This window comes from Phyllobates terribilis, unplaced genomic scaffold (genome assembly GCF_046119375.1).
Source record: "Phyllobates terribilis strain yellow unplaced genomic scaffold, ASM4611937v1 Scaffold_5__5_contigs__length_657084704, whole genome shotgun sequence".
Lineage (NCBI taxonomy): Eukaryota > Metazoa > Chordata > Amphibia > Anura > Dendrobatidae > Phyllobates > Phyllobates terribilis.
In genome coordinates, this window is record NW_027362765.1 from 629,943,821 (window position 1) to 630,087,999 (window position 144,179).

The 144,179-nt window shown below is 46.0% G+C and overlaps 1 protein-coding gene across 2 annotated transcripts; it reads left to right on the forward strand.

Moving 5' to 3' along the window:
• Positions 1 to 25,995: 25,995 nt before the first annotated feature.
• On the forward strand, positions 25,996 to 113,380 carry TCIRG1 (T cell immune regulator 1, ATPase H+ transporting V0 subunit a3). 2 transcript variants are annotated; one of them, XM_073686143.1, is made up of 20 exons: positions 25,996 to 26,075; positions 26,207 to 26,331; positions 28,164 to 28,242; positions 28,318 to 28,547; positions 30,840 to 30,925; positions 59,350 to 59,476; positions 59,894 to 59,976; positions 60,069 to 60,162; positions 64,083 to 64,289; positions 70,119 to 70,269; positions 72,980 to 73,119; positions 73,196 to 73,353; positions 73,431 to 73,521; positions 79,540 to 79,658; positions 100,849 to 101,062; positions 101,618 to 101,740; positions 101,851 to 101,940; positions 107,791 to 107,908; positions 110,327 to 110,498; positions 113,187 to 113,380. In XM_073686143.1, the coding sequence occupies exons 2-20, from the start codon at positions 26,215 to 26,217 to the stop codon at positions 113,260 to 113,262; spliced, it is 2,475 nt and encodes an 824-aa protein (XP_073542244.1). In that variant the 5' UTR covers positions 25,996 to 26,075; positions 26,207 to 26,214; the 3' UTR covers positions 113,263 to 113,380. The 2 variants fall into 2 exon arrangements, with proteins under 2 accessions (XP_073542244.1, XP_073542243.1); XM_073686142.1 differs by lacking the exon at positions 25,996 to 26,075 and having other exon boundaries at positions 26,194 to 26,331.
• Positions 113,381 to 144,179: the final 30,799 nt, after the last annotated feature.

Here is a 144,179-nt window from a genome sequence, read left to right on the forward strand (position 1 = left end):
AATGGGGCTGGACCAGCCACTCTTTGACTCCTTGATGACGCCCAGACTCAACATTTTTCTCACCTCCTTGTGGTGGGCTTCAGGAATCCAATACGGCCTTTGATTCACCCTCATATGTGACTCCGTCAAGATTTCATGCTCGACCACCTGTGTACAACCTGGGAGCTCTGAAAACAGATCCCGGTTCCGCTGATGCAGCTCTCGGCACTGTTGCATCTGGGCCGGTGGCAGTGTCTCTGCCACAGTGATATCCTCGACTCGGGCTTCAGGATAGGTCCCCAGGCACGTAGCTTCCACCGGTTCCCTGTCTCGTCAAGGTTAGAGCAGGTTAATATGGTACACCTGATATGGCTTTCTTCTCCCTGGTTGGTGGACCTTGTAGTTAACATCACTCAACTTTTTGACCACCTCGTATGGCCCTTGCCACTTGGCCAGGAATTTACTCTCCACCATGGGGATCAACACCAACACCCGGTCTCCAGGGCTAAACTGTCTGAGTCTCGCCGACTGATTGTAGACCTTTGCCTGCGCCTCTTGTGCTTGAAAGAGGCTTTCCCTTACAATCGGCATCACCCTTGCGATTTGGTCTTGCATCTGGGCCACATGTTCGATGACGCTCCGGTGGGGTGTTACCTCGGTTTCCTAGGTCTCCTTCGCAATGTCCCCGAGGGTGCCGTCCGTAAAGCAACTCGAAGGGTGAGAACCCCGTAGAGGCCTGAGGAACTTCCCTAATGGAGAATAGCAGGTAGGGGAATAGACAATCCCAGTCTCGGCCATCCTTCTCCATGACCTTTTAAGCATGGACTTTAGGGTTTTATTGAACCACTCCACCAGGCCATCAATCTGCGAATGGCACACTGACGTCCTGAGTTGTGTAATCTGGAGAGCCTTACTCAACTCCCTCATCACTTTCAACATGAAAGGAGTTCCCTGGTCTGTCAGGATCTCCTTTGGCAGGCCTGTCCGAAAGAAGATATGTACTACCTCTCGGGCTATACTCCTGGCAGAGAAGTTTCTCAGTGGTACCACCTCGAGGTACCGGGTTGCATAGTTCAGCACCACTAGGATGTATTGGTCCACCCCTGGTGGACTTAACTAAGGGCCCTACAGGGTCCATGGCAATTCTGTCAAACGGGACCTCTATAATAGGTAACGGGAACAGGGGACTCCTGAAATGGGACACGGGAGCAGTTAGCTAACAAGTAGGGCAAGACCGACAGAAATTAACAATGTCTGGGTGACACCCAGGCCAGTAGAACCTCTACAGGACCTGCTCTTGGGTTTTGTCTACCCCTAGATGCCCACCTAAGACGTGCAAATGGGCCAAATCTAATACCCTACGTCTATAGGGACCCAGCACCAACAACTGCTCTGTCACTTCCCCTCTTGGTTTAGTTACCCAATAAAGCAGCTCCTCATAGAAGGTGAAATATGGGAACCTGGTGTCAGTCCCCATCTCTGAGCAACCCCATTTATTACAGTCACATTGTCAAATGCACCTTTCAATATAAAAACCTGCATTTGTGCAGTACCAAACTTCCCCGCCCAGAAACCCCAGTTCAGGAATTCCATCCTCATGGGTCCCTGTCGAGTCCTCGCCACCAGCAAGGACACACAGGGGAAACTCATCCACCTCTGACTGTAATGGGGATTCTTCATGTATTAACCGATTCCGGTCTGAGTTAGGGGGCACCCCCGCTTTCCCAACAATATATTCACTTAAGAGACAGGCTAGTCCTTGGCGTCCCAGTGGATACAGCGGACGCCCACATGTTTTCCAGGGATCAACTGGTGGGGGAGTGTGGCCCTTACCAGAGTCACCAAAGTCCCAACACCAGTACCCCATTTATCTTCACTGGACATGACTGTGGCTCTTCACCGGGCTGATAGTCCACGCTGCAGGCAGGGTATGCATAGTATAAACAGCGCCTTCCAACGCTGTAGTCCATCTACTCAGAGGACATAGGACAATTGGCGGCTATGTGTCCAGGCCCATGGCATCTCCAGCACTTCAGCAGATCATATCTTTCCCAGCAGCCTTTGGTAAGCCCTCAGTAACCCCTTGGGACCTTGGACACCCCCCCCCCCCCAGTTGTGGCTCTACCACCCCTCTTTTGGGACTCTGGCTCCTTATGAGTAGCCCAGTGTGGGGATGGAGCACCACCCGACTTTTTAGGGACCTCTCGACCACATGGTATCTTTCTACAAGGCCGACCTGGTAGTCCACATTCCGAGGGTCTCCCAGCGCAACTCAGGTCTGCACTGGCCTGGGAAGAGAGTGCACAAATCTGTCCATGACAACCCGCTCGACCATCTGAGCTGGAGTGGAGGACTCCGGCTGCAGCCAATTCTGTACAAGATGCAGAAGATAAACCACCTTGCTCTCAAATGTTCTATCACCGCAATATGGCCAGTGTTGGACCCTTTGGGCTCTGACTGACATAGTCATTCCAGCACATCCCAGTATCTCAGTTTTTAGCTGAGAATACTCCTGTGCATCCTGTAAGGCCAGATCAAAATAAGCCTTTTGGGGCTCACCAGTCAGATAGGACGCGAGCACCTTCGCCCACTGCTTCGGAGGTAGCTTCTCCCGCTCTGCCACCCTCTCAGACACAGTCAAGAAAGCTTCCACATCATAGCCTGGGGTCATTTTTTGCATGGCTCATCTTCGTTTCCTGGCTTATGGCCGCCTTTACTTGGGACATGCGGTTTTTCATCAGTCGTTATACGTGCCTCCTGGGGATCTTGCCCGCACTTTTACCGCCACCTATGGTAGATTGCTCACTCAGCTGCACATGGAGATCGACACAGGTACACTGTCTCTTTAAACTTCTGGTTGGTTTATTAAAATGCAGCATAAACAAACACTGTGTCCATAAAAGAAAACAAGGCCCTTTGGGCCAAACAGTGAAAAACAGAGCAAAATGGTAACACAAAAGGACAGTCTTTGTGGAAGCAGGGATCCAGCTGCTCAGAGGTCAGTAACTCCACGTAGTTTTGGATAGCTCCACACAAACAGATCTAGAGTTAGTCTCCAAACCAACTGAACACTGAATGCATCAGCAGGCTGAGTATTTAAACCTCAGACCACACCCTGGGGTTGAGATATGGAGAACGCCCTTTTTGCACATAACATGCTGGAGGAAACTTAAAGGTTTTAATTCACTGAAGCTAATAGCCTAAGGAAAACATATCTCCCCTCCAGCACTTTACCAGTGACTTTATCACAAGTGTAATAGTACAGTTGTGCTCAAAAGTTTACATACCTCATCAGAATTTTTGCTTTCTTGGCCTAGTTTCAAAGAATATGAATGATAACAAAAAACTTTTTCTCCACTCCTGGTTATTGGTTGGGTGAAGCCGTTTATTGTCAAACTACGGTGTTTTCTCTTTTTAAATCGTACTGACAACCAAAAACATCCAAATGACCCTGATAAAAAGTTCACATACCCTGGTGATTTTGGCCTGATAACAAGCACAAAATTTGACACAATTGAATGGCTACTAAAGGTAACATCCTCACCTGTGACCTGTTTGCTTGTAATCAGTGTGTGTGCATAAAAGCTGAGTAAGTCTCTGGGATCCAGACAGACTCTTTCATCTTTCATCCAACCACTGATGTTTCTGGATTGTGAGTCATGGGGAAAGCAAAAGAATTGACAATGGATCTAAGGGAAAAGGTAGTTGAACTGTATAACACAGGAAAATGATACAAAAAAATATCCAAAGAATTAATAATACCAGTCAGCAGCGTTCAAAACTGTGATTAACAAATGGAAAATCAGGGGCTCTGTAAAAGCCAAACCACGGTCAAGTAGACCAACAAAGATTTTGGCCACAACTGCCAGGAAAATTGCTTCGGGATGCAAATAAAAACCCACAAATAACATCAGATGAAATTCAGGACTCTCTGAAAACTAGCGGTATGGCTGTTTCAAGATTCACAGTAAGGAGGCACTTGAAGAAAAATGGGCTGCATGGTCGAGTCGCCAGAAAAAAAGCCATTACTGCGCAAATGCCACAAAGCATCTCGCCTACAATACTTCTGGAACAAGGTAATTTGGCCACAACCATAAACATTACATTTAGAGAGAGGTCAACAAAGCCTGTGATGAAAGGAACACCATTCCTACTGCAAAGTGCGGAGGCGGATCGCTGATGTTTTGTGGATGTGTGAGCTACAAAGGCACAGGAAACTTGGTAAAAGTTGAAGGAAAGATGAATGCAGCACGTTATCAGCAAATACTGAAGGCAAATTTGCACTCATCAGCCCGGAAGTTGCGCATGGAAGGTACTTGGATGTTCCAACATGACAATGATCCAAAAAACAAGGCCAAGTCGACCTGTCATTGGCTAACAGAACAAAGTGAAGGTTCTGGAGTGGCCATCTCAGTCTCCTGACCTCAATATCATTGATCCACTCTGGGGAGATCTCAAGCGCGCAGTTCATGCTAGACAGCCCAGGAATTTATAGGTACTGGAGGCTTTATTGCCAAGAAGAATGGGCAGCTTTACCATCTGAAAATATAAAGAACCTCACCCACAACTACCACAAAAGACTTCAAGCTGTCATTGATGTTAAAGGGGGCAATACACGGTATTAAGAACTGGGGTATGTGAACTTTTGATCAGGGTCATTTGGATGTTTTTGGTTGTCATTAAGAGTTAAAAAGAGAAAACACAGTAGTTTGACAATAAATGGCTTCACCCAAAGAAAAACCATGAGTGGAGAAAAAGTTTTTTTATTATCATTCATATTCTCTGGAACAAGGCCAAGAAAGCAAAAATTCTGCCGGGGTATGTAAACTTTTGAGCACAACTGTATGTCATGGATAAGGAGGAATAAAAGACTGAGAGGCACCAGATCAATCAAACATTTAAAGCAATATATGGTACAGGTGCATCTCACTAAATTAGAATATCATCAAAAAGTTAATTTATTTCAGTTCTTCAATACAAAAAGTGAAACTCATATTATATAGAGTTATTACAAACAGAGTGATCTATTTCAAGTGTTTATTTCTGTTAATGTTGATGATTATGGATTACAGCCAATGAAAACACAAAAGTTATTATCTCAGTAAGTTAGAATAATTAACAAAAAACACCTGCAAAGGCTTCCTAAGCATTTAAAAAGGTCCCTTAGTCTGTTTCAGTAGGCTCCACAATCATGGGGAAGACTGCTGACTTGACAGATGTCCAGAAGGCAGTCATTGACATACTCCACAAGATCTAATTTTCATTTGGAAATCAAGGTCCCAGAGTCTGGAGGAAGAGTGGAGAGACAAACAATCCAAGCTGTCTAGTGTGAAGTTTCCACAATCAATGATGGTTTGGGGAGCCATGTCATCTGTTGGTGTAGGTCAGGGGTCTCAAACTCGGCTGGGTATATGGGCCGCACATGGAAAAAATTTGAATTTGGGGGGCCGCATTCTTTGTTCAATGTGACATTTTTAGTGATACCATTTTTTTTGTATACACCTTTTGAACATTTTTGCCGTGTTTATTTTTTTATGGCTTGGGTCGTTATGGATGTGGCGATAATAAACGTGCACTTTTTTGTGTTTACTTTAGTTTACATATAAAACAGCATTTTTAGTGCCCAATATTTTTTCATGCTTTATTTTATTTTTTATTTTTTTTACAATTTTATTTCCCCCAATTGGCCACATACAGTAATATTGTCTTACAATTAGCATCATATAGTAATAATGGAAAACATCTTGTAGTAATGTTCCCCATCCAAGTCCCCATCTTGTACTAATGTGCCCCATCCAGGTCCCCATCCTGTGGCTATGTGCCCCATCCAGGTCCCCATCCTGTGGCAACGTTCCCCATCCTGGCGCCCATCTTGTACTAATGTGCCTCATCCAGGTCCCCATCTTGTGGCTATGTGCCCCATCCAGGTCCCCTCTTGTGGCTATGTGCCCCATCCAGGTCCACATCTTGAGGCTCTGTGCCCCATCCAGGTCCCCTCTTGTGGCTCTGTGCCCCATCCAGGTCCCCTCTTGTGGCTATGTGCCCCATCCAGGTCCCCTCTTGTGGCTATGTGCCCCATCCAGGTCCCCTCTTGTGGCTATGTGCCCCATCCAGGTCCCCTCTTGTGGCTATGTGCCCCATCCAGGTCCCCTCTTGTGGCTATGTGCCCCATCCAGGTCCCCTCTTTTGGCTCTGTGCCCCCTGTGCTGTTCTTCACACACATAAAATAGAAAAAAAAAAAGATGATTCTCACCTGTCCTCCGTTCCCTCGGCGGCCTTCCTGCAGATGTGGCCCGCAGGCACCACAGAGTCCGACCCCTTGACGATCCCGACCTGGTCCAGGAGGAGCCGCCGACAGCAGCGCTGCATTGCCGCACAGAGACTGTCTCCGAGCACAGCATTTTCAATGTCAGCCGCCGGCCAATCAGAGGCCAGCAGCTGACATCTGCATATGGCAATGACGTCATACTCGCTGCGCCGACACGCAGATATCAGCTGCTGGCCTCTGATTGGCCAGCGGCTGGCATTGGAAATGCAGTGCTGGGAAACAGTCTCTGTGCGGCAATGCAGCGCTGCTGTCGGCGGCTCCTCCTGGACCAGGTCGGGATCATCAAGGGGTCTGTGCCTGCGGGCCGCATAAAGCAGCCTCAGGGGCCGCATGCGGCCCGCGGGCCGCGTGTTTGAGACCCCTGGTGTAGGTCCACTGTGTTTTATCAAGACCAAAGTCAGCGCAGCCGTCTACCAGGAAATTTACAGCGAGAGCGGCGCGGCTGGGGGGAGCAGAAGTTCTCCTCAGCCAAGCCGGCTACCGCGATTAAAAAATAGAAAAAAAGTAAAAATAAAAAAAAACCTTATACTCACCTGTCCGGTGCCCCCCCGGTGTCCTCTTTGTTCCCGGCGATGTCTTCAGTCCTGCGGACAGCGGTACATTGCGACAGCCCGCTCGCTTCCAGCAGTGTACTGTGCTGCCAGGACCTGCAGTCACGTGAGCGATCAGCTGACCTATCCACATGACCTAACCGTGGGAACATTCTCAAGAATGCTCCCATGGTGGTAAGCTCACTAGGGCTGATCAGCTGATCTTCAGCTGATCAACCCCAGTGACTTCACTCCTGCACAGCAATGTACACTGACAGGAGTGATTTTACACTCCTTGTCAGTGTACATTGCTGTCTTCTACAGCAATGACATCAATGATTGCCGATGTCACTGCTGTAGAAGTGACACGGATCGTCGTGGAACAATCATTAGCGGTAATTGTGGACTACGTCGTGACGGAGGACAGGTGAGGGATATGGTTGTTTATTTTTAGTTTTTTTTTCAGAAGATCAAAGGCTTCTGGGACTGGACGTGTAAAGAAAAAAAATTTAGAACCATGTGTTTTTTATTTCATTAAAATACTTTATTCTGGTCGTGTCTTTTATTGAAAAAGCGGCAACCAAGGTTATTAGAGGACTGGGGGGTCTGCAATACCAAGACAGGTTATTACACTTGGGGTTATTTACTGTGGAAAAAAGAAGGCTAAGGGGTGATCTTATTACTATGTACAAGTATATGAGGGGACAGTACAAAGACCTTTCTACTGATCTTTTTACTCTGAGGCCTGAGACGGGGACAAGGGGGCATCTTCTACGCCTGGAGGAAAGAAGGTTTAATCATAATCACAGACGCGGATTCTTTACTGTAAGAGCAGTGAGACTATGGAACTCTCTGCCGCATGATGTTGTAATGAGTGATTCACTGTTAAAATTTAAGAAGGGCATGGATGCCTTTCTTGAAAAGTATAATATTACAGGTTATATATACTAGATTCCTTGATAGGGCGTTGATCCAGGGAACTAGTCTAATTGTCGTATGGAGTCAGGAAGGAATTTTTTTCCCCAATGTGGAGCTTAGTGTTTGCCACATGTTTTTTTTTTGCCTTCCTCTGGATCAACATGTTAGGCTATGGGTTGAACTAGATGGACTTAGTCTTCCTTCAACCTTAAAAAACTATGTTACTATGTAATGATGGCTTTTGTTTAGCTTTTCTGTATGTAAATACCTTTAGGCGGTTTCTTACAGTTCGGTCATAGACATTGACTCCAGTTTCCTCCCATTCGTTCTTCATTTGTTTTGTTGTGCATTTCCTGTTTTGGAGACATATTGCTTTAAGTTTCCGGTCTTGACGCTTTGATGTCTTCCTTGGTCTACCAGTATGTTTGCTTTTAACAACCTTCCCATGTTGTTTGTATTTGGTCCAGATTTTAGACACAGCTGACTGTGAACAACCAACATCTTTGCAACATTGCGTGACTATTTACCTTCTTTTAAGAGTTTGATAATCCTCTCCTTTGTTTCAATTGACATCTCTCGTGTTGGAGCCATGATTCATGTCAGTCCACTTGGTGCAACAGCTCTCCTAGGTGTGATCACTCCTTTTTAGATGCAGACTAACGAGCAGATCTAATTTGATGCAGGTGTTAGTTTTGGAAATTAAAATTTACAGGGTGATTCCATATTTTTTTCCTCAGAATTAAGTGATTCCATAATTTTTCCCTCTGCTTGGTCTGAAAAAAAATACCCTTACTGAGTACCACATTTTTTATCTTGATTTCTTTTAGTGTTTCTTAAAGCCATAAAGTTTCCATTTGAAATGCCTTTAGTTTTGTGCCATGTCTGTGATCTGCTTTTATTCAAAATTAAACAACTGAATGAACATCCTCCGAGCCCGGTGATTCCATAATTTTTGCCAGGGGTTGTATGACAGAAGCTCTTTGCTGTTTTGGAGGTGGAAGTGGCCCCCTTACCTCTTGGACTCCTGTGAGGTTGCAAAGGTTGCACCAATGTTATGTCTGCCCCTGGTATGGTGTGCCTTAGACCCTCTTTCTATATGGTATGATAGACCTCAGCCCCTCTTTATATAGTATGATGTCACTCAGACCCTTTTTATATATACATATGTTAGGAAGTCCCTCAGCCCCTCTTTATATAGTATGATGTCACTCAGCCCCTCTTTATATATATGTTAGGAAGTCCCTCAGCCCCTCTTTATATAGTATGATGTCCCTCAGCCCCTCTTCATGTGGTATGATGTCCCTCAGCCCCTCTTCATGTGGTATGATGTCCCTCAGCCCCTCTTTATAAATTATATGATATCCCTCAGCCCCTCTTCTTATACTATGATGTCCCTCAACTCAGTTTTGGACTGGGTTGCCAAGGGCCCACCAGTAACCAACTCCAGGGCCCCACTTTTCGCCTAAATGCAAATGTGACATTATCCTCAATCACAAATTTATATAACAATGGCTGTGTAGATTGTTAAATGAATAAGATGCTGCCTTTGTCTGTACATAGTGATTCAAGTATATTGTGCCAAGTACAGCGCATATAAGAAGGTGGTGGCCCACTCTTGCACAGAGGCCCAACAGAGGATTCTCCTGTCCAAGCGTGCCTCAGTCTCTCTTTATATAGTATAATAGCCCCACAGCCAGATCATATGAAAAACAATAAATAGTATACTGACTAGTGTTGAGCGAGCACTAAAATGCTCGGGTGCTCGAAGCTCGGGCCGAGCTCACTGTGATACTCGGGTGCTCGACCCGAGCAACAAGCCCAATGTTAGTCTATGGGAGACCCGAACATTTTTGCGGCGGCTCCCCCGGCAGTCTGTAGAAAGCCTAAAAAGTGCCCAAAACGATAGTGACAGTGCTCAAATGACATGGGGACAGCATGGGGATCGCCCCTGGAAGCATTTCTGACCCCTAGGTCACTGCTGTCAACAACGTGGTCAGAGGTATTAAGCCACTTTTACAGGCTCACAATAAAACGTTCAAAAACGAAAGTGAAAGTGCTTTCCTGTGAAATATGTTAACCCCTTAACGACCATGGGTCTTTCTGTTTTTGTGTTTTCCTTTTTTGCTCCCCTTCTTCCCAGAGCCAGAACTTTTTTAATTTTCGTTCAATATGGCCATGTGAGGGCTTATTTTTTGCGGGACGAGTTGTACTTTTAAACACCATCACTGGTTTTACCATATCGTGTGCTGGAAAATGGGAAAAAAATTCCAAGTGCAGTGAAACTGCAAAAAAAATGCAATTCCACAGTTGTTTTTTGGGTCCTTTTTTTACCACGTTCACAGATAGCTAAAACTGACCTGCCATCATTATTTTCCAGGTCGTTACGAGTTCATAGACACCAAACATGTATAGGTTCTTTTTTATTTAAGTGGTGAAAAAAAATCCAAAGCTTGCTAAAAAAACAAAAAAAAATGACGCCATTTTCCGAGACCCTTAGCTTCTCCATTTTTCGGGATCTGGGGCCAGGTGAGGGCTTATTTTTTGCGTGCCGGGCTGACGTTTTTATTGATACCATGTTGGGGTAGATCCGATGTTTTGATCGCCCGTTATTGCATTTTATTGCAAAGTTGTAGCGACCAAAAAACCTTAATTCTGGCGTTTAAAATTTTTTTCTCGTTACGCCGTTTACTGATTGTATTAATTCTTCTTTTATATTGATAGATCGGGCGATTCTGAACGCGGCGATACCAAATATGTGTATGTGTTTTTTTTTTTTTATATATATATATATATATATATATATATATATATATTTTATTTTGAATGAGGCGAAAGGGGGGTGACTTAAACTTTTATATATTTTTTATTTTTTTTATTTTTTTAAAAACTTTTTTTTTTACACTTTCTGCTTGCTTCTATAGTCTCCAGAGGAGACTAGAAGCAGCAGTTGTCTGATTGCTTCTACTGCATACAAGCGATGAGCAGATCGCTTGTATGCAGGAGAAATGCTCACTTGCTATGAGCGCTGACCACTAGGTGGCGCTCATAGCAATTGAGACATGACAACCACAGGCGTCTGCTGCAGACCCTGAGTTGTCATGCCCACCCATTGGTGACCCACGATCACGTGACGGGGTCACTGATGGGCGGGGCTTAGGACTCCCGGAAGCGCAAGTTAAATGCCACTGTCAGAGATTTAACATGTTAACAGCCGTGGGTGGATTGCGATTCCAACAATCAGCTGACATGTGCTCGCTTCAGTGCGGGCTCACCGCCGGAGCCCCCGCTGAACCGGCCTTCCCGACCTGGTGCGTACTATTACTGACCAGGTCGGAAAGGGGTTAAGGAACATCCTTTCCAGGGTAAAGACTTGTGTATAAGGTAAAATAAATAACCAAAAACAAAAATACTCCTCCACACCTTGGGCTATGTTCACAAGTAGCATTTTTTATGCATTTTTGCACGTTTGTATTGCTTTCAACCGTGACAAATGCAATCACCGGGAAATGTCATTTTAACATTTTACAACCTTATCTGGCCATGTGCTGTGTGACACATGCATACAGTGCTAAAAAGACATGGAAACAGCATGGGGAAGACCCCTGGAAGCATCTCTGACACCCAGGTCACTGCCTAAAAGTGTGCCCATCAGAAGTGATCCTTGCCGCATCAGAAGATGCAGACTTGCAACTATCCCCGTGCAAGTCCTTGTCCCAGGGCAGTGTTCAATTGTACCTCCCCCATAACTTGCAATACAAGCGCAAGTATGCAGCCTGCCACCCACCCACCCCCAGGCTGCAATACCATACTGCTAACTTGCTTGCACTTGAAATTGGGCCTTTTAGGCATGTGGAGGTGGAATCTGGCCACCACGTCATGGCTGCGTCGGTAGCCTGGTATTCATACTCAGTCCCCAGCCGCCCGGCGGCCGGGTGTCCACGCTTGGTCCCCAGCTGCCAGGGGGCGGCCGGGTGTCCATACTCAGTCCTCAGCCGCCCCGCGGCCGGGTGCCCACACACAGTCCCCAGCCGCGTGGGGGTGGCCGGGTGTCCATAAACGGTCCCCAGCCGCCCCTATTTGTCCCTCTGCGCCTTATACACAAGCGCGCACACCAAAACATTACCTGTGCCCTCCCCAGTGCATTTAGTGGGAAGGACAGCCTAACCACAAACACGTGGACAAGTGAATGTGGCCAGGAATGGTCCATCTCACTGACGCCTTCACACTGGGTTAATATTGTGGAAGCCGGGACACAGTTGGACACTGGGATGCAACACGTCCTCCAGACATAGAGGATTGCGGGTCCTGGGTCAATCAGGCTTCAACACAAAGTTCAGAAGGTAGACAGCAGCAGTGGTCGGCCTCCTACACAACGAGTAAATTATTCATGATCATGAGGCCATCCACCTCCTTAGCTTTCTGTTCCTTGGAATGCAAGCGCATGTATGTAGTAGCAGCTAGGCCTGAGGTGGTCAGCGTTTTGGCGCATATTCTACCTCCTTCGAGGATTGCTGGATGTTTTCCTGCTACTATCCCAGTTCTATGACTCCCGTTAAAACAAAGCTTCAGGTGATGAATGATGGATGAGGTGGTGGCAAAGGAGAAAGAGCAGGAGGAACAGGGACCATTCACATCAATATCAGGCCAGCCAACCACACATGTCTTGTAGGATATGTTTCTGTACCAAAAGGAGCGGTTCAGCTACACAGTTATAAGGCATACAGTGAATGCAATGCCTACCAAAAATTTCGAGGCACTCCAATGCCCCTTGGAAGTGACATGGAGGTCAGAGGGCCTTAACTAAACCGTTTTTTCCATTTATAGCAACTGGGTCTCCTGTACACTGTTGGCCTAAGCAGGGAATGGAAGGCTTTCCAAAAATGATTAGGCACTGCAATGCCCCTTGAAACAGATGTGGATTACAGCGTATTAAAAACCTTCTACCCATTATTGGGGAGTGGGTCTCCCTTAGTGTTCGTCTATGCATTGAAAAGCAAAAGCTGACAAAAATTAGGAGGAAATGCAATGCCCGTTGCAAGAGTCGTGGAGGTTAGAGGTAATTAAAAACAACATGTCAATGCCCCTTGGAAGAGCTGTGCAGTTCAGAGTGGTTTAACAAGACGGTTTTAATGCCACTTAGAAGAGACGTGGAGTTCAGAGTGGTTTAACAAGACAGTTTTAATGCCCCTTGGAAGAGATGTGGAGGTCACAGTAGCTTAACAAGATGGTTTTAATGCCCCTTGGAAGAGACGTGGAGTTCAGAGTGGTTTAACAAGACAGTTTTAATGCCCCTTGGAAGAGTGGTGGAGGTTACAGTGGAATAAAAAGACAATATCAATGCCCCGTGGAAGAGACGTGGAGGTCACAGTAGCTTAACAAGACGGTTTTAATGCCCCTTGGAAGAGTGGTGGAGGTCGCAGTGGAATAAAAAGACAATATCAATGCCCCTTGGAAGAGTGGTGGAGGTTACAGTGGAATAAAAAGACAATATCAACGCCCTGTGGAAGAGACGTGGAGGTCACAGTAGCTTAACAAGACGCTTTTAATGCCCCTTGGAAGAGTGGTGGAGGTCGCAGTGGAATAAAAAGACAATATTAACGACCCTTGGAAGAGACGTGAAGGTCACAGTAGCTTAACAAGACGATTTTAATGCCACTTACAAGAGCCATGCAGTACAGCATATTAAAAACATTATTCCCATTATTGGGGAGTGGGTCTCCCATAGTCTTTGCCTATGCCTTCCAAGCAAAAGCTGCCAAAAATTAGGACAGAGGAACTTGCAATGCTGGCAACATGGACCACGGTCACCCTGGTGGTATAGTGCTCGTGGAGGCTGAGGATAAGGAGAAGAGCAAAAAACAGCCGAAATGAGGAAGCGTATACCCATGTGTGGGTGTGAAGCGATGCATGGGAATACACCTCCCGAAATAACACAGTGGATTTGACTTTATGTTACTCTGCTGTCATTTGGTGGTGATGAGAAGTCTGGCCCAATCCAGCCCTTGTTCATTTTGATAAGGGTCAGCTTGTCAGTTGACAGGCGAGTGCGCTTATCAGTTATAATTCCCCCAGCGGCACTAAAAACACGCTCCGATAACACGCTAGCGGCAGGGCAGGCCAGGACCTCCAAGGCATACAGAGTGAGTTCATTCCAAGTGTCCAGCTTAGATACCCAATAATTAAAAGGCACAGAGGAATCACGGAGGACGCTGGTACTCCCTCACCATCTTTTGAAACTTTCCACTCCTTGTGAGAGTACCCAGCGCCTCAGGGCCTGTAAGCTGGGCAGGTCTCAGAAAACTGTCCTAGAACATTGACCGTGTTCCCCTGCCTCTGCTGGATTGGAGTTGCGTCTCTCTCGCCTGTATGCCTTAGTTGGGCAGCGAACTGTGACCTCTGCTGCTACCGTGTTCAGATGGGAATTTTTTTAATAGTTCTGCAGCAAGGGCCTTCTGGTACTGCCCCATTTTTGTAGACCTCTCCAAATCAGGAATAAGAGAGTGAAAGTTCTCCTTGTAGAGGGGGTCTAAAAGTGTCATCAACCAGTAATGACTGTCACCCAACATTTTGACAATGCGAGGGTCACGGTTAAGGCAGCGTAACATAAAGTCAGCCATGGGTGCCAGACTGGTAACGGGCAAGACTTCCGTGTCCTCACCAAGATGACGACTGATAGTGTTGAGCGATCACTAAAATGCTCGGGTGCTCGAAGCTCGGGCCGAGCTTACCGTGATACGCGGGTGCTCGACCCGAGCAACGAGCCCAATGTCTATGAGAGACCCGAGCATTTTTGCGGCAGCACCCCCGGCAGTCTGTAGAAAGCCTAAAAAGTGCCCAAAACGATAGTGACAGTGCTCAAAAGACATGGGGGCAGCATGGGGATCGCCCCTGGAAGCATTTCTGACCCCCAGGTCACTGCTGTCAACAACGTGGTCAGAGGTATTAAGCCACTTTTGCGGGCTCACAATAAAAAGTTCAAAAACGAAACTGAAACGGTTTTCCTGTGAAATATGTTAAGGAATTTCCTTTCCAGGGTAAAAACTTGTGTATAAGGTAAAATAAATAACCAAAAACAAAAATACTCCTCCACACCTTGGGCTATGTTCACAAGTAGCATTTTTCATGCGTTTTTGCACTTTTGTATTGCTTTCAACCGTGACAAATGCGTTCACCGGGAAATGTCATTTTAACATTTTACAACCTTATCTGGCCATGTGCTGTGTGACACATGCATACAGTGCTGAAAAGACAAGGGATCAGCATGGGGAAGACCCCTGGAAGCATCTCTGACCCCCAGGTCACTGTCTAAAAGTGTGCCCATCAGAAGTGATCCTTGCCGCATCAGAAGATGCAGACTTGCAACTATCCCCGTGCAAGTCCTTGTCCCAGGGCAGTGTTCAATTGTACCTCCCCCATTCCTTGCAATGCAAGCGAAAATATGCAGCCAACCACCCACCCACCCGCAGGCTGCAATACCATACTGCTAGCTTTCACTTGAAATGGGGCCTTTTAGTTTGGAGGAGGCCGAAGCTGGCCACTACCTCATGGCCGCTTCGGCAGCGAGGTATCCATACTCTGTCCCCAGCCGCCCGGCGCCCGGGTGTCCACGCTCGGTCCCCAGCCGCCAGGTGGCGGCCAGGTGTCCATACTCGGTCCCCAGCCGCCCTGATTTCTCCTGTCACCTTCCCCCACACTTTTCTTAGCCTGGCCTGCTTTAGGGCAGCATTGGACGAGCCCACCAGAGAACCAGACTCCTCCGGTGGGCCCTGGCTTCTCCATCAGGGGAGTTGAGAGTGCCTAGGTGAGGAGCATGATGATGATGATAGAAGTTAGCATCTGCTTTGTTTTCTTGGAATGCAAGCGCATGTATGTAGTAGCGGCTAGGCCTGAGGTGGTCCGCGTTTTGGCGCATATCCTACCTCCTCCGAGGATTGCTGGATGTTTTCCTGCTACTATCCCAGTTCTATGACTCCCGTTAAAACAAAGCTTCAGGTGATAAATGATGGATGAGGTGGTGGCAAAGGAGAAAGAGCAGGAGGAACAGGGACCATTCACATCAATATCAGGCTAGTCAACCAGATATGTCTTGTAGGATATGTTTCTGTAACAAAAGGAGCGGTTCGGCTACACAGTTATAGGGCATACAGTGAGTGCAATGCCTACCAAAAATTTCGAGCCACTGCAATGCCCCTTGGAAATGACATGGAGGTCAGAGGGCGTTAACTAAACCTTTTTTTCGATTTATAGCAACTGGGTCTCCCGTGCACTCTTGGCCTAAGCAGTGAATGGAAGGCTTTCCAAAAATTATGAGGAACTGCAATGCCCCTTACAAGAGCCATGTGTGGCACCCCAGGGGTCTGGTCACCACAGTAATAGAGATATTACGTCGGAGAGCAAGTGGGAGGTTTCCTGGTCAGGATCCCTTAAACATGCAACATCCTCCTGCCCCAGTCCTGGGAGGGGAGAATTCTGCCCTTATAAACTGGATCTGGGGCGGGGTTGAGTGAGTCAGAGAACAGTCAGAGTCAGAGTGAGAGCAAGGGAAAGTAACAGCAAGGAGCTCTGTAGTAGCTAGGAGCTAAAGACCAGGGGCTGGAAGCTGAGTAGAGCTCGCCCTGGCAGAAGACAATAGGAACCGGACACAGGAGTCCGAAGCTGTGAGGACTTATATATCCAGCAGCAGAAACCAGCCGGCAGGGGATTTCAGGTCCTCTGGCCATAGAAGCCCGGAGGCTCAGTCACAAGCAAGGGACCAGCACCGCCATCGTGGAGCGGAGGCTAACAGAAGGCCCCAAGTCACCAGCCATACGGGTGAGCACTACACGGTACACTCAGGGACGTGGGCTACTTCTACCCGCTTACAGCAAGGTAGCCAGGAAGAGTGCAGACAGACGGGGAGGCCTACAACTCCACCTGGCCAGGGGAACTCCTGCTTGCTCACAGACTGACCAGGCCTCTTATGCTAGCCAGTACTCCCGGGAGGGTCTACCTTATAATCATCAGTAAAGACCCTGAACTGCACTGCAAAGACTCTGAGTCGTTCCTGCTGCGCTCATGCACCATCACCCCCATCATCCACACTCACTGCCCTGAGGCTATACTCCTCCCGAGGGGAGTTATCCCATTCTATGCTGCGCACACAACACCAGCCTCAGTGGTCTGCCTTGCAGCGGTGGTACTCCCTGACCGCAATCCACGGGTGGCGCAGTCGGACAATTAACCTCAAAACCTAAGAAAGACTGCCACTGGTTTGACCAGCCTGAGCCACGGGACCGGGTCACCGCCACGGAGACTACAGACCCCAGAGACCCGGCACCGGGTATCCCACACACGTGTACACACGGCCCAGGGGGCGCGTCGCATGCAGTACAGCATATTACAAACATAAGTCCCATTATTGGGGAGTGGGTGTCCCATAGTATTTGCTTATGCCTTGCAAGCAAAAGCTGCCAAAAATTAGGACGGAGCAACTTGCAATGCCCCTTACAAGAGCCATGCAGTACAGCATATTACAAACATAAGTCCCATTATTGGGGAGTGGGTCTCCCATAGTATTTGCTTATGCTTTCCCAGCAAAAGCTGCCAAAAATTAGGACGGAGCAACTTGCAATGCCCCTTACAAGAGCCATGCAGTACAGCATATTACAAACATAAGTCCCATTATTGGGGAGTGGGTGTCCCATGGTATTTGCTTATGCTTTCCCAGCAAAAGCTGCCAAAAATTAGGACGGAGCAACTTGCAATGCCCCTTACAAGAGCCATGCAGTACAGCATATTACAAACATGAGTCCCATTATTGGGGAGTGGGTCTCCCATAGTATTTGCTTAAGCTTTCCCAGCAAAAGCTGCCAAAAATTAGGACGGAGCAACTTGCAATGCCCCTTACAAGAGCCATGCAGTACAGCATATTACAAACATAAGTCCCATTATTGGGGAGTGGGTGTCCCATGGTATTTGCTTATGCTTTCCCAGCAAAAGCTGCCAAAAATTAGGACGGAGGAACTTGCAATGCTGGCACCCTGGTGGTATAGTGGTGGTGGAGGCTGAGGATAAGGAGAAGAAGATTAAACAGCCGAAACGAGGAAGCGTATACCCATGTGTGGGTGTGAAGCGGTGCATGTGAATACACCTCCCAAAATAACACAGTGGATTTGACTTTGTTACTCTGCTGTCATTTGGTGGTGATGAGAAGTCTGGCCCAATCCAGCCCTCGTTCATTTTGATAAGGGTCAGCTTGTCAGTTGACAGGCGAGTGCGCTTATCAGTTATAATTCCCCCAGCGGCACTAAAAACACGCTCCGATAACACGCTAGCGGCAGGGCAGGCCAGGACCTCCAAGGCGTACAGAGCGAGTTCATTCCAAGTGTCCAGCTTGGATACCCAATAATTAAAAGGCACAGAGAAATCACGGAGGACGCTGGTACGATCGGCAAGGTACTCCCTCACCATCTTTTGAAACTTTCCACTCCTTGTGAGAGTACCCCGCGCCTCAGGGCCTGTAAGCTGGGCGGGTGTCAGAAAACTGTCCCAGAACGTTGACAGTGTTCCCCTGCCTCTGCTGGATTTGAGTTGCATCTCTCTCGCCTATACGCCTTGGTTGGGCAACGAACTGTGACCTCTGCCGCTAGCGTGTTCAGATGGGAATTTTTTTAAGAGTTCTGCAGCAAGGGCCTTCTGGTATTGCCCCATTTTTGTAGACCTCTCCACCTCAGGAATAAGAGAGTGAAAGTTCTCCTTGTAGCGGGGGTCTACAAGTGTCACCAACCAGTAATGACTGTCACCCAACATTTTGACAACGCGAGGGTCACGGTTAAGGCAGCGTAACATAAAGTCAGCCATGCGTGCCAGACTGGTAACGGGCAAGATTTCCGTGTCCTCACCAAGATGACGACTGACCATGCTCTCCTCCTCCTCCCCCCTGTCCTCAGGCCACCCACGCTGAACCGACGGTATGACACTTGTACAGGTACTACCGTCTACAACGCATGAAAGCAGCTCCTGTTCTTCCTCCTCCTCCTCCTCTCCCTCATTGTCCCCCAATGCACGTTGGGATGAGATGAGGCTGGGCTGTGTGTAATCGCCCGCTACGGCTTCTTGATCCATCTCATCATACTCTGGCTGCAATGCCTCCTCTTTAATTCTCTGCAGAGAGTGTTGCAAAAGACAGACAAGTGGGATGCTGACACTAATGATAGCGTCATCGCCACTCACCATCTTGGTGGCCTCCTCAAAGTTTGTCAGGATGGTACATATGTCAGACATCCAGGTCCACTCCTGAGGTCTTATGTGTGGAGTCTGACCTGAATATCGACGGCCTTGTTGCAGCTGGTACTCCACAACTGCTCTCTTCTGCTCACAAATCCTTTGCAACATGTGGAGGGTAGAGTTCCAACGTGTGGGGACATCACACACCAGTCGGTGTGCCGGAAGCTGCAAACGCTGCTGCAACACAGGAAGGGCAGCGGAAGCTGTAGCCGACTTGCGAAAATGAGCTGACAGGCGGCGTACTTTCACAAGCAGATCTGGCAACTCGGGGTACGATTTAAGAAACCACTGAACCACGAGGTTAAGCACATGAGCCAGGCATGGTACGTGCGTGATCTCACCTCGCCTCAGAGCCGCCACCAGGTTACGGCCATTGTCACACACGACCATGCCGGGATGTAGGTTCAGCGGTCTCAGCCACAGATCTGCCTGCTCTTTCACAGCTGTCCACAACTCACAAGCAGTGTGAGGTTTATCACCTAAGCTTATGAGTTTCAGCACAGCCTGTTGCCGCTTGGCGGAGGCAGTACTGCAATGCTTCCAGCTTGTAACTGATGTGGTGATATCTGAGATGGAGGCTGAACATGAGGAGGAGGAGGATGCGCAGGAGCTGTACACTGTGGGGGCAACTCTGACTGACATAGGGCCCGCAATCCTCGGTGTGGGGAGGATGTGTTCCGTCCCAAGGTCCGACTGGGTCCCTGCTTCCACTATGTTTACCCAGTGTGCCGTCAGAGAGATGTACCGTCCCTGGCCACAAGCACTTGTCCATGTGTCCGTTGTCAGGTGGACTCTCACAGTAACTGCGTTGTTGAGGGCACGGCAGATGCTTTGGGACACGTGCTTGTGTAGTGCGGGGATGGCACACCGGGCAAAATAGTGTCGGCTGGGGACCGAGTACCGAGGGTCGGCCACCGCCATAAGATTGTGGAAGGATTCCGTCTCCACCAGCCTAAAAGGCAGCATTTCCAATGCAAGCAGTCGTGAAATGTGCGAATTTAGGACTGTGGCCTGTGGGGCGTTAGCTGCGAATTTCCGCTTTCGTTCAAAGGTCTGGGATATGGACAATTGAACGCTGCGGTGGGACGTGGACGTTGATGCTGTTTCTTGAGAAACTGCCAGAACAAGTGAAGACTGAGAGGAGGGGGCATCTTTACATGCAGTATGGACAGGGGATTGCCTCGCACACACAACAGGGGGTTCTATTGCACGCACAACAGTGGAAGAAGCAGTGGTGACACCCGCTGACACTGGTCGTGGACCCTGGGTTTCGCCCCACAAAGTCGGGTGCTTTGCTGCCATGTGCCTGATCATGCTGGTGGTGGTCAGGCTGGTAGTTTTGTCACCCCTGCTGATGCTGGCATGGCAGGTGGAACATATGGCCTTTTTGGGGTTATCAGCAGAGTCTTTAAAAAAATTCCAGACTCTGGAAGACCTACCGCTTGTACTGGCAACGTCCCTCGTGTTGGTGTTACGGGGAACGGTTGCCTGCCTTCTGTCTACGGCCACCACACTGCTTCTTCCTGCCTGTTGGGGTACTCTGCCTCCCTCCCCGTGTGCTGCTGGCCTCACTCTGCATGTCCTCCTTCCACATTGGGTCAGTTACTAGATCATCCACCACCTCCTCCTCTTCCACTTGCGCACCACGATCCTCCTCCTCACTTCCTGGCAATTGTGTCTCGTCATCGTCCACCTCTTGTGACAGATTGCCAACGTCGACTTCCTGTGGCCGTGGCTGTTCAAATATTTTGGCATCGCAACATGGGATCTCCTCTTCCACCACTTCAAGCGTATCAGGCGAGGGGCCCAAATAAGGAAATGGACCAGTGAACAGCTCTTCAGAGTGTCCAAGTGTGGGATCACTTGCTGTCTGACGACACTCGGCATGGTGGGAGGAAGGAGCATCAGGGTGAGGAGGAGTATGCGGTCGAGACTCACGGCTACTAAGAGTTGACCGTGTGGAAGACAGACCGGAGGTGGTGGTGCCCAGGTAACTGGAAGTATTGTCTGCTATCCAATTAATAACCTGATCAGTTCTCAATACTGGTGTTGTTCTGTGCTTCCCTAGTAATTCGGTCAAGAAGTGGGAGCGAGAAGATGTGGCTGTTGGTTGTGGCACATTTTCACCTTGGCCACGGCCCCGTCCTCTGCAAGAACCATCACCAGAATGTCCACTTCCAAGTCCCTTGCCACGCGCCTTGACCATTGTAAATGAAGTAAAATAGCTTACACTTGCACTATCAATGGAAAAAGGGTAATATAGAGTAGATTAGAACCGTGGAAGAGGAAAACCACAGTTATTGTTTACTGGGGTATACCACACTTTTTTAAATAGAGATATTTGCAGCTGAACAGTGAGCGACACACTCAAACTGCTTTTTTTTTAGATACCAAAGGCCCAAAACTGGATAGTACAGCGATTTGACCCGTGGAACTGCGAAACCACACTGGGATGTCGGGCCTACACAAGACTATTTTCAACAGATATATTTTTGTGTCACAACAGTCAGGAGACACTACTGTTTTTCTTTACGGAAAAAACTACCAAAAGCTGAATAATAGAGATTTTTTACCGTGGGATGGCAAAACCACAGTTATTGTTTACTGGGGTATACCACACTTTTTTAAATAGAGATATTTGCGGCTGAACAGTGAGCAACACACTCAAACTGTTTTTTTTTTAGATACAAATGGCCCAAAATGGATAATACAGAGGTTTGAACCGTAAAAGTGCAAAACAACACTTCTGTTTCTCTAGCCTACACCAGACTATTTTCAACAGTTATATTTGTGTCTGAAAAATCAGAGACACGCTTTTTTTTTTGGGGGGGGGGGGGGTATTTGTACAGTGTGAAGGAGGAAAAAAAAAGGAGGATTTAGATGGAAAAAAAAGGATTTTTCCTGGCCCCCGACACCTGGTGCTAAATCCAGCAATTTGAGCAACAGGAGCACACAGGACTGTAATGCAGCGTTTGCTGGTATAACCACTGTATCTCCTATACAGCCTGCCTGCCTGGTATCTGGGATGGATATTAGTCCTGAAAAGGACTGTTTGTTTGTTCTGGCAGCCTTTCCAGACCCTACACTAACTATTTCGCAGTGTATATCTCTCCCTAAATCAGCAGCGCTGTCCCTACACTGTCTAATCCGGAGCGACTGTGTCCAAGATGGCGGCGCCCAGTTTTAAATACTCGAGGTGACGCTGTGCGGCCAGCCAATCACTGGAATGCCCACAACCAACATGGCTGCAGCATTACAGTGACTGGCTGGCAATCCCTGCATGTTCATTGGCTCTGTAAAGAGCGCCAAACATGCAGGGCGGAGACCCGAGCTCCCGCCCGAGTAACCCGGAAATGCTCGGTGCTCGCCGAACATCCCGAGTAGCGTGATGCTCGGGCGAGTACCGAGCAGTGTCGAGCATGTTCGCTCAACACTAATACTGACCTAATCCTCACAGCCGACACTGCAGCCTCCATCTCTTCTTCTATGGCGGGCCTGCAGATCGGCGCAATGCAATGACATCTGTGTAAGCTGACCGAGGCTTACGAGACGGATAGTGATAGGGAGGGAGCTCGCTGCTCTATGGCGCGATTGAACTTTGTTGGCGTCATTTTAATGCTGACACAGTTCAATGCGGCAGTCGCAGGAAATCCGGGGCTCTGGGCAACATGTTCAGGGCTGGGGCCCAGAATCTTTCACACTAGCGATGCTCCTGTTGACTGGTATCCACTGCGATATGGTCACAGCATTGGGGTGATATCGATCTTTTTGATTTAGTAACTGTTCAATGTAATTCAGTCATTATGTAGTGGAAGGTGTGATGTGGTATTATTGTTAATATTGGTCTTTGTACAGTGTGTATTATGTAGAGGTAATGGTCATATTATAATACTATGTGCTCACTATGTAGTGGTGATGATGGTAGTGGGCATGGTGTAGCTGTATTATTTTGGACTTGTAGCATTTTTTGTTAGATTGGTCTGTGTATAGTGTGCTTTACAGTGGTATACAATAATTCACGCTGCAGCCCTTTTCTTTTTTTTTGCGTTTTCATTTTTTGCTCCCCTTGTTCCCAGAGCCATAACTTTCTTATTTTTCAGTCAATATAGCCATGTGAGGGCTTGTTTTTTTTTGCGGGACAAGTTGTACTTTTGAACGCCACCATTGGTTTTGCCATATCGTGTAATCAAAAACAGAAAAAAAATTCCAAGTGCGGTGAAATTGCAAAAAAAGTGCAATTCCACAATTTTTTTTTTTTTTTTACCATGTTCACTAAATTATAAAACTGACCTACCATTATGATTCTCCAGGTTATTACGAGTTCGTAGACACCAAACATGTATAGGTTCTTTTTTATTTGCGTGGTGAAAAGAAAATCCAAAGTTTAAAAAAAAAAAAAAAGCGCCATTTTCTGAGACAGAGTTTGACAGCGGCATTTAACTAGTTAACAGCCGAGGCACATACTGGCAGACAGTGGCGGGGGGCCCCCGGACCGCTCCCCCAGCAGCGGCGCACGGATGCTGCTGCTTCTCCGGCCGGGCCAGCACTGCAGCTGTTAACTTCCCTGTGCTGGCCCGGCCGCGTCACTGCTAGGAGAGTGTGTATGTGAGAGAGTGAGTATATGCGAGAGTGAGTGTGTGTATGTGTGATTGAGTGTGTGTGTGTGTGTGTGCAGGCAGATATCATTGTGTGATGTCTGTTTATATGTATTTTTGTGTTTCAAATGTGTTTATGCGTGTATGTATATGTCTGTATATGTTTGTGTGTGCGTGACTGCGTGCGGCCTCCCGCTGTGTATAGATGGCGCCGTGCGGCCTCCCGCTGTGTATACATGGCTACATGCGGCCTCCTGCTGTGTATAGATGGCTACGTGCGGCCTCCTGCTGTGTATAGATGGCTACGTGCGGCCTCCTGCTGTGTATAGATGGCTACGTGCGGCCTCCTGCTGTGTATAGATGGCTACGTGCGGCCTCCTGCTGTGTATAGATGGCTACGTGCGGCCTCCTGCTGTGTATAGATGGCTACGTGCTTCCTCCTGCTGTGTATAGATGGCTACGTGCGGCCTCCTGCTGTGTATAGATGGCTACGTGCGGCCTCCTGCTGTGTATAGATGGCTACGTGCGGCCTCCTGCTGTGTATAGATGGCTACGTGCGGCCTCCTGCTGTCTATAAATGGTTAAGTGCGGCCTTCCGCTGTGTATAGATGGCTATGTGCGGCCTCCTGCTGTGTATAGATGGTGCCGTGCAGCCTCCCGCAGTGTATAGATGGCGCAGTGCGGCCTCTCACTGTGTATAGATGGCTACGTGCGGCCTCCCGCTGTGTATACATGGCTACGTGCGGCCTCCCGCTGTGTATACATGGCACCGTGCGGCCTCCTGCTGTGTATAGATGGCTACGTGTGCTCCATATTGAGTCATACAATTAATGTAAGGCTATGTGCCCACGATGCAGAAATGCTCCGGATTTTTTTTTTAGCGTTTCTGCATCTCCCTGGTAGAAAAAACGCATGCGGATTGTACATGCGTTTTCCTGCCAGGGACAAGCGGAAGTGAAGCGTTCTTCACTTGCATTTCTGTATGCGGGTTGACAAGCGCTTTCCAAGCGATTTTAGCATCACTTGGAAAGTGCTTGACAACTTGGTCACACTATATAAATCCATGCAAAGAGCATGGATTTATATAGTGTGACCGTAAAAGAATGGTAAAAAATAAAAAATATATACTTACCTTCTGATAGCCTGCCGACATCAGCGGTCGCGTGACCCGTCACATGACTAAATGACGTCACCACAGGTCTTTTTCAGACCATCGCGAGCTGCCGGCAAGCCAGGACGCATCGGATAAAGACACCGGGGGCCGTCAGAAGGTAAGTATAATATTTATTTTTTATTTTATTCTTTTTTTACAGGTTCTATGGTATCTGGGTCCGGAGGAGAGTCTCCTGTCCTCCACACCCGGGTACCATCCGCACATTGAAACAAATGGATTCCGCATGTACAGATGCAGTGATGCGGATTCCATGCATTCCAATGCAAGACAATGGCGGCAAAAACGCAGCGCTTCCGCAAAATAATTGGTAGTGCTGCGGATTTTTCCGCAATGATAATCCGCAGGGAAATTTCCGCAGCATGTGCACAGCACACGCAGATTATCATTGGGGAACATGGCAGGCCTTCTACCAAGTGTTTTTTAAGTGTTTCCGCAGCGGAATTGCCACTGCGGAAACGCTTAAAAAACGCATAGTGGGCACACAGCCTAAAGAAAAAATTATAATTAATATTGTGCCAAATTAATTTCACATGAACTATCACAGGGGATCATGTGACACGTGATACATCAGGTGTGTGTGGGGGGGGGGGGGCGCCCTTGCTACTCTTAATCCACCCCTGCACACGGACCATCCGTATGGCATCTGATTTTTACGGATACATTACCATTCTGTAGCATAGAACTCTGTAAATGGTCCTGTAAATGATTGCAGAATAATAATTGCAGAGAAAAAAAAACGCATTGTATATGGATGAAAAATCGCATTGCCCTCTCATGGAAATCACGACACTTGCACTCGTCCGATTTTTCGGTCCAGATATCGGACCGTTTTTTTTCTCACCCATGGGTATGAGCCCTAAGGCCCCTCAAGATTTCCTTGCTGCTGCATGCTAGAACTTGTAGTTCCATAATAGCAGCACTTCTATGACTCAATGTACACCCTCCTCCAGTCCGAATACCACTCGTGACTAGAAACCTTTCCCAACCGCAAAACTTCCTCATTCAGTCCCATCCTTGTCAGTAGCGCGGCCCACTCAGGGAATTCCCACCCGCTCCGTGTAAGGAACCTACGGCGCCCTGTTCCCTGTTCTCCGCCCTCCTCCGCCCTCCCCTCCTGTCTCCTCCTCTCTCCACTCCTCTCTCCTCCGCCCTCTCCTCTCTTCCCCTCGTCTCTCCTCCTCTCTCCACTCCTCTCACCTCCTTCTCCTCCCCTCTCCTCTCTCCTCCCACGAAGCAGGAAAACAGTGGAGTGGAGGAAGTTGTGTTTGCAAATCCGGCAGCTGTAGGTGAGTGATGATCGCTGATTCTGATCGTCCTGCTCTCCTGGTTTCAGGGGTTCTCCCACAGGTTCATCACCTACATAACTATAGTCAGCTGCCCGCCATCTAATGCCTTCATCCATTCATGGCTCTTACAGGCACCGAGATGGGCGCTATGTTCCGCGGGGAGGAGATGTGCCTGGCCCAGCTGTTCCTGCAGTCCGGCTGTGAATACCAGAGTGTCAGTGAGCTGGGCGAGCTCGGCCTGGTGGAGTTCCGGGACGTAAGTACACTTTGCGGGCTCTCCGGTGCCCCTGTGGCCCCTGACTGGCGCCGCTGTGCCTCCTGACTGACTCCGCTGTGCCTCCTGACTGACTCCGCTGTGCCCCCCGACTGGCGCCGCTGTGCCCCCCGACTGGCGCCGCTGTGCCCCCCGACTGGCGCCGCTGTGCCCCCCGACTGGCGCCATCGCCTTCTGTTTGCAGGGCAGTAAAAAGCCTGTGCAGATAATGGTTGTCCAGAGATTGCTATGTAAGCATTTGTCTGCACTGCTCTTTGTTCCTTTTCCTGTCATGTGAGTTAACCCTTGCAGACACTACTTCCCCCTCAGGGCACAGTCCCTTGTGTTGTGATTTTCTTCTTCTTTTTTCCCCTATTGACTCATTACCAGAAATGCCCTTGTGATGTCTGTGGCCGTACAGTACAAAGAAATCTCCCATTTTACTAGAGATGCAGTCAGACGGCTTTATATATCAGAGCGCGGACTGGCGGCGTGGGTGGGAGGGCGGTGCGCGGACTGGCGGCGTGGGTGGGTGGGAGGGCGGTGCGCGGACTGGCGGCGTGGGTGGGTGGTCGGGCCGTGCGCGGACTGGCGACGTGGGTGGGTGGTCGGGCCGTGCGCGGACTGGCGACGTGGGTGGGTGGGCGGGCCGTGCGCGGACTGGCCGCGTGGGTGGGACGCGGTACACCGTAAGGCAAGACCGTCCTGGTTGAGCTGGACAGTTTGCGCTCTTTGCTCTGTAAGGAGGTGTATACATTATCACTAACTGCTCCATTAATAGAGGGTGAACGGCTTGGTCCGCACTGCGGTGCACACTGTCACGTGGTACAGTGAAGATGGAGGCCAAGACATCTGCTGACGATAAGACCCACGGTGTAGGCCATTGTGGACTGCTGCCCTTTACTGTACAATTAAGCAGTATGCAGTGTCATGCCAGCTAAACGGTGGCCTGAAAGAACGCACTCTAGGCCACCTTCTGGTGAAAGGCCACCTATGGCAGCGTTACAGTATACGTCAGGACATGCTCTGAGCTGTGCGGGGGGCTCTGCACCATCATTACTGTTAGGCGGACTTCTGCTTCCCATTCACGCTCTAGTCACATGTCTGTTTGGGATCTTTTTGTATCAGGTCCAGTAGCAGTGGATGAGGGGGATGGGTGCACACAAATGCCACACTGAAGCCACATTTTCCATTATTAACCAGTACCATCAACTGCTTTATATCCGTTTTCTGTCTGCTTTTGTTCCATTCTAAATTGATCTATTTTCACAAGATGACTCTAGTGTTGCGGTATCACTATCGTTTTTTAGATGGGGGGTGTCTGGGAGGGGGTTTTGCCAGGAACAGAAAAATGTGCAAGCTACTTTTTTTCTGTTGTTCCAAAAAGACTGATAGAATGGAAGCCTTTTTGGGAAACATGAAAACTAGATCATGTAACTGAACTTTTACCCCCCTCAATTTATGCTCCCAAACACATCATATAAATGTTAAGTAAGTGTGAAACTGAAACTGGGTTGAATTCATATGTCTGTGAAACACTGTAAGCTGTAGGCCATGTAGTAAAGTTTCTTGACCTGGACTCAATACCTCATAGTATATATCATTATGGGACATACAGTATGGGGCTGGTGAGATTGGGTTAGGAGACCTACCACCTGGGCTTCATGGTGGATACTTGGCTTTGTGTCACAGACGGCTGGATTCAGACGTAATGCTCACACTGCTGAACCCGTGTACAATGAGACTTAGGTATCAGAGTATTTTAAAAGGTGAATCTGCTAATTGATGAAATATTGAAGTAAGGTTTCATAATTCTGTTGCTTTTCTTCCTTCAGCTAAATCACAACGTTAATGCCTTCCAGCGTCGCTATGTGTCAGAGATCAGGCGTTGTGATGATATGGAGACAACTTTTGGTGAGTTTCTGCGACCGTCCATAATTTCATATAAATTTAGGACATGTTGGCTCACAATTGTACTACTCCTCTCAGGGTACCTAGAACAGGAACTGCGCAAAGCTGGTATGAAGGTATCGAACTCATCAGAATCTCCACCAGCCCCTTTACCTAAAGATGCACTGAGGATACAAGAGGAATCTGAGCAACTGGCTAATGAGCTAAAAGAGGTCTCCAGCAATAGACAGACTCTGCGCGAACGTCTGCGGGAGCTCCGGGAGTACGCCAACATACTGCGGGAAAGTCAGAGGTTCACAGGGCCCCTTGTGAGTACCTCAAGCATGGTACCATTTAACCCTTCTCTTAAACTTCTTAGATAACATCAGGTACTACAGACATTTTGTAGTGCAGCAGGCTCCTTTCCCTCTGGCTACTCGGGCTCATAGAGTGGCACATTATCCTTCTGAGACACAAGTTGAAAGGTCAAATTTCATTGCTTGTACTCCTTGATTTTCTCTGACACAATTGACCACCTCTGCTCTCCTGTCATTTGTAATGTGACTATTTCTGGATTTTCTTCTAACAAGATGCCAGTACTGTGCCCTCTCAACGACTTACTATTTCTGTGCAGTGCCATAGGATTCTCCTGGATGTTCCCCACATCTAGGTTTTCACCACCACCTACTAGTGATGAGCAGGTATGAATTGTTATTTGCGGCGTGCTCGGCATCGATTAAAGCATCGACGCGGCTGCATGTGTTATATCTGTTTAAACACCTGTAACACATGCAGGGATTGCCTAACAAACAAGCAATCCTTGCATGTGTCAAAGGCATTTAACAGATGTGAAACATGCAGCCACGGCGACACTTTAATCGATGCCGAGCACGCCGCGTGCTCGCTGGAAGGAATAACAATTTATACTCGCTCATCATTACCACCTACCCTTCTCTGTGCTGAGTTATCACTTTGTATTCTGCACTCACCAACTCTCCAACACATAGGCCGGCCATACACATTGGATGCCGGTCGGCAGAACCATGCTTCAACTGATCATTTGTCCGACAGCCATCTCTGCCTACTATGCCATACACAAGATCGCTTGTGTGTTCTCTATTGCAAAAGCTGCTGACTGACATGGTGACTCGCACCTATTCCTTAGCATTTTACAATGCCTCTAGAGGTCCTCTTCTGTCCCATTTGTGAGTCCAGAAAGGGAGAGACCATGGATTCAGCTTTCTCCATTGCTGACAGTCAGGTGTTTCCCTTCTCCCATAAACTACAATGATTATGGCTGCCCGGCCACTTCTTTAATTAATCTTCTACTTGCCTCTCTCCTCTACTCCCTGACATGGAATACACATATGCGCAGCCTCCAGACACTGCCAAACATGTCCAGTCAGGAGAGTCACATAAAAGGGCAACTAAAGCTGCATGTGGCCTCCTTGTCCGCAGTTTGTGCTCCCCTGATTTAAGGAGACGCTGTTATTTTAATTTTTCTTTTTGTATAACTCAATAGTACAAATTAAGTTGGAATGTGTCGTCAGAACATAAACTATGCTAGACAAAAAAATAAATTTATAAATTTTAAGGTTCAATGTAGACATACGTCCATCAAGTTCAACCTAAGACCGCGCCCCACTATCAGTATTTGGTCAGTATTCGGTCAGTATTTTTTCTCAGGAGTGAGAGCCAAAACCAGGTGAGGAACAATCAGAGAAAAGGTATAATAGAAACAAGTCACCAATTCTGCATTTATCACCCACTCCTGGTTTTGATTCCCACTCCTGAGACAAAATACTGACCAAATACTTTTAGTGGGGCTGTGGCCTTGGACGTAGATCCAGAGGAAGGCAAAAACCCCATGGGGCAGATGCAAATAACTCCTTATTGGGGGGTAGGGTGGGGAAGTTCCTTCCTGACTCCACATACAGGAATCAGACTAGTTCCTGGAATCTAGTGCCCATAACCTGTAATATTCTATTTGTCAAGTGAGGCATCCAGGCCTCCTTGTACTTAGGGAATGTCATGTGGCAGAGCGTTCCATAGTCTCACTGCTCTTACAGGAAACTATCGCTGTCTGTGATTCAACCTGTTTTCCTCTAGACATAGAGGATACCCCCTTGTCACCATCACAAGCCTAGGGGTAAAAAGCCCATTAGAAAGGTGTCTGTACTGTCCCCTTATATATTTGTACATTGTAATAAGACTATGGTAAGAAAAAAAACTTTGCCGTAAATTTTTAAAAATACATTTAACACTTCAAAAACCTGAATAGGTAATTTTCTGATGACACATTCCCTTTAAGAAACTTTATGTATGTTGTTAGGGATTAAAAGATCCTTTTCTCCACTTTGATTCTTCACTCTCCTATATTTAGTGAATCCTGAGGTAAGAGTTGCTGCTTGTGAACCTCTATGGAGAGGACGGGCGAGCTAGAAGTAGAGCTGTAGTTCACCTGAACGGACAGTTACACTTGGATGTCCAGTATTGGATAGTATGTGGCAATAAATAAAGCAGATGTATATGATATGCCTGTAGGTTGTGTGCTTTTGGTGGGTTTTTTTCACATCTGCTATGTGTAATGACTGTGAATCCTTCTCTTGGTTTTTCTGTAGCCGGAGTCTGAGTCCTGGAGAGAAAGTGCTGATGCTGACCCCTTGATTGACCCTACTATAACCTCCAGGAGCGACCTCAGAATTAGGTGAGTTATTGGATCCTAATTCCGCATGGAGCTGAAACTGCCTCCTACCTTCCTCTAACAGCAGTGACCGTAGCTCACCTAACCCCTTAAGGACCGAGCCACTTTGTTGGTTAATGACCAGGCCTCATTTTTTAAATCTGACCAACGTCACTTTGAGGTAATAACTCTGGAACGTTTTAATGAATCCCGTTGATTCTGACAGATTGTTTTTCGTGACATACTGTACTTCATGATAGTGGTAAAAAATTATTCGATATGACTTTTTATTTGTGTAAAAATCGGAAATTTTGTCAAATATTGAAAATTTCACAATTTTCAAACTTTGAATTATTCTGCTCTTTAATCAGAAAGATATGTCACACAAAATAGTTAATTATTATCTTTTCTCATATGTCTACTTTACATCAGCACAATTTTTTGAAACAATGTTTTTTGGTTAGTAAGTTACAAGGGTTAAAAGTTGACCAGTGATTTCTCATTATTCCAACAAAATTTACAAAACCAATTTTCTCTAATAACCCCCCACGACAGCACACAGGAGGATGTAATCCCACCCTAATAGGGACAGGAAATACGAAGGTTTAAATAGCCCCTCCCACATCCTCCCTCCAGTGTTATTTCCTGTCCCTATCAGGGATGAAGAGGTCATCCCCGGTGTGCTGGACGGGCGACAGGCACTGGGGGAAAGCTACTAGCTGGGCAGCAGAGGATCGAGCGGTCTTTACCTCTGCTCCTCAGGGTGCTGCTCCCGTCTCCTCCGGATTCAGGACCCCTTCCTGCAGTCTGCGCTCTCGGGCAAGGTCTGCAGGATCTTCTGACCGGAGGCCTCTCTGAGCTCTCCGGTCCATCTCCTCCTCTCCCCCTCTGGATGCCCGGGCGATGCTGGCTCCCGGATGTGGAGCGCACGCCGCGGCTCCGGAAGTGACGTCGGACGCCGGGCGGTGGATGATGACGTCACTTCCGGCAGTTTGCGTTCCACTGTGAACCGCATCAAAAAACTATGGGGGAAGAAGAGTGGAATGCCACCTGTGATCAGAAATCTTCACCTGGACACCGGGGGAAGAGCCCTCTAAACAGAGGGAGGCGCTGGTCCGGTCGCCCATAAAAGGAGCCCTGGACAGTAAGACATCTACTGGTAGGACAAAACCATGTCTGTTGAAGCTTCTCGCTCTGCATCTGTAGAGCTCAGCGCCGGTCCGGTCCCAATAAGTATGGCACTGGTAGTCCATCTCCCAGATGCAGGAAATAGTGATTATAGCTCCCCTCCCCTTCTCCCCTCTCTTGTAGGGGGACAAGGAACCTGCATCTGGAGAAAAAGTTAAACCGTCACGCAGATGTCCCATCTGTACAAAAAAACTATCGTCCTCCCATAGAAAGCCCCTATGCAAGGCTGTACGGAGAAGATTATCAGGCAGGAACAACCTTCCTTAATGGAGGATTGTAAATCAGGATATCAAATCCTCCTTAGCCTCGGTCTCTCTCCCTACGCCCTCCCCTAGTCAGGGTTCTACATCTACTCCCTCAGCAGCCAAAAAGAGGAAGATTAGCCTGCCAGAGGGAGGGGAGGAAGACTCTCAAGAGGAGATATATATCTCGAAAGATCTTCCAGAGGAAGGGGAACTAAGTCCAACCCCTGATAACTCCCAACGAGAGAGATATTATTTTCCATCAGATAGTTTGGAGGAACTCCTCATGGCAGTAAGGAGAACTATGGAGGTCGAGGAAGAAAAAGTGCCCCAAACAGTACAGGATCAGATGTTTGGGGGGGCTACGTTCCAGGAAAAAATTGGTGTTCCCTATACACCAGAGTATTAGGGACTTAGTCTTAGCGGAGTGGGAATCTCCAGAAAAGAAATTAAGTACCCCTACAGAGTTAAGGGATAGATTTCCTGTAGACAATGAGATGGCAGAATGCTGATCTGAAGTCCCAAGACTGGATATCCAAATTGCACGAGTAGCAAAGAAAACCACACTACCCTTTGAAGATTCCTCTCAATTAAAACACCCCTTGGAATGCAAAATGGAGGGACTATTCAGAAGATCCTGGGAGACCTCGGCAACACTATTAAGCACCAACACAGTCTCAACGGGCGTAGCTCGACCAATGGCTCGTTGGCTAGATCAACTGGAGGAACACCTAGTTTCAGGCACCCCCAGAGAAGACCTCTTGGCATCCCTACCGCTTCTACAGAAGGCTATGGGGTTTTTAGCAGACGCCTCTGCAGAATCCATGAGTGGCGGCAAGAGCATCTGGGCTATCAAACTCTGTAAAAAGGGCCCTATGGTTGAAATCCTGGAACGGCGACCTGGCATCAGAAATGAAGTTGTGTTCCATCCACTTTAAGGGGAAATACATGTTCGAGCCAGCCCTAGATGATCTTCTAGAGAAGGCCTCAGACAAGAAGAAGGCCCTCCCGGAACCTAGGAATGTGAGGAAGAGGCCTTTTCGTCCCTCCCAAGAGCAGGCCCCTCAATATAGGGGTAAAGGCAAAACAGGACGATGGAGCTACCCAAAAGGTAGAGGAGGCAAAAATCTTTTTCTCTCCCAAAACCAACGTCCGAACAGACCATGACGTCAGGACTGTCGGGGGCCGCATCTCGAATTTTCTCCCTCAGTGGAAAGAAATCTGCCCAGACCCATGGGTCCTGAGGGTTGTCAAGTTCGGAGTAAAAATACATTTCTCCTCCTATCCTCCAGAGAGGATAAGGTTAACACCGCTCTCCTCTCAGTCGTCAGGCCACCCTGATATCTGGTCTTACAGACCTATTGTCCTCACGGGTGATATCCCTGGTTCCTACAAGAGAGAGAGGCACAGGACATTATTCCAGACTCTTCCTAATAAAAAAAAAACCAAATGGCTCACACCAAGTTATAATCAATCTAAGGCCGATTCAAGATGGAATCCATCAGGTCGACTTTCCCCCTGATATGACAGGACCATGTCATGGCCACAATCGACCTCCAGGATGCATATTACCACATCCCCATACATCCACTTCACAGGAGGTTCCTAAGATTGGCAGTGGCTCAGGGGGATCAAATAGTCCACTATCAATTCAATGTTCTCCCATTTGGAATTTCATCAGCCCCGCGAATATTTACAAAAGTCATGGCAGAAGTCATGGCTTATATCAGGGGTCAGAACATTTCAATAGTACCATGCTTCGACGACCTGTTATTAATCGGGCTCTCAGTACCAGTACTCCGAGAACATCTACAGTTGACCACTCAGATCCTATCGTCTCTGGGCTGGTTAGTGAATCAGAAAAAATCAGAGATGGTTCCCTCCATGACCAAAACATTTCTAGGAGTACTATTGGATTCCCACAACCAGATGTCCTTCCTGCCCAAACAAAAACAGGTCATGATAAAAGCAAAAATCAATGTCCTAAGGAGCAGAAGATCAGTATCATTAAGAGATGCCATGTCGGTTCTCGGGTCTATGACATCCTGTATTCAGATGGTGGCCTGGGCTCAGGCGCATACCCGAACATTACAGACCCACATCCTTGCGAATTGGGATGGATCCCCACGGTCTCTGAACAGGAGAATCCCTATACCACCACGAGTAAGGACTTCTCTATTCTTGTGGCTGAACGGAAAAAATCTGAACAGAGTACCATGGATCCGGAATCCACTGGTAACCATAATGATGGATGCCAGCGAAAAGGGATGGGGAGCCATGGTCTGCCAAGAGCTATGCCAGAGTATATGGACCAAAGAGGTGAGCCAGCGCTCATCAAATTTCAGAGAATTAAAGTCCGTAGAGGAAGTCCTCAGAGCAGCAGAGCCTCTGGTCCAGAAAACCCCACATACAGATATTTTCAGACAATATCACCACAGTAGCCCACCTTCGTCATCAGAGAGGCACAAGACACAAAAGCTTAAAAGCAGTGTCTGCGAGAATATTCTCCTGGGCCGAAGAACATTTTCTATCCTTGTCGACTCTTCATATCAAAGGTTCAGTCAATATCAAGGCCGACTTCTTAAGCAGAACAAAGATTCATCCCGGAGAGTGGAGCCTAAACCCAGACGTCTTCCAGATGTTAGTCGAAAGATGGGGCTATCCAGAGGTAGATCTCTTCACCGGACACCAGAACGCGAAAGTACTTCAATATTTCTCCCTGGATCCAAACTGCCCTTGCCTGGGCGTGGACGCATTCGCTTACAAATGGGAGTTCAAACTAGCGTATGCCTTTCCGCCACTACCTATCCTTTCAAAAACCTTACAGAAGATAAGGCCCGAAGGGACCAGAGTAATCCTAGTGGCTCCTCGCTGGCCAAAAAGAAGTTGGTTCGGAACGTTAACCAGTCTGAGTGTGGAGAGCCCTCTAATCCTTCCTCCCATCAAGGATCTCCTTCTCCAGGGACCGATTCACCATCCGGATCCCGAGAGACTACACCTAACTGCCTGACTTCTGAATTCCTGATATTAAAGACAAGAGGCCTCTCAGGCTGTGTGCCCACGATGCGTTTTTTAATGCGTTTCCGCAGCGTTTTTGCAGCTGCGGAAACGCATTAAAAACGCATGCTAGAAGGGCAGCAATGTTCCCCAATGATAAACCGCATGTGCTGTGCACATGCTGTGGAAATTTCCGCTGTGGAAATTTCCGCTGCGGATTATCATTGCGGAAAAAAACGCAGCCACTACCAATTATTTTGCGGAAGTGCTGCGTCTTCACCGCCATTGACTTGCATTAGACTGCATGGATTACGCATCGCTGTATATGTAGATGCGTAATCCAAGCATTCTAATGTGCGGATGGTACCCGGGTGTAGATTAGAGGAGAGTCTCATCCATACCCAGGTACCATTAAAAAATCTGTAAAAAAAAAGAATAAAATAAAAAATAAATGTATACTTACCTTCTGTCGGCCCGCGCTGCGCTCCTACTTGCTTCCCGGCACTTTGCAGTGAATTGAAGGACCTGCGCTGACGTCAGTCGTGACGGGTCACGCGACGCTGACGTCGGCAGGTCTTTCAATCCAACGTTGCCGGCAAGGGAGAACGGAGTGAGCGGGACACCGGGGGCTATCGGAGGGCAAGTATATATTTATTTTTTTATTTTTACCACTTTCTCGGGTCACACTAGATAAATCCATGCTGTTTGCATGGATTTATATAGTGTGACCTAGTTGTCACAAGCACTTTCCAAGTGATGCTAATCGCTTGGAAAGCGATTGTCAATCCACATGCGGAAATGTCAGTGAATAACGCTCCATTTCTGCATGTCCCTGGCAGGAAAACGCATGTACAATCCGCATGCGTTTTTTTCTGCCAGGGAGATGCAGAAACGCTCAGGAAAAATCCTGAGCATTTCTGCATCGTGGGCACATAGCCTCAGAGAAAGTCAAGAAAACTCTCCAGAAGAGCAGGAAACCTGTAACGAACACCATTTACCATAAGATCTGGAAAACCTTCTTAAGGTGGTGTGCACCTACTCGCCCAGACCCTCATAGGGCTGATGTGGCTCAGATTCTAGACTTTTTACAAGAAGGTCTGGACAAAGGTCTCAGAGCTAGTACTCTTAAGGTCCCGGTAGCGTCGTTAAGTTCATACTTCGATCAAAGACTAGCGGGACATCAGTGGGTGAGAAGATTTATGACAGCAGCCACCCGCATCCACCCTAGGGTAACAGACCTGGTTCCCCCCTGGGACCTTAACATTGTTCTGAAAGGGTTAACCCTTCCACCCTTTGAGCCCATATCAACCATAAGACTGGACTGGCTGACCTGGAAAACTGCTTTCCTGGTGGCAATAACTACAGCCAGAAAAGTGTGTGAACCACAGGCCCTTTCGGTCAACGAACCCTACCTAAGAATCCTGGAAGATCGTCTAATTTTCCAACTTGACCCTTCATTTCTACTTAAGGTGGTCTCAAATTTCCACAGATCTCAGGAGATAATCCTTCCATCTTTTTGTGACAACCCAAAAGACAAAAAAGAGATGGAATTCCACACTCTGGATGTTCGGAGAATAGTGCTGCACTATCTTCAGGAAACCTGAAGAAGGAAGGAAAGACAAGAACCTATTTGTCTATACACAAGGTCCAAACAGAGAAAAGAAAGCAGCAAAATCCACAATAGCCAACTGGATTAAGCGGGCGATTACGGAGGCTTACCAGATCCAGAATCTACCTCCAGTGAAACTCAAGGCTCATTCTACAAGGGCAATATCTGTCTCCTGGGCTGTAAAAGCCAGCGCATCCATCGAACAGATTTGCAGAGCTGCCACATGGTCCTCAATTCATACTTTCGCCAAACACTACAGACTAGACCTAATGTCTGTCGGAGATTTAGCCTTCGGAAGGAAGGTCCTCCAGGCTGTTGTCCCTCCCTAGTATATCTTTGGTATACCTCCTGTGTGCTGTCGTGGGGGGTTATTAGAGAAAATAGAATTAGACTTACTGGTAATTTGGTTTCTAATAACCCACCACGACAGCACTGGTAATTCCCTCCCCCTCGCTTATTGTTTCTACGACCACTTGATCAGTAGAAATAAAAATTAATTTGAAGCATCTATAGTCTTGTGGTCCTTTGTAATAACACTGGAGGGAGGATGTGGGAGGGGCTATTTAAACCTCTTTGTGTTTCCTGTCCCTATTAGGGTGGGGTTACATCCTCCTGTGTGCTGTCGTGGTGGGTTATTAGAAACCGAATTACCGGTAAGTCTAATTCTATTTTCTCTAATCCCCTCATGGCAGCACCCTAGGAGGTTGCCTCCCCATCCTAATTAGGGACAGGAAACACAAGAGGTTAAATAGCCCCTCCCCTCCCCACTGCCATCCTCAGTGTTTCTCCTGTCCCTAATGGGATGAAGAGGTTATCTGTGGGGTGCTGTGGCTGGCGATCAGTATCCCCCCTATGTTACCTAGAAGCTGGGCTGCAGAGGTCGACCACTCCTACCCTCCTCCTCTGTCAGCTCCCGCTCTCCGAAGCGGGACCCCGCCACTCGCCCGCTATTCAAGGTAACGCTAAGTGGTGCGAAGGGCTGGGGGCCTCAGCTCCCCAGCCTCGATCTTCCTCCATCGCGCTCTGCTCGCCTGCAGGAGAAACCGGAAGTTCCGGTATCGGCGGCCGGTGACATCACCTCCGGTTCGTTCCACAGTGAAACGCATGATGTCATCGATGGGAAATTTAAAATAAAAAAATAAAAAAATTTAAACGACCAAGGTTGGTGGATTAAAGCCAGAAGGAGGAATCTTTTATTCTATTGGATGGAAGAAAGCGCTTGATCACGGTCTCTGCTTATAAGTAGGCCCTGATGGGAAGACACCTTAAGGTAGGACAAAATCCATTTGAACACGGATGGTGTTGGTTCTTAAAGATCTGCATCTGCAGAGCCCAGCGCAGACCTGGCCACAGTAAGTTAATTGGGTTTGGGGAAGATTTCCACTCTCTTGCAGCAGGATCCTTACTTAGCCCATCTCCCTCGCTCTCTTTTTAGGGAGATAAGGAGCCTGCATCAAGAATGGGGGGGAAAAAACTACTGGGCGCAAATGTGCCATATGTAGCAAAAAGCTCTCTTCTGGCCATAAAAACCACTATGCCAGAAGTGTACGGAAAAAATTGTTAAACAGGAACAACCTTCCATGATGGACGAAGTTAGGGGGATGGTCTGGCAAGAATTTCAATCATTCAGACTGGGGATCCACCTGCTGCTAAAAAGAGGAAGTATGACCCTAGAGATTCATCAGACTCTTAACGTAGAGATATGTGTATCAGATGAATGGTTAGAAGAAGGAAAATTAGATGTTCAACATTTGGAAGAAGATAAAAGATATTACTTTTTCTTCTGAAGATATGAAAGAACTGTCAACAGTCGTAAGAAATACGATGGGAGTGGAGGAAGAGGAGAAGACGCGGTCGGTGCAGGATGAAATGTTTGGAGGTCTAAAGTCCCGTAAGAAATTGGGGTTTCCCGTCCATGATAACAGACTAATGGAAGTATCTTAGAAAAAGGCTGAGTATCCCAGGAGGAATGAAAAAACGGTATTCCCTAGATGAAGATATTGCAAATCATGGGAAACCTCCTCAACGCTGTTAAATACTAACATCGCATCAACTTGTGTGGCAAGGTCCATTTTCCGCTGGCTACAACAGCTGGAGGAGCATATTGCCAAAGGTACCCTGAGACAAGAGTTGCTAGCCGCATTAACATTGCTGAAAAAATGCACGGGATTCCTGGCGGATGCTTCGGCAGAATCTGTTAGGATGGCAGCCCGATACTTGGTTTTATCCAATTCAGCAAGAAGGGCGCTATGGTTGAAGATGTGGAGTGGGGATAGTACTTCCAAATCTAAGCTTAGTACTATTCCATTTAAAGGGAAATATTTATGCGGTGAAGCCTTCGATGAGCTGTTGGAAAATTCCGGACAAAAAGAAGTCGCTACCAGAGCCAAAGTTGTTTAAAAGGAGACTTTGAACAGCCTAAAAATAGAAGGACCTATATTGCTTCCTCCAGTCCACAACATACTACAGCAAGGCCCTATCATCCATCCGGACCCTCAGACCTAAATATAGCAGCCTGGCTTCTGAAGCCTCAATCCTAATAGCCAGAGGCCTCTCAGAAGGAGTGATCCAGATCCTTCAGAAGAGCAGGAAGCCGATTACTAATTCTGTCTATGCTAAAACCTGGAAGGCTTTTGGCTTATGGTATGATCCTCATCCACCAGACCCTTTCCATCCAGATGTGGCCAGGATTCTGGATTTCCTACAGGAAGGCCTGTTACAGGGACTACGTCCAAATACCCTCAAAGTTCATATATCAGCCCTGAGTTCTTACTGTGATAAAGATCTAGCAAATCACAGATGGATTAAAAGATTTATGACAGCTGCCTCCAGAATAAATCCGACAAAAACAAAAACAGTCCCTCCCTGGGATCTGAATGTTGTACTTTAAAGGTCTTACTATGCAGCCCTTTGAACCAATCAAGGAGGTACAAATTGATAAGCTGTCATGGAAATCTGCTTTTCTGGTAGCCATAACAACGGCAAGAGTAAGCGAGATCCAAGAGCTATCCATCAGAGAATCCTACCTGAAGATTTCACAGGATAGAATAGTTTTCCAGCTGGAGCCTTTGTTTCTTTCTAAAGGGGTAACACTTTCATAGGTCCCAACCTATAATTCTCACTTCTTTTTGTCAAAACCCTTCAAACAGTGGAGAAGTATTCTATACCCTGGATGTCAGGAGGATTATTATACATTACTTACAGTAAACCGAGACACGGAGGAAAGATCAAAGTCTCTTTATCCAATATGGTGGGCCCAACAAAGGGAAGCAGATATCTGAAAATACACTGACAAATTGGATCAAGAAAGCAATCGGCGAAGCATACAAGACCCAGGTCAACTCCTCCAGTATCTTTAAAGGCACATTCTACCAGAGCAATGTCTGTCTCCTGGGCTGAGGGCGAGTGCATCAGTCAAGCAGATTTGCAGAGCGGCGGTATGGTCATCAGTCCACACCTTTTGCAAAACATTGTTTACATGTGGCAGATAATAGGGATCTAGCCTTTGGAAGGAAGATCCTTAAAGCTGTTGTCCCTCCCTGAAATATTATTCTTTGGTACTACTCCTAGGGTGCTGTCATGGAGGGGATTGGAGAAAATAGAATTAAACTTACTGGTAATTCGGTTTCTAAGACCCTCCATGACAGCGCGGGTAGTTCCTGCCCTTTAAAATTTCCTTTTCTTTATGAATTCCTTGGTGTGATTAAAATATTTGAAGCATTCATACTGTGTGGTCCTTTAGAAAGACACTGAGGATGGCGGTGAGGAGGGGCTATTTAGCCTCTTGTGATTCCTGTCCCTAATTAGGATGGGTAGGCAACCTCCTAGGGTGCTGTCATGGAGGGTCTTAGAAACCGAGTTACCGGTAAGTCTAATTCTATTTTTTAGCGCGCACATCACATTTAAAGTGACTTTGATGGGTCTATATGACAGAAAATACCCAAAATTGACACGCTTCTGAAAACTGCATCCCTCATGGTGCTCAATACCACATTCAAGAAGTATTATTAACCCTTCAGGTGCTTCACAGAAACTGAAGCAACAAGGAAGGAAAAAATTAACATTTAACTTTTTTTCACAAAAATGGAACTTGAGACCCAATTTTTTTTTATTTTTTTTTTCACAAGGGTAGCAGGAAAAAAAAGGAACCCCCAATATTTGTTCTGCGATTTCGCATGAGTACACCGATACCCAATATGTGGGGGAAACCACTGTTTGGGGCGCACGGCAGGGCTCAGAAGGGAATGAGCACTGTTTGACTGTTTAAACACAAAATTGTCTGGAATCGAGAGCAGACGCCATGTCGCGTTTGGAGAGCCCCTGATGTGTCTAAATAGTAGACACCTTCCACAAATTACTCCATTTTGGAAATTACACCCCTCAAGGAATGTATCTAGATGTGTGGTGAGCACCTTGAACCCTCAGGTGCTTCACAGACGTTTATAACGTAGTCCTGTGAAAAAAAAAAAATCTAATTTTTCCCACAAAAATGATCTTTTTGCCCCAAAATTTTTTATTTTCAAAAGGGTAACAGGAGAAAATGGCCCCCAAAATTTGTTGTAATTTCTCTTGAGTTTGCTAATACCCCATGTGTGGTGGAAAACTACTTTTAAGACACAGTGCAAAGCTCAGAAGGGAAGAAGCGCCATATTGGAGTTCAGATTTTGCTGGGCTGGTTTGCAGCAGCTATGTCACATTGGCAAAGCCCTTGAGATGCCAGAATAGCAGATCGACCCCATTTTACAAACTACACATCTCAATGAATTAATCTAGGGGTGCAGTGATAATGTGGACACCACAGGTTGGTCACAGAATTTTGTACCATTGGGCAGTGAAAAAAAAATAATTCCATTTTTACCACAAATTTTGCTTTGGCCCCAGATTTAACACAGGGAAATGGGTAAAAACGGCACCAAAATTTGTCCCACAACTTATGCTGAACTTGGCAATACCCCATATGTGGCTGTACAGTACTACTTAGCCATATGACGAGACTAGGGAGGGACGGCACACTATTTGACTCCTGGTGTTGCAGATTTTCCTAGAATAGTTTGCGGACTCCATATACCGAGCCCCTAAGTGCATAAATAGCAGAATTCCCCACCCCCTCAAGTGACCCCATTTTGGAAATCTTACCCCTGCCAAACGTGGACTCTAAATGTGGTTTTGGCACACTGGGGCTCAGAAGGGAGAGAGGCATTTGGTTTTGTGAGTACAAAATCAGCTGAATTTCTTTTGGGGGGCAAGGAGCCATTTCGTTTTTCCAGAGCCTTTGTGCTACAAGGCCCCTATATTTCCATTAACAGATGACGGACCTGAATGGGGACTGGCTTTTTTTGTGGATTGATTTTGAAGCTTTTGTTAGGAAAATTTTAGATAACATTTTGGGTCACATTTCTCCGGCGCTCTACGCTGAGCGTATCGGGGTTTCCATCTAAATCTCCATGTGACGTGATTCAGATGAAACCCCAGAGGGATCCATTCACTATAATGAGGCAGCAGAGTTTCTCTGGACTCCGTCTGGTCTCTGTTCAGCCGTGTCCTTATTTTCAGAGGTGCGATGCGCAAAACTGTAGCTGGCGGCACTGTTATGCACACTGTAAGGCAGCGCTAGTCATCATAATGACGGATACTCGCTGCACCGGGTCAATTAAGGCACATAAGCAATGTCCTTCCGATAATTCACAATGCAGTTTATTATTTCGTCATAAACCGCTAATCACACAGTCCATCTTAGTATACGCCCGGCATGTTTACACCTATCACCTCCGGGAGCTTCTCAAGTGGCAGACCGGCATATTACACACATCACAATTAGGGAGCCTTTCCAGCGCCAGATACGTCCACTTGGCTCCCGTTATAGCCCTCGGCTAGGCAACAACATAAATGTTCATATAACGCAGCGTTTTTACCTTTAGCGGGTTTTGGCTGCTACAGTCTGTTTATTCCGCCACCACCGTGGCTTTGCGGCTTTCCCAGGTGAGGGTCTCTAGCCGTCGTCCCCTCGTAGGCTACTGGTATGTCTTCCACACTTGACATCCAGCCTGCACCTTTCAGGGTTCTTCACTAAGCTGGCTCTCCCTCAAAGGCCACTGACATCCACGCACAGGATCCAGGCTCGGCCTTTCAGGCTGCCAGGCTTCACTCTCGGCCTCACTAGGCCTCTCACAAACGGTGTCCCACACACACGGAGCACAGGCCTCACGCCTCTCTCACTGAACACACCTGTCTCCAATTACCGGGGTTTATATATCCTGTGCACACATACACCCATACTGACAGGACCTTGCTGATGTCACAGTCATGTGATCAGTCAGCTGTGTGTATAGGTCCTGTGTGCTGTCCCAGTCATGTGTACAGACCTTTACTGTGCATACAGGACCTGTGTGATGTCACAGTCATGTGACCAGTCACCTGAGGGGGAAGGTATATGGTCAGGTAAAACACATCCTGGACCATTTACAGTAATGCTAGCAAGCTGCTGCATTACATATCCCCCCCTCTGTTCAAACTTGTGGGGTTGAACACATAATATACACAATAACATTATAACCCCCAGCTCACCTAGAGACCATGTACTTTGCAATTGTGCTACTCAGCCCCTGGAACCTTAGTCAATGACATTAGCCCATTCCTTAGGGACCTACCATTTGTCATTGTCACTGACTCCGTCAGGTCACCTTTCCGGGTCGTAACCTTGTCAGGTCTTCCTCGCTCCCAGCGGTCAGTCATAATCTTGTCAGACCTCCCCCGCTCCCAGCGGTCAGTCGTAACCTTGTCAGGTCTTCCCCGCTCCCAGCGGTCAGTCATACAGCGGTGTGACTCACATGCCCTGGTATCTAAGGTCCGGTTCGACTCCGTAATGTCCCGTCCTCTATTGGGTCGTTTGTATGGGCTGCTCAAACCTGAGTTACTGGAGGTCTCACTACCTCTAAACCCACGCCCACTACTCTCAGGACATCTTGAAAGGTCCCTAACTCCAGCTATAGCTGTTCTGTTATTTAGGGGCCCCTTTCTCTGTCTGGTCTCGTAACTTCTAGACGGCTGCCATCTTCTGTTACTCAGATGATGCTGTCTATCCACTCGCAGTCTAGCGAGATTCAACTGTTCTACCTCTCGCAGGTAGGTCACTCGGTACTCCAACAGCATGCGTATATATTCTAGGCTTTCTTCTGTTCCTACAGCGGAGAATGATACCATGACGTCTTCGTCTGGTATCCAGTCCTGACGATCACGTGGACTGCTTACTTTCACCACACCAGACTTCTTGACCATCATCTGCATGGCTCGACCGCTTCTCCCAATGAGCTTTCTCACCAGAACATGAGGCACCCGGATGACCTCTTCACGCATACTGTGAGCTTTCCTCATCAGCTCCAGTTGTCTAACGGCTTGTTCCGTCTTCAACCGGAGAAACCGCTTCGTGCGAATACATCGCCAATGCATATCACTTAGGATCGCCACCCTCTTCACTGTGACTTCGGTCATGGACAGAACCACCAGCTGTTTAGCTTCGGAGGTCAAGTACACCTTACAGGCTCCCACAGCCTTCTTAAACTCTTCATGCACGGACTCACGGGTGCATTCTTCCCTCAAATCCTCGGGTACATCTACGAGGCATTTGTACCAAGACGTTTCGGTCTCACCAGTGGTTTCCAGACGATCAACCAGCTCAGGGTTCAGGGACAACTGACTTTCAGCTTCTTCCCCCTGTATGCTTACCCTGAGCTGACTCACAGCTACAAATTCACAAATTTTCGTCTTGACCACTTCCACTTCATATTTATCTTCTGTTATCATGCTCTTAGCTCTCCTCAGGTCCACCTTCTCATGGTATAAGGGAGTGAGTGCAACGTGTTTGCCCATTTCCTTCTCCAAGGAGGCCTCATTCACTGAGTGATACTTTGTCATGCGACTTTTGAGCCCGGAAACCTCTTCCTCTAGTTCCGTCACTCGCCTCTCAGCGCCCCGTCTCTGAAGCTCTTCCTGCTTCAACTGCTCTTTTAACAGTAGAGTTCTCTCAGACCTCTCTTGCTTCAAATGGGCCTGAAGCAATTCCTTGAGCTCCCTGATCTCGGCTCTTATTTCCACCGTATCATCCAAGCTCGCATCACTCGAGGAGGTATCTGCTTCATACCTCCCATCACCAGCGGTCAACTCCTGGCCCTGGTCTGTAGCTTTTCCGATGGACTCCTCCATCCTCTCTCGCTCAGCTTCCATCTCGCTGACTGTTTCCTTAAGGTACGTCTCCGCCTTCTGGAGAGTATCACAGGACATCGGTAGCTCCTTCACCTGAGCTTCCAGATCTAGGGTCTTTCCCCGGAGACCATCATTCTCCTCACAGGTGTCTTGCAGAGTGGTCTCAACCACTTGGCGCACTTGCTCTGCACCCGCCTTATCCTCCTCTAGTTTTTCTTTTACCTTGAGGAGATCCTCATAATCTCTCTTAAGTTGTTGCAGTTCCATACCGAACTTTTCATCACACTCCTTCTTGGAGTCCCACAGCTCCTGGTTGAACTGTTCACGCAATCGTTCTAGGTTTTGTTCACGCCCAGCAACTTCATGCTGCAGCGCCTCTTTGAGGGCAGACGGCTCTAACTGTACCAGGGAGAAGCGATCTTTCACCTCGCATAACTCATCTTCACACACCGCTTTGTCAATCTGTAATTGAAAAACCTCCTCCTTGATTTTGCGGCAGTCCTCCTTAATTCCGTAGAACATTTCCTTCCAATGGTTAATTTCCGCGTTGCTTCCCTCCATGTCTCGCTGCCAATTCCTCATAAGCTGGTATATTTTCTGCTGCTCAGACTCCAGGTTCAGCTGGTCTGAGGACACGTTCCCCAGGTTTTCACATAACTGCTGCACGTCAATCTGACACTGCGGCCTGATAGGCTCCAGCTCTTGGTCATGACTGGCCGCCTCCCCTTTCAGGGCTGTCTGATCCTGACCCGTCAGTCTCAGTACCGTACCGGAGGTTGCTACTCGCAACGTCATCTCTTCTACCTCTAAAGGAGGATCCACACTTGAAGCATAGGCACACAGTACTATATTCTCTTTATTTTCATTTTCAGGGAGTACTATCTGAGCAACCTTTTTGTGGCCCTTGCGCCGTCGACGACGAGAGGGGGACTCTCCCCTCGTCTAGCCCCTCCTGACTGAACTCACATTTTACTTTCATAGCGTCAGTCAGCTGCGGGGTCTGTGTCACTCCTCATGGTGTTGTGGACTAACAGGTCACCTCCCACTTTGACGTCACCCCTTTCTACTGGAGTTACCCCGTTATCAACGGTCACATTGTAATTTTTAGGAGGTACCAACCCACAACCAGTAACAATTTCCAGTTTTCTGCAGTCCACACTCTTGTGAAAATCCGCCCCTCTTTTTGTCTCCGCCCTCTTTTTAACAACCACACCGGCAGGGTAATTTTTACACAAAAGATCAGCAGTAGTCTTACGACTCAGTTCACAACATCTCTTACCACCTCCCCGGGCACTCTGGGACAACACTGGCGCCCCCGGAGAGTCCATAGAATGGTCCACTGCCGCCATTCCATATGGTGCCCACAGCTCCTGCGGTTCCTGCACCATGTCCAGTAAAAGTTTCCCAAATACCTGCTCCGGTCCCAACAGGCCCTTCAACCGCTCAATAGCTCCAGACAGATCTGCTGCTTTGCTCACAGCCATCGCGGTACGCTGTTCACACTAGAACTTCACCGCTCTCCCGGAAAAAATATTCGTGGCCCCGCCGAGCCACCGCAAACCAGGTTTGAGTGCGACGATAATCTTCGCAACACCGCCGAGTTGCCGCAAGATGCTTTAAACTTCGTGAGCCCCGCCGAGCCACAGCAAACCAGGTTTTAGTGCGAAGCCAATCTTCGCAACCCCGCCGAGTTGCCGCAAGATGCTTTATCCACACTCGTCGTCCTGTGCCGTTGACGCTAGCAACCGGGCTGTCATTGCCCGCATCCTCGAACCATATGTAAGGCAGCGCTAGTCATCATAATGGGGGATACTCGCTGCACCGGGTCAATTAAGGCACATAAGCAATGTCCTTCCGATAATTCACAATGCAGTTTATTATTTCGTCATAAACCGCTAATCACACAGTCCATCTTAGTATACGCCCGGCATGTTTACACCTATCACCTCCGGGAGCTTCTCAAGTGGCAGACCGGCATATTACACACATCACAATTAGGGAGCCTTTCCAGCGCCAGATACGTCCACTTGGCTCCCGTTATAGCCCTCGGCTAGGCAACAACATAAATGTTCATATAACGCAGCGTTTTTACCTTTAGCGGGTTTTGGCTGCTACAGTCTGTTTATTCCGCCACCACCGTGGCTTTGCGGCTTTCCCAGGTGAGGGTCTCTAGCTGTCGTCCCCTCGTAGGCTACTGGTATGTCTTCCACACTTGACATCCAGCCTGCACCTTTCAGGGTTCTTCACTAAGCCGGCTCTCCCTCAAAGGCCACTGACATCCACGCACAGGATCCAGGCTCGGCCTTTCAGGCTGCCAGGCTTCACTCTCGGCCTCACTAGGCCTCTCACAAACGGTGTCCCACACACACACGGAGCACAGACCTCACGCCTCTCTCACTGAACACACCTGTCTCCAATTACCGGGGTTTATATATCCTGTGCACACATACACCCATACTGACAGGACCTTGCTGATGTCACAGTCATGTGATCAGTCAGCTGTGTGTATAGGTCCTGTGTGCTGTCCCAGTCATGTGTACAGACCTTTACTGTGCATACAGGACCTGTGTGATGTCACAGTCATGTGACCAGTCAGTTAAAGGGGAAGGTACATGGTCAGGTAAAACACATCCTGAACCATTTACAGTAATGCTAGCAAGCTGCTGCATTACATATCCCCCCCCCCCTCTGTTCAAACTTGTGGGGTTGAACACATAATATACACAATAACATTATAACCCCCAGCTCACCTAGAGACCATGTACTTTGCAATTGTGCTACTCAGCCCCTGGAACCTTAGTCAATGACATTAGCCCATTCCTGGTCTGCCTGTCACTTGTTCTTTACTGGCCCCCCCTACTAGCGATTGGTAAGGGATACTTGAATTTCTCTTGATATCTCATGTATACCTGCACACTTATGCGGCTACCCCTTATTTATGGTATATCCTACTTGCTATTTGCTTACCTTTCTCCTTCCTTTTTGGGGGGGTCATTGATATATACATTCTCTATATATGTTACCATGTACTGCATTTTGTAATCTGTTATTTACTCTGTGTTGCCACTGCTGTGGCCTTTTTACTATTTTGTATCTAATAAAGCTATATTGATTTTATGCCTATATATACTCTGTTTCTCCTGCTATATCTACATTTAATATTGAGTAGGCTTGTGGCTATTAGAAGCTATGTATTTTCTAGTTGTCTTTTCGCCACGACTTTAAAAAATGAAGGCCGTCCTGTATATACATTTACAGTAATGCTAGCAAGCTGCTGCATTACAACACCTAATAAAAAAAAAAAAAAAATGGACACCGCCAGTTCACAGGTCAGACTGCGTCCACAGTGCCTCCATTTGCCTCCATTATAGGGGAATCTTCCGCCGGTGGTTCCGTCTGAATTAAATTTTTCAGAGATTTACACAGAAACCGTGGTGTAAGCACTCAGCGTAGAGCGCAGGATAAATATTAGCCGAGCCTTACTGCAATCTTTGGGAGACAGAATGAACAAATCAACAGCAGGTGGAAGAATTGGTTTTATTTATTTTTTTTACCATGTTTCTCGCGCGGTATAAGTGATTAGATTACTTATTCTTTGGGTTGGTGCGATTACAGCTATACCAGATTTATATCGGTTTTTGGCAAACAATAAACGATCCTTTTTATTGCAGAAACTAGTTTTTAAATCACCGTATTTTGAGAGCAATAATTTTTCCTTATTTCTGCCGACAGTCATGTAATAGCTTGTCTTTTGCGGGACAAGTTTACATTTTTATTGGTACCATTTTTGGGCACATAACATTTTTTGATCGCTTTCTATTCCGATTTTTGGGGACGTAGAATAAACAAAAACCATCAATTCCATTCCACGTGTGGTAAAATTGATAAGGCAGCTTTATTCTTCGGGTCAGTATGATTACAGCGATACCACATTTATATAGTTTTATGTTTTGACGCTTTTACACAAACTTTTTTAGAAAAAAAAAATAATTTTGCATCGCTTTATTCTGAGAGGTAGAACTGTTGTTTTTTTTTTTGTTTTTTTTTTCAATGAAGGAGCGGTGTGGCAGCTTGTTTTTTTGCGGGACAAGATGACATTTTCAGCTTTACCACTTTTAGTGATATTCGTCTTTTTGATCGCGTTTTATTCCACTTTTTTTCCAGCGGTATGATGATAAAGCATAGTTTGCTATGTATTTCTTTTTTCCCTTCTGCGGCGTTCACTGAAGGGGTTTACTAGTGTGACCCTTCTATAGATCGGGTTATTCCGGACGCGGCAATACCAAAAGTGTGTAATTTTTATATATATATAATATAATATATATATATATATATATATATATATATATATATATATATATATATATATATATATATATATATATATATATATATATATATATATATATATAATAGTGTGTGTGTGTATGTATGTTTTTTTTTCCAAAAAGTGTATTTATAAGTGTAATATTTTTTATTTTTACAATTTTTACTTCAACTTTTGCCTATCCCTCTATGGGACTTTTACTTTTTACACAGGTATAATTCATTGCAATGCACCAGCATTGCAGTGCATTATACCTATACTGAGGGCTTCTCAGCACATGCTATGAGTATGGTCTAAGCCGCTCTCCCTAGCCTGGTCACCCAGGGGTCATCATGACACTAGGCAAAAAAAGAATTAGCTCCTCCTTGGCAGTATACACCCACAGACTGGCACAAAGCTCATCAGTTTAAGCTTAGTCAGTAGGAGGTAGACCTGGATCTGTTCTCAGATCCACCAAGTTGTGTTTTGTTAATCTTTTCCTGATGCTATGTCTTCAGGGTAAAGGGGTGTATTCTCACCCTTTTTTTCCATATGCAAGCGATCGAGAGAGCAGTGTGGTGTCACCCACATCGCCTACTCTCGGACCCTCTAGGCAGGACCTTATCCCCTGTCACCTCACGGTGGCCGGTCCTTGCCCGTTCCCCCACCCCAGGCACCCCCACGGGCTGGGAGGAAGACTTGTCCATTTTTCAAGTGACCTTCCCCCTTTCACCCCACCTTGCTCCGTCTAGGACCAGACAGTGCGGGAGGGGGGATGACTTCTCAATTCCAGGACCCCCCCTTTTCCCGTGGGAGGGCCTCCTGATGCCATAAAGTACAGAGAAAGAGCCAGGACTTACAGAAGAGGTACTGTCCCTCTCCTTCTCCACAGCTCCCAGGCAGCGCGGATGCGTCAGTGATTTTTCGCTCCCCATGCTCTGTTACGGGTGCCATTTTAACCCTCTTATTCTCTGTACTATGTGGCACGCCCCCTCTCCTGCCCCAACATGCGGCAAATCGCCCCTTGCTTTTCCCCCCTATTAGATCCTCACTTTCTTTTTTTTCTCTCTCCCTTGCGTCTGGCCACGTCCCCTTCAGCGCGCTCCAGCCTATCAGTGCATGGTTACCATCTTTGTCTCCTTCCTGCTGGCCTAAACACGCTCCCTTGGGCAGCCCCGCCAGTCAGTGTTTTATGCTTGCGCACGCCCCTTTTTCCTCTTCCTCCTATCGGAAGACCCGCCTCATCAGTGAGGATTACAGCGTGCTCTGCTCTGGCCCGCCTCCTTTCTCTCTTTACGCTTCTGCCCTGTCAGTTTACAGAAGTTCCACAGCTCCGGTCTTCACCCCGCAGCACCTCACAGCACAGTGCCATTCCTTCCTCATCTGGACCAGCATTCCTTCCCTGAATCCAACGCTGGCAAGGCCTCCTTCTCCAAGGACAGGGTAGGCTTTGTCCAGGCTGCTTATTTTTGCTTTTTTTCTAGGCGCCCTTCTCATCAGTACCCTCCAAGCCCTGACCTATATGCCTGGACCCAGGGAGCCTCTCCCCCACTATTATTCACTATGCCTATGCCCTCTGCAAAAATAAGTGGCCCACAGGTTGGTCCTCGGCCTTCTGCCCAGCTTGCAGCCCTTCCACCATGCTGGCATCTCCAGAAATCCCCGCTGCCCAGGACGAGATCACTTCCCCGGAGTGGACTGTTGCCATTTCTCAGTCAGTTTCTGACCTCACCAAGGTATCAGTCTTTGTTGCCGGTCCTAGAACATTTTGCCTAACTGATCTACCGCCGCCAGTGCTCACGACTACTCTCAGAAGGGCAGATCAAGGGTTAGATCCGAGGAGCGGATTCACTCACGCTCTCCATCCCCGTCGACATCCTCCAGGATACCCTCCAGTATTTCACACCTCCTCCCATAAGGTAACCCTGGGGTCAGATTTAGAGTCTGGGTCAGAGTCTGAGCCAGATACGGATGAGACTTTTAAGCTCCAGGACATGGTCGAAAGCCTCATATCGGCCGTTAACCAGACTCTTAATGTAAAGGAGGACGAGGGTCCTCCCCAGGACCACTCTGTTTCTATTAAAAGGGTGAAACATCCTTCCCGGACGTTTTCCAATCATAGAGAGATTGACGGGATATTTTCAAAACATTGGGAGCATCCGAAAAAGCGCTTTTCTGGCAGGAAGCAATTAGATGTTCTATACCCCTTTAATCTGGACTTCATTAGTAAGTGGACAAAGTCACCAACCGTCGATCCGCCGGTCTCCTGACTGTCCGCCAAGACAGTTCTGTCTTTTCCTGACTGTACCTCTTTTAAGGATACCACCGAAAGACAGATTGAGGCTCTGGATAAATCAGCTTTGGAGGCTGCAGGTTCATTCCTCTTCCCTGCCTCTGCTTCCACATGAGTAGCCAAATCTGTTTCCACCTGGTCAAAGCTCCTCCAGCAGGCCATCCTTTCAGCCGCCTCCACACACGAGCTGGCTGACCTTGTGGACCAAATTGCCCATGCTGGGAATTACATGCTTACTGTGTCCCTGGATGCTGCCAGTTGATGTGCCCGAGTTACCAGCAACCTCATTTTTATATGGTGAATTCTTTGGCTTAAGGACTGGAATTTCGCATGCGGCTCCTAAGAAACCCCTTGCTAACCTCCCCTTCCAGGGTTCTAGACTCTTTGGCTCTAAGTTGGATCAGATAATTTTGGATGGTACAGGGGGTAAGAGCACCTCAGCCTAAACCAAAATGTCCCTTCGCAAGGAGGTGTTCTCTTCAGTTTTGCCCCTTTCAGTCCCTTTTCCTCACCAGAAACCTCCTACCCAGCAGGACTGCCTCTCTGCCCAGCGAAAGCGGTGAAAGCCGTCGTTCAAGCTCTCTCCTAATTGGCGCACCAGGGGTCGCTCTTCAAAATATTCTGGGTCCTGATCCCACTCAAATATGTTCTCCTCAGCATGACTGGCCATCCCCACCTGGGACTTCTCCCAAGGTGTGTGGCCGTCTTCTCTTCCGGGATGCGTGGCTGGTCATGGTCATCGGCGCCTCGGTCAGAGAGATTGTGACTTCAGGCTACAAGATAGCATTTCCTTCACCCCCAGGAAGACTATTTTTCTTGTCTCGACCTCCAAAACTTCAAGGTCAGGTCCCAGGTTTCTTTCAGACCATCACCTCTCTACCCAGGGCAGGAGTCATCGTGCCTGTTCCCGCTCACTTACCGAGCAGCAATTACCAGCGATATCTGCAGTCCACATTCTGGGGGTGGACAATTCGGCCGCCAGCTTCCTAAGTCGTCAGGGGGCTTTCTTTGGGCGAGTGGTTGTTCAGCCCCGATGTGTTTGACCAGATATGTTATGTCAGAGATAGGGCACCCCCGTTGTCGATCTAATGGGGTCTCGGGTGAATCACAAGCTGCCTCGTTTCGTAGCCAGATCTCGCGACCCTCTGGCGGTCGGTTACGACGCCCTGGTCATTCCGTGTTCTCAATTTCAGCTTCCTTACCTCTTTCCGCCTCTTCCGCTGATCCAGAGAGTTGTCAAGAAGATCAAGGCTGAGGGCGTTAAAGGAATCCTGTTGACTCCGGACTGACCCAAAGCGTCTGGTATGCAGAATTAGTCAATCTGCTCGCAGACATGGCCTGGAAACTGCCAGACCATCCAGACCTTCTCTCTCTGGGACCTCGCTTCCACCAGAATTCTCGGTCTCTGAATTTAATGGCATGACCATTGATGCAGCGGTTCTGAGTGAAGCAGGTTTTTCATTCCAGGTCATACAGATCATGATCAACATAAGACAGGTGCATGAGGACGCGGGCTATCATCGGCCTTAGAAGGCCTTTTTTCGATGGTGTGAAGACAACCGTTCTGCTCCCACGTCATTCTCTATTCCATCCGTTTTGGCTTTTCTCCAGTTGGGCCTCGACTCTGGCCTTTCCCTTAGCACACTCAAGGGTCAGATCTCTGCTCTTTCAATTCTCTCAACGGAATTTGGCATTTCTCCTCCAGGTCCAAACTTACTGCCAGTGAGTTGCTCGCCTGGCGCCACCATATTGCCCTCCTGTAGGTCCTTGGGATCTTAACCTGGTCCTGTGGGTTCTCCAGCAATCTCCTTTCGAGCCTATCCAGGACATCACATCTTCCTTTCATTCCTGGAAGGTTGCCTTTTTGGTAGCCATCACGTCCATCAAAAGAGTTTCTGAGCTGTCAGCGCTCTCCTGTCGCTCTCTTTTTCTCGTTCTCTATCAGGACAAGGTGGTCCTCAGACCAGTGCCTTCGTTTCTTCCTAAGGTTGTCTCTTCTTTTCACATCGAGGACCTCATTCTTCCTTCTTTCTGAACTTTACCGGTCTGTCCCTTTGAAACTTCCTCTCACAAGCTGGACCTAGTCATAGCTCTACGTGACTACCTATCAAGGACTGCTTCATTCAGACGGTCTGATGTCTTATTTGTCAACCCTGATAGTCATCGCAGGGGTCTGCCTTCCTCAAAATCTACCATCGCCCGCTGGATTTGCTCGACTATACTGGAGGCATACAGAGTTAAAGACAGACCACCCCCTCTGGTAGTTGTCTCACTCCACCCAGGCAGTGGGGGCTTCCTGGGCTGTTCACCACCAGGCCTCGGCAACCCGGCTTTGCAAGGCAGCTACCTGTTCATCTCTTCACACCTTGCAAGGTTTTACAGAGTACATGCCTACGCATTGGCTGATGCCAGCCTGAATGGGAAAGTCTTGCAGGCGGCATTCGCATGCCGTCCAACCTGATTTATTTAAGATATTCTGTTCCCTCCCTTGGGACTGCTTTGGGCTGTCCCATGGTTACCTGTGTCCCCCAATAAAGTGATAAAGAAAGAGGGTTTTTTGGTACTCATGTAAAATCTTTCTTGGAGCCTTTATTGGTGGACACAGCAACCTCCCTGGTTTTGTGCCTATGTTTGAGTCTATGGGCTCCGTTGAGCCTATGGCCTTTTGTTGAGCCTGTACATAGTTGTGTTATTGTTGCTTCTCCTGCTTTTTTTCACTAACTGATGAGCTTTGTGTCTGTTGGTGGGTGTATACTGCTGAGGAGGAGCTAATCCTTTTTTTTTGCCTGGTGTCAGCCTCCTAGCGACAGCAGCATACACCCATGGTTACCTGTATACCCCAAAGTTGACTCCAAGAAAGATTTTATGGTGGGTAAAAAAAAAATTCTTCTATAGCAATTGCGCTCGATGTCACCATTTTATTGGCTTAACAGCCAGGGGCGGTGCTGGCATCGCTCCTGGGTGTTGGTGCAGGAAGCTCAGCCACTGGCAGCGCTGTGCTCCTGCTCTGATCGGGCAGAAGGTACTGATATTTTAGCTTCTCCTGCACGACCATGCTCTGATCAGTCAGTCAGATTGACTGATCACAGCTGAGTGCGGGGACTGACTTCATGGATCCCTGCACCTGCTCTCGTGATGCTCAGCTGTCTACCCTGAACTGTCACTGTGTGTTTACACGCAGTGACAGTTTAAAGTCTTGACAGACATAGCCCATCATTATGTGGGAACTTACACCCGGCCATGACAGGCTATGTCCATCATTAGACGTAATGCGGTTAAAATCAATGCTGAACCATTAAAATGCTGCTGTCACTCACTGTGTGGGTTGTTAGACTAGTTGGAGGCTTACTATGGCCCCCGTGGCTGCCATCTCTGTCATCATGTGGAGCCCAGTTAATGGATGGGTTTCATAGAACATAACTTGGTATATAAAATTATATTGTAGTATGTGGACAATTGCAGGCTCAAGTTCTCTTGGGGAACTAAAAAAAAAAATTTGTTTCCACAATAACGCCAATAAAAATGTAAAGAGAAGTGAACAAGATGTTGTCTTCCCTTAATAAAAGAACAAACCCTTATACAGCTATTTAAATGGAAAAATAAATGACTTTTGGAAGAAGGAGAGTGAAAATTTTACATTTCTTGTTTTTGATCACAAAGCTTTTTCGGTTAGAACCATTTTTAAATGGTCAGTAGTTTATTACTGTTACATAATTGGTATTTAGTAGCTTTCTATTGAGGTCTTCTCATTTTCAACGTGTGAGAAATTTTATTCTATGTAAGGGCTCATGCAGACGTCCGTGGATCTGTCTGATCATGGGCCACAGTGCACTGACTGACTGGCTGCAGCATGACTGCTTCATGTATTTCTATGACACGGTCGGGAGACTAGTGGTCAGTCCGTGATTAGATCGAGATGCGTAGAAGTCTACATGATCCCTTATTCTTCTTGGCTGCAATCCCTACCACCCGACTACAACAAGAGTCGGTGTGAAAGTTCCTGCCACATATCTAGACATAGGAACATTAGGTTTCCTTAAATCTGACTAACCTGCCCACTTCCCTCCCTGACATTTTGTATATTTATTTTTTTGCCTTTATCGATTTAATTTTAACCTAAAAGCATTTTGAAAATGTTGAGACAATTTGAGCTTTAACCTGTTAGCTGCCACACTTCTGTACAAACTGTGTTTTGTCATTTACCCAGCTCAAAGGATGTACAACATGTCGGTCATATGGGAAAGCATTGTATTTTTTTTTTCTTTAGTTCCTTGGGTGTATATTATGCCTGATCTCTGGTCTCTGAGGCTGGGTGCCCACGTTGCGTATTACAAGCGTATATGCTGCGGAATTTCCGCAGCATAAACGCTTGTAAAACGCATGTATATCCGCACCCCATGGTCCCCAATGGCATTCCGCAATGTCAATGCCCATGCTGCGGATTTTTCCGCAGCGTATATGCTGCGGTCAAAAATCCGCAGCATGTTCATTAATTTTGCGGAAGCGCAGCGGAATCAATGTGCGGATGGTACCCAAGTCTGGAGGAGAGGAGACTCTCATCCAGACCTGGGTACCAAAGAACCTGTAAAAAAAAGAATAAAATAAAGTTTATACTTATCTTCTGATGTTTTCCCTCCGTCGCGTTGTTGTCTGAAGAACCTGCCACATCATTGAGTCATGTGACCCATCACATGACTCAATGACTTCACCGCAGGTCCTGCACACAACAGCGTGAGCCGCTCAAGACTCCGGACGGGGCAGAGAATGCATCAGAAGGTGAGTATAAAGTTTATTTTTTACCATTCTGATTCTTTTTTTTTTTTTAACTATTACTTGGTCACACTATATAAATCCATGCCGGTTGCATGGATTTAAATAGTGTGAACAAGTTGTCAAGCACTTTTCCAAGTGATGCTTAAATCACTTGGAGAAGTACTTGATAACCCGCGGAAATGCATGCAAAGATGCTTGACAAACGCTACTACCTGGCGGGAAAACCGCATGTAAAATCCACATGCGATTTTCCCGCCAGGGAGAAGCGTAAAAAATATGCTTCAGTTCCGCAACTTGGGCACTTAGCCTAAGGCAAACCTGTACCATACACCTGATAGTAAAATTATAAATGCACTATTGTTGTTGGTGTATACTTACATGTATGCAGCAGATGCTGGCTGTTAGTCTGTTCTAATTGTAACTTTTACATTCTGAGTTTAAGCTCTGATCATTGCTGTTAACTCAATGCCGTTGTCAATCTTTAATATCGCCATTTATGGCGAGTGGTCTAGGGGGTGTACCTGCTGAAGGCCCCCATTGCTGCCACATTGGTACTCCTTTTTGAAGCCCAGCAGTGGAGTACTGAAACAACACATCCACCTTGAACTGTCCTCCCACCTATCCTCCTGCTCCCTCTTTGACCTCTTACAATCAGGCTTCCGACCGCACCATTCTACTGAAACTGAAGTCACCTACGACCTACTAACCGCTAAATCCAAGCGTCACTACTCTGTCCTGCTCCTCCTGGACCTGTCATCTACCTTTGACACAGTGGACCATGCCCTCTTACTACAGACTCTCTCTTCTCTTGGCATCACAGACTTGGCCCTATCTTGCATCTCTTCATACCTAACAGACAGGACATTCAGTGACTCCCACTCACACACTACCTCCTCCTCTCGCCCCCTATCTGTCGGTGTCCCCCAAGGTTCAGTCCTAGAGAATAGCAGGGGCCCTATCTCAACCTTTTGACCTGGGACAGCTCATAGTCTCACGGCTTTCATTATCACCTCTATGCTGATGATACACAGATCTACCTCTCTGGACCCGATATCTCCTCCTTACTAACCAGAATCCCACATTGTCTGTCCGCTATTTCATCCTTCTTCTCTGCCAGATTTCTAAAGCTTAACATGGACAAAACTGAATTCCTCATCTTTCCCCCACCTCACTCAACCCCCCCAACTGACCTATCCATCAAAGTTAATGACTGTCCACTTTCCCCAGTAACACAAGGTCGCTGCCTCGGTGTACCCTGGACTCTGAACTCTCCTTCAAACCACATATCCAAGCCCTCTCCACTTCCTGTCGACTCCAACTCAGAAATATCTGCACATTCCTCAGCAAAGACTCTGCAAAAACACTAGAGCATGCCCTCATCATCTCACGCCTCGACTGCTGCAACCTCCTGCTCTGTGGCCTCCCTTCCAACACTCTTGCACCTCTCCATTCTATCCTAAACTCTGCTGCCCGACTAATCCACTATTCCCCGGCCTCTCCTCTGTCAATCCCTTCACTGGCTCCCCATTGTCCAAAGACTCAAGTTCAAGACCCTTACCTTGGCATACAGAGCCATCCACAACCTGTCTCCTCCATACATCTGTAACCTAGTCTCCCGGTACTTACCTGCACGCAACCTCCGATCCTCACAAGATCTCCTTCATAACTCCCCTCGTATCTCCTCTTCCCACAATCGCATACAAGACTTCTCCCGTGCATCCCCCCTACTCTGGAACTCTCTACCCCAACATATCAGACTCTCGCCTACCGTGGAAACTTTCAAAAGGAACCTTAAGACCCACCTCTTCCTACAAGCCTACAACCTGCAGTAACCACCGCTTCACCATACCGCTGCACAACCAGCTCTACCCTCACCTACTGTATCCTCACCCATCCCTTGTAGATTGTGAGCCCTCGTGGGCAGGGTCCTCTTTCCTCCTGTATCAGTCGCTGACTCGTTTTGTTCACGATTATTGTAAGTGTATTTGCGATGTATACACCTTTTCACATGTAAAGCGCTATGGAATAAATGGCGCTAATAATAATAAATAAAAATAATACACGATGCAAACTCAAGCAGCGATCACTTGCACTCAACACTAATGACCATATATTCAATGTGATGTCCTAATGTTATCAAATTTTCTGTAGTAACTATAACACTGGATAAAATGCTTGAGGGGTGTAGTTTCCAAAACTGTGTCATTTGTGGGGGGTTTCTGCTGTTTAGGCACCTTGTGGCCCCTGCAAATGTGACATGTCGCACAGAATCTATTTCAGCCAATTTGTGTTACAAAATTCATATGGTGCTCCATACTCTGAGCCCTGCCGTTTGTCCTAACAGAAATTTTTGACTATATGTGGGGTATTGTCGTGCTCAAAAGAAAGTTGGTAACAAACTGTAGGGTCCCATTTTTGGTGTTACCTGTTGCAAAAGTGAAAAAATTGGGGCTAAAGCAACATGTTAGAGGTAAAAATTTTTTTTTTTTTTTCATTCCACTTTGCATTAATACCTGTGTAGCATATGAAGGGTTAACAATTTCCTGACAGCAGTTTTGAAGTATTTGAAGGGTGCAGTTTTTAAAATGGTATCACTTTTTTGGAGCGTTTCCTTATATATAGGCCCCTCAAGGTCCATTGAAATCTGAGTAGGTCCCTAAAGAAACAGGTTTTGTAAATTTGTTGAAAAAATGAAATGGCTACTAAACATGTAACCCTTCTAACATCCTAACAAAATAAAGTGTTTGAAAAATGTAAAGAGTGAAAGGTTGAAAATTGCGTGTGTTGTTTTTTTTTTTTTTAATTTGTATATACAATTGTATGTTTAACCCTTGCTTTCAGCTTTATGGCCGGAGTCATACACCCATGGCGTATGAATTCCTTTGAACGTCTTTTGTGGCGAGCCTGCCGAGGGTACCTCATTGTCAACTTTGTGGAGATGTCTGAACCTATGGAGGACCTTGTAACAGTAAGTTACCATTGTTACCACCGTATTACAGTGGATGTAAGAAAGGTACAGTGCTTACTAGACAGCAGACACTGATGTCTGATAATGCCAGTAATTACAAATGGCAGCTGGCTGTAGTAGAATGTGACCCTTTTACTTGACGTTCATGTTTATACCTAGGTTATAGTCTGTTATAAGGAGGCCATAGATGTTTGGTTTTTAATATTACAATCCTATGGTCTGACTGTATTGTCCCAGATTGTTCCAACTTTAAAGATATTTGATTTATAATTGTTCCCAGCCATGTATGTGATTTACCAATTCCTTTTGTGTGAAGAAAAGCTCATGGCCACGTTTATGAAAACAGGGTAACGTCTTATTGGTCAGATGGTTGCTGAAAATGCATGAAACTCTAAACTATCATTCTGTTTTGTACAGGGGGAGAGTGTAACACAGATCATATTCTTAATTTCCTACTGGGGGGAAAAGATAGGAGAGAAGATTAGAAAGATTGCAAACTGGTGAGTACAGAGCCTTACTAGATTCCTGTAAGTAGGTTCCTGCAATCCTGTGTTTCACATCCCTTTTTTATTTTTTTCTTTCTTCCTCATAGTTTCCACTGTCACACTTACCCTTATGCGGAAGATGAAACCGTCAGGCTGGACACGCTGAAGGATCTCTTGGTGCGGATCCAAGACATGCAAAAGGTAAGGGATCAATCCTATCCATATTAATATGACAATGCTACAATTCACCTCTTGGGCTTGCTTATATTTCAACAATACAAGTTTCCTTTGTGGGCTGCCAATGAGCCCCATTTCGAATACCATTTTTGTCTATGTAACAAAGGATTGAACAAAAACAGAGGACTTCTTGGACAGGAAAAGGTTAATTTTGGTAGCCGAGGAATATAATTCATGCTCAAAATGCATTTATTGCTAGATTCACCCCCTCCGCCACCTCCAGTTAATTATGGAGCGTCTTGATTCCATTATGTGTCCATTTTTGGAACGGAAAAGTCTTATTTGCATCAGTTATTTTTAACACATCACTTTTGGCCATGTTCTCCGCTTGTCGGAATAAGTGTCACCCCAGCATATAGTGTCCTCTAGTTCAGAAGGCTAACTTTTAAATGTTCTGCTCTGCTACAATGTATCACTTTAGATTCCAGACTGTTTATTTTACAAGTTGGTAATGTTTGTGCATTACTGATGTGTTTAACTCAAAGACCAACTGAATGGGATCGAATTCGCTATTCAAGATGTTCTCAGTCATTGACAGCAAAGGAATACCTTGAAAATGTTGAGTAACTGAAACATGCTTAGTATTTTATACCATGATTAAAGACGCAAGCATTTTTTTGCCTATAGAATGCCACATCAGCTATTCTACTGAATAATGTAGAGATTTTATTTGATATGCTGTGTTTTGGTTATGTGCCAACATGGTTCTGTCTTCTCTGCTGCCTTAATGCAGAATACATTTCACTTTCTATCACATTAGTTTTGCTCCTTTCTAATGCTTGCCAGTGGTAGATCAGTGATTTACAGCTACTGTCTGTCTCAGCGATGGATACAGCAGAGACTCAGTTTATCCTCAGTGAAGAGTTTGGCGCCAACTTAAAATCGACAAACACAAAAAAAACCATAATGAATTGGTCCCAAAGTGTCTCTCAAATAATCCAGGGGGCTTCCAGTTTTTTGAAGTGTCAGACCAGGTACAAAGGGCCAACCAGAGCAAATGACACAAGTGCTGATCAGCGGTTGTTTAAGTGTCTGGTTACACAGGCGCACTAAAGTAAGTGAGGTGCACTGAACATCTATAACCAGATCGCTCCGTACACAAAGACTGACATGGTTCTTGATAATGCAGGTCCTTGTTTATACTGCTGAGAATGAATATCTAAATGCAATATAAAAGTATGACATGGAAGTAACTAAGTGTAAGGTATTTATGTATACTAGAGTAAAAATGTCACTATAATTTATGTGGGATGATGGCAGCCTAGATAGTCAGTAAAACTTAGAATAAATGGGAGTAATTAAAAAAGACCAAAAAGTCTAGATACAAAGTAGAATCATAATATAAAGTTTATTGAAATAATCAGGGAGGTAACATTCGTACAACAAGGAAGGGGCACACGTGCAAAGTATAAAAAATAACAGAAAAAAAGTCAATGATAAAAATAGACTTGAGAGGTCCAATACACTGAAATCCAAATATGTACCCCAATTGTACAATCAAAAGTCTCACACAATGTCAGTGTATGCCACATATATTTGTAGCATGTATATTGCAGTGTGCAATCAAAGCCTATGTAAGGCACACTCAGGGCGTGCTGTATGTCTATGACAGAATGCGCAGTACAAGGGTACTAGGATCAGTAAGTTAGGCGTTAGGCTAACGAGGAAGACTGAGGCCAGGACCCCACTATCAGTATTTGGTCAGTATTCGGTCAGTATTTTCTCTCAGGAGTTGGAGACAAAACCAGGAGTGGGTGATAAATGCAGAATTGGTGACTTGTTTCTATTCTACCTTTTCTCTGATTGTTCCTCACCTGGTTTTATCTCCCACTCCTGAGAAAAAATACTGACCGGATACTGACCAAATACTGATCGTTGGGCCGTGGCCTAACGCCGACACACGTGTTGGGGTGGGTGCCACGCTGTTTGGAGTCCACTGTTTACTCTTTTGCAGTTAGCTAGTATAGATTGGAAAGGGTATAAAGAAAGAAAAAGATGCGTGAATAAAATTTAGCTTTTAGTAATATAATTAAAAAACTCTTGTTTTATAAAAATTATTTATAAATGAATATTCATACATCAAATGATGTATAGAGGGCTACTGTTGTATAATTTTAAGCAGTTCTAGCCCACAAGTTACTTATTTTAAATGTGAGGACACAAAAATAAATTATCCACAGCCGATGTCCCTATAATTGTTGGCTGGGTATTATAAGTTGTGTGTCCCAAGTATCCCAACACTCTCTGTCAAATAATTAGATTATTATAAATTCCATATATAAGATGCCTTAAGAATGTGAGGGATAATAATTAATTCTCCACTAGTGAGCCTCTTGTGGCTTCTTATATTCTCTGCACTGTTAGTGAGTTGTTAACAGTATTAATGGGGAGATAAAATATTATGCTTGTGCGATCTCACTGCTATAGATGACATAAAAGAAACAGCTATATGGCTGAACTTACATCTATGAGCCAAGCACTAATCTAATGTGGGTAATATATGCGGTTAATGCCGCTGATCTACCAAATCCTACCCATAAAGATAAGAGTGCTCTATCTCTCCCACAGCATATACATTCTGACTGTGTGCGAGTGGTCTGCTTGCAGTCACTGTTATTTATTACAGAGATTAAACATGCGGTTAGCTGCCAGTGTGTATCATTAGCTAAAGCACGTGGAGATCAAAGCACCCTATCTCTCCCACAGCGTTCTCACTCAAGTCGCGTGCAGATGATCTGCACGCGGTCAATGCTGCTTTATGTATTAAGCCGGCAGAGTAAAAATTAGAGTGAGATAACGACGGCACATAGCATGACAGAGAGTGGTATATGGATCTTGGAGCGTGTCCTCACATTTAAAATAAGTAACTTGTGGGCTAGAACTGCTTAAAATTATACAGCAGTAGCCCTATATACATCATTTGATGTATGAATATTCATTTATAAATATTTTTTATAAAACAAGAGTTTTTTAATTATATTAATAAAAGCTAAATTTTATTCACACATCTTTTTCTTTCTTTATACCCTTTCCAATCTATACTAGCTATTTGAATCAGTGGTGACCACTAGTGTGAATTTCGTCCATTATCCTAATCAGTATTCTATGTAATTTGCTCTTTTACAGTTAGTACAGTGACACATTATTGTTAGTTAGTTTGGTTTGTCATCACTATGCTTTTACTATCCTCTGCACTTACTGATCCTAGTACTGCGCATAGACATACAGCACTCCCTGAGTGTGCCTTACATAGGCTTTGATTGCACACTGCAATATACATGCTACAAATATATGTGGCATACACTGACATTGTGTGAGACTTTTGATTGTACAATTGGGGTACATATTTGGATTTCAGTGTATTGGACCTCTCAGTCTATTTTTATCATTGACTTTTTTTCTGTAATTTTTTATACTTTGCACGTGTGCCCCTTCCTTGTTGTACGAATGTTACCTCCCTGATTATTTCAATAAACTTTAAATTCTAATTCTACTTTGTATCTATCTAGACGTTTTGGTCGTTTTTTCTTCCTCCCCTTTGTGAGTGAATATCATTGGCTGTGCAAAAGCTCATTTTACCCAAATGATCGAGTGGTTTGCTTGTTCATTGGGTGATCAGCAAAAAAAAAAAGCCCGTTCATGATTATCTTGCAGTATAAATGCAGCTTAAGCCCTCACCTTCCAGCATTGATTAAACCTGCTTGTTCAGCCTTTGGTTTTAAGCATCATCGTGCAGTTCTCTGCACCCCGCACAGCTGAGATATTGAATTCCTCAGTAGGTCCCACACACAAGAACTGTCTGATTGCTTGTAATGTAATATATGAGCAGAGCATATGTTATCTATTCAGCAGTCAGATACTTATCATTTTCCATTCTACCACAGGTGCTGTCCCAAACAGAGGGCTTCTTGACACAAGTCCTTACCCGGGCGGCTTCAGTTTTGCATCATTGGAAAATCTGTGTGAGAAAAATGAAGCACATCTATCAGATTCTGAACTTGTGCAGCGTGCGGGAACGATGCCTGATAGGTGAAGTGTGGTGTCCAGTGGCTGATCTGCCCATCCTCCAGGGAGCCCTTGCTCGAGCTTCGGTGAGACTATATTTTCATTAGCGACTAAAAAGTGAAATTTTTCTGTTTTTTTTTTTTGGTGGAGGAGACCAGAAATATATCAAGAGTACCTCACTTCTGGCATAATATCAATAAGTGAAAACAGACCATAATCTAAGCAGTTTTTCAAATGCATGCAACTAAGAAAAAGGTTTACTACAGAGCCAGATGATCGGTCTCAAACAAACTTGGCTTAGGAAGCACCACAGCAGGCTTCCATACAAGGGAGACATCTGGTGCCTATACACATGAACCTGGTCCGGCTCGATGTCTCTTTATGGGAGAGCAACGTAGACAGCTGCCGTACACCACTGGCAGGGGCTCATCTGGCTGGAGAATTAAGGCTTTGGGCATTTGACCCTTACCTCTCTCAAATTGTCCAGTGTCTTGATAAATTTGCAGTCACATTGTGACTGCAGATTCCGGAAACCGTACAGCATGTGCACCGTAATTCTTTTAAGACTAGCATTTTGTACACCATTCTGAGTCCATTGCAGTAAGAAAGGCTTTTGCGACATGTCCTTGGGCCTAATTGCCATAGCTCACTTTCATCAGTGATCCAGGGCTCATGCTGAAGCTTAGATTCTCGCCATAGTCATGAGCCAGCCAAAGATATCACGCATTAGACCATGTTCACACTTTCAGTATTTGGTCAGTATTTGTAAAAGTATAATAGAAATGCGTTACCACTTTTGCATTTTTCACCCACTCCTGGTTTTGGCATAAGTACAAATACTGATGTAAAATACTGAATGTGTGAACGTGGCCTTGCAGTGAGAGTTGGAATGACCGCTACAGACACATGCAGCCCTCACTTTGACTCATGATATATCTGGCTGGGTTGTGACTACAATTGTGATTGTGAAGCTTACTGTTGTAGCAGCTGTGATCCGGTCTGAGAGATCGCTGTTGCAGCTTGGGAGCCAGTCTGAGAGATCGCTGTTGCTGCTTGGGAGCCGGTCTGAGAGATCGCTGTTGCAGCTTGGGAGCCAGTCTGAGAGATCGCTGTTGCTGCTTGGGAGCCGGTCTAAGAGATCGCTGTTGCAGCTTGGGAGGCTGCAGGGACCGAATGGAGATGTTTATCGTCCCTGTGTAAGAATAAGGCTGTGTGCCCACGATGCGTTTAAGCGTTTCCGCAGCGGCAAAAACGCTGCAGAAATGCTTAAAAAACGCATGGTAGAAGGTCTGCCATGTTCCCCAATGATAATCCGCATGTGCTGTGCACATGCTGCGGAAATTTCCATTGCGGAAAAAAACGCAGCACTACCAATTATTTTGCGGAAGTGCTGCGTTTTCGCCGTCATTGACTTGCATTGGAACGCGCCAATTCCACAAGACTGCATCTGTACTTGCGTAATTGGCGCGTTCTAATGTGCGGATGGTACCCGGGTGTAGAGGAAGGAGAGTCTCCTCCACACCCAGGTACCATTAAAAAAGCTGTAAAAAAAGAACAAAATAAAAAATAAATATATACTTACCTTCTGGCGGCCCGCGCTGCGCTCCTCCTTGCTTCCCGGCACTTCGCGATGGAATGAAGGACCTGCGCTGACGTCAATCATGTGACGGGTCATGCGACGCTGACGTCGGCAGGTCCTTCAATCCACCGCTGCCTGCAGCCGGGACGGTGAAGCAAGCCAGCGCGGACCATCGAAAGGTAAGTATACATTTATTTTTTTATTTTGTGGCATTCTCTCGGTCACACTATATAAATCCATGCCGTTTGCATGGATTTATATAGTGTGACCAAGTTGACAAGCACTTTCCAAGTGATGCTAAAATGGCTTGGAAAGCGCTTGTCAACCCGCATGCGGAAATGCATGTGACGAACGCTTCACATCCGCATGTCCCTGGCAGGAAAAACGCATGTACAATCCGCATGTACAATCCACATGTACAATCCGCATGTGTTTTTTCTGCCAGGGAGATGCAGAAACGCTCAGAAAAAATCCCGAGCATTTCTGCATCGTGGGCACATAGCTTAATGGTGTGATGCACACGTAAAGTCAACAAAAATCTGAATTGCTAATTTATGGCTACTTAGCCTTGAAATAGTTAAAGAGCAATCAAAAAGTCACTAGTACAAAATAATATAGTTTGTCCCTTCATAAACCAGCACAGCATACATTCCTACTGCCAATGAAATAACACAACACAAATGTGTATTTTTTTCCCATAATGAATGAATAAATTATACATATTTGGTATTGCCATGTCCACAATGAGCCAGACTATAACATGAGCATGCTACTTAACCTGCCTAGTGAACTTTTTTTTTTTTTTCCACGTCACATTGCTTTTCATTCCATTTTTGTGAGATAATCATTCATACATCACCATGATACCAATAAAAACGTCACTTTGTTCTTCATTAACAAAAAAAAAAAAGTCTTCATACTGTTCCGCTCAATCAACAGAAAAGTAAAAAGGATATTTTTCCTGGAATAAGGAGACACGACTTTTAGATATCCCTGTATGGAATATTCCAGTTTATTCATTACTTAGTGGAATGCATTGAGAACAATAAAACATAAACATGATCAATGTAAATCAAAATTAATATCCCCTGGAGGTCTGGATTTGGAATGATACTCAAAATCAAAGTGGAAAATCAAATTACAGGCTGATCCGACTTCAATGGAATGCTTCAAGACAAGGAAATGATGGTCAGTCATGTGTGTGACCTCCATGGGTTTCTGTGACCTCCCTACAACGCCTGGGCATGCTCTTGTTGAGGCAACGGCTGTTCTCCTGAGGGATCTTCTGCCAGACCTTGATTTAAGCACCAGTCAACTCCTGGACAATCTGTGGTGCAACGTGACGTTGGTGGATGGAGTGAGACATGATGTCCCAGATGTGCTCAATCGGATTCAGGTCTGGGGAACGGGCGGGCCAGTCCATAGCTTCAATGCCTTCATCTTGCAGGAACTGCTGACACACTCCAGCCACATGAGGTCTGGCATTGTCCTCATTAGGAGGAAGGCAGGGCCAACCGCACCAGCATATGGTCTCACACGGGGTCTGAGGATCTCATCTCGGTACCTAATGGCAGTCAGGCTACCTCTGGCGAGCACATGGAGGGCTGTGCGGCCCTCCAAAGAAATGCCACCCCACCATTACTGACCCACTGCAAACCGGTCATGCTGAAGGATGTTGCAGGTAGCAGAATGTTTCCACGGCGTCTCCAGACTCTGTCACATGGGCTGTAAGTCCTGCACCCACTTGTGGATGTCGAGCCGTCATACCACCCTCATGGAGTCTGTGTCTGACAGTTTGAGTAGACACTTGGATGTTAGTGGTAAGCTGGAGGTCATTTTGCAGGGGTCTGGCGCTGCTCCTCCTGTTCCTCTTTGCACAAAGGCGGAGGTAGCGGTCCTGATGCGGAGTTGTTTCCCTCCTATGGCTTCCTCCACATCTCCTGGTATCTGCTCCATGCTCTGGACACTGTGCTGACAGACACAGCTACCCTTCTTGCCACAGCTCGCACTGATGTGCCACCCTGGATGAACTGCACTACCTGAGCAACTTCTGTGGGTTGTACTGTAGACACCGCCTCATGCTACTGTACCTCTAGGGGTGAGAGCAATGGCAAAATGAAAAAGTGACCAAAACAACAGTCAAAAAGGATGAGAACAGAGAAATGGTCTGTAGTCACCACCTGCAGAACCACTCCTTTATAGGGGGTGTCTTGCTAATTGCCTATCATTTCTACCAGTTGTCTGTTCCATTTACACAACAGCAGGAGAAATTGATTCACAATCAGTGTTGCCTCATAACTGGACAGGTAGATTTCACAGGAGTGTTATTGACTTGGAGTTACATTGTGTTGTTTAAGTGTTCCCTTTATTTATTTTTTGAGCAGTGTATATATGTATGGGTGTGATCTATCTATCTATCTATCTATCTCTGTGTGCAAACCTAAGAAGACATGACTAAAACTATATTAAGTTGTTACTTTTGTTACTCATACTGCCCCACAAAAGAAAGGTAATATGCCACACAGGCAACAGTGGGGAAATACTGGGGGAGGGGACCATTTTCACCTTTTTCCTATCTGCTGCACATGCATTTTTTGAAGACCATTTTTGTGTCAGTAAAGTCACTACACTTCTTGATGAATAACTTTTATAGGGTAGTTTCCAAAAATGGGGTTATTTTTGGGTCGTTTCCTCTGTACAAATACCTCTAGCTCTGCAATATGGTGACCTTAAACCATTCCAACAAAATTAAGCTCCAGATGGTGGTCCTTACCTTCTGAGCCCTGTCGTGTGCCCAAACAGGAGTATTTTTTTTATTTATTTATTTTACTCACTTATATAGCGCCATTAATTCCACAGCGCTTTACAAAAAAATATCGGCACTGTCCCCATCGGGGCTCACAATTTAAATTCCCTATCAGAATGTCTTTGGAGTGTGGGAGGAAACCGGAGAACCCAGAGGAAACCCTTTCAAACATGGGGAGAACATAGACATCACAATAGGGCATTTAGATACTCCAAATAAATTACACTTGAACTGTGTCTCTTTCTATTTGGAAATGATGATGTACAATACAAAGTTATATTGTGGTACTGTGTTAGCCAGAAAAATCAATGTAAATACTTGTATGCCAAAAATGACAAAAGTATTGGATTTGTAATCTTGCTTGAAGAAGGAGCCTCTGTGCTCTGAAAGCTTGCGCATATATATATATATATATATATATATATATATATATATATATATATATATATATATATATATATATATATATATATATATATATATATATATATATATATATATATATATATATATATATATATATATATATATATATATATATATATATATATATATTTTCTGGTTAGCCAATAAAGGTATCACCCCAAAAATACTTTTGTCATTTTTGGCATACAAGTATTTACATTGATTTGGAAGTGAAAAATTTGGAGCTAAAACTACATTTTAAATGGAAAAAAAGAATTAATTACTCTTTGCATTAAATCATCATTAGATTTGAGAGTCCTCAGTGGTTGATACCTTTTAATGGCTAACTGAAAAGATGGTAACAGGTTGCAAGCTTTCGAGACTACGCAGGTCTCTTCATCAGGCATAGTATAACCTAATATTTTTCTATCTACTGGCTAACACGGTACAAAACTATATATTTTTTTTTTCCCTGAATCCTCATTAGCAAACTTACTAAACACGATTGTGAATACTATTTTTTTTACTTCACTGTAATTTGTTGAAGTATGAGGGTTAATATACTTGTCCTTCAACGGAACTTGAGAACTAATTTGACCCCCTCAAATAAGTTTCTGAAATTACTTTATAAACTTGGGAGCAATATTTCAAATTTGCAAACAACCTAATGTCCGAATAAAATTAAATGCACGTAAAAAAAATGCAAACATAAAGTAGACATTGGAAATGTCAATTAACTATTTTGTGCAGTATGACTTTGTTTTAAGAGCAGACATATGTAAATTATTTTAACTTTTTAAACTTTTAATATTTTTTTAATACATTTTAAACATAAATAGTAAATTTAGATCAACACGTTATATAAAGTACAATGTATCATGAAAAAAAAAAAAAACTTTCTCACAACCAAAGGGAATATGTTAAGGTATTCCAAAGTTATTGCTACATAAGTGACACATGCCAGATTTGATTTTTTTTTCCAGTGTAAAATCTGACTTTTTGGTTTCTCCAGTTCTAATGGTTTTATGAAGACGCATAAAGTGTAGACATAGGCCTAGGTGGTATGTATGGACTCTGCATGTTAAACTAAAGAATATGTTGATAAAACACTGCATGCTCTTCTAGGTGCAGAATGGTGGGGGAGGAGAATCGTTTTGTCACCGGATTCCCTGTTCTGTCAGTCCTCCCACCTTAATTCGCACCAATAAGTTTACCTCTGGATTTCAAGGAATTGTGGATTCATACGGTGTAGCCAGTTATCAAGAAGTCAACCCTGGTGAGTGTACCTTTTTATGGTTATATTTTAAAGGATTATTACCAGGATAGGGATGCTGTATACTAATTCTGTACATTTATATGTGCCAATGTAACTACAGTATAGGTAAATCTGCCTGTTTTGCCGATATCTCCCCTCCAGTGAAGCCTTGCAGGCACGGTTCACTCTCCAGTTGTCATTGAATCCATCCCCCAGTAGTTCCAGTGCCATAGGATGAGCATGCGCAGTGTTTTACTGTTCTCCCACAGTTTCCCTCTGTATCGCTGTTTGGCCGATAAGTCATTGTTTCATGGCAGTGGTTAACATTGTTGTTTTTAGGTTTTTTGTTTTTTTTGTTGGTCTCCTTGTGTACGTTTAGACCATATGTACACCGTAAGCCAAGAAATTATGACTAGCCTAATAGAATACATTTCCATTTGCTATTCAATAAAAATAAACACTCACATGTGAGAAGCTCTTGCTGTATGTTGTCTATAGCCATTGCCAAGCCTCATATATTAATAATCACCTTATTCATCATCCCTATTGATTAAACTCCAGTGACTTCCATTCCCCACAATGATCATCTAAACCAGGGGGGTCTCAAACTCGGCTGGGTATATGAGCTGCACATGGAAGAAATTTGAATTTGGGGGGCCGCATTCTTTGCAGGTCAAAGTGACATTTTTAGTGATACCTTTTTTTTTTTGTACACACCATCTGAACATTTTTGCTGTGTTTTGTTTTATTTTTTTATGGCTTGGGTCGTTACGGATGTGGCGATTTAATAAACGTGTATTTTTTGTGTGTTTAGTTTATATATAAAAAAGCATTTTTAGTGGCAAAATATTTTTTCAAGCTTTTATTTTTATTTATTTTTTTTATTTTATTTTTACAATTTCGTTTCCTCCAATTGGCCACATACAGTAATATTGTTTTACAGTTAGCACCATATAGTAATTCTAGTAATGTGCCCCATCTTGGTGGTCCCCATCTTGCAGTAATGTGCCTCATCCTGCTGGTCCCCATCTTGCAGTAATGTGCTCCATCCTGCTGGTCCCCATCTTGCAGTAATGTGCTCCATCCTGCTGGTCCCCATCTTGCAGTAATGTGCTCCATCCTGCTGGTCCCCATCTTGCAGTAATGTGCTCCATCCTGCTGGTCCCCATCTTGCAGTAATGTGCTCCATCCTGCTGGTCCCCATCTTGCAGTAATGTGCCCCATCCTGGTCCTCGTCTTGGAGTAATGTCCCCCATCCGGTAGTAATGCCCCATCCAGGTCCCCATCATTATTCTCACCTGTCCTCCGTTCTCTCAGCGTTCTTTATACACATGCAGTCCGCAGGCACAGACCCCTTGACGATCCCGAAGTGGTTCAGGAGGAGCTGCCGACAGCATCGCTGCATTGCCGCGCAGAGACCGGCTCTCTGCACAGCATTTTCAATGCCAGCCGCCGGCCAATCAGAGGCCAGCAGCTGATATCTGCACATGACAGTAACGTCATACGCGGCTGCGCTTGGATGCAGATATCACCTGCTGGCTTCTCATTGGACGGTGGCTGGCATTGGAAATGCTGTGCAGAGAGCCGGTCTCTGTGCGTCAATGCAGGGCTGCTGTCTGCGGTTCCTCCTGAACCAAGTCAGGATCGTCAAGGGGTCTGTGCCTGCGGGCCCCATAAAGCAGCCTCGGGGGCCGCATGTGGCCCGTTGGCCGTGTGTTTGAGACCTCTGAACTAAACGGTCTTATAAACCTACCTCACATCTTCGCTAAAATGACCGACTTCAGACAGTGGTATCTGAGCACACCCACGCATTACTGAAGCCATACCTCCTGTATGACCACATCAGCAGTGCCAACCTCCCCCACCTCAACCGGCACAGCATGGCGAGATCTGCATACACACTTGCTATAGTCGCCTATGCTAGTTTTTGCTGTAGTTGCCATTTATTCATACATGGACTCTCCCATCTCCAGTAATGTCTCAAACTTGCAAAAGCTCATCAACCATGAAATCTAAGTGATCGGCCTACATGTAGTTAGACGAGCTAGTTACAGAATTTGAAGTCATCAGCTACAGTCCTGTGGATGCATGCAAAATATCTGTTAGATTACACATTAGGAAGAAGAGGAATTCTGTTGACTTTCCGTTGTGAATAGTCTCATGACACAGTCCAAAATGTGATGTCTTGGGAACCAAATGAAACTTACATTAGAAGCCAGGTAGCGTTTCAGAGAAAAGTATACTGTAAAAGCTGCCAGGGATGGCATGGGAGACTAGCTGGACAGGTGGGTCCCTAATGGCTTCTCCTCTCTTTGAGTTACAGGACTCTCCCAGCGTGTATGTTTAGGGAGACACCTGTCAGTCACTGGCAATGGGCGGGAAGAAGCTGTGGAGAACCCGCCAGTCTGACTAGTCTCCTGTGCTTCTTGGTCTCTGACGGCTTTTACATTGTCTGTTTTTCTTTGAAACATCGTAGGGTGTCAGGTCCGAGTCATATATACCTGGCTGAGATCATACAGCCAGTGCCTGCTACATGCTGCGCATCAGGATTGTGGGAATAACGTTTAATTTAAACACTCTAAATCCATTAGAGTTTATCTAGATAGTAAGTGTCTGTAGATATCACATTTAGGAAATCTAGTCACAAAACTGTTTCTAATCCCCACTTAACAATCATCAGTCAAAAAAGGAAACTTAAATTGTTTAAAGAAGGCTTCTGCTCTTATTTCAGCTCTCTACACAATTATAACCTTTCCATTCCTATTTGCTGTGATGTTTGGAGATGTTGGCCATGGACTCCTCATGGCCCTGTTTGCTCTTTGGTTGGTTCTTGGTGAGAACAACCCGAAGCTTAAAAACTCTGACAATGAGGTAAGAAGCTTCAGTGTGTGAGGTGGCAAAGTCTTGCAAAGGAGACCTCTAACTTGTCATGAACTTATCTTTGCAGATCTTTTCCATGTGCTTTGGTGGTCGTTACCTAGTCCTCTTGATGGGAGTGTTATCTATATACACAGGATTTATTTACAATGAGTGCTTCAGCCGAGCCACTGTGATTTTCCCTTCAGCCTGGAATGTGGCTGAAATGGCGAAGGAGAAGAACTGGACGTAAGTAGACCGTTTTAATTTCTGACCATTTTCAAGTGCCTGTGCAGTTTGTTAAAATTTATATTTCTCTAAATCAGACTTGAATTCTTGTCTACATCCACTCCTGCTCCGTTGGATCCCAACATTACCAATGTCTTCACCGCAGTGTACCCTTTTGGAATTGATCCGGTGAGAACCTCTTCCTTAACTACTTCTCGTCAAAGCTAGTTTTGGCTTTTCTGATTTGTGTATGTGGGTTGTGTTTTGTTTGTTTGTTTGTTTTTTTTTTTTGGTATCCAAATATAAAGTAATGATGATTATATAATTCCGTCAAATCATAAAAGATCTCTGGGGAATATTTATTTTTTTTTATCCCCTACTGTAACTAGGGCATCCATAGGATCCTCAGTTACAGGGGATAACTGCACCCTTCTTTGCCAGTTGTCGCTGACACAGCACGACTGATATGCTAACAGAAGCCTGGCAATCCATGTCATCACTAGGTCTTTCAGAAGCATTAGCAATGTCAATGCTTTTGTTTTCTGTGTAGCCCTCGCTCAGTGTTATGTAGACAGCAAAGATGAAGATAGAAGCTGTAACAAACAGCTTTTGTCTTCTCCCCAGGGTCCACAGCTTTGTCTGACAACCGGTGGCCAGACCTGCTCCTGGTAGATTATAGTATGGGTTAAAGCTCTTGCACATATGTAATGGCGTGGGTTAAAGCCCAGGACCAAAGAATGTAAATTTACAGCGCTTAGACATTATCTCATTAAAGGACTATAAGTCTGTTATTTTAATGAGAGCTTTTTTTTCTATTGATTTGTAAGATTATTCTAGCAGTAAATGTGTATTAGTGTATTATACTATATTGTTTTGGTCTACATAGCTCCTTATTAAATGCATTATTAGACCATGTTGAAAAGCATGGTGAATGAAGATTAGGGGCGCAGTTCTGTTCTGGAGAACACTGTAAGGGTATGCTCACACTAGCGTATAATCGCAGATCTACACTGCCCCATAATATAATAATGGGCCAAGTGCTATGCGATGATAAAACATCGCATAGCATTTGGCCCAATGTTATACTATGGGGCAGTGCAGATCTGCGATTTATTTTCTCATGCCAATTCGTTATGAGAAAACAATTGCATCATGCTGCATGTGGCTCTGCTGTTCAGATCACACACATCCATACAAGTTTATGGGTGCGTGTGAAACAATGGACTGCACTCGGATGACATCCGAATGCAGTCCGATGTACGCTCACAGAGACTGGAGAAATTGCGTTCTCAGTCTCCTCTGCACATATGCTGCCATTTTCTGATGCTAGAGAATCTGAGCACACTCCAAAGACACTTGGCTCAATTTCTGACAGTTTGAGCCGAGTGTCATTAACATAATTGGCCCGATTCTCTCACGAGCGAGTTGACGCCCTTGTGAGCATACCCTTTATGTAAGGCTGAGTTCACATGTCCAGTAATCATTCATTTGAAATGGATCCATTTTTTCGTTTGACTTCAGTGATATAATAAACTGATATAGCTGCAATCTTCTTTTTTTTCTTTTTTTTTCCCTCCTCCTTTTCTTTTGTTTGGCTAAAATCTGATCGCTGGATCCGTTTGGTAAATCATTGACGTCAACATGAAAAGGTCTGTTTTCAAGTGCATCAGTTTGAAACCAGTACGCTATATGGTCTTCAGCCAAACGATGCTTCTGCTGACAACCATTTCTGCAGTCTCTCCCATACACGGGAGCGTTTGTTTTGGCCGAGAGCCCCTGTGCTCACTATGGAAAAGAGGCCAACGGACATCTCTGCCAGCGGCTTATCTCCGGGAAAACAAATCGGTCGGTAGTCTGAGATTGGACATGCCCGATTGACTCCTTCCCCAACAATCAGTCGGCCTGTGCCCCCATACACAGAGTGCCGGTCAATTCCATTGATTTCGGCAGGTGCCACAGATGTTTGTCAGGGGCATACATGTCAAACTCTGGCCCACAGGGTGGTTATATTTGGCCCGTACTGCCTAGCATCGCACTTGTAACTATATAGGCATCCTGATCCAATTTACGTTCCCTCCTCCATCATTCTCCTTCTGCGTCTGACATGTCAGTGAGGTGTGAAGAGCTTCATAGCGGATGCTGCTGAAACTGCATATCCTGTATGGGAGGGGCGGGGGCTATTGTGGGGCCCATTATCCTGTATGGGGGGGCTGGGGCTATTGTGGGGCCCATTATCCTGTATGGGAGGGGCGGGGGCTATTGTGGGGCCCATTATCCTGTATGGGAGGGGCGGGGGCTATTGTGGGGCCCATTATCCTGTATGGGGGGGCTGGGGCTATTGTGGGGCCCATTATCCTGTATGGGGGGGCTGGGGCTATTGTGGGGCCCATTATCCTGTATGGGGGGGCTGGGGGCTATTGTGGGGCCCATTATCCTGTATGGGGGGGCGGGGGCTATTGTGGGGCCCATTATCCTGTATGGGAGGGGCGGGGGCTATTGTGGGGCCCATTATCCTGTATGGGAGGGGCGGGGGCTATTGTGGGGCCCATTATCCTGTATGGGAGGGGCGGGGGCTATTGTGGGGCCCATTATCCTGTATGGGGGGGCGGGGGCTATTGTGGGGCCCATTATCCTGTATGGGGGGGCTGGGGCTATTGTGGGGCCCATTATCCTGTATGGGGGGGCTGGGGGCTATTGTGGGGCCCATTATCCTGTATGGGGGGGCTGGGGGCTATTGTGGGGCCCATTATCCTGTATGGGGGGGCGGGGGCTATTGTGGGGCCCATTATCCTGTATGGGAGGGGCGGGGGCTATTGTGGGGCCCATTATCCTGTATGGGAGGGGCGGGGGCTATTGTGGGGCCCATTATCCTGTATGGGAGGGGCGGGGGCTATTGTGGGGCCCATTATCCTGTATGGGGGGGCTGGGGCTATTGTGGGGCCCATTATCCTGTATGGGGGGGCTGGGGGCTATTGTGGGGCCCATTATCCTGTATGGGGGGGCGGGGGCTATTGTGGGGCCCATTATCCTGTATGGGAGGGGCGGGGGCTATTGTGGGGCCCATTATCCTGTATGGGAGGGGCGGGGGCTATTGTGGGGCCCATTATCCTGTATGGGAGGGGCGGGGGCTATTGTGGGGCCCATTATCCTGTATGGGAGGGGCGGGGGCTATTGTGGGGCCCATTATCCTGTATGGGAGGGGCGGGGGCTATTGTGGGGCCCATTATCCTGTATGGGAGGGGCGGGGGCTATTGTGGGGCCCATTATCCTGTATGGGAGGGGCGGGAGCTATTGTGGGGCCCATTATCCTGTATGGGAGGGGCGGGGGCTATTGTGGGGCCCATTATCCTGTATGGGAGGGGCGGGGGCTATTGTGGGGCCCATTATCCTGTATGGGAGGGGCGGGGGCTATTGTGGGGCCCATTATCCTGTATGGGGGGGCTGGGGGCTATTGTGGGGCCCATTATCCTGTATGGGGGGGCTGGGGCTATTGTGGGGCCCATTATCCTGTATGGGAGGGGCGGGGGCTATTGTGGGGCCCATTATCCTGTATGGGAGGGGCGGGGGCTATTTTGGGGCCCATTATCCTGTATGGGAGGGGTGGGGGCTATTGTGGGGCCCATTATCCTGTATGGGGGGGCTGGGGCTATTGTGGGGCCCATTATCCTGTATGGGAGGGGCGGGGGCTATTGTGGGGCCCATTATCCTGTATGGGAGGGGCGGGGGCTATTGTGGGGCCCATTATCCTGTATGGGGGGGCGGGGGCTATTGTGGGGCCCATTATCCTGTATGGGGGGGCTGGGGCTATTGTGGGGCCCATTATCCTGTATGGGGGGGGCTATTGTGGGGCCCATTATCCTGTATGGGAGGGGCTATTGTGGGGCCCATTATCCTGTATGGGAGGGGCGGGGGCTATTGTGGGGCCCATTATCCTGTATGGAGGGGCGGGGGCTATTGTGGGGCCCATTATCCTGTATGGAGGGGCGGGGGCTATTGTGGGGCCCATTATCCTGTATGGAGGAGGGGCGGGGGCTATTGTGGGGCCCATTATCCTGTATGGAGGAGGGGCGGGGGCTATTGTGGGGCCCATTATCCTGTATGGAGGGGGGGGGCTATTGTGGGGCCCATTATCCTGTATGGAGGGGGGGGGCTATTGTGGGGCCCATTATCCTGTATGGAGGGGGGGGGCTATTGTGGGGCCCATTATCCTGTATGGGGGGGCTGGGGGCTATTGTGGGGCCCATTATCCTGTATGGGAGGGGCGGGGGCTATTGTGGGGCCCATTATCCTGTATGGGAGGGGCGGGGGCTATTGTGGGGCCCATTATCCTGTATGGGGGGGCTGGGGGCTATTGTGGGGCCCATTATCCTGTATGGGGGGGCTGGGGCTATTGTGGGGCCCATTATCCTGTATGGGGGGGCTGGGGCTATTGTGGGGCCCATTATCCTGTATGGGAGGGGCGGGGGCTATTGTGGGGCCCATTATCCTGTATGGGAGGGGCGGGGGCTATTGTGGGGCCCATTATCCTGTATGGGAGGCGCGGGGGCTATTGTGGGGCCCATTATCCTGTATGGGGGGGCTGGGGCTATTGTGGGGCCCATTATCCTGTATGGGAGGGGCGGGGGCTATTGTGGGGCCCATTATCCTGTATGGGGGGGCTGGGGCTATTGTGGGGCCCATTATCCTGTATGGGAGGGGCTATTGTGGGGCCCATTATCCTGTATGGAGGGGGGGGCTTATGTGGGGCCCATTATCCTGTATGGTGGGGGCTTATGTGGGGCCCATTATCCTGTATGGTGGGGGCTTATGTGGGGCCCATTATCCTGTGGGGGCCCATTATCCTGTATGGTGGGGACTGGGGCTATTGTGGGGCCCATTATCCTGTATGGAGGGGGCTTATGTGGAGCCCATTATCCTGTGGGGGCCCATTATCCTGTATGGTGGAGGCTTATGTGGGGCCCATTATCCTGTATGGGGGGGCCGGCGGCTTATGTGGGGTCCATTATCCTGTATGGGGGGGCGGCTTATGTGGGGCTCATTATCCTGTATAGGGGGGGGCGGGTTATGTGGGCCCATTATCCTGTATGGGGGGACGGCTTATGTGGGGCTCATTATCCTGTATAGGGGCGGGGGCTATTGTGGGGCCCATTATCCTGTATGGGGGGGCGGCTTATGTGGGGCCCATTATCCTGTATGGGGGGGCGGCTTATGTGGGGCCCATTATTCTGTATGGGGGGGGCGGATATGTGGGGCTCATTATCCTTTATGGGGAGGTGGCTATGTGGAACCCATTATCCTGTATGGATGGGGGGGGGGCTTATGTGGGGCCTATTATCCTGCATATGGGGGGGGGGGGGGAGTGGGCAGCTATTGGGCCCATTATCCTGTAGGGAGGGGGCGGGCGGCTATGTTGGGCCCATTATCCTGCATGGGGGGTGGGGGGTAGTGGGCGGCTATGTGGGGCCCATTATTCTGTATGGGGGCCCATTATTCTGTATGGGGACCCATGTGGGGATTACAGTTGGTTCATCATACTGTTTCTAGTGCACTTTTTTTGAAATCATACTTTATGGTGCAATGAAAGAGGCTTCAATAGGATGGAAATTACTTTGCAAGGGATGCAAATTTTGTGTGATATGCTCTTCTGTGACTCCACCAAAGTTAAGGTTTGTTTTTTTTTTGGGGGAGAGGGAGCAATTAGAGCTTCTGGTGTGGGGCCTCATGATTTCTATATACACCCTTGAGAAAATGCCGAATGCTCCCTCCAGTCTTGTGATCTGACTGTTGGTACATTTTAATTAATGGACCTTGTGTTCCTAGGAAAACCCTTTTGTAAATTTGTTCCATATGAAAAAGGTTCATTGTTATATTTGATGAGGAAGACTTCCTCAATTGTAGACCTTTTTTTTAATAAATCTCAAGGTTATCCAAGTTTTTAATTTTGACCCACTGTGTATTTAGTTTGACCTCCCTGGTCTAGGGTGTATGGGCACTCTAGTGTGTTCAGCTAAGAAGTAATATTGCTGCAGTGTTGGACCCGTGAAATATCTGGCCAGCCTGACTTATGTTTTACCCTGTTTGTGTTCATGCTGTTTTCATTTTTGACCGGGCGATAGGTGGCATATGAACTAAAAATTTCAGGTGTACATAAAATAAGGCAAAAAGATTCTTAATTTGTAATGGTGTTTTTTTTCCCCTTCATTTCAGATCTGGAGTCTTGCCTCAAATCGCCTCACATTCCTAAACTCCTTTAAAATGAAAATGTCTGTCATTTTGGGGGTTTGCCACATGTCCTTTGGAGTTTTTCTAAGCATTTTCAACTACACGTAAGCTTTATTACTATTGCAGAGTGACAGGTTTAGTTTTAAATTGTATGTTATGTCTGTATCCTTCCCACACAATCTTAGGTCATTTTATCCATACTTTAGTTGTACCTTTTTTTTGGGAACAGATCTCCCACTGCATGATCTATGGCACACGTACAGCTCACTCTGCAGTTTCCTCATGGGATCACGGTGATCCTCACATTTTATATATTTTACTCACTTGTATAGCACCATTAATTCCACTGCACTTTACAGACATTATCAGCACTGTCTCATAGGGAATCTAGATTGTGAGCCCCAATCAGAATGTCTTTGGAGCGTGGGAGGAAACCGGTGAACCCGGAGGAAACCCACGCAGACACGGGGAGAACATACAAACTCCTTGCAGATGTTGTCCTTAGTGGGATTTGAACCCAGGACCCCAGCGCTGCAAGGCTGCACTGCTAACCACTGAGCCACCGTGCCGCCCTCACATCTGTATAGAACTGTATCACTGGTTTATTAAGGAAGTCTCCTCCTCACAATTTTTATTTCACAATCCCTCCTAATTATCTTTGTAATGGGGTGTAAGTGTATCAAAATACTTACCGAACAGCGACTGCTTAGGTCCCAAGTAGAGATGAGCGGTGTTCGGCTCAAACTGTTCGCCAATCTCAAATTCGAGCTGTTTTGGGCGGTGTTCGAGTCGTTTGACAAACTCAAATGATTTGCAAAAAATTCAGCTGTTCGATAACTGTTTGTGCACCAAAAGCTTAACTGCATTTTTTCACAGTAATACTTTCGAGATGCTCGGGCGGGAGCTCGGGTCCCTGTCCTGCATGTCTGGCACTATTTAGAGCACCAATCATGCAGGGATTGTCTGCCACTCACTGTAATGTCACAGCCATGGTGGTTGTGGCATTACAATGATTGCCCAAATCGATGGGAACTGTGCTCACAGTGAAACATGAAAAGCCGGCAATTCAGCAGCGGCGTACACCGGTACCCGACAATTTAGAACAGAAAGAATAGAGCTTCACACATAGATTAGATAGATAGAAACATGTCAGTCACATATATATGAAGTACAGTGACAGTGTTGGTTACTGTACTTGTCATTAAGTGTTAAAATAAAGGATTTATTAAAAAAAAAATTGGCGTAGGGTTCCCTGTAATTTTAGTCTCTAGCAGAGGTTAAGCAGACGGCTGGGGCAGATGTTTGAAGCCTGGGAAGGGGGTAATACCCACGGAGCTTCCCAGGCTACTAATATCAGCCCCCAGCTGAATACCTAGCCTTTACTAGCTATTAACCCCTTAACAACATCTGATGTACTAATACGCGTCTGTGCCCTGGGACTTAAGAGCCAGACCCGTATTAGTACGTCATGGCGATCGCGCGCGCACACAGGCTGTGCGGGCGCGATCGCCGCCGGGTGTCAGCTGATTGTCACAGCTGACACCCGATACTATGTGCAGGGAGCGGTCCTGCACCGCTCCCAGCACATTAACCCCCGCGATGCTGCGATCGAAGTCGATCGCAGCATTGCGGGGGCAAGGGGAGGTGATCGCAGATACTCACCTCCTCTTCCGGCTTCCAGCGCTGTCTGCAAAGGCTTCCCGGGTGTTGCCATGACGACCCGATGTCGTCATGACAATATCCGGATCACCAGACAGCAGGAAGATTGTTTGGACATGTGCAGTGCATCTCCAAACAATCTTCTCCCTGTCCGGCGCTGACAGCCTGCATGGCACAGGGATGGTGCTGCATTCCTGTGCCATGCAGGCGATCAGAGAAAAAAAAGTGAAAGTCCCATAGTGGGACAAAGTAATAAACTATGTAAGCTTCCAGAAACTGAAGAAAAAAATAAAAAAAAAATAAAAAAATATAAAAAAAATTAATAAAAAAAATAATCCACCAAAAATAAAAATATAATGTACCCATCAATAAATATTATTATAAAAAAAAAACAATAAAAGTACACATTTGGTATCGCCGCGTCCGGAACAACTTGACCTATAAAACTGTCCCACTAGTTAACCCCTTCAGTGAACAAGGTAAAAAAAAAAAACGAAGCAAAAAACAATGCTTTATCACCATACCGCCAAACAAAAAATGGAATAACAAGTGATCAAAAAGACAAATATAAATAAAAATGGTACCGCTGAAAACGTCATCTCTTACCGCAAAAAACAAGCCGCCATACAGCTCCATCATCCGAAAAATAAAAGTTATAGCTCTCAGAATAAAGCTATGCTAAAAAATATTTTTTTCTATAAAATTGCTTTTATTATGTAAAAGTGCAAAACATAGAAAAACGATATAAATGTGGTACCGCTGTAAACGTACTGACCCGAACAATAAAGCTACCTTATCAATTTTACCACACGCGGAACAGAATAAAAAAAAACAATTCCTGAATTGTTTGTTTTTGTTTATTCTGCCTCCCAAAAATCGGAATAGAAAGCGATCAAAAAATGTCACGTGCCTGAAAATGGCACCAATAACAACGTCAAGTCATCCCGCAAAAAAGCGAGCCATCACGTGACTGTCTGCCAAAATCTGGAAAAATTATAGCTCTCAAAATATGGCGATGCAAAAACTAGATTTTACAAAAAATGCGTCTTTTAGTGTGTGACAGCTGTCAGTCATAAAAACACCATATGATTCTGGTATTGCTGTAATCACACCGACCCGAAGAATAAAGTCATCTAATCACTTATACCGCACAAGGAACGGCGTCAAAAATAAACTCTTGGGTTAGGATTGGGCTAGGGTTAGGGCTGGGTTTGGGGCTAGGGTTGTGCTACGGTTAGGGTTGTGCTAGGGTCAGGGCTGGGTTTTCGGTTAGGGTTGTGATGGGGTTGGGATTTTTTTCAAAAGTAAGAAAAAAAGATGACGATATGGCGACTAGTGTTGAGCGCAAGTGCTCGCTACTTGAGTTTGCATCGGGTGCTCTGGTATGCATTGAGTATCGTGGGTATTTGAGTGACATGCTCGAGTCTCTGCCCCATATGCTTCGCGGCCAAAAAAACTTTACGGGGATTGCCTGCCATGCACGAGCGATCCCCCGCATGTTTTTTTTTGGGTGTCTAGTAACCGTGAAACATGCGGAGCAGGGACTCGAGCATGTCACTCGAGCACACGCTGTACATGGTGCATACCTGAGTACCCGATGCAAACTCAAGTAGCGAGCACTTGCGCTCAAGACTAATGACAACTTATTCAATATGATGACCTAATGTAAACAAATTCTGTTTCGTACCTCTGGGTTCAAAATGTTCACTATACACCTTAATAAAATTCTTGGGGGGTATAGTTTCCAAAATGGGGTCACTTGTGGGGGAGCTCCACTGTTTAGTCACATCACGGGCTCTCCAAACGCGACATGGTGTCCGCTAACAAATTGAATGGAAAATCGTCTCAAATTGTTAGCGGACGCCATGTTGCGTTTGGAGAGCCCCTGTGTGCCCAAACATTGGAGCTCCCCCACAAGTGACCCCATTTTGGAAACTAGACCCCCCAAGGCACCTATCTAGATGCATAGTGAGCACTTGGAACCCCCAGGTGCTTCACAAATTGATTCATAATTGTTTTTTTTTTCACTTTTTCATTTTTATGAATCAATCTGCCCCACCCGTCTGCTTAACCTCCGCTAGAGACTAAAATTACGGGGAACCCCACACCAATTTTTTTTTTAATAAATCCTTTATTTTAACACTAAATGACAAGTACAGTAACCAACACTGTCACTGTACTTCATATATATGTGACTGACATGTTTCTATCTATCTAATCTATGTGTGATGCTCTATCTTTCTGTTCTAAATTGTCGGGTACCGATGCTGAATTGCCGGCCGGCTTTTTTAAAGAGACGGTGCATGAAAACACTATTCTTTTTTTAAATAAATCCTTTAACACTAAATGACAAGTACAGTAACCAACACTGTCACTGTGCTTCTTATATATGTGACTGGCATGTTTCTATCCATCTAATCGATGTGTGAAGCTCTATTCTTTCTGTTCTAAATTGTCGGGTACAGGTGTATGCCGCTGATGAATTGCTTTTCATGTTTCACTGTGAGCACTGTTCCCATCGATTTGGGCAACCACTGTAATGCCACAACCACCATGTCTGTGGCATTACAGTGAGTGGCAGACAATCCCTGCCATTGGTTTTAACGGTGTTCGATGAACCGTTCGACGAACATGCCGGTGTTCGACGAACCGAACCCGAACACTATGGGGGTGGCTCAACACTAGTCCTAAGTGACCGCTCTGCAGCTTTTCTCAGCATTTACTGTGGGAGCAGTTAGTCTGTTTTCTAGTCATATGGATCCAAAGTGTACCTGAGAGGTGCTGGAAACTGGGGAAGATGACGTTCTGTAATTATTTTAATATTTACATACCTAATTAGGACTAATTATGGTATACAAATTTTTCTGTTACTTCCACTACACCTGGACCATCCATAGACTATAAATTTAAGAAGCACTGTGCATATAGTAACGGGAACTACTCGTTCTCCTCCTGACCCAGCGGTCATGTATTCACTGGGTGCAGAGAGGGAGCAGGATCCATGAGGTTCTAGGAGACCCAGTTGGTTCTGCTACTCAGCCAGGAGATAGTATTTCCACTGTAACTGGAGCCAATATACCACCCCCAGTTACAGGGAAAATCCAATTTAAAACCGTTTTTAAAGTTAATCTACATAGCTGGTTTTTGCTATTTTATTGAAAGCAGCAGTAACCCTGATTACAGCAATGTGTCACTTACTGAGCTGCTTGTTGAAGTTTCAATAAAAATCTGTTGTTTTTTTTTTATCAGCAGGAGATGATCACTTGAGTCCTAATGGTCTCATACCATGTAGTCCTTATGCTCTAAATAACCCAACCCACACCACCGATTTTGCTAGCTTTCTGTGTACAATATGCTTAGGCTGAAAGCTGTCAATTAGTGATTGGGCAGGTTTACACAGAGCTCAACATTCAGAGAACTGCTTTATCTGCACCAGAGAAAATGGTATGTGTGGGTGTTATTTTTTTTTTTTTATATATCAAAACTACACCAAGCCGACCAGTTGGTGATACATTGCTGGAATCGGGGTCTCTGCCCCTACATTATGCTGCTCTGATTCCTTAGCAAAAACCTGGTGATAGATTACCTTTAAATGTTGTAATGCACAATATGTGGAAATAAATGAAGAAATTTTTTTTAAAAAAACCCTGCTGCCAATTCAAATGGTTGTCAGGCATATATAAATGGATAATGTATTTTAGCGGTCCTGAAGACAATCTAAAGCGTGAAAAACGGACATGTATTATCTTTTATTTCCCACCGATTGCCTGTTAACAGCAAAAAAGTGCCCCCCACACCACCCCAAAAAAATGAGGCCCCATGTATCATGAAAAAAGATGCAAAAGTTACTTTAACCCCTTCACAACCTTGGACGTATCTATACGTCTAGGTTGGTAAGGACTTACTGACTCCGGTCGTATGGACACGTCCTTACTTTAATGCGTCAGCGCGATGATCACATTAAGGTGCCTGCTGAATCTTGCACCAGGCGTCGTCATCACGGGGCCCACCACCACTGCCACACTCCCCTGCAAGTAAGATCGCTGTGATTGGCTGTTCAACTCTGATATCCTGCCTATGATCGGTGCTGTAACAGCACCGATCATTGGCTGATGCTATGTAACGTCCGCATCACCAGCCCCAGCACTGATTGGTGTGGTCGGACGATGATGCAGATCGCATTAATCAGCGTGCAGAAACGCAGTTTAAACTGTGTGACCGCTCTGCCCTTCCTTATTCTAGCTTCGGACGTGTGCAGAGCGGTTACTTAGCTGTTCTACTGCCTGATCTGCTGGGGTTTGTGGTGCCACAGACAAATTTTGCCTGTGGCATCACTACTGCTGCTGTATCTGTTCCTGTAAGAAAGAAGACTTTCCTGACCTGTTCCTGCTCCTAGCTTTTTCCTTTTTTCTTAATCCACCCCAATCCCCCTCAACCTCTTCCCCACCCCCCCTTCTGCCGCCAAGCGCTGATCAGTAGTTGATTGCTCGATAGTTGGCATTTTGTTGGTTTTTTTTTTGTGTCCTACAGCCGCCGAGTGCTTATCAGTGACGCAAATCACTAATCTGCACCCGTGCTCCCTGTTTTTCAGGACCTTTTTGTCCCTGTCCATTGCCCCCCTTGCACTACCTCCGTGTGTGTCCCGCAGACGCTGAGCCATAATGCAGACCACCGATCAGTGGCTGTTCTTGCTTTTGGCAAGAACTGTTTCTTTGTTGTTTTTTTTTTTTGTTTGTTTTTTTATCCCCTTTTTGTACCACGTCCGTGCATGCGTCTTACAGCTATTGAGCACTGGTCAATGACGCACGTCACTGATCGGCATCCGGTGGTTGCTTTATTCTTTTTCCACAAAAAAGAAAAGAATTGTAAAAAATAATTACTTAGATTAGGTGATAGGACTAGATTAGGGGCAGTAAAAATATACTCTTGTAGTTGGCGTCTACTACAGTGTGTGGTTTTTTTTCTGAATATAGTTTGTGTCAGATAGTTGTGGGCTCTCAGTAATTTTTTTATTTTTTTTTACACTTTCGCCTGTTTAGTAAGTTTATAAAAACATTATTTTATTTTTCCCTTCACCAATGACAGCACACCTGAGAGAGGGATCCGCTCCACCAAGAACAGGAAACATTCTGAAATAAAAGGGCGGTATCTCTCCCCTGCATTAGTTGGTTTCCCTTCCTTCACAGGGACCTGGAATGAAATACGGCGGTAGAAGACAAGAAGAAGAATCTACACTCGCCCAGGCCTGTCCCTGTGTTCAGAAGAGCAGGCTGCGGACTGCGCACTGGCCTTCAGGGACTGGAAGCGCCGTCCACGGGTCTTCTGGGGGACTCTGTGTACTCGCGGGCTTTAAAGACAGTTCTTACTGTCTGCAGACCGCTGCGCCACCATCCCTCTGCCACGCTCCCCATGCAGGCTGTCAAAGAGGTACGGCGGGGAATCAATGTCGGCGCACCCCCGGACGTCGCAGGCGCAAGGCACTCTGGGAGTAGGCGTGCCCGAGTGACGTCAGAGGGTGCGCCGGAAACAAGATAGCGGCGCCCTTTGCATCACCGGCCGGGATATCAGGAATGCCTGGTCTGTTTTCACAAGGATGGGGCGGGTGAGCGGATAGAGGCAGGAAGAAACCAGAAGGGGTGGACCGGATGACGCTAGCACCCTCATAAAAGAGGGTTAAACACTGAAGATGCTGTTCATGCTCCAGCCCACCTATGGTCAAAATTGAGTACCAAGACAGCCAGGAGCAACAGCAGCAGCTGATGCCGCTACCACAGTAGAAGCAACGGCGAAAAAAGGCAGCTCGTCCTCAGGGAGGCAGTCACTTCGAGTAAAAGGAGCAGCAGCCATCCCAGCCATAGGAGCAAGGTATCTGAAGACTCCCCGGTGTCCAGAAGGGACCCATCCTGTATCCCGCCACAGCCTCCGAATCCGGATCCTAGGAAAGCTAGCACCAAAAAGAACAGAATGTGTGTGCTATGCCATAATCCACTAGCAACAGACTGGCAGAAAGAGCTCAGCTCAGACTGCATCCATAGGACTATTGCTGAGGGTACCTCTGATTTCGCAGCGAGTCTCAGGTCTGTTATTGGGTCCGAAGTGGAAGGTTCCCTAAAAACTTTACTTAAGAAAAGAAAAAGACCCCTTAAAGAAATCTCCTCTGACTCTGATTCCTCTCCTCTATCAGGAGAGCGATATGATAGTGAGTCCTCATCCTCCCCCCTCCTCAGACAGTGATAGCGGTAAACCGTGCTTTACCGTAAAGGACGCAAGTAAATTAATAAAGGCCATTAGGTCAACTATGGGGTTGAAGGAGGACAAGACTGTTAAATCTTTAGAGGACATAATGTTTGCAGGGCTAGAGGAAAAGAAGATACACACCTTCCCAGTCAATATTAAGATTTTAGGCCCTCATTGATAGAGAGTGGAGGAGACCAGAAAAAGCGGGTGCCTTGCCCTCGTTCTCAAAAAAAATATATACAGGGTGGTCCAAAAGTAGGTGGACAGAAAGTGTAATAAGGTTATGAAGGGGGAGATTTATCAAACAAAATCCAGTAATTTTAGATAACATTATGTGGAGTGATGAAGCTTCTTTCAGAATATCCGGCCATATTACCAGACATAATTGTATTTACTGGTATAATGAGAACATGCATTTAACATTTAGAGCAACAACTAAATGAGCCTGGTGTCAATGTTTGGGGTGGTATTTCAAGTTTTGGTGTTTTAGGACCAATATTTTTTGATGGAACAGTCACAGGAGATAAGTATCTCGAAATTCTAATAAATCAAGTTGTTCCCCAGTTACAGCAACAGCCTAATTCTAATGACCTTTATTTCCAACAAGATGGGGCCCCTCCTCATTATTCAAGAGTAGTTCCCGAGTATCATGATCAAACATTTCCTAATAAATGGATTGGCCGAAGAGGCCCACTTGATTGGCCGGCACGTTCACCAGACTTGACCCCAATGGATTTTTTCTTTTGGGGAGTACTCAAGGACAAAGTTTAAGTCCCCAATATTGATGAAGCTGTGTCCAGATCATAAAAAAGATCAACACTGCCCTTGGAAGATTCAGGACTTCTTAGAGATCCCCTGGATAAAAAAGTGGACGCCTTTTTGTGACATACATGGGAAGCAGCTGCCGGAGGTCTGAAGCCAGCAATCGCAGGAACTTGCGCAGCCAGGTCTCTTATGGTCTGGCTGCAACAGATAGAAAAACAGCTGAAAGATAAAAAAAAAAAAAAAACCCTGAGGGATAGAATTCTATTTAAGCTACCCCTGTTGCATGCTCCTTCAGCATTCTCGACGGACACACCAGCTGACTAGGTAAAATTGGCCGCTAGATCAGACAGTTTATCAAATACAACAAGACGGGCCTTATGGCTCAAAGGTCGTCCAGGGGATCTACAATGAAAACACAAACTGCTCTTTACCGTGTGACAGCAAGTTTCTGTTTGGTAAAAAGTTGGACGACATCCTAGAAAGAGCAAGTGACTGGAAGAAGAGTTTTCCCGGATTCTCTAGTGACCCCAGAAAGACTTATTTTCAGAGAAGAAATTTTAATCTAAGATGTCCTCCAGGAGAAGAGAGAAAGTGGAACCTTAAGAATAAAAGGGAGTCGGGATACATGTTTGGAGGTCCCTCCTCCACTTCGAAAAAACTCTCCCAGTGACGCCAGGCCGGAAGTAGGCGCAAGGCTTATCCCGCTTTTTCCAAGCTTGGGAGAACATCTCCTCCAGCCCTTGGATCTTGAGTTAAAAAAGTTCATTTTAATCTATGGATCTTTGAATAATAATAACTTCCACAATTGAATGTATTTAAATAAAATGTTCCTGTGCAGAGATGATCTTATAAATGTGCCCCTACTATGTACTGTGTAATGGCTGTGTCTGACCATGTACGGAACATGATCTGATCATACCACAGCTCCTGGACAGGAGAGGAAGCAAAAGGGTATACAGACAGGACAGCAGGGGATCACAGCTGATTCTTTCTGTGAGCTAAAACATTTCCCTGCCTGTTTTTAAACAATCAGCTGTGATCCCCTGCTGTAATGTCTGTATACTCTTTTGCTTCCTCCCCTGCCCAGAAGAAGTGGTATGATCAGACCGTGTCCCTACACAGTCAGATTCAGCCATTTCATGGGGCAACATTTATAAGATTATCTCAGTACAGGAACATTTTAGTTAAACACATCCAATTGTGGAACTTATTATTATTCCAATACCTATTGATTAAAATCAGCTTTCGTTCATGGGGAAAACCCCTTTAATACATTTCCATCACATACCCCTACAGTCTCTTGTAGTTACCCCATCAGAAAGTCAAAAGAATAACAGATAGCCCTGGAGACAGAAATCCTGAGCCTAGTGAAAAAACAAGTCCTATGCGAGATTCCAGACAAACCAAAAAGAAAGGATATATTTTATCCCCCCCCCCCTTTTTTTGCTAAAAAAAAAAAAAAACCTGACTGTTCTTTCAGTCTTATCAACCTCAAGAACCTATACGGTTGGGTAAAAAATCACATGGAAGTGGTGAATATGGCTATAAAACTTCTGCATCACAACTGCTTTATGATAGTAGTTGATCAAAAAGATGGCTACTACCACACCCCGATTCATCTGGATCATCAGTAATATCTGAGTGGCCTTAAACATACAACACTCAGACATTTTCAGTTTACGGCCCTCCCATTTGAACTTTCAATAGCACCAAGAGTGTTCACCAAGCTAGTGGCGGAGATGACCGCCTTCTTGTGCATCAGGAACACAGTCATCATCCCATATTTAGACGATTTCTTTATTGTAGGAAAATCGGAAAACCACTGTAGTGCTCAGTTAAAAGAAGTCACAGCTGTCCTACAAAAGCTGTGCTGGGTGACAAACACTCAAAAATTGAGTCTGGTACCCATGAGAGTACAGACCTTCCTAGGCCTGGTCTTAAACGCCGAGCTACAAACCTGTTTTCTGCCGTAGGTCAAAATATAGGATTATCTGTTTGGCCCTGGAAGCGGTAAAGTTTCCAAGGATGACATCGCTTTCCTCAAGGACCCTGTTAGGAACCCTAACTTCCTTTACCCCTGCAATCAGACGGGTCCAGTTTCACACGCAACAACTCCAATGGGAAGTCCTGTCTGTGCAAAATTATTAAAAGGACATTTAGAAGGAAAGGGAGATCTTTCTTTAGAGGTCATAAACTCACTCTAATGGTGGACAACCATGGAAAATTTTGTATCGGTGGGGGGGTCCAGTGGTCAACACCAGTTAACAACACAATAACGACCGATGCAAGCAGCTCTGGCTGGGGGACCCATCTAAGAGACCATACAATCCTGGGATCTTGGAAGGTCACCGAAAGGGGAAAGTCGTCAAACTTGAAAGAATTGTTTTCAGTGGGGAAAGCTCTAGAAGGCTTTCTTCCTCTCTTTCAGTGTCACCATGTCCAAGTTCTATTGGACAACAAAGCAAAAGTAGCCTACATAATAAACACCAAGGGGTAACCAGGTCCCATTTCCTAATGATAGCGGCGAGCAGGCCTTTTCAAGTAGCAGAGCAACATCTTCTGTCTCTTACAGCATTATACATAAGGGGAGTAGAAAACACAAAGGCTGACTTTCTAAGCTGAAACAAGGGGAATGGGCCCTGAGCCCCAGGGTATTTCAGCAGATAGTCCAGGTATGGGGATTACCGGAAATAGATCTGTTTGCCAGCAGATCCAACAGAAAGGTAGAAAAGTTCTGTTTGCTAGACCCAACAGAAAGGTCGTACGCAGTGGATGACCTCCAGGTGCCCTGGAATTTCAAAATGGCTTATGCCTTCCCTCCAATAGTGGTAATTCCAGCGGTTGTGAGGAAGATCAGGGAGGATCAGGCAAGAGTAATTCTAAATTGCCCCCTTTCTGGCCAAAAGACCTTGGTTTTCATGCCAAGACTAATGTCACTGTTGTGGATCCTACTGGAGAAGCCGGACCTTCTTATGCAGGGACCAATATTCCACTCTCAAGTGAAGGATTTCCATCTTGCAGCATGGAATTTCAAAGGGCAATATTGAGCAACAAGTGGTTTTCACCAGGTGTAGTGAACACCCTGTTCAATAATAAAAGGCCCATAACAACTAAAATTTATGGCAGGACATGGAAAAAATTCCTGGAATTTTTAGGAGCGCCATTAAGTGAAAAAAACTCCAGTAGGCCCCATCTTGGAGTTACTGTAGAAAGGGTACGAATTAAGGTTGGCCACTAGGACTCTTAAAGTACAAGTATCAAGCTTGTGAGCATTGGATAGCTGTAACCTTGCAGATAAGTGGGTTTCAAGATTCATTAAATCTTGCGAGAGATCTGGTCCAGTTCAGGTTCCCAGAATTCCCCCGTGGGATCTGAACTTGGTGTTGAACGCACTAACCAAAGGCCCGTTAGTTCCTGTATAGGTTCTATCGGCAAAATTGCTTACCCTTAAGACCATTATGTTGATAGCTCTAACATCAGCCCGTACGGTGAGTGACTTGCAGACATTCAGTAAACCCCCCCCCCCCCCCCATATACACAAATATATGAAGGTAGAGTCCTGCTAAGACCTGATCCGGCTTAATTCCCTTAAGTGGCATTAAAATGTCAACGTACTCAAGAAATTGTTGCGCCGGCGTCTCTGCCTCCTGTCGGTGTGTGCCCGGGGTGCGCGCACCGCATGCAGATCCCCGGGCACTGTGCTTAGGGCGCGCGCGCTCCCTGCTTCTTAAAGGGGCCGCTCGCGCCGTCCTAATATGTCCCTGGCCAGAGGACAGCTGATATTTTAGGCACCTCCTCCAAAATGGAGGCGCCTGTGCAATGTTGTAGTTTAACACTCTCTCCAGCCCTCAGGTCCCAGTGCTGTCCGCCAGCCTGCCTATTTGCCGTGCCCGCCAATCAGCCTACCAGCCATGCACATCTATCTGCCCATCTGTTGTTCCAGTCTGCCTCGCCAATCAGCCCCGTGGGAGTCGCCTGCTCTCAAACGAGGTCGGTCCCAGAGTGGCACCTAATTCACCTTCCCGGTCCCCCCTTGGCTCCCGGGGTTGACAAAGCCGCCGTGTAGCCAGGGTCGGTCCGGGTAGGCACTAAATGATGCCCCTCTGGTCCCTCCTTGTACCACAGCCCAGTGGTTCCACCATCCTTTTATAGCAGTCCTAAAAACTTTGGAGAGTAAAGATATCATAATCTGGATGTCAAGAGGGCACTAATACAATATGTCTATGACTAGTCAGTGGAGGAAGGACTAATTCTTGTTTTTAGCATATCGGTAGAGTAGGAAAGTTTACGGGTTAACAAAAAGTACAATTGTAAGGTGGCTTAGGAAGGCCATTAGTGTAGCCTACTCGTCTAGTGGTGCTCCGATCACGGATGGTATCAAGACTCACTCCAGCAGAGCTGTGGCGTCGTCATGGGCAGAAAGAGCAGAGGTATCAATAGACCAGATATGTAAGGCCGCAATCTGATCCACACCATCCACTTTCTTTAAGCACTGTAGGCTGGATCTGTCTTCCACTGTTGACTTGACCTTTGAGAGAAGGGTTCTTCAAGCAGTGGTCCCTCCCTAAAGTATTTCAGATTCTCCAGAAGTCTCTCAGGTGTACTGTTATGGTTGAAGGGAAAACACTAAGGTTACTTACCTGTAGCGAGTTTTTTCAGAACCCATGACTGCCCCCCCTCACCGCCCTTGCTCACCATTTGGGTGTGCAGTATAGTTTGGGCATTGTGACATGGTGTTGGTCATGTATATAATCATTTTTCGGAGGTCTGTAACCCAACTGATGCAAGAAAGAGGTACCACCCTTTGATATCAGAAGGTTTTCTGTCCTTAGTGGGGCGGATCCCTCTCTCCGATGTGCTGTCATGGATTCTGGAAAAACTGGCTACCGGTAAGTAACCTTTTAGTGTTTTGTTTTTTTTTTTTGTTTGTTTTTTCTTCTTTTCTAAATAGGTTTACACCACACACACTCTCACACACCTGAATACAATTTAGTACACACACAAACACCACAGGCATGAAAAAATGTCCCTTTCGTCCCAATCATGGTACTCACGGAGGGGGTATATGCTTTCCTTGCCTTAGACTGAAATGAGCCAGCGCCCACAGTTGATGAACCCCTATGAACCTCGCCTCCTGAAGATTGAGCCACAGATTACTGATTTTGTGGCGCAATCATGAACCCAATTTGACACTACATTCATCATTGAAATAGACTTTTTCAAAGTCTTTTTCTCTGAGGATTTTGTAAACCTCATGGTGGTTTAGACAAATTTGTACGCCCAGCAATTTTTGACCCAAAACCCCACTTCATAATTTCTACTGCATCTATGGGAGTCCAGTTAGAAAATGAAGTTTTGGGGCCTGGCCCTTCACATGGGATTAGTGAACAAGCCAGAACTTCGGCAATATTGGAGTGTTGATGTTTTATACAGCACTCCACTGTTCCAACATGGTTATGACCCATAAACACTTTGAGGCCATCCAAAATTTTTTGCATTACAATGATGATGCACGGTGTCCTCCCCGAGATGACCCCAAGTTTGACCGACTTTTCAAAGTTCAGCCGGTCATTGATCACTTCAGCAACAAGTTTGCTGAGATGTACGTTGCCCAAAGGGACATCTGCGTGGATGAGTCCCCTAATATATTTCAAGGGGAGGCTCAAATGCCGGCAGTACACCTGCCCAGTAAGAGGGCCAGGTACAGAATTAAACTCTACACGCTGTGCGAGAGTATCTCAGGGTACACCCACAAGTTTAGAGTTTATGAAGAGAAGGATACCTGGATTCAACCCCCTGAATGTCCCCCTGTCCTGGGAGGGAGTGGGAAAATTGTGTGGGATGTGATGCACCCACTGCTGGATCAAGGTTATGATCTCTGCGTGGATAACTTTTATACCAACATCCCACTCTTCAGCTACCTCTCTGTGCAAGCTACCACAGCATGTACTGTCTGCAAAATTCAGAAAGGTCTCCCTAAGACGCAAATTTGGCAGCTGCTCACAAAGGGTAAGAGCGGAGCCCAATGTAGCGACAACATGCTGGTGGTCTAGGACAAGAGAGATGTCCTTTTCTTGACCACCATACATGGTGATGGCAGCACCACCAGCGCTGTACAATTCCTTTACATGGTCACCAGACTGTGCAATGGGGTGCAACAAGACCATGGGTGGGGGGATTGATTTCTCTGATAAAGTCCTCCAGCCCTACAGTGCCATGCTAAGGTGTGGTACAAGAAGCTGACCATGCACATCATACAGTTGGCATTGTTTAACATTTTCATGCTATCACAATGTGCAGGCCGGACCGGTACAAAGCTTAATTTCCAGAAGGTAGTGGTCAAGGCCCTAATCTTTGGAGATCAGGAAGGAGCGGGCCCCAGTACTTCCAGAACTGAAGATGCCCGTATCGTACCAAGGCAGCATTTCCCAGGTGAGGTCCCTCAAAGCACAAAGAAAGTAAGGTCGCAAAAGAGGTGCTGAGTGTGTTACAGAAGAGGGATAAGAAAGAACAGCACTTATTAATGTGACACCTTCCCCTACAAACTTGGCCTGTGTATAAAAGAATGCTTCAAACTTTACCACACATCCATGGACTACTAAATTAATTTGACTTGCACAACTCACGTATGCCAACCTGATGCACTCTACACTATTCGTGTATGCTAACCTGCTGCCACTACATTATGAAATTCACATACAAGGAGACACTAGATCAATTCAATTTGATCACTTGTGGGTGGTTTCCACAGTTTAGGCATATCAAGGGCTCTCCAAACGCAATATGAAGCCCGCAGACCATTCCATCAAAGTCTGCATTTATGTGATGTGTCCCTAACTTTTTTTTTTTTTTTTTTAATTTATGTAAATTTTCCTCTTACCCATGACAGCCCACCTGAGAGAGGGATCCTCCCTCCAAGGACAGGAAGCCTTCTGAAATAAAAGGGCGGTACCTCTTCCCCGCTTCATTTGGTTTCCTGTCCTTGATGGGAATCTTTAAGAAGACAGTGGAAGAAGAAGTGTACTCACCCAGGCAAGTCCTGGAGCTGGAAGAACGGGCTGCGTGCCTGTGGCACAGGCCTTCAGGTGTCTAGATGCGCCGTTCACAGGTTCCCTGGGGACCTGCTGCACGTGCGGGCGCAGGCGCTGGAGAGGTCCCCCTGCCGCACACATGGCCACTCTGGAAGTGGCTGTAAGCTCAGCGGTCGTGCACCTCGGATGTCACCGAGCTGGGCATTCTGGGTAGGGCGTGACGTCGGGGGCGGCGCCGAAAAGAAAGATGGCCGGCACATGAAAACGCTGGCTGCGGCTTTCAGGAGGGGATGGGAGAGGACCGGATGGAGCCACTTGGGAACCAGAGGTGGCACTGATGTATGGGGTCAAGACACTGCTCACATAGTCTGGTACCATGTCTGATCAAGACCGAGAGCAGCAGCATTTGCCACCGCAGCCACCGCCATCTACTCTCTGACCAAGAGGTAGCCACTCAGATGGTAAGAGCAGCTGCCATCCTAGCCAGAGAAGCAGAGCTTCTCAAGACTCTGCGGTCTCCAGTGGGGATGAATCGCCTATCCCGCAACAGACATCAAATCCGGTATCCTCAGTGAACAGCGGGTGTGAGTGATCTTCCTGAATGTCACCATGTTTTTTGCTAATGGGCCTCTTATTATGTGTTTACCTCACTAGGAGGGACCCAAGAAAGTAACTGCCAAGAAGCGGAACAGGGATTGTGTACTATGGAAAAACCTGCTAGCAGTAGACTGTCAGAAAGAGCTCTGCTCAGACTGCATTCACTGGACTATAAGTTAGGGTACCCCTGATTTTGCAGCTAGCCTCAGGAACACTGTTGAAGAAAAAAAGGAAAATCGCATCGGAAATTTCTTCTGATCCTGACGCCTCTGCATTGTCGGATGGACAGTGTTATAGCGATACCTCACCCTCATCCTCCTCAGACAGTGATAGAGGGGGCAGACCGTGCTTCCCAGTAGAGGATACTGACAAATTGGTAAAAGCTGTCAGAGCCACTATGGGCTTAAAGGAGGACAAATCAGCCAAGTTCCTAGAGGACATAATGTTTGGAGGGTTGGAGGAAAATAGAAAACGCACCTCACCGGTAAATATCAAGGTCCAAGCACTCATTAGAAGAGAGCGGAGGAAACGGGTGCTTTGCCTTCATCCTCGAAAAGGAAATATCCATTCGAGGAAAAAGACTTGGGATAGGGTCCCAAAAATTGACGTCACTGTATCTAGGTCATCAAAAAGATCAGCGCTCCACTTTGAGGATTCAGGAGTACTTAGAGACCCCTTAGACAAAAAGGCAGCTACATTCTTAAGGCATACATGTGAATCAATGGCAGGAGGTCTTAAACCAGCTATCGTAGGAACCTGTACTGCCCGTTCCCTTATGGTGTGGTTACCGCAGCTGGAAGATCAGCTGAAGGATAAGGAAACCTCAAGGGATAAGATTCTGTCCAATCTGCCCCTATTACATGGTGCTGCAGCCTTTCTAGCGAATACATCTGCCGATTCTGTGAAACTGGCAGCTAGATCGGCCGGACTATCAAACGCGGAAAGACAGGCCTTACTGCTTAAGGGATTCCCTGGGTACTTAAAGTCAAAAAATAAATTGTGTTACATACCTTGTGATGGCCAATTTCTTTTTGGAAAGAAGTTGGATGATGTCCTTAAAAAGACGTGTGACAAGAAAGGGAATTTCCATGGGTTTTCGGCGGACTCAAGGAAGACCAATTTTCGGAGAAGAAAATTTAATAGGGGTTTCCCCCCCCAAGAGAAAAGTAGAAGTGGGATTTCAAAAGCAAAGGGAATCTGGGTACATGTTCAAAGGTCCCTCCTCCACTTCAAAGTAACCCTCCCAATGACGCAAGACCACAAGTAGGAGGAAGGCTGTCCCACTTTGTTCAGATCAGGGAAAACCTCTCCTCCAGCATCTGGGTCCTGGATCTAGTGAGGGAAGGACTGAAAATACAATTCTTTCAGCAACCACAGCACTCATTTGTGATAACTAGTGATGAGCGAGTATGTTTTGTTAACCCTTTCGGCGAGTATGCTCGGGCCGAGCACCGAGTAATTACAGCTGCTCGGTGTTATATTTGAATCACTCCCATGTGCATGATTTGCAACTGTTTGACAACTTTAATACATGTGAGGCATGTGTAAGAAATAGACATTCCTCACATGTATTAAAGCTGTCAAACAGTTGCCAATCATACACACGGGAGTGATTCAAACAGAAGACCGAGCAGCTGTAACTACTCGGGGCTCGGCCCGAGCATACTCGGCGAAAGGGTTAACAAAACATACTCGCTCATCACTAGTGATAACACCTATCAGGAAGTCACCAGAGGAGCAACTTGCCCTGGAAACAGAGATCTTGAGCCTAGTGGGAAAAAAGGTCCTTTGCGAAGTCCCGAACAAACAAAAAGGAAGAGGATTTTATTCCCCCCTTTTTTTGATTAAAAAAAAACAAAAAACGGACGGCTCATTCAGGACAATTATAAATCTGAAGAGTCTCAATCGCCTGGTAAGGAACCATACGTTCAAGATGCAGTCGGTGAATACGGCCATAATAATCCTATATCACAACTGTATTATGGTGGTAATCGATCTAAAAGAAGCGTATTATCACATCCCAATTCACCCAGATATTCACCAAACTGATAGCCGAGATGACTGTTTGTTTTTCTACGCATTCAAAACAGTTATCTACCTAGGGAATCTACCTAGACAATTTCCTTATAGGGAAGTTCAGAGAACCACTGTGCTACACAGTTACAAGAGGTGACAGTTGTCTTGCAAAACCTAGGCTGGATGGTGAATACCCAAAAATAGAGACTAAAACCTGCAAGGTTCAGACCTTCCTGGGGTTTTTTCTAGATTCAGAGCTTCAGACTTGTGTCCTACCCAAAAACTAGATAGACAAAGTCATAACTTTGGCCTCAGCGGCCATACAAATCCCAGATATGTCCCTGAGGAAAACTGTGTCCCTACTTGTAACCCTGACCTCCTGCTTTCCAACAGTCAGGCCCAATTTCACAGAAGACACATTCAGTGGGAAATCCTGTCGGCACAAAAATTGTTGAAAGGGTGTTTGGAAGGGAAGGTACATCTCTCCTTTAGAGGTCAGAAACTCCCTCTTGTGGTGGACAGACAGGTCAAATTTAGCTCTAGGGGTCCAATGAGGGACACCAATAGAAATCATCACAACCTATGCGAGCAACTCAGGTTGGGGGGCACATCTGAGGAGCCACATGATTCAGGGATCTTGGACACTCCCTGAGAAAGAAGGGTCATCGAATCTAAAAGAATTGTGGGCAGTAAGGAAAGCCCTGGAGTGCTTCCTCCCTCTACTCCGGGGTCGCTATGTTAAAGTTACGTTGGACAACTGAGCTTCGGTGGCGTATATAAACCGCCAGGGGGGAACAAGGTCCCACTCTCTATTGTAAGCAGTGAACAGACTCTTTCAGATAGCAGAACAATATCTTCTATCCCTTTACAGCACTACACATAGATTCACTCTAAACTAAAGGGTTTCCACCTTGCACCGTGGAATTTGAGGGCAATATTGAGTAGCAGAGGTTTTCCACCAGGCTTAGTTTCCACTCTTTTAAAAAGTAGAAAGCCTATAACTACTAGAATCTATGATAGAACGTGGAAAAATATTTTAGATTTTTTTCGGGAAACCGTTGAGTCAAAAGCCTCCAGTCAATTCCATCATGGAGTTCCTGCAGAAGGGGTTCAAGTTAGGACTAGTTACCAGCACGATTAAAGTCCAGCTATCAGCCTTGGGGGCATTATATAACTGCAACTTTGCAGCCAGTAAGTGGATTGCAAGGTTCATTAAATCCTGTGGTAGATCCAGGCTGGTCACAATACCCAAAGTTCCCCCATTGGACCTGAACCTGGTGCTTGAAACATTGACCAAGGAGCCCTTTGAGCTGATTCAGAAGTTGTCACCAAAATACCTGACTCTCAAAACAATTATTTTGGTATGATGACATCAGCCCGTAGAGTAAGCGATTTACAGGCACTGTCCATAAATCCTCCGTATACACAAATATTTGAGGATAGAATAGTGTTTTAAACCTGATCTAGCATATCTCCCTAAGGTAGCACTCAAATTCCATAGGCGTCAAGAAATTGTTCTGCTCTCCTTTTATAGCAACCCAAAGACTCCACGGGAACAGAAATATCATAACCTCCATGTTAGAAGGGCTCTATTGTGGTACATACATGTAACTAGCCAGTGGAGACTAGGCCAATCCCTGTTCGTAGCATTCCAGGGAAATAGGAAGGGTTACGGGTTAACAAAAGGGACTATGGTTAGATGGATTAGGGAGACCATTCGTTTAGCCTATTCTGCTAGTGGCACTCCGATCGATGACTATATCAAGGCTCACTCCACCAGAACCGTGGCTACCTCCTGGGCAGAGAAGGCAGAGGTATCAATAGATCAAATCTGTAAGGCCGCTACCTGGTCTTCACAGTCTACCTTCTTTAAACACTATCGGTTGGATCTGTTTTACTTGACTGACTTAACCTTTGGTAGAAGGGTACTTCAAGCGGTGGTCCCTCCCTAAGGTGTTTCAAATTCTCCAGAAGTCTCTCGTGTGCTGTCATGGGTGAAGGGAAAAGACCAAGGTTACTTACCAGTAGACAGTTTTTCCAGAACCCATGACAGCACCTGTATATTCCCTCTCCTACCTTTCTATCACCATATGGTGTGCACTATAGTTGGGTGTTGTGTGATGTCATGTTGGTTATGTGAATAACTTTTTTACGGAGGTACTCTCAATGCTCTATAACCAATTGAAACGGGGAGAGGTACCGCCCTTTTATTTCAGAAGGTTTCCTATCCTTGGTGAGCGGATCCCTCTCTCAGGTGTGCTGTCATGGGTTTTGGAAAAACCGGCTACCGGTAAGTAACCTTGGTGTTTTGTTTTGTTGGAAAAATGAGAAATCGCTGGTCAACTTTTCACCCTCTTAACTTCCTAGCTAAGATTATGTTTCAAAAATTGTGCTGATGTAAACTAGACATGTGGGAAATGTTATTTATTAACTAATTTGTGTGACATAACTCTGTGGTTTAAGGGCATAAATATTAAAAGTTTGAAAATTGCGAAATTTTCCAAATTTTCCCTAAATTTCTGATTTCACAATTAGACTCAAGTTATATTGAACAAATTTTACCACTATCATGAAGTACAATATGTCACAAATAAACAATCTCCGAATCAGTGGGATCCGTTGACGCGTTCCAGGGCTACCTCATAAAGTGACAGTGGTCAGAATTGTAAAATTTGACCAGGTCATGAAGGGGAAAACAGGTTCTGGGTTGAAGGGGTTAATATCTGAATCTGAACTAGAGACAATTTTACAGCTCTTTAAATTGCATTTATGAAAACCTGGAAATTGTGCCTGGTCAGCAAAGTAAGTAAATGTCCTGGAACTGGACAGGTTAAATGGGGCTATTCAGTATTTCTTGTGAAAATGAATGTTTGATGATGATGATTATTATTATTATTATTATCTTTTTTTCTATGTTGTCAGTGATTCTAACATCAGTGTACGTACATCCTCCTTAAAGGTCTTACATGTTTTATCTGGTCTCTTTCAGACACTTTAAACAGAAATATCGCATTTTGGTGATTTCCATTCCTGAGCTTCTGTTCCTCCTGTGCCTGTTTGGATATTTAGTTTTCATGATTTTCTATAAATGGTTTGCCTTTGATGTAAGGCATGCTCAGACTGCACCGAGTCTTCTCATTCACTTTATTGATATGTTTCTGTTCACCAAGAATCCAACTAACAAAGATCTCTACCCTGGACAGGTAAGTGTTTACCTGCACAACTACATGGACATGCCATGCCTCACATAGTTTTGGTAAATGGTCATGTAGTATAGTAATTGTGTACACGAGTGTGTATTCAAAACCAAACCAGTGCCATAAATTGGTATGAGGATGCTTTAAAAAAAAATATTTGCTCCAGTCTAGGGTAAATGATGAAATATTAGAGTAGCTAATATAGTGAAATGAAAATTTGGAACCATCCCTGAAGATCACCTCCTGCTCTGGAAAGCCAGAATGCAGTGAGCATTCATGAATAAATCTAGGGTACAGTGGGCTTGTCATATGAAGTGGACTGTTCTTTTCAAGAAGGTAGTTAACTACATGCAAAGTCCGCCCTTGAGCTGATATCAACTTATCACCACACAAACTAAACCTGAGAGAACATGGAGACTAGAATGCCTCTTCAGTGACCTTGTCAGCACATACACATACACATGCTTGGTGTAATTTCCAGAATTACACCATGCATCAAAACCTGTTCCTACCTGGTAATGCCATTGCCAAACCCTAAAATAATTTATTTTGATTTTGCAGCACATCGTTCAAATGGTTCTTGTGATCGTCGCGCTGCTGTGTGTTCCAGTTCTTCTCCTAGGTGACCCGATTTGTCTTTATATTAAGCACCGCAGCAAAAAGAACAAAAGCCATGGAGCGCAGGTATGACCTGTTAAGTAAAAGTGTAGCATACTACTTTTCACCATGTCTGTCTAGAAGAGAAACAAAAGTCGTTTTGCAATATGTGACCATGGCTTCTGCATATATTCCAGGGTGGCGAAAGCAGCGACTTACTCAAAGAAGATGAGCTGTCTACAGAAAATTCAGAACATGAGGAGCATGGGACACATGATGGTAAAGAGGTAACTTTCCTCCATTTATTTCTGTACTGCCATATCTGTAGACCTGTCAGATTTCCAGGCATTTGAGGGTGTCACAGGGCCCCTTCGGTTTTTAGAATTCCACGGATACTATATTGTGTTGTATATTTCTGTTCCATTTGATTCAGTATTTAAACATGACGACAAAATATAACTAGGCACAATTCTTAATTGGTTGCACATTTTCATTGCCCGATCACGCCTACATCAAAATAATTATTCCCAGTCATTTGTATGTATGCATGGCATTATTATTTTGAAAGGTATTGATGTCGTGAGTGACATTTCCTGTGCTCAGAAAAAGGGGCTGTCCACTACTTGGACAAGCCCTTCTCATTCCTCATGTTTGGCCCAGTTAAAATGAAAACGCTTGTACTCCCCTCCGGTGCCATTCTAGCGGCGTCGGCGCTTGCTTTCCTGGGGTTCTTGTAAGGTTGTTATATCACATGAGCCCTGCGCCCAATCAGTCCTGGAGTTACTGTCCCCGCCTTCGGACAAATCAAGAGGAAATCAGAGAGCAGCCGCAGCCTTGACTTCCTGTTGATTTTCAATACGTCCAAAGACTGGGACAGTGAAGCCGGCGCTGATTGGGCATAGCCCTCACGTGCTATAACAACCTCTCGTGATCCATAGGAACGCGCGTGCCGGCACTGGGGGCGAGTATAGGTGTTTTAATTTTAAGTGGGCCAAACAAAGAATGAGAAGGGGTTGTCTATATGGTGGACAACCCCTTTTGAAGGATCCACAAGATTGCTCCAATACAATGTTTCCCAGTTGGGGTGCTGCAACAACCTGGCATGCTGTTGAAATTCTCAGCACACTAAGTTACAAATGGCAGTGTGTGCCCAGTGCAAGGTCCTAAACAGGCAGCCTCCTGCAACACCACTAGTTTCTTCTATTGCCTCCATGGTTTTAAACCACAATACAATTGAATAGTGTAGCCGTGCCACAAGAAGCCTTGCTTAATGCTTTGGGCCCTCACTTCTTCTCTAAGAAGACACTATCAATGCAATGAGATCATTGCACTTTCAATAGGCAGGACACAGTCCCTCACTGCAGCTTCTAAGTTCAGGTGAGTGGGTTTTTAGTTTTTTCAGGTGACACAGTATCTTAATACAAGTTTGTATTAAGGGGGCACACTGTATATTTCACATCCTCCCTCCCAAATCATTTATATGACTGTATAGCTTAAAATGCAACTTTTCGCTACTGAAGTAGATATTTTGGGTCATGAAAGGATAATTGTCTTTTATAAAGTTGTCTGGAAATGCATTGGATCGTTACGATGCACTTCTATCTTCTCGGCCTCGTGTTGACTTACCTCCCAACGAGCGCTCTATCCTGGCTGATTGACAGGTCGGTGGCCATGTACCGGAGCAAATGACCTGTCAGTCAGCCAAGGGAGGGTCCTGCCATTTAGGAAATAGTCTGAGTCTGAAAAGCTAGGAGTGCACCATCATGCCCTAATGCAGTTCCAGACACCACTTCAAAATGTGATTTCTTGTTTCTGGAGCAATGTTTTGTGGTTACAAGATAAGCCAGTCTATCTCTTTATAAAGGGTTATACCTTCCTGTTAATGGTTTGGGGAGGTAAGTTTTTCCAGGTTCCCTTTTTAATATGGTGACAACCTGGACCTCACTGCAGTCTTGCTATATAATGTTAGATATCTATAGTTGATAGCAGTCATTTATGGATTCATTACAATAATTGGTGTCGCAAGGTTCAGATATTTTTTTCCCCAACAGATTTCCCAATGTTAATGGAAGAAATTCTAGATCTATGAGCTCTTGCCAAATGGCCTTTAAGGTTTCCCCATTAGACATTTATCACCCACACCACAGGATTGGGGTCAGCTATCTGCTGTGATAACCTGCAACTCCCATAAGAAATGTGACTTAAAGGTGTTGGTGTATTGTATGATGTACCTTTACCCCCAAAGCCTGTTTGCACGTTAATGACCAGGCCAATTTTTACAATTCTGACCAGTATCACTTTAGGAGGTAATAACTCTGGAACACTTCAACGGATCCCCCTGATTCTGAGACTGTTTTTTTCGTGACATATTGTACTTCATGATAATGGTAAAGTTTATTTGATATGACTGGCATTTATTTGTGAAAAAATCAGAAATTTGGCAAAAATTTTGAAAATTTCGCAATTTTAAAACTTTGAATTTTCATGCCCTTAAGCCAAAGAGATATGTCACACAAAATAGTTAAAAAGTAGACATGTGGAAAAATGTTATTTATTATCAGCACAATTTTGGAACAAAACATTTTTTTGTTGGGAAGTTATAAGGGTTAAAAGTTGACCAGTGAATTATTATTTTTCCAACATTTACAAAACCATTTTTTTAGGGACCACATCACATTTGAAGTGACTTTGAGGGGCCTTTTATGACAGAATGTACCCAAAAGTGAAAACATTCTAAAAACTGCACCCCCCAATGTGCTCAAAACCACATTCAAGAAGTTTATTAACCCTTCAGGTGCTTCACAGGAATTTTTTGGAATGTGAAAGAAAACATTTGCCGATACACACCGTATTTGGGGGAAAACCACTGACTGGCCTCGCTCAGTAGGGAAGGAGCGCCATTTGCCTTTTTGAATGTAAAATTTGCTTGAATAATTAGCGGACACCATGTCGCATTTGGAGAGCCCCTGATGTGCCTAAACAGTGGAAACTCCCCACAAGTGACACCATTTTGGAAACTAGAGACCTCAAGTAATGTATTTAGATGTGTTATTTTGAACCCACAGGTGCTTCACAGCATTTTACAACTTGGATCTGTAAAAATGAAAAAAAAAATAATATATATTTTTCTAACAAAAAAATGTTTTCGCCCCAATTTTTTTTTCATTTTCACAAGGATAGCAGGAGATATTGGACCCCAAAAGTTGTTGTGCAATTTTTCCTTTGTACGCTGATACCCCATATGTGGTCAAACTACATTTGATGCATATTGCGAAGCTCAGAAGGAAGAAGCACCATATTGGAGTTCAGATTTTGCTGGACTGGTTTGAAGGTGCCATCTCACATTGGCAGAGCCCCTGAGGTGCCTTAACAGCAGACTTCCCCATAAGAGACCCCGTTTCACAATCTACACCTCTCAATGAATTAATCTGGGGGTGCAGTGAGCATCCACCACACCACACCTATACCATTAGGCAGTGAAGAAAAAGATGAGTACTATACATTTTTACCACCAAAATTTAGTTTTAGCCCTAGATTTTACTTTTTCACAGTGGGAAATGTGTAAAAATGGCACCAAAATTTGTCCCACAATTTCTGCTGAATGTAGAAATACCCCATATGTGGCTGTACAGTACTGCTTAGCCACACGGCGAGACTCGGGCGGGTCACTTCAAGAGTGTGCAAAGCAGCAGTCATCAAAGCAAAAGGTGGCTACTTTGAAGAACCTAGAATATAAGACATATTTTCAGTTGTTTCACACTTTTTTGTTAAGTATATAATTCCACATGTGTTAATTCATAGTTTTGATGCCTTCAGTGTGAATGTACACTTTTCATAGTCATGAAAATACAGAAAAATCTTTAAATGAGAAGGTGTGTCTAAACTTTTGGACTGTAGTGTGTGTGTGTGTGTATGTATATATGTGTGTGTGTGTATATGTATGTATATGTATATATGTATATGTATATATATATATATATATATATATATATATATATATATATATATATATATAGGTCCAAAAGTAGGTGGACAGAAAGTGTAATAAGGTTATGAAGGAGGAGATTTATCAAACACTAAGTTGCAGCCGCCTGTCTGGATCATCCTCCAATAAACCATGAATTAGACGTGGACGATAAGCTTTCCACCCAATAGATTTCAGGATTCGCATGATAGAAGCTCGTGAAATTCCCAATTCCAAAGAGGCTCTTCTGTGGACTTTTTTGGACTCTGAACAAATGTTTCAGCAACAAGTTGTTTATTATCTTCTGTACAGACTGTTTTGCGTCGACCAGTTTTTGGAGCATTAAGGATTGAGCCAGTGGCATTGAATTTGTCATGCATGCGGTAAATGGTTTGTCTCTTTGGGGCTTGAGTACCAAATGTTTCAACCCAATTTGCTCTAACGGTTTCAGCATTTTGAGATTTCCAATACTCTGTTAAAATCCATTTTCTTTGATCTGTATTTAAATGATTTGCCATTGTGTTATCTGAATTATCTGAAAAGAAAACAGATTTGGGGGAGATCTATCTGTGAAAACTAGATCTGTGAAACTGGCTCAGTTGCCCTTGGCAACCAATCAGATTCCACCTTTCATTTTCCAAAGAGTCTGTGAGGAATGAAAAGTGGAATCTGATTGGTTGCAAAGGGCAACTGAGCCAGTTTCACTTTACACCATGTTTGATAAATCTCCCCCTTCATAACCTTATTACACTTTCTGTCCACCTACTTTTAGACCACCCTGTATATATATAAAATTTATTTATTTATTCAAAAACTAGTTTTTGCACCGCCATATTTTAAGAGCTATAACTTTTCCATATTTCGTCCGACCGAGTCATTCATGTAAGGGCTTGTTTTTTGCAGGACAAGTTGACGTTCTTATTAGTACAATTTTTGGTCACGTGACTTTTTTTAATAGCTTTCTATTCCGATTTTTGGGAGGCAGAATAAACAAAAACCAACAATTCAGGAATTGTTTTTTGGGGATTTTTTTTATGCTGTTCCACGTGTTGTAAAATTGATTAGGCAATTTTATTTTTCGGGTCAGTACATTTACAGTGATACTACATTTTATATAGTTTTTTTGATGTTTTAGCGCTTTTACACAACTATTTATAGAAAAAAATATTTTTTTGCATCGCTTTATTAATCGCGTTCTAGTCTACTTTTTGTTCGGTGGTATGCTCATAAAGCATAGTTTTTTGCTTCGTTTTTTATTATTTTTTTACTGTGTTCACTAAAGGGGTTAATTAGAGGGACAGTTTAAAGGTCAGGTCATTCCAGACACGACGATACCAAATATGTCTACTTTTATTGTTTTGGGTTTGTTTTTTTCATAATATGTATTTATGGGTACAATTTATTTTTTTTTTTGTGACTTGTAAAAATATTTTTTTAAACTTTTTTTTACTTTTTTTTACTTTGTCGCACTATGGAACTTTCACTTTCTGCAGTCTGATCGCTGCTATAAGGCATAGCAGTGTAGGATCTACAGCTGTCAGCCATTCGGACACGATAGTTAGAACGTGCACTGTGCATGATCTAACTACCATGCTAGTGCCTGGTGACCCGGATGTCATCATGACAACATCGGGTCACCATGGCAACAATTAGTATCCTGCGATGACATTGCTGGATCTCCTATCTAGCAGCCCTTCTGCTCTTGATATTACAAATCATGTGATTCTAAGCGGAATCCAGTAATCATGCGATCTTTGAATCACAAAACATGTAATGCTAACAATGCAAACATTTAAACAGCCGGAACTAAAAAAAAAGTTTTAAGAAATGCCATAAGAAAAACTAACAACTTAAAGCCAGCTTTTTATTTTCATTTTTTTTTTTAAGTTAGTTTATGAGTGAAATGGCCCTACAGAATCCATATTCACGAACATGCCCTCCATTTTGCTGTTTGTCCAGCACAACCCACCGGTGAATATTTAGTCCCACAACATTGTGCATATGCCATCAGTTTACAGAAAAGAAAACTAACAAGTTAGATTGGGAAACCCAATTGTTTAGCACACTATATACGTAGTCCATATATAGATGTTCACTTGCATAAGTATCCAGTAGGTAGATGTTCACTCTACATATTCCTTAATATCCATTGTTTTGTTTTTGTCACCTGTAGTTTGATGCAGGGGAGGTTTTTATGCATCAGATGATTCATACCATAGAATACTGCCTGGGTTGCATTTCCAATACAGCATCTTATCTACGGCTGTGGGCACTCAGCCTGGCTCATGCACGTGAGTAGTATATATATTTTTGTTTTACTACTTTTTGCCTAACCTCCTTTTTAAATGAAATGCAGTTGTTGTGGCATTTGTCGAGTAGTGATTGCAGGTCATATTACCTCTCCGTAAATGATAGATACATGTTGATTATTTTTTTTATTTGTTACTTTTCCATTTTACTTATTTTTATTGCATAACTGGATGTGTTAGACTAACTTTTTAGAGCCCCTCTAGTAAAAAGAATACATTGATTCCATTGGCTGTACCCTAGTTAAGGGATCTCAAACACGCGGGCCACTTGTGGCCCCTGAGGCTGCCGCACGCGAGCACTGTAGCTCCTGAGATGATTGGGACATTGCCACAAGATTGGGACTAGGATATGGGACATTACTACAGGAAAGGGAATTACTATATGGAGCTCATTGTAGGACAATATTACTCTATGGGGCCCATGGGGAGGGACACAAAAAAAAAAATTAAGATGAAAAAATACTAAAAATATTTCCCTCTAAAAATTCTGTTTTATGTACAAACTAAAAAAAAAGTACACATGTATACAATCTGAATAACAGAGTTTGTTCAATATTTAGATATTAAAAAATACTTTATCAACTACAGCAAAAAAATTCTGAAAAAATGCCATTTCCAGAACCAATACATAAATTATTCAAAGAGCCACATAATTCCTCTATCTGGAGGACTAAGATGTGTTTCAATGATGACCTAGCTCTAAACAAATCTATTAATATTTGCAATTGGTAAAAAGCTCTAAAACCTGCGTCACCCTTCACAGAACTCACTATAAGCGTCTCACTAGGTGGTACTTAGCCCCCCCCCCAGAGATTAAACAAAATCTTTCCATTTTTTCATTAATTATTTTAAAATAATAGACAATCAATAAAGAAAAAACAAATGGATCCTCCAGTCAGGGTGGCAGATAGCTGTGGGATAACAATCTCTTACAAAGATTTTATGTACACACATACACATCAGACTCTGGATCCAAATTATGTCACAAAATAAATATTGGATACTATGATACAAGATGCAATTATTCAATATAAACTCAAATATTATAATCTTATATAGATAAAGTGAACAGTGCATATAATATAATAAGAGATGATGTATAATAAATAGAACTGCCAAAATGTGTATATTTTTTATAAAGTAACCAGTGCACAAGTACATAAATGACAGAAGATAGGCTTGCAGCGTATCCTATTTCCATGCTCAAAATTAAAGAATGAATGAATCTCCTTTATGTTGGAGAGAATGCGGACAGAAGGGTGACTTAAAATACCTGTTCTGGGAATGCAGTGGTATCAACAGATTATGGAAGAAAGTACAAAATTCACATTGCTGAGGTTATTGAAAGTACCACTGTATTCATCCCTCAGATGGGTCTATTAGCCCTACGGATTAACAAGTTGCTGAAAGAACACCAACTTATAGTTTCTCATATTCTAATCAACACCAACTACTTGATTGCCTCAAAGAGAAATTCCCACAATTATTGACATAATCGAACTAATTGCTGAGCATAATCACGCCTTAAACAATTTTTTAAAATACGAGAGGGGATTGTCTCTTTGGAACAAGCAATTTCACTTTTCCATGTCTTAAGAATATTATAAGTTTATTTATGATAATACGATGGATTGAAAAAGCTTACAGGCACAACTCTTCTGTGATTCTTTTGTATGACTTCTTACCCTTCTTTCTCAATCTCGCCTCTCCCTTTTCTCTTCCCTCTCCCTTTCCTTTATCCTTATTATATGAATAATGTTAGTTGTATGCTAATAAAATTCGTCCTAACTTTTCCTTTCTTTTCCGTCCCACGTTTCCCTCTTTCCCTTTCCCGGTTAAAAGTTCATTATTATTGATATTGTTGATTATACCATTTTCCTATTGTTAAAATCGTTAAACTCAATAAAAATCATTGAAATAGAAAAAAAAAGTACACGTTTGTTATTGCCACCTTCGTAAAGATCTTTAATTTGCTGTACAGTGAAGGTGATTTTGGAATATGTTCTGAATCCCACTTAAATATAAAAGGATAAAGTAATGCAAGAAAAAAAAAGATATATTATTGAATCAGAAACCAGATTACAAAAAAAAGTCCCCTTGGAAGGTGGCATCATGAGAGGGAGAATATATGTATAATCGTGAGCCATAAAATTCACCTGGTATAATTACACACATGATATTTGTGAATGGATACAGCTATAGCACTCCTCACCACTGCAGGCAGTCAAATGCAAGATTACCTACGTTACTTTGCGCTCATTGGAGTGTGCTTATGGTGTTGGGGCATAAGTAGTAACTAGTCATGCGTGTTTACAGTGAATAATCCAATACAAGTAGCCTCATAGCCAGGTCTTAATATAGTACTTTTTTTTTTTTTTTTTTTGTCCCTTCATCCGGCAGAGCTGTCAGAAGTGCTGTGGAATATGGTGATGCATTTTGGATTTATTGAGTCAAGTTTCAGATGGAGCATTGCTCTAGTACCTATCTTTGCATTCTTTGCTGTCCTAACAATAGCCATCTTGTTAGTCATGGAAGGCCTCTCAGCTTTTCTACATGCGCTCCGTCTGCATTGGTAAGTGGAGGAGAGAAATTACTTTAAAAAAATAAACTTCTTCTTTTTTTAATTTATTTGGGTTTAAGGTAAGTTGACATAACGCCGCAGCAAAATTTGTTTGTGTTTTGATATGTGCACACCATATCTGTGTCCATTTTGGTGGAGTTGGTCTAAAAGGGACCGACTCCTAAAGTATATCATAAATTGGGTACAGTTGTACATTTTTTCAGAAGAATTTGGGGAAGTTATGAAGTGTCCTATAAATGTCTGTTGTATCCCTGATCTCGGCTTTTAGGTGAGATGAATCTGTGCTGCACTTTATGTACATTCTCAGTAGTGAGGCCGTGCTGTGGAGTCGGAGGTTTGGCTTACTAACTCCACAGCCCTGTTGCACACACCACTTTTTTCTATGTGAGGAAAGACAGCATTTTACTGTCCCAGCCAAGTGAATGAGATTTTCACCCATTCTAATGACTGGGGAAGATGGGGTGTGTGTGTAAGTGTAAAAAATAAATAAATAAATAAAAAAAAATGTGTATATGTACAGGTGCATCTCACTAAATTAGAATATCATCAAAAAGTTAATTTTTGTATTGAAGAACTGAAATAAATTAACTTTATGATATTTTAATTTAGTGAGATGCAGCTGTATATATGTGTATATGTATAATGTATCTCAATGTTTTTGATGCAGAAATGTCTGCAGCAAATACTTAGTGTGCTCATGCCCTTACAAAAGTACAATTTACAGGTTTACAGCTTGCAAAATGAGTTTGATATATATTTTCTGATCCACGACCTGCTTTTTTTTTAATAACTAAAGTGTGTGTGTGTGTGTGTGTGTGTGTGTGTGTGTGTGTGTCTGTAAGATATATATGTATGTCTTTTATGTAATATGTATTTTGCATGTCCACAGATCAGAATACAGATACAGTTGATACTTCCTGCAGTCCAGATTACACATGGTAGTGCTGTTAGTACACAGAATGTAGTAAGACTGCAGGTTATATCTATGTGACACTGGCACATGGCATCACTGCGGCATGATAGAAGTGCCACTGTCTTTCATAGAAAGCATGAGTTTCCTATAGTCCTGCTGCTTCTGAGACCAGCTTCACCCCTAAGTAACTGTGTAACTCAATGATCCAGTAATTGATTGGGATAGTATGGCTGTTGTATGGTAAAGGTCTTAGAGTAACACTTGCACAGAGGTTTTGAAGGAATCAGAAGGGAGGATGTTTCAAACATCTTTAAAGAGGACCGATCACCTTCACACATATTCGCATATATAAAAGTAAGGAGACTGCATGTGTAAATAATATCTGTGAATAGAAGATTATGTTGAGAGAATCACAGTTTATGGGAGCGGCCATGTTGGGATTGGCAGCTCAGCGTGCTGTGTTCTAATGAGACACGCCTGCAGATTACAGGCTGGTTGGTAGGCAGCGTCTGAGGCCACAGAGTAAAGCGCTGCATGTATTACCCAGATCAGCTCACTCTAATAACCTGTAACCAGTTTACATGAGTGGTCATTTACAAAAACTCACATTTATAGTAACACAGAGTGGACTGTATATAAATGGTATGTTATATATAACCCTCTGGCTAACACGGTCCATATGTGTGTGTGTGTGTATGTATATCTATATAATATATATAATATATTAGGGATATGCGTGTGTTCATGTGCGTATATTTTTATGTTTGTGCCAGAGGTGTAAAAATAAAATCATAGGACCCTAAAACTAAACTTATAATTGCCCCGTCCTCCACCCCACCAATAAAAAAAAATAAAAATTGGCGATGTCACGGCCCATAGGTACATTTGCTGGGCATACCTAACCAACTCTTAACTCCTTCACGACATGCGCCGTACCTATAAGGTGCAAGTCAGAAGCACAAATGCTGAGCACTTCTGACAGGGATAAGGGGCATCTCCAAAATATAAGCGGTGCTGCCTCCTGGATGAAGGCTGTGCGGCTTATTCCTCTGATTAGTGCAGCTTACCCCGGTGCAGTAGACACCACACATCCCTAAGGCCACATTCACACGTTCATTATTTGGTGAGTTTTTTCCCTCAGGAGTGGAACAATCAGAGGACTAGTATAATAGAAACACGTCACCACTTCTGGATTTATCACCCACTCCTGGTTTTGGCTTACAAATACTGATGTAAAATACAGACCATATACTATGTGTGAACGTGGCCTGACTGAACGTCACAAACTCTTATAGTATTATAAATGTCACAATGCCTCCCGGGGCGCAGACTGACGCATCGCTGGTGAGTGTTTAGCACTGGGCTTGTAGGGATTTCTCCGTGGACATAACTCCGAGTCTAGTGCTGAGCGCTTACTCAGGACGAGTAGCAGTGCTAGAACGTCAGGGATTTATTTTCCACCAAAATTTGAAAAAAAAACTTCTTTCCAAATCAGACAATGTGATTTTCAGGATTTGTTTTCTCATTTTGTCTCATAGTTGAGGTCGACCTATGATGTCAATTACAGGCCTCTCATCTTAAGTGGGAGAACTTGCACAATTGGTGGCTGACTAAATACTTTTTTCCCCACTGTATATCCCTGTGTAGGCTGATTTTTCAATTACAAACATTCATTCATATATAAGTGCATTGTTTGGGCAATCCCTTTAACTATGTATAGAATACTGCAAAACAAATCCCTTTTTTTTTTTTTTACTCTTCTGCAGGGTGGAGTTCCAGAACAAGTTCTACACTGGCAGTGGATACAAGTTTACTCCATTCAGCTTTGAACCATTATTCTAATTCAATCATCAGTATTCTTGTTTCAAAGTCTCAAGTCTGACATCTAAGGGGAATTTTCATATTGGGAAATGCTTCTGTATACTCTACTGCACAAATTAAACTTCTTTTAAGCACCGTTGTGTGGTAGCCTTTTCTGATCTGTATTAGATATTCTGCAGTACTCGCACATATGCATGATCCTAAACTGTGTCTCCAAACCTGCTCGGTCCAATAATAATAATATAATCATTTTTATTTATATAGCGCCAACATATTCCGCAGCACTTTACAATTAAGTAGGGACATGCATTGTATTGTTTATAATGTCTGTGTATCACATTTCAACAGTTACAGGAGGGTTGAGGGCCCTGCTCGCAAGCTTACAATCTATATGGAAAAGGGGGGGGGGCACAATAGGTAGAACATGGTCATCAGACAGCATCTGTCTGTCTAAGGGCAGTTACCGTGTGGTATTTGGTGCATGGAGGATATGGAGACAGATGAATATGCAGGGGCAGATTAAGATTAACATTTAGGAGGGGACAGGGGAGAGTTAGGTTGATGAGTTGAGGTGATAGGCTTATCTAAACAGATGTGTTTTTAAAGAACGTTTGAAGACATGGGGGCTAGATATCAGTCTGATTGTTTGGGGTAGTGTATTCCAGAAAACTGCGGCGGCACGAGAGAAGTCTTGGAGACGGAGGTGTGAGGTTCGGATTAAGAAGGATGTTAGTTTTAGATCAGTTGCAGAATGGAGGGCACGGGAGGGGCGATAGTTAGAAATGAGGGATGAGATATAGAGTGGTGCAGAACTGTGGAGAGCTTTGTGGGTGAGAGAGATGAGTTTGTATTGTTGGTAACCAGGGCATTGACTGGCACAGGGTAGAGGCGTCAGTGAAGCGGTCTGGTAGAAATACGACCCTGGCTGCTGTATTCTGAATGGATTGGAGAGGAGAGAGTTTGTTTAGAGGGAGACTGATTAGAAGAGAGTGAATGAGAGCGACAGAGTTTTTGCAGTATCAAAGGTGAGAAAAGGTCAGATTCTGGAGATGTTTTTAAGGTGCAGGTGGCATGAGCAAGTGAGTGATTGAATATATGGAATAAAGGAAAGTTGTGTGTCAAATATGATACCAAGACAGCGAGCTTGCTGCTTGGGAGTTATGGTGGCGCCACCCAAGGAAATTGAAAAGTCAGGTATAGGTAGGTTAGTAGAGAGAGGAAAAATAAGGAGTTCAGTTTTGGAGAGATTGGGTTTCAGATAGAGGGAGGACATGCTGTTAGAGACAGCGTTTCTTTTCGTTTCTTCCCTTACATTTATCAGATGTGCCATAATCATTCCTCTGATTTGTTCAAATTGTAGAAATTGTTGTTTACTTAATTTAAATTTTGATGTAACTTCTTCTCTAGTCAACCACCTATTCTCTTCCTCGTGCAATAAAATAGCTATTTTGTGTATCCCTTTCAGCTTCCATTCCTGAAATAATGTGCTCTACCCTAATTGCTGTAACGCTAGATTGTCCCACAGAGGCAAATCCCTTAAAATTATCCAAGATAACTTTAGTCTTTTCCTGATTTTCCCCTTCTCCCATGACAGCACCACCTGAGAGAGTATCCGCCCACCAAGGACAGGAACCTACTGAATAAAAAGGCGGTACCTCTCTTCCGCATCAGTTTTTGGTTCCTGTCCTTGATGGGAGCCTCGCCAGGTGGTACCTCACGTACCTGGACCGTGAATTCCGCGGTCGGTGCGGCCTGGAGGCCGTGGAAGCAGCAGATGGTCCCTGTTCTCAGCCCATCTGGCTGCTGCCCGGGTCTGTGTGTGGGGGGGCTGCCTTCCGGAGTCCTCCCCGTGTGCGCCGGGTCCTGCGGCAGGGTCTGCGCCTCACAATGGACTAAACTGAGCGCGCGCTGGCCGGCAGGACTTCCGGGTCTGCGCACGTGGGGGTCGCTTCGCACCCTGTGACGGAGCGCGCCGGAAGTCCGGGCTGCACACGCGCGGGGTGGTGATGCGCCCTATCACGGAGTGCGCCGGAAGCCGGGTCTGCACATGCGCGGGTGGGAAGCCGACATCCCACTGCAAGCGCGCCGGGTGCCGCTGGGCTGCGCACGCGCAGAAGGAGGAGGATCTGCGGTGTAGCGCGCCAGCTGGCCAAATTTGAAAAAAAAAAAGGAAAGAGAATGAGCACGCTGCTGGAAGGGGAGGAGCCTAAAGGAGGTGGAGCCCTACTGCTTTTTAAAGGATGGTGAGGAATCAAGATGGCGGTGTCTGCATCCCCGACATGAGTGAGGAGCCGCAGTCACCTGGGCAGCAGCTGTCACCACCGCAGGAGGTACAGAAGCAACCACAGCCGCCAAAGCAGCGCAAGCAGCTTAAGAAACTGGTTCAAGAATCTTCCCATCACCAAAGCCACAGCAGTGGAGGGCGTACGAGTTCCGGCAGAACCGGTCAGAAAAGACCTAGTCAATCCACCTCCGCCAGATGGGAGCCCTCATGTGAACGGCAACCACCGCCTCCGGTACCCTAGTCTGAACGGCAGTGTGGTGAGTGATCTTCGTGAAACTCTCACCTTGAGTAATGTGCTCTTCTCTGTTTTCCTCTCTTTTTCTCCTTTCAATTCTTGGGGTGTTAGGAGCCAAAGAAGTGTAGCTCTAAGAGTAAAAACAAGGAGTGTGTTTTATGTAAAATCAGTCTTCCCACCTCCTACGTCAAAAACCTGTGTGCGGACTGTATTCAGAAAACCATAGCGGAAGAGTCCCCCAGGTTCTCTATGGAATTAAAGAATCTGATCCAGACAGAAGTCAGGGATTCTTTAAAAAGCTTAACCTCACGCAGTAAGAAGAAGCAGAAGCTAGTTTCCTCAGAATCAGAGGAATCTGTAGAGTCCCGGTTTACAAGAGAACTGCCTTCCTCCTCTAATCCCTCCTCCTCATCATCGGAATCTTCGGATGATGATGGGGGGGGGGGGGGGTAGGCCTTGTTTTTCGGTAGATAATACTGAGAGACTAGTTAGAGCCGTCAGAGTGACTATGGGTATTACTGATACCAAAGTTGCCAGAACAGTCCAGGATGTTATGTTCGGGGGCTTGGACCAGAGGAAGAGACGCACATTCCCGGTTAATGAGAGGATCAAATCGCTTATAGAAAGGGAATGGAAAAAAACGGAGAAGGGTCAGCTGCCTTCCTCCTCTAAGCGGAGATACCCCTTTGAGGAAGAGGATGCGGCTAAATGGGACAAAACCCCTAAGATTGACGTGGCCATTGCTAAGTCCTCAAAAAGATCCACTCTGCCCTTTGAGGATTTAGGGGCCTTGAAAGACCCGCTTGATAAAAAAAAAGCGGAGTCTTTCCTTAAACAAGTCTGGGAGTCGTCAGCAGGGGCCCTTAAACCGGCGGTGGCAGCCACCTGCACCGCTAGATCTATGATGATCTGGCTTCAACAATTGGAAGACCAGATTAGGGGGAATGTCTCGAGGGAGAAGATTTTGTCGGACCTTTCTCTTGTGCAGGGGGCGTATGCATTCCTGGCAGACGCATCGGCAGATTCAGTGAGGCTGGCTGCCCGGTCTGCAAATCTCTCTAATGCAGCTCGTAGGGCATTATGGCTCAAGAGCTGGCCAGGGGATGTGCAATCAAAGTCTAAGCTATGCTCAATCCCTTGTGAGGGGGACTTTTTGTTCGTCAAAGGTCTAGATGACATCCTGGATAAGGCCGCAGACAAAAAACATGGGTTTCCCACTGTGTCTGGTTCCCAGTTTAAAAGCTCCTTTCGGAAGAGGAAGTACAGTCGCAGTAAAGCTCCTAGAGACCAAGGTACCTGGAAAGACAGGAAGCCGTATAACAGAGGCTTCATGTTCGGGGGTCCCTCCTCCGAGAATAATAAGGCCCGTAAGTGACAGTCCCCCCCAGGTGGGAGGAAGGTTGTCCCACTTCCTGCCCGCCTGGGAGAAAATTTCATCCAATTCTTGGATTTTAGGGATAATCAGGTGGGGGCTCACATTGGAGTTCAAGAGCAGGCCCAGGAACACCGTCAAAATTTCAGCCCCCAGGGGTCTAGCGGAGCAGATAGCCTTGCAGCAGGAAGTTCTCTCTCTGCTTGTGAAGGGGGTTCTGGTGGAAACGCCTGCACCCGAGCAAGGAAGGGGATTCTATTCAACTCTCTTCCTAATAAAGAAGCCGGACGGCTCCTTCAGGACCATTGCCAACTTGAAGCTGAACAACCATTTAATCTACAGGCCGTTCAAAATGGAAACAATAAAGTCGGCCATAAGGATGCTATTTCCGGACTGTTATATGTGCGTCCTCAATCTGAAGGACGCCTACTACCACGTCCCGATCTTGGCAGATCATCAACCGTTTCTGAGGGTGGCTGTACAGTTCGGCAAGCACGTAAGGCATTTTCAGATCGCAGCTCTTCCCTTTGGCATTTCCATGGTGCCGAGAGTCTTCACAAAAATTATCCTGGAGGTCACAGCACATTTGAGGGAAAGAGATATTCTGGTCATCCCTTATCTGGACGACTTCCTAGTAGTGGGCAGATCAAGACAACTCTGTGCTGTAGCCCTGGCGGACGTCATGGCCAGTCTAAAACGCCTGGATTGGCTGTTAAATTTAGAGAAGTCAAGGCTGGAACCAAAGCGGGTCCAGTCTTCCTTGGGTCTCATTCTGAACTTAGAAAACCAAACCTGTCTTCTACCAGAGGAAAAGAAGCTGAAGATCGGATCCCTAATATCTCGGGTTATCAGCAATCCGATCATGACCCCGAGGAAGGCAATGTCTCTGTTGGGTACAATGACATCTTGCATCCCGGCGGTTCAGTGGGCCCAGTACCATTCCAGATGTCTTCAGCAGGAGATCCTGGCAGCGGACAAGCGGCTCAAAGGTCACCTGAATGGCAAAATATCTCTTCCAGAAGTTGTAATCAACTCCCTGGACTGGTGGAGATCTCCAGTCAATCTATCTTTGGGGGTTCCTTGGACCTTCCAGGTGTCGGATACAATTACAGTGGACGCAAGTGCAGAAGGCTGGGGAGCTCACCTAAGAGATCATTCTGTACAAGGCCTCTGGTCGGACAGCGACTCAAGTCTCTCTTCAAACATGAGGAAGCTGTTGGCAGCCAAAAATGCTCTAATAAAGTTCAGTCCTGTTCTTCGGGGTCATCACATCCGGATAATGTCAGACAACAGATCGACAGTCGCCTACATCAATCATCAGGGGGGTACCAGTTCTCTCCCTCTGATGTTAGTAGCGGATCAGATCTTCAGGTTTGCCGAGAGTCAGCTGCTCACACTCTCTGCGCTTCATATAAAAGGGGAAGAGAACGTAAAGGCCGATTTCCTGAGTCGTCACATCTTAAAACGAGGAGAGTGGGAATTGAATCCAGCCGTATTTCAGCAGATTGTGGGCAGATGGGGACAGCCCCAAATAGATCTGTTTGCAAATAGACTCAATCGAAAGACCGAAATCTTTTGCTCCCTGAATCCAAAAGAGGGGGCATTTGCGGTGGACGCGCTGCAGATTCCTTGGAATTTTACTCTAGCCTATGTCTTTCCCCCTTTAATACTGATCCCTACTATCCTGAGGAAGATCCGAGAGGAAAGGGCGAAGGTTATATTGATCGCCCTGTTCTGGCCCAAGAGACCATGGTTCACTTGGATGAAGAGAATGTCCCAAGCAGATCCATGGGTTCTTCCGGACATCCCAGATCTCCTCAGCCAGGGCCCAGTCTGTCATCCCCAAAGATCGGGCCTGCATTTGATGGCCTGGATTTTGAAAGGTCGCTATTGACACAGAGGGTTTTCTCTGGATCTGGTTACTACCCTACTGACAAGTAGAAAGCCGGTAACAACTAGGATCTATGGTAGAACCTGGGCTAAGTTCCTGTCTACCTCGGGTCAGTCCGCCAAAGGGAGGGTTCCTATTGGGGCCATACTAGAATTCCTCCAGAAGGGGTTAAGCATGGGTCTAGCCACCAGTACTCTTAAGGTACAAGTATCCGCTCTGGGGGCATTATATAATTATGACTTGGCGGCGAATAGGTGGATCATTAGGTTTATTAAAGCTTGTGATAGGTCCAGGCCTATTCCTACTCCAAGGATGCCTCCTTGGGACCTTAATTTGGTTCTGGAGGCACTAACCAAACTTCCCTTCGAGCCCTTAGGATTTTTTCTGAAACTTCCTCTAACTTTAAAGACTGCCCTACTGGTAGCCCTGACATCAGCTCGTAGAGTCAGTGACTTACACACACTATCTGTTAACCATCCATTCACTCAAGTATGTACGGATAGAGTAATCTTAAGACCAGACCCAGCCTATCTTCCGAAGGTAGCCTCCAGATTCCATAGGACGCAAGTAATCACTCTCCCTTCCTTCTATCCTAATCCTAGGGATTCTGAGGAACATAAGCTTCACACCTTAGATGTTAGGAGGGTGTTAGTCCAGTATTTGGAGGTGACAAAAGCCTGGAGGAAGAGTGACGCCTTATTTATATCCTTTCAGGGGGCTAGGAAAGGACTTAAGGTTACAAGAGGGACCATAGCAAGATGGGTCAGGGATACTATTACCTTAGCCTACTCTTCTAGCAATCTGCCGGTTCCAGAGAACCTGAAGGCCCACTCCACCAGAGCGGTAGCTGCTTCCTGGGCATTGAAGGCGGATGTGCCCGTCTACATCATATGTAAGGCGGCAACTTGGTCATCCCCCGCTACATTTTACAAACATTACCGTCTTGACCTTTCCTCTTCTACTGATCTGTCCTTTGGTAGGAAGGTGTTGCAAGCGGTGATCCCTCCCTCTGCTGTCTGATCTCTATAAATCTCTCAGGTGGTGCTGTCATGGGAGAAGGGGAAAAGATCCTAGTTACTTACCGGTAACGGGATTTTACAGAGCCCATGACAGCACCCTATTAATTCCCTCCCCTTTATCACTATAGTGTGCACTTTTTAAGGTGTTTATTACAAATGTTGAGGTGGCGGTTATGTATTAACCTGTTTTCGGAGGCCCTCTCATGCTCTGAAACAAAAACTGATGCGGAAGAGAGGTACCGCCTTTTTATTCAGTAGGTTCCTGTCCTTGGTGGGCGGATACTCTCTCAGGTGGTGCTGTCATGGGCTCTGTAAAATCCCGTTACTGGTAAGTAACTAGGATTTTTTCTTTCCATGTTGCTTTTGTGTCCCGGTATACTATTGAGTTTTTAATTTTGCTAGGCATTAGATTTTGTGTTGTAAACAAATATGGCAATTGGATTCCATGGATCTGCATAGGCTTTTTCCAGGGCTGTGTCAGAATTTATTAGTGCCTTTCAACCAGTTATTATGTGTCAGGAGATACATGCCAGGTTGTATCCTCTTATGTTTGGTAGGTTTGCCCCCCTCTTTTGTTGCCATCAGTGTTTTTAATTTTATTCTGGGCCTTCGACCCTTCCATATGAATTTCCTGATAGCTGAAATTATCTTTTCCACATCTACATGTTTTGGGAGAACTGTAAGGGTGGTAATTAGAACAGAGCACTATGTTACATATAGCAATAAACAATGTCAAATAATATGAAATAAATATACTATCCATATTGTAACCTGCCATCGGATTTATATTGGGCCTATCGTCCAAAACGTATGAACAAGGGGGTGCCGGAAGGCGGAAAGAAGACTATCAAATGGTCCATCATAGTGAAAAAGATGAAAAAACTTTATTATAAATATTACACAGGAAGTATGGGGGGGGGAGCAAAGATACATACATATACATAATTGTTTTAGGAGAACTGGTATTATCTGTAATGGATACAGGAGTTTTGAAATACTCATCATTTTTAAAAGGTGTATCCTTCCCAATAAACTCAAAGGCATATTTTGCCATATTTCCAGTTCCTGTTGTATTTTAGATATAACTGGGGGGAAATTTAAATTATAGACTGGCTCTGGTTTCCTACCTAACTTGATACCCAAATGCGTGATGTGCGTTGCGGCTACCGGAATTCCACATATTTCTTTTCTTCCTGTAGTATTTCTGTCTTTGACAATTGTAGAATTTCGCATTTACTTTTATTTAAGGTAAAGCCTGAGAATCCACCAAAAACTTATTCTAAGAGATCCAATACCTCTGGCAAATCCCTCTCCACATCTGCCATATAGAATATTATGTCATCCGCCAAGTATGACGTTTTGATCTTCATGCCCCCTTCAAATATCTCCATATTGTTCCAAGTAGCGTGGCAAGGGTTCTAGTACTAAATCAAATATGAGCGGTGACCAAGGACATCCCTGGCGCGTCCCTTTTTTGAGTGGGAAGCTTAATGAGAGATACCCAGGTGTTTGAATTTTTGCTGTTGCATTTGTATATAAGACTTTTACAAAGTTTCTGAAATTACCAGTCATCTACTTTGTCTTGTACCTGTCTTATCCAGTTCCATTTTACCTTGTCAAATGCCTTCTCTGTGTCTAATGTAACTAGCGCTGGTCTATCGCTCCTATTCTCTTCGCTTTTTATTGCGTCGAAGGCTTATAATGTCTATTTAACATTTGTGACCGCACTTCTAACCTTTACAAAGCCCACCTGAGCTGATGACGCTAGAACTAGGAGTATCTCTGCCAAGCTATTTGCCATAAGTTTGGAAATTATTTTAATATCCTGGCTTATGAGAGATATGGGTCTATAAAGAGCTAGGTCCTCAGCATTTTTCCCATCTTTTGGTATCAAGCTTCTATGAGCCATATTGGTGCCCCCCCAACAAGTCTCCACCTTGTATTATCGCGTTATACCAGTTAGTTAGAGTAGGAGCTATTTGTTGGGTCATGACTTAAAAGAAATCACCCATGAAACAGTCAGGACCAGGAGCTTTTCCATCCGGTAGACCAACAATAGTGCTCTTTACCTTTTCCTCCTTAACAGGGGCATTTCGCATAGTCTGTTGTACTTCTGTGACATCATCAGGCATTGTAATTTTACTCAAGAAATCTCCTCTCTCCTCACCCTGTGACTCTTCTTAGTATAAGTTTGCATAAAAATCCCTCAGAATTGAGTTTCTATTTGGGATTATACTTTACTAGTCCCTCTTTATTCTTAAATTGTAATTTTTTTTTTTCATTCAGTGAGTCTAATCAGGAGAGTTCTTGGGATGCCAGCTTTGTTAAAGTCTATTTTTTTCCATATTTATATTCCCTCCCGTATAGGTTACTTATCTGTTCCAGATTCATCGTCCTAAGATTTCTAATGATTTTGGGATGATCTTTGTCTTTGGGTCTACGTGGCTGAATTCCATCTCTCCATTTCTTCATCTCTTTCTGTGTCTTCGTCTGTTCTTCTCCCCCGTTGCGGTTCTGCTTGTTCGTTTTTCCCCCACAGCCTGAGTACGCACTCTTCTGCTTCTTTCGGATTTTGAACGATTTTTTGTTGAGCCATCTGTATGGTTTACTTTCAGTATTGCTGAATACAGTAATTGGAACTGTACTTGATTTTTAAATAGTCTGGAACAACAGTCACTGAACATTCTGCGCCGTTTGTTAACCTCCGCTGAATAATCGTTGAAAATTATAATTTTGTGACCTTGAAAAGTTAACGGCTCATTGCGACGTCTAAATGCTCTCAGTATGTTTTCCTTATCGTTAAAGTCCAAGTACTTAACTAAGGCTTGCCTTGGTCTCTGGTTTGCCTCTGACGTATTGTTCTGTCTTTGCGGGTCAATTCTGTGTGCCCTTTTTACTCCTATGAGAAGCTATCACCAGAGCCTGTGGTAGATTATCTTAAAATATTCTCTGAAGTTGTTGGGGTATGATAGTTTCTGAGAGTACAACTACCCTTAAATTGTTCCTGCATGACCTGTTTTCACGGTCTTCAATGCGATCTACCATAATATGTACTTGTTTCTGTATTGAGCTGATGTCTTCATCTGTCTGCTCATTTGTATCTTCTAGCTTACCTATTCTGCACTCTGCTTCTGTAATTCTTACTTTATGCTGTGAGATGTTTTCTTTTAAGACCCAGCAATGCTTGCTGTACTGCAGTTGTTAGGGAATCATCTATCTCTTGTGTGAGGTATCTGGCCAGTTCTTTGAAGTTCATACTACTGAAGCCTGCTTTATCATCTGCCTGCGTCTCTCCCAACATTTGGCTGGCTTCTCTCTGCACTCCTTCCTCACCTCTCCCCTCCCTCTCCTCCTGCGAGGTGTTTGCAGGTATCATACCCCCCCCCCCCCCCCCTTAGCTCTCCTGATAGATGCAAGGCACACTGAGAATCTTCAGCAGTGGCCATTTTGGATTTCTGCTGCATCACACGTGTCCTGCCGCCCCTCCCCTCCGGGGGTTTTATTGCCGCTACGGCGGACATACCGATCCATCAGCTGGTGAGTACATACTGAGCCATTAGCTCAGAGGAGGAAAAGGAAGAATCAGGAGATTTAGTTGACTCTTGATAGCTCAGAACCATCTTCATCTGATGGGGAATATGGCCAACCTTGCTTACCGGTGAAAAACGACAAAACTTCTAAAAATCATTAGGTCTACTATGGGAGTAGAGACCCCGAGGGAGCATAGATCTGTGCAGGATTCAACGTTCAGTAACCTGGAGGAGCAAAAACATTGGGTGTTCCCAGTCCATGAAAACTTACTTTCATTAATAAAAAAAAAAAAATGAGGAAAAAAAGTTAAAAAGGTCAGTCCCAAACACACTTAAACGGAAGTATCCTTTTGAAGATGAAAATCCTCAAAGATTGACATGGCTATTGCCAAAGTTTCTAAAAAGATAGCCCTTCCTTTTGAGGGATCTAGGTTCTCGAAAAGATCCTTTAGATAAAAATGCTGACACGTTCCTTAGGGGCACATGGGAGGCAGCAGCAGGTTCCTTTAAGCCCAGCATCGCAGCCACGTGTACTGCCAGGTATCTAGTGAAGTGGCTACAAAAACTGGAGTCCCAGATAAGGAATAAATGTCCTAGGGAACAACTCCTGGAAGCACTCCCCACTATCCAGAAAGCAGCTGACTTCTTGGCTGACGCCTCAGTATATAGCGTGAGGCTTGCGGCCCGGGCCTGTGGTCTCTCAAATGCGGCATGGAGAGCCCTTTGACTTAAGAATTGGTCAGCCAATGTCCAATCCAAAATGAAATTATGTGCCATTGACGCGCCCCTGGGCCTGCTGTGTCGCGCAGCGTCTCGCGCACGGGGGGGGCTTACCCGGAACCGGATCAGATGAGGGTTGTAGTCTCCGAGTGGCGGGGACCCGGTCCGTGCCCAGGGAGTCAAACTCAGTATGTGGCAGTCTTGATAGGTGTTATTTGAGTGTCGACTACGCCACCCGTTGATTTGCAGCTATGGAGCTGCCGCTGCAGGGCAGACCGCTGAGGCCGGTGTAGAATTGTGCAGCGTGATAGTATAACTCCCAACGGGAGGGGTATGGCCTCAGGGCAGCCGACGTGGAAGATGGGGGTAGCAGGAACCACTCAGAGACGGTGCGGTGTAATTCAGGGTCTTTACTGGTAACAACGATAGACCCTCCCGGAGTACTTGCTAGCAAACGGGGCCTGGTCAGTCCTTGAGCAGATGGGATCTCCCCTGGCCAGGCGGAGTTGTAGGCCTCCCAAACTGACTGTACTCTTCTGGCTACCTTGCTAGAAGCGGATATAAGTAGCCCACGTCCCTGAGTGTGCCGTGTGGTGCTCACCCGTATGGCCGGTGACTCGGGGCCTTCTAATGGCTTCCGCTCCACGATGGCGGTGCTGGTCCCACGCGTGTGACCTTGCCTTCGGGTTTCTGGGCCTGAGGACCTGAAATCCCCTGCCGGTCGGCTTCTGCTGCTGGGTAAGAGTTAGTCCCCACAGCCTCGGACGCCGGGTCCGGTAAGAAAGCTTCTCAGTCAGGGCGAGCTCTGCAGCTGCCAGCCCCTGACTCGTAGTAGTATTGCTCCCACTGAACTTCTGCTGTTTCTTCCTATGACTGTTTCTCGTCTCTACTCTCCTTGACTCCTAACCCTGCCTCAGCCCCGGGTTTATATAGGGGAAGTTCTTCCCCTCCCAAGACTGGGCAGGAGGTGTGGCATGCACAGGATCCCTGACCAAAGGACCTCCCACCTGCTCTCAGACATAACATTACATTACTGTGGAAACCAGACCCCTGGGGTGCCACATTCCCCCCTAGTGAAATTTAGTACTCCGGGACTAAACATATTTTAGAAAAACATAAGATATAACAACAATAATAGTACAATAAGAAGAAACACATAAAGGTGGTCACGGCATGTCCGTAACCGGGTGCAGTCTTTGAAGAAAAGCAAGGTGTCCATTTCACCAAAACAGGGAGACGTAACCAGGTAGGGGTTTGTCCTGCCCCGAGTCCTTAACAGTCTTTAGTCCGTCCTGGGTTACGCTCCAACTATGTACAAAGAATTCCCGGTAAATCCACCAAGGACTCCTACAAATAACTAGAAACACAAAATTATACACAAGCAACAATACACAGGTAAACATAAATAAAACAATTTATACACTTCAAATCCTCCAACGTGCGGGTAACTGGCCTCTAGTGGCCCTAGTGGACCTACGGAGCTGACTGTCTAGCCCTGAACTACAGGGTGTAGGAGCTGTCAAGGGTAAACTGGGCAGCTGTCTACCGGTTCTTTGGCTCACTAGGGATATGGCAGGCTCACTGCAAGCAGAGGGTTGATCCTCCTGGTCTGCGGGTGTGGGGTCTTCTGCCTCCTGGACCGGCTGTTCTTCCAGCTCTACCTGTTGCTCCGTAGGTGCTTGGGATGCTGGTTGGAGGAAGGTGAGTACGGGTACCACAACTGCACCATTGACTTGAGTCCAAGACCGAGGGAAGTCCCCGAGCACAGTACTAACCATATCTTCCCTTTCCTCTACGGGTCGATGGTCTTCTTGTTCCTCTTCAGGGTTCCTCAGTTGTTCGGGACACTTCTTCAGGTGGTCCCGGGATACAATGGCTGTGGTTTCCCCTCCGTCTTTACTGATGGTACAAACCTTCGGGTTCTCGTGGCTTGAGGGCAGTACGGTGTACGGGTCCTTCTCCCACTGGTCGTCCAACTTGTGGAGCCGTCTCTTCCTCTTCAAGACCTGCTCTCTGGGTACCAGGGGAACAGCGGGAGCATACTGGTTGTAAGTTTTCTCTTGTCTTTCCCTAGCCTGACAGAGACTTCGCTCCACGCTCTCCTGTACTCTCCGGTACTGCTGCTGCCTCTCTGTGTCCCAGTCTGCTTCTGGTGAAGTGTCCTCGGGTGTCAGGACTCCCATTTCCAGGTCAACAGGTAACTTACCAGGTCTTGCCCTCATTAGGTAAGCCGGGGTACAGTTGGTGGAACCTACCGGGATGTGGTTGTATAGGTCCACCAGATCGGGCAACTTCTCAGGCCACAGACTGCGTTCTTCCAGGGGCAACGTTTTTAGAAGATCCATTACCACCTGGTTCATTTTCTCACAAAGTCCATTAGTTTGCGGATGGTAGGGTGTCGTCCTTATCTTCCGGCAGCCATACAGATTGCAGAATTCCTGGAAGATCTCTGCTTCAAAGGCAGGTCCCTGGTCCGTCAGCACTTGGTCCGGGTACCCGTGTGGACGGCAGAAGTGCTGCTGGAAGGCTCTAGCTGCTGTTTGAGCCGTTAAGTCCTTGACGGGGATGACAACCAAGAACCGGGAGTAATGATCCACGATGGTTAACGCGTAGACGTAGCCACTTCTGCTTGGGGTCAGTTTTACATGATCCAAGGCTACCAGTTCCAACGGTTGCCGGGTGACGATGGACTGCAGGGGAGTCTTCTGGCTGGCACGGTCCTTCCTTCTCAGGTTGCATGGGCCACAGTCTCTGCACCACTTCTCAATGGTTCCCCTCATGCCTACCCAGTGGAATCGCTCGCGCAGCAGGAACTCCAGCTTCTTCCACCCGAAGTGTCCAGCTCCGTCGTGGTATGCCTCCATCACCATGGCTGCGTCTCTTCGTGGCACCACTACTTGCCAGAGTAGTTCATGCGTCCGGGAGTTAACCATTCTGCGGCACAACTTCCCCTTGTAAAGGAACAGTCGACTCCTCTCTGCCCATAGTTGTTTGGCTTCCTCCGGAGCGTCTGGTTCAAGGCAAGCCTCTGGGCGAGTCAGCATCTCCTTCACCAGTCGGACGGCAGGGTCGCTGTCTTGCGTTTCCGCCCAGTTGTAGTGAGGTAAGGGGTTCAACGTAGCAGCCTGCTTACTCCTTACCCGGTGGGAATACTGGATAGTCCCATGATGGTGGAACGCAGGGAGTTCAACTTCTTCCAGTCCCTCCGGATCTTCTCTTTCGTCCGGCAGGTTGGGCATCCTGGACAGGGCGTCCGCGTTGGTATTGGAGCGTCCGGCCCGGTATTTGATTGTGAACTCGTAGTTGGACAGACGGGCCATCCACCTCTGTTCCAGGGCACCGAGTCTCGCCGTGTCCAGGTGTGTCAACGGGTTGTTATCCGTGTACACGGTGAACCGGGAAGAAGCGAGGTAATGCTTAAAGCGCTCGGTGACTGCCCATACTACGGCCAGGAACTCTAGCTTAAATGAGCTGTAATTCTCGGGGTTCCTTTCAGTGGGTCGCAGCTTTCGGCTGGCGTAGGCGATTACTCGTTCCTTCCCCTGCTGGATCTGGGGCAGTACGTCTCCTAGCCCGATGTTACTGGCGTCGGTGTAGAGGATAAAGGACTGGCTATAATCCGGGTACGCCAGGATTTCGTCCCCCGTGAGGGCCATCTTCAGCTGGCGGAAGGACTCTTCTTCCAGCTCCTCCCATTTGAAGGGCGGCTTCTGGTTCTTGGCCTTCCGGGACTGGCCTATCAGGAGGTCCTGCATAGGTGCTGCCTTTTTGGTGAAACCGGGAATAAACCTTCGGTAGTAGCCTACCAACCCGAGGAACTGCCGCACTTCTTTTACGCTGGAGGGGCTTGGCCATTCCTTAATTGCGGTGATCTTATCAGGGTCGGGAGCCACTCCGTCAGCGCTCACCACGTGTCCCAGGTACTGCACCTTTGGTTTCAGGAGGTGACACTTGGAGGGTTTCACCTTTAGGCCGTAACTCGCCAGAGCTTCGAACACTTCCGCCAGGTGTTTCAGGTGGTCCTCATACGTCTTGGAATATACGATGACATCGTCCAGGTACAACAGGACCGTCTCGAAGTTTCTGTGGCCCAGACAACACTCCATTAGTCGTTGGAAGGTTCCTGGTGCGTTGCAGAGTCCGAACGGCATGCAGGTGAACTCGCTAAGTCGCATCGGGGTGGTGAATGCGGTCTTCTCCCGGTCCGCCTCTGCTACAGGAACCTGCCAGTACCCGCTAGTGAGATCCAAGGTAGAGAAGAAGTTAGCAGATCTTAAAGCAGCCAATGACTCCTCTATCCTTGGTAAGGGGTACGCATCCTTGTGTGTGATACGGTTGATTTTCCGGTAATCTACACACATCCTCATGGTGTTGTCTTTTTTTCTGACTAAGACTAGTGGAGCTGCCCAGGGGCTACAGCTATCCCTGATCACCCCAGCCTCCTTCATGTCTCTAAGCATCCCCTTGGCGTGTTGGTAGTGGGCAGGGGGTACGGGTCGATACCTCTCTTTTATAGGAGGATGGTCTCCCGTGGGGATGTGGTGTTCTACCCCCTTGACTCGCCCGAAGTCTAACGGGTGTTTACTGAACACTCTCTCGTACTCTTGAACCACCCGATAGACTCCTTGTTTCTGGTGTGCGGGAGTGGAGTCAGTACCCAGATGTAGTTGCTGACACCAGTCCTCCATGTTTTTCTTAGAGCCGTTACCTTCCTCCGGGTGAGATGGAGGCAAGGGTTCCACAGATTGTATAGAATTTTGGTTAATGGTATATAATTTGGCTAGCGTAGCATACCAGGGCAGGTACACTTCCCTCTCCCCGATATTTATGATGCGAACGGGCACCCTCCCATGGCGTACATCAACCACCCCCCGTGCTGTCAAAATGGTGGGCCTACTGTCCGAGTAAACTGGTTCTACCATTGCCTGGTAATCCCTACCTCTCAGACCAATAGCTGCCCGGCACCAAATCATCATTTCACTTTTTGGGGGCATGGCAATAGGAAAAGGGTCACACATTCTTACGCTACCAATCTCACCGCCGGAGAGTTCCACCTGTTGCCGTCGCATCAGTGCCCGGATCTCTTTCTGGAGCACCCGCTGCTCTTGGCAACCTGCTGTAAAAGGAAAATCACCTCTGCAAGACAATTTTCAATTACATTAGTTCCTAGAGTTATTTTTGGGTGACTCTCATGTTTGTCAATATCTACAATGATCAGTCCCTGTGCTGCCAGTTCGACTCTACCGATTTTGATGGTCACCTCTTTAAATCCGATCTGTGGCACGGGCTGGCCATTGCTGGCGATGATACTCAAGTCGTCGTCAGGGTAGCGGGTAATATCCGAGTCATTCCAGTACTGCTTAAAGAGCACGTACGGGATGGTGGTGACCTGTGACCCGGTGTCCAGTAGGGCACTCATGGGAATGCCATCCAGTACCACAGGCAAGACTGGACGTCCTCCCACATATCTGTCGCGCCAGTTCGATGGGCCTGGTGATCTTTTTCCTGGGGGTTGGCCCTCTACCCCAGGTTGTGCCCGTTTAAAGAACAGTACCTTGCCATATGTCCGGGTTGATTGCAGCGGCGGCAGATGGGTCGTCCGTCTTCGCTGTATCGGTCACTGGGTCTTCCTCTGGCCGGTGGGGTCCTCCTTGGTCGACGCCACGGGATGTCCTCCGGTCCGGATGCCAGCTGGATCTTCCCTGGGGTGGAAACCTGTAAAGACTGCACAGTTCGGGTTAGCGCAGCAACGCTCTTAGCTAGCTCTTGGACCTGATGGTGTAGGTCTGGAGCCGGGTCATTGTCCAAAGCCTGCGCATCAGCTCCCACAGGCCCTGCCGACAAGGGCGCCGCCTCCTGGTGGTAAGTGATAGCTGGGCGCCTGTGGGTCACAACGCCACCCGGTGCCGGTTCTCGGAGCACCCGGATGGCTCTGTCCTTGAACTGTGCAAAGCCCAGATGGGGATCCTGTAAGGCCATCGCCCGCAACTGGGTTCGGTGGGCATTACAATATAGTCCCTCTATAAATTGTTCGGTCAACAGCCTGTCCTCGTTTCCCACTCCATCAGGGTCGGTCTGCTTAATGGCCCTCAGGGCCTCTTGTAGGTTTAGTGCATAGTCCCTTATACTCTCATGCGCTCGCTGCTTGCACCCGTAGAATCTAAGCTTAATCTCGGCTGAGGTGCGGGTATCAAAGGTATCCTTCAGCCGGGTTAGTATCCCTGCGACAGTCTTCCTCCCAGGTGGCCAGGATTTTACTTCCCTTTTGGCTGCCCCGGTTAGTTGGGCCACCAGGATGCTCACTTTTTGCTCTTCTGTGAGGGGGTACACCTGGAAGAGGCTATCCAGCTTTTCTCTAAAGTCATGCAGGGTATGTGACTCCCCTGAGTACTGGGGTAGCCAAGCTGCTCCCGGGATATAGGGCATGGTGAAGGGCATAACTGCAGCAGCGGTGGCGCTAGCGGGGGTTGAGGCAGTGAAGCTCTCCTCCGCATCCGACATCTTCCTCCCCCCTAGTGGACCGTGGCCTACCTTGCGATGATCCTGTTCCGTAAGCCGCGGCTCCGCAGTAGATCGTCAGGGTTGAGGACCTTCCGTCGCGCTCCGGTGACGTCGGCGTCTGCTGGGCTCCTTCCAGGACCTTACGCAACGTCCGGATGTGAGGCGGGGCTTCAGTTCTCGCGCGCTTTCGGAGTCCACGCCCCTCTTCTTCCCGCGCGGCGTCCTCAAGATGGCGTCCAATGGCGGGAAAACTCCACGGATGGAGGGAAGAAGGCCGAAGATGGCGCCGGATGTCGGGAAAACTCACCACTGGTAAGTTTGAACAGTCTTTGCTTTTCAGGCACGCAGTACCCGGTGGTTGCGGGCACGAAATCCTGCCGACTACGCCAAAGTTGACGCGCCCCTGGGCCTGCTGTGTCGCGCAGCGTCTCGCGCACGGGGGGGGCTTACCCGGAACCGGATCAGATGAGGGTTGTAGTCTCCGAGTGGCGGGGACCCGGTCCGTGCCCAGGGAGTCAAACTCAGTATGTGGCAGTCTTGATAGGTGTTATTTGAGTGTCGACTACGCCACCCGTTGATTTGCAGCTATGGAGCTGCCGCTGCAGGGCAGACCGCTGAGGCCGGTGTAGAATTGTGCAGCGTGATAGTATAACCCCCAACGGGAGGGGTATGGCCTCAGGGCAGCCGACGTGGAAGATGGGGGTAGCAGGAACCACTCAGAGACGGTGCGGTGTAATTCAGGGTCTTTACTGGTAACAACGATAGACCCTCCCGGAGTACTTGCTAGCAAACGGGGCCTGGTCAGTCCTTGAGCAGATGGGATCTCCCCTGGCCAGGCGGAGTTGTAGGCCTCCCAAACTGACTGTACTCTTCTGGCTACCTTGCTAGAAGCGGATATAAGTAGCCCACGTCCCTGAGTGTGCCGTGTGGTGCTCACCCGTATGGCCGGTGACTCGGGGCCTTCTAATGGCTTCCGCTCCACGATGGCGGTGCTGGTCCCACGCGTGTGACCTTGCCTTCGGGTTTCTGGGCCTGAGGACCTGAAATCCCCTGCCGGTCGGCTTCTGCTGCTGGGTAAGAGTTAGTCCCCACAGCCTCGGACGCCGGGTCCGGTAAGAAAGCTTCTCAGTCAGGGCGAGCTCTGCAGCTGCCAGCCCCTGACTCGTAGTAGTATTGCTCCCACTGAACTTCTGCTGTTTCTTCCTATGACTGTTTCTCATCTCTACTCTCCTTGACTCCTAACCCTGCCTCAGCCCCGGGTTTATATAGGGGAAGTTCTTCCCCTCCCAAGACTGGGCAGGAGGTGTGGCATGCACAGGATCCCTGACCAAAGGACCTCCCACCTGCTCTCAGACATAACATTACATTACTGTGGAAACCAGACCCCTGGGGTGCCACACCATTCCCTGCCAAGGTGACTATTTATTCAGGACCGTCCTGGTCGACATATTAGAGAAGGCGGACGATAAAAATCAGAATTTTCCCCCTCCCTCTCAAAAATATAGAAAGTCCTTTTGAGGTTCAGCAACTAGGTGAAGAGGAAGAAGCCAGAGAGAAGATAGTGGAAGAGGGGGTCACGCCTGGAGAACAGACAGGAGTCAGTCCAAGGGTTTCCTGTTTAATAAGGGCACCACCTACAATAGGGGGCCCAAACACCAATTACGCCAGTTTGCCAGTGGGGGAAAAATTTAAAGCCGTTTTTTCATCAGTGGTCCTCGCTGCCCGCTACCCAATGAATAGTAGATACCCTTTCCAGAGGCTTAAAAATAAATTTTTCTTCTGTTCCTCCACTTCGGATGATAGAGACCCAGGTAGGCAAGACAAAGCAGATCCCTTTAGAAGCGGAAGTCATAAAGTTACTAGACAAACGCGTGTTAGTCAGTGTACCAGAGCTGGAAAAAGGAAGAGGTTTTTACAGCAATCTATTCCTAATAAAAAAAAAAAAAACAGATAGTTCCTACAAAACAATAATAAATCTAAAAGCCTTGAATGTATATACAAAAACAGTGAAGCAGTAAAGCTTTTGTACCCCTTCTGTTTCATGGCAGTGATAGTACGTATCCTTTAAGTCCATCACATCCCAATCCACCCAGACCACCAAAAATATCTCAGGGTGGCAGTAGAGTTCCAAGGAGACCTTTTGCATCCGCAATATCAGTGCTTGCCATTTGAGATGTCACTAGAGCCCAGAATTTTTACCAAAGTAGTGGCAGAAATGACATCCTATTTAAGGAAAAGAGACAGACAGACATATTAATAGTGCCATACCTAGATGATTTTTTAATAGTCGGGTACTCAGAAAAGGCCTGTACTGAAGCAGTCAAACAAGTTGTATCCATCCTAACAAGGTTGGGTTGGATAATCAACAAAGAAAAATAAAGACTAAAACCCATTCAACTTCAAACTTTTCTGGGCATCAACCTTGATGCTATTCATCAGCGTTGCTTCTTCACACAAAAGAAAGTTTAAAAAAATAAAAAAAAAACCACAAATATTCAAGGAAAATATATCTCAGTAAGAGAAGCCATGTCCTTACTAGGATTCCTGACAGCAACAATTCCAGCGGTACAATGGGCTCATTTCCTCACAAGAAGACTACAATGGGAGATCCTGGAAATACAGACCTCGGTAAGAGATCGGCTGGGCTACAAATTTCAGCTGTCTGCGCAGTCGAAGTTGGTGTCCATTTTGGTAGAATCTGAGTCGGTATAAAATGGACTAACTCTGACTCCTAAAATATATAATAAATTGGGTACAGTAGTTCAATGCCGTTTGTGGGGAATATTTTTTCATAAGAATTTGGGAAAGTTATGAAATGTCCTATAAATGTCTGTCCTATTCCTGATCTAAGGGTTTAGACTTTTAGCAGAGATGAATCTGTGCCACTGTAAATTTATCCACTTAAACGAGAGCCATGTATGAGGGAGTCGGAGTTGGAGTCTGTCATGGAAATTGAGGAGTCGGAGGTTTGGCTTACAGTCTCCACAGCCCTGCTGCAGAGACACTAAATTCTCTAAATTGGTGGGCAGATTCAAAAAATCTCTTGAAGGGGGTCCCATGGACAGTAAAAAATCCAGTCGTAATCCTCACGGACACAAGCACAGCACAGCAGTGGCTTATTTAAATGGTCAGGAGAGAACCAGGTCACACCCATTAATGTTAGAGGTAGAGAAAATATTTTCCTGGGCGGAGCAAAATCTATCACTTTTAAGTCTCCACTTAAGGGGTTCAGAAAATATTATTGCCGATTATTTAAGTCGCCATTCACTCAGTCAAGGAGAATGGGTTCTAAACAGAAGAGTCTTCGATCAGATTTGTTCGGCCTGGGGTCTTCTGCAAATAGATTTATTTGCCACCAGAGAAAACAGTCAGGTAGAAACATTTTATTCTGTAAACCCAAAGGAGTCACCAGACGGCGTGGATGCTCTTCTGCAGGAATGGGGGTTTCGCCTTGCATATGCCTTCCCGCCCTTTACCTTGATTCCCATAGTATTAAAGAAGATACGTTAGGATAAAGCCAAAGCAATACTGATTGCCCCCTTCTGGCCGAAAAGTGCCTGGTTTACTTGGCTAAGGGTCATGTCAGTCTCTGACCCCTGGATCCAACCAGACAATCCAGATCTATTAACCCAGGGTCCGGTGACTCATCCTCAGGTTCCCAAAGTACACCTAACTGCCTGGAACTTGAGAGGGGATTGTTATCGGACAGGGGTTTCTCAGAAAATTTAATTTCAACTCTCCTGTTGAGCAGAAACAAGTCACCTCCCTTAAATATGAAAAGATTTGGAATAAATTTCTTTAATTTTCCGGTCAGGTCATGACTCCCCAAAGTTAGCTAGTCCCCATTTCAGAAATGCTATAATTCCTTCAAAAGGGTCTAGAGAGGGGTCTCTCCACTAGCTCATTAGAGGTGCAGGTATCAGCCCTAGGGGCGCTATTCGATCATAAAATAGCTCATCACCCATGGATATATAGGTTTATAAAAGCATCTTTTTCGTCCAGACCTATAGCCAGTCCTAAGGTAGCCCCCTGTGACCTTAATTTAGTCCAGAATGCTCTTACAAAGGCTCCCTTTGAACCCATCTCATACGCTGCTATTAAAGTGCTTACACCAAAAACTGTACTACTGGTGGCACTAACCTCTGCTAAGCGGGTGAGTGAGTTACAGGTTCTTTCAATCAATCCCCCTTTAACAAACATCTTACATGATAGGGTGATATTGAGGCCAGATCCAGCTTTCCTCCCAAAAGTAAGCTCTAGATTTGACATGTCAGGAAATAGTGCTCCCTTCATTTTGTGATGAACCGAAGACCCAAGGGGAAATAACATTTCACTCCCTACATGTGTGAAGGTGCATCCTTAGATACCTTGAGGTAACGAGTCAGTGGAGGAAATCCTCAGCCATGTTTGTTTCTTTTCAGGGGGCAAACAAGGGTAAAGCAGCTACTAATTCCACGATTGCCAGATGGGTTAGAAAGGCCATAATTTTAGCCTACTCTGCCTCTGACCGTGATCCCCCTCAGGGTATAAAAGCACATTCTCCCAAGGCCATAGCTACCTCTTGGGCAGAAAGAGCCAATGCCTCAGTAGACCAGATCTGCAAAGCGGCAATCTGGGCATCTCCGACCAACCTCTTGAGACACTACAGGTTGGATCTTGGGCTGTCTGATCTTTCCTTTGGGAGAAAGGGTTTTTCAGCGGTGGTCCCGCCCTAGGGACTATATTTATTTTAATCTCTGTATGGTGTTGTCATGGTAAATATAATAATTGCTTACCGGTAATTTGATTTTCCAGAACCATGACAGCACCGTGCTACTTCCCTCCCTTCTCTTTTTACTTTGGTGATGGAAAATTTCCTGTTTTTTGAACAACAAAAAAAAAAGTCACTGGTTTGTGCAAACACTATAAGGTGAATATTGATAACTATTGTTGTATGCATCTATGTCTTAACAAGGCAGTTACCTCTTATTCTCTGTAAACAAAGTAGGCAGGAAGAGGGGTGCCACCTCTTTTATTTTAGTAGGTTTCCTGTTCTCGGGGGCGGATACTCTCTCTCTGTGTCATGGTTCTAAGAAATCAAATTACCGGTAAGCAATTATCAAATTTCCCATGCGTTGGAATCGGATATAAATATACTAATACGTTCACTGTGAGTTCCCCAATAACTGGCCTAGAAGCGAAAGCAGCCGTGGCCTCGCCCATCAGTCAATTGCATAATTGTCCTCACGATTCGAGTCAGAGCAGTGCTGGTTCGTAACAGCGGGGGGATATCTGTGTGATTTTCCAGCAGTTTCCTGACAAATTGGTGGCAGCAATGGGACATAGAGCATTTGTGATCTGGTTTCAGCAATCATTCTGGTCACTAAAAACTTGCACATTCACTGCGAGTATTCTGTACAGAGTTTTTGAGGATCGGACTCTAATTACACCTGGGACAATATTTTACATGTAGCAGTAACACCCATCCTCCTTTATTGTCTTTTTTATCTTTTTATTTTGCGAGTGACTGCTAAGATGGCAGCCGCTTATAAGCAGCACGAGAAAGCTGTGCTGATCCATCTGTGTGAGGAGGAGGTCTCAAATTGTCACGGGTGTGTCGCCACGAAGATCGTCACGATTACACAGCCTGACTTCTCGCAGCTGACTTTTTGGTGCTTTGTGTTTTTCGGCAGTGAGGGAGTTAATTCTCTCTCTCTCTGTGCTAGACGAGGTCCAGCCTCGCCCAGCTGCAATCAATGCTGCTGTAGTGAGACTCCTTCAAATGCCTGCTGGTCTGTTAGGGCAGTGTCGGTGAAAGCATTTCATGCAGACTAACAGAGCGGATCGTGGTATTTGGAGTGTTTTTTCCCTTCCTCGCTTTATCATTTATCTCCTTTCCCGTTGGTGTTCCCTCTGTTGTAGTTGTGTAGTTTTTGTATGCAAGGTGGTTTTGGTTTTTCCCTTGTACTGTCTCGTTCGTCTAAGTACTGTGTGTGGGCATATTATTACTTGTCCCCTTTTGTTGTGATCGGGGTCCTTCTCAGGACTAGATTACTTAGGTGCAGGGATCCTCAGGAGGTAGGGGTTACGCTGGCGGACTGGACCTCTGTACCTTTAACAGTACCTCCAGGTTGAGGGATTAGTCAGGGCCCCAGCTTAGGGTCAGCTTAGGCCCCCTACCTCCAGTATACAGAGACAGCGTGACACAAATGGACAAACAAAACCAAAGAGATGTTGATCTGTGTCTTGGTTATGTTGGTGCCTGGCATTGTCTTCAATGTGGCACCAGAGCCCAGGACCTGTGAAGCACCAGGATATCTAGTTGGGAATCTTGTTCCTGAACTGTCTGACTCAGAGGGGGCCAGCAGCAACCAAAGCTCCAAGAATGAAATCATCTCTTGCATTCTGCAGTTAATGGGAGGAAACTCAAATGCAGAAGCAGCTTGTGCTTCAAGAACGCCAGTCAGAGAATGAGTTTGCAGAGCAACAGGCCCAGGCCGAGCGAGAGGCTCCAGAGCCACAAGCTCAAAGAGCACCAGCCTGACTCCGGATTCAGTGATCTACCCTACTGAACAGTGAGTCCAGTACTGTTAACACCTTTTAAACCCCATCCTGAACATTTTCCGGTTATGGAAAAGGACGAGGATTTGGACACGTTTTTGAGGCAGTTTCAAAAAAGGCCTGCAGACAGTATCCGCTACCCGATGACCAGTGGCCCTGAACCTTAACCCCAGGGCTACGAGGCAAAGCTCTGGAGGGGTTTGCCGCTCTCCCTTGAGAACATGGAGACTGAGGCCACCAAACAGGCCCTGATAAGGAAATATCAGCTGACTCTGCTAGTGTACCACAAATGATTCCAGACCATCCAACGTGGACCTAATGGTCGCTAGGGTGATGTGGTGGATGGGCTTAGAACCAACTTCAAGCAGTGGGTCCAGGGACTATCAATTGCCACCTTTTGAGGAATTGAAGGACCTGATGGTGAAAGACAATTTTCTGCATCTTAGTTCGTGATGGACCAGGAGCCAAAGGAGGCCGCCACAGCAACACAGATAGTCGATGCCTATAAGGCCAACCATACACCTGAGGTGTGGAAATCTGCCGTCAACAGCTGGAAAGAGGGGGTAAGCAGACAACCTCTGCCCCTGCCAATCAATCCTTGGTGGTTGGGGGGGTCTAGCCCAATCTCCCAGCACCCGGCCTGCATCTTATTCCTGCCAGTGCTTTACCTGCAACCAGACTGGCCACATCAGTATCACCTATCAAGAGAGGCAGAAGGGGACCCCACATCTGAGGTCTAATGCGGCAGTTGACTATGTGGGTGGGGTGGTTGGGAGGGCCCGTGAAAACTTACAACTGGTGTGGGCACACAGACACCAGTGCCAAATGAAGCCTTTTTCATCCTGAATTGGTATTCCCTGACTCATTATCCCTGGAAAGACTGCGGTCACCGGGATTGGGGGTGTTCACCAACCTTAACTGATGGCCAGGGTTTTCCTAGACTATGGTGCCAAAGGGGGTTGAAGGAAGTGGGGCTGTCAAAAGACCTTCCTACAAATGTTTTATTGGGGACCAATGTGGGATGGCTGGTCACACAATACCTTCCTGGTAACCCTCCCAGATCCGGTAAATCATGTAATCCAAATATGGATAACAATGGATGTCAATGTTGTACATGATGATGTATTTCTTTGTACAACAGAAATCTGACATGACGCGCTGCGGGGTGATTTAGGGGATCCTCAGCAACAAGTAGTGAGGACCAGTGCTATGGAGAATAGGGACAGGCTCAAGGACCATGAGTAAGGTGGTTGCGTACAACTGATAAAATATCACGACTGACTGTGACATGGCTGGTGGTAGCTGCCCCATGCTTGGCACTGCTCCTGAGGTATTAGGAGAGGATGGGAAAGGGTTACCCACAACCTGTCATGGTGCTGGGAAAGTTTTATCCCCTTGGGAAGCAGCCTACATAGCCACTTTCAAAGTGCCTATAACGCAGGTAACGTGCTGCCTTCTGGACCTTCATCATCCAGAGGGATAAAAGAACAAGTTACTTGGCTAGAACAGGTTCCAATGAGGTTGGGGCCTTAACGTCCCTTCTAGCTTCTTCTAGCCAGGAGTTTCAGATGGCAGTACATAAAGATGCCAGTCTAGAGTCGTTGAGGGACCTCGCGGAGAAGCCCACCTCCGAGTCCAAGAAGTAGAGGGGATTGTGGGATCCAGGGAAGTTGTTCTGGGAGATGGGTTTGGGAGACCATCTGTAAATCGGTCGCCCCTGCCATCTCTAAAAAGCGGAGATGTCATAGATGTAATAGTTAAATGGGACCAAAATCTATAAAGCAATCTCATGAAGGGGATGTGTCGCCTTCATATTAAGGATTGAAACATGAATCGGAGGAAACGAGAGCATGGACTCAAAAAAAACACTCCACATAACTCCTACGTAGGTGGGACCCCCGTGATGTGAACAGGTAATTGAAGTGGAGAATAGACATGAAGTCTATACCAGAGGCTGGGAGGTGGCAAATTTATCACCTCTGGAGGTAATTTTTCTGGTCTTCAGAGGAATTATATCAGACACTATGGCACCGAAATCCAGTTAAGAATATTATTTATTTTTCTTTTTTTTTGACAGGTGTAGGTCCTATAGTTATGGAAGACATGAGTTCGTCACTACGCCAAAATAACGCATTTACTTACATCAATGGACGGTCTGCTGATCAGCCCCAAATTAATATTAGATGGATAACTATTAGTGATGAGCGAGCATACTCGCAAGTACTTGGTACTCGCCCGAGCATCTCCGTACTCTAGATGCTCGGAGCTCGCCGAGTACTTGCGAGATGCTTAGGTCCCCTCCCTGCATGTTTGTCGCTCTTTACAGAGCCAATGAACATGCAAGGATTGCCTGCCACTCACTGTAATGCCGCAGCCATGTTGGTTGTGGCATTACAGTGATTGTCTGGCCGCACAGAGTCATCAGGTCTAAATCAGACCTGGCGCCGCCGTGCTAGTCAGTCTACTCCGCAATCAGACAGTGTAGGGAGAGCTGCTGCTGAGCTAGGGAGAGATTCGCTTGTTTATTAGGTAGTGCAGGTAGAACAGAAGCATATTACACACATCCATCTCAACAAACAGTCCTTCTGAGGACTAATCCATCTGTAGAGATATCAGGCAGGCAGTGTACTGTATATAGCAGACTGCAGTGCATATAGCACAAGAGGCTCCATTCCAGTTTTGTCTGCTGCTGCTGCTGTTACATATTTCTAGAAATAGGACCTGGTCTCAGGAGCCAGGAATAATTTTTTTTTGGCTCTTAATCCTCATTATTTGCTTAAAAAGCAATCCAGAGAACACTGTTTTTCTGCGCCATTTGCTTGTTTGCAGTGCAGAATACAGCCAGGTCCTTTCCATATTACAGCGCTAAGAATCCAGCTATTTAAAACTGTGGTTTCTCCAACACCTAGATCACATACACGTTTTCAGAAAATACTGCCATTTCTAGCCTCCATTAAAAATTTGTTTCAGTGTGTCAGCGAAGTTTTTGACACTGGTGTGCTGTTCAAAATACAGGCCAGGTATTTAAAACTGTGGTTTTTCCGTCACATGGATCACATATAATTTCGCTCCAAATTCAGGCATTAGTAGTGAAGGTGGAAGATATCGTCCTCCATTTAAAATGGGCAAGGCGCGTGGCAAGGGATAGCGAACTGGACATGATGGTGATGGTACATGCAGAGGCCTTGGGCAAGCTGAAATTGTACCACAACAAACACCCACTTCTTGTCGTCCGACCTTCCTGTCCCAATTCCTAGGGGACCGCAGCACACCACTATTGAACCCAGAGCAATGGCAAAAGGTTGTTGGTTGGATAGCGGATAATGCTTCCAGTCACTTTGCCACCAACACCCTGTCTTCCACATGGTCAAGTCTCAGTAGCCGTGAGTCTGGACCGCATATTCCTCACCCTGATCCTCCTTCCTCCCACCATGCTGAGTGCCCGGAAACAACTGATCCCACACTTGGACACTCCGAAGAGCTGTTCACTTTTCCATTTATACATTCGGGCCTCTCGTCCGGTCCACTTGAAGCAGGGCAAGAGGAGATCGCATGTAGCGATGCCCAAATATTTGTGCAGCCACGGTCACACGGAGGTGACAGTGGGAAAGTGTCATAAGAGGTGGACGATGATGACACAATTGCCAGAAAGTCAGGAGGAGGACCAGGGTGTGGAAGTGGAAGACTAGGTGGTGGATGATATCGTAACTGACCCAACCTGGCAGTAGGACATGCAGAGCGAGGACAGCAGCACACAGAGGGAGGGAGGTAGAGCACCCCAACAGGCAGGAAGAAGCAGTGTGGTGGCCGCAGACAGAAGGCAGGCAACCGTTCCCCATAACACCAACACAAAGGAAGTTGCCAGTACAACTGTTAGGTCTTCCCGAGTCTGGTTGTTTTTTCAAGACTCTGCCAATAACCCCAAAAAGGCCATTTACACGACCTGCCAGGTCAGCATCAGCTGGGGTGGCAAAACTAGCAGCCTGACCACCACCTGATCAGGCACCTGGCTGCAAAGCACCCAACTTTGTAGGCTGAACCCCAGGGTCCAGGAACAGTGTCTGCGGGTGGCACCACTGCTTATTCTGCTGTTGTGCATGCAAGCCAATCCCTTGTCCATGGTGCATGCGAAGACGCCTCCTGCCCTGCACCTGTCATTGCACACTCTCGTAGCAGCATCAGGAAGTATGTCCACGTCCTTGTCCCAGCGCAGCGTTCAGTTGTCCATACCCCAGTCCTTGGAACGCAAGCGCAAATACGCAGCCAACGCCCCACAGGCCACACTACTAAATTCCTACATTTCGCGACTGCTTGCGCTCGAAATGTTGCCTTTTAAGCTCGTGAAGATGGAAGCATTCCGCAACCTGATGGTGGCAGCCGTCCCTCGGTACTCTGTCCCCAGCTGCCACTATTTCTCCCGGTGTGCCGTCCCCGCAGTACACAAGCACGTGTCCCAAAACAGCCGTGCCCTCAACAACGCAGTTACTGGCAAAGTCCACCTAACCACGTACACATGGACGAGTGCTTGTGGGCAGGGACGGTACATCTCGCTGACGGAACACTAGGTTAACATAGTGGAAGCCGGGACCCAGTCGGACCTTGGGACGGAACACGTCCTCCCGACACCAAGGATTGCGATCCCTAGGTCAATCAGGGTTGCCCCCACAGTCTACAGCTCCTGCACCTCCTCCTCCTCAGCCTCCATCTCCGAAATGACCACATCAGTCACTAGCTGGAAGCACTGCCTCTGCCAAGTGGCAACAGGCTGTGCTGAAGCAAATATGCTTAAGTGACAAACCGCACAATGCTGAAGAGTTGTGGACAGCTCTGAAAGAGCAGGCAGATCTGTAGCTCACACTGCTGAACCTACAGCCAGGCACGGTCATGTGTGACAATGGCCGGAATCTGGTGTCGACTCTGAGTCGAGGCGAGCTCACACATGTACCATGCCTGGCCCATGTGATTTAACCTCGTGGTTTAGCGGTTTCTCAAATCCTACCCGGAGCTGCCTGTGTGCCCATTTTAGAAAGTCACCTACAGCTTCCGGCGCCCTTGCAGTGTTTCAGCAGCGTTTGCAGCTTCCGACTCACAGACTGGTGTGTGATGTCCCCACGGGTTGGAACTCTACACTGCAGATGTTGGGAAGGATTTGTGAGCAGAAGAGGGCAGTTGCTGAGTACCAGCAACAACAAGGCCGTTGGTATTCAGTTCAAACTCCACACATAAGATCTCAGGAGTGGACATGGATGTCAGACATATGCATCATCCTCCAAAACATTGAGGACTCCACCAAGATGGTGAGTGGCGATGACTCCATAATTAGCGTCACCATCCCACTTCTCTGTCTTCTGAAACACTCTGTGCTCACAATCAAAGAGGATGCATTGCAGGTGGAGCACGATGAGATGGAGCAACGAACCATACAGGATGATTACACACATCCCAGCCTCATCTCATCCCAACGTGGATTGGGTGACAATGAGGAAGAACAGGAGCTAGTTTCATGCGCTATAGACTGTACTACCTGCACAACTGTCATACCGTCTGTTCAGCATGGATGGCCTGAGGACAGAGAGGAGGAGGAGAGCATGGTCAGTCGTCCTCTTGGTGAGGACACGGAAGTGTTGCCTCTTTGCAGTCTGGCACACATGGCTGAGTTTTTGATATGCTGCCTTTCCCATGACCCTCGCGTTCTCAAAATTTTGGGTGACAGTCATTACTGGTTGGTGACCCTTCTAGACCCACGCTACAAGGAGAACTTTATATCTCTTATTCCTGAGGCGGACAGGTCTACAAAAATGGGGCAGTACTAGAAGGCCCTTGTTGCGGAACTATTAAAAAAATTCCCATCTGAAAACGCTGGCGGCAGAGGTCACAGTTCGCTGGACAACCAAGGACTACAGGCGAGCGAGACATAACTCCAATCCAGCAGAGGCAGGGAAACACGGTCTAAGTTCTGGGACCGTTTTCTCAGACCCTCCAATCACACAGGCCCTGAGGCACGGGGTACTCTAACAAGGAGTGCAAAGTTTGGGAAGATGCTGAGGGAGTACCTTGCCGACCGTACCAATGTCCTCCATGATTCCAAGCTGGATACGTGGAATGAACTGGCTCTCTATGCCTTGGAGGTCCTGGTCTGCCCTACCGCTAGTGTTTTATCAGAGCAGGTTTTTAGTGCCGCTGGTGGAATTAAAACTGATAAGCGCATCCGCCTGTCAACTGAAAATGCTGACAGGCTGACTCTTTTAAAAATGAACAAGGTCTGGATTGGGCCAGACTTCTCAACACCACCGAATGATAGCAGCGTAACAAACTCAAATCCATTGTCTTTTTTTGGGAGGTGTATTCCCATGCACCTTTTCACACCCACACATGGGTATACACTTCCTGATTTTGGCTATTTGCTCTTGTCCTCCTCCTTCTCCTCATCCTCATTTTCAACCACCATATCACTAGGATGACCGTGGTCCATGATGCAACACCCACATAATTTTTTTAAAGGGTGTTTATGATGCCCGTAAAAAAAAAATTTTATACAGTATGTTCATGTATACCCCCCAGGGGTAAATGTTTGTCAGCCCATACACTTTAGTGCGTGGGCATTACAAGTATAGGAGACCTGCTCCTTTGTAATGGGAACATTTTTTTATGAGGCCCTCCTCCACATCTTTTCCAAGGGGCATTGGAGTGCCTCCCAATTTTTGGCAGCCCCTGCATTCACTGCATAGGCCAACACTGTGGGAGACCTACTTCCTAATAATGGGAACATTGTTTTCAGGAGGCCCTCATCTAAGTCTCTTCAAAAGGGTATTGGGGTGCGTCCAAATTTTGGGCAGCCCTGCCACT

Bases quoted from the DNA above. Each gene is read 5' to 3' on its own strand.
- TCIRG1 (XM_073686142.1), top strand. From the start codon at position 26,194: ATGGCTCTTACAGGCACCGAGATGGGCGCTATGTTCCGCGGGGAGGAG. The intron at 73,354-73,430 runs GTAAGTAGACCG...TCTCTAAATCAG, and splicing joins GCGAAGGAGAAGAACTGGAC to ACTTGAATTCTTGTCTACAT. The intron at 73,522-79,539 runs GTGAGAACCTCT...CCTTCATTTCAG, and splicing joins ACCCTTTTGGAATTGATCCG to ATCTGGAGTCTTGCCTCAAA.